This window comes from Heteronotia binoei, chromosome 4, assembly GCF_032191835.1.
Source record: "Heteronotia binoei isolate CCM8104 ecotype False Entrance Well chromosome 4, APGP_CSIRO_Hbin_v1, whole genome shotgun sequence".
In the NCBI taxonomy this organism is placed as follows: Eukaryota; Metazoa; Chordata; class Lepidosauria; order Squamata; family Gekkonidae; genus Heteronotia; species Heteronotia binoei.
In genome coordinates, this window is record NC_083226.1 from 65,773,977 (window position 1) to 65,918,155 (window position 144,179).

Consider the following 144,179-nt stretch of genomic DNA (forward strand, 5'->3'; position numbering starts at 1 on the left):
TGTCACCTGCCTCATTTCAGAGGGCCAGCCAACCTGAAACAGGACATCAAAAGATGAACATAGCGGCCATGTAGATTTGTAAGGGATAAGGTTCTTGGTCCCAAGCCATACAGGGATTTAAAGGTTAAAACTAGCACTTTGAATTGTGCCTCCAAACAGATCAGGGGCCAGAGTGGGTGGACCAAGTAGGGCTGCCAAGCCCCCAGTCTGAGCGGGGAATCCCCCGCCTGGGAGCTTCCCAACCCACCTAACCAGGAAATTCCACAGCTGGTTAACCAGGCAAAGCTGATAAAAGGTACTCCTGGCTGCAGCTGCCACCTTCTTACCCAGCAGTAGGCATTGGTCCCAGAACAGCTCTAAACTGTGGACCTATTTCTTAAAGGGAAGTGCAACCCCATCCAGAATGGATGGCACCTAAAATTCCAGGTCCAACCTTCCTTAGTACTTCCATTTTGTCAGGATTAAGATTTTATTAACCTACACCCACTCAGAAACTTCCTCCAGGCATTGGTTCAGGATTTCTACATCGTCCCTGGGATCAGCTGGAAGCACAAGACAAAGCTGTGTGTCATTTACACATTGGTGACAACTCAGCCCAAATCTCCAGAGGACCTCACTCAGCAATTTCATGCAGACATTCAAGAGAATACAGAACAAATAGGAGCCTTGTGGGACCCCAAAAGCTGAGGAGCATTCTTCCAGCATCACCTTCCAAAACCTAACCTCCAGATAGAGCTGGAACCTCCACAAAATGGTACCTCCCAGTTCCAACCTGGAAAGGTGTTCCAGAAGGATACTATGATCAATGATATCAAAAGCTGTGACTAGAAACTACAGAGTCACACTCCCTCTGTCCATCTCCTAGGGGAGGTCATCTTCCATGGTGGCAAAGGCTGTTTCAATTCTACTACTAGGCCTGCAACCAGACTGGAAAGTCTAAATCTCCCTTTGCTTTATTATTTTTAATGGAATAAGCTGCTCTGAAGTGAACCTTCTTGAACATGATGGTTTACTATTTTTAGTGGAGTAGTCTAAGTGCTACAGGAAGAAAACATCTGGTGCATACCATTTACATACATGAAATAATTGCTTAATCCAGGGTATTTTTGAAGTGGCTATTTTATCAAGGAAAGTACATTATGAGCCTTGAAGATGTATTGAGGCAAATGCAATTACTTGGCTCATATCAACATTACAAAGACCTATAAAATGTGTGTGGTAGGGAAAAAGGAATAACAAACACAGATCCTTGTGCTGAACCTTGGAGATTGGCCAAATGAAGGAGATATAATTTCATCTTGCCTTTTTTCTTAGAGGACTCTCAGGATGGCTTACAAAATCAAATATGTCAAGTTACTACCCCATGAATTAAGTGGAAAATACATGAAGCTGAGTGTCTGAAAAGGCACTAAACAATTTGGGAATGACAAGTGTAGTTTTCCTTCCCCCATATAAAGTACCTTGTCTTACTCATATCATATCCTTATGTCTCTTCTCAAGTCATTTCAGAGAGCTCTGAGAGAGAGCAGAGAAAAAGTGATATAAGGGTGAGGTTTGGCTAAGCAGCTGGGGAAGTTGCTGAGAATTTCTGAGTTTGTGGGACTGTGTGATTGCTGAAAATTCTGAGTTTGTGGTTGCTGAGGAACTGCTGTCTGTTTGGTTTGAGTGGGCTGAAGGTGATGCTGATTGATTAGGAGTGGCTGTGTTCCCCACCCTCTTTGCATTAGTAAGCTGCGCTTTGCCAGAGGGCTCTTGGCATATGGCTGTTAGCCTGGGGGCTCTGTAAGGACCAGGAACCCAGATTCCTTGTGCTCCCAATAAGGTAAGTTGACTCTCCAGAAGGAGAGCCACATAAACAAACAGGATTTAAAAGGAGACTATCTTTTAAAAAAGCTATCATGAAGGTAGAATGCCAGCAGGGGGGAGGGGCTTTTCAGTGCTTTGCACTGAGTGTCACATGTATGACTATCTGCCCACAGGACAGAAGTCTTGGGTGTGTGCTCGATGCAGTTTGTACCCTTGAGGCCGAGGTGACTGACCTGGAGAAGCAGAGACAGTCAGGCACTTGAAGAAGACTCTCGGGGACGTATTAGATGAGCCACACTCTGAACAAGGCAGCCCCACTGCTGCCAGAGAGCATGAGGTCGAGAGGGAACAGAGCACCATGCTGAGGATAAGGGGAATGCGCCCTCAGAAGGGACCTCTTCTTCAGTTGGTGAGCGGATATCCTTTCATGCCAAGGAACCATCCCTGGGCAGGGAGAGAGGGGGAGTCTTGGTAGTTGGTGATTTGATCCTTAGGCAAGTAGACAGCTGGGTGGCAAAACCGCATACTGACCTTATCTTGACTTGCCTGCCTGGTGCAAAGGTAGCGGACATTATGCGTGTAGTAGATAGGCTGATAGACAGTGCTGGGGAGGAGCCAGTGGTCGTGGTGCATGTTGGCACCAATGATGTGGGGAAATGCAGTCGTGAGGTCCTGGAGGAAAAATTTAGGCTGCTAGGCAGGAGACTTAAGACCAGGACCTCCAAAGTAGCCTTCTCAGAAGTGCTACCTGTTCCACGTGCAGGGCTGGAGAGAGAGGCACAAATTAGAAGTCTCAATGTGTGGATGAGACGATGGTGTAAGGAGGAAGGGTTTAAGTTTGTTAGGCACTGGGATGCTTTCTGGAACAAGCAGGAGCTGTACAAAAGAGATGGTCCCCACTTGTCCCCAAATGGAACCAGGCTGCTGGTGCTTAAAATCAAAAAGGTGGCAGAGCAGTTTTTAAACTACATCATGGGGGAAAGCCGGCAGGAGATGAAATGTCTCTGGTTTAGGAGGACTCATCTCAAAGAGATGAAGGGTTAGCTGTTACTTTTCTACTGGGTAATAGATCAGAGTTGTCCACTGTGATGGTGACAAACAGTATGGAGTGTCTGCCAAAGTCTCAAGGCAGCAGGAGGAAGGTTGCGGGCCTAGCTTGCCTGGAAAATTATAGATGTTTGTATACAAATGCTAGAAGTGTTCGAAGTAAAATTGGTAAGTTGGAATGTTTAGTGTTGGGAGAAAACATAGACATTGTGGGAATTTCAGAAACTTGGTGGAATGAGGAGAATCAGTGGGACACGGTGATTCCTGGATATGTTATATCAAAAGGATAGGGAGGGAAGGGTTGGAGGTGGGGTGGCTCTGTATGTCAGAGAGGGTATACAGTCCAGTAAGACTGAGGTCAGAGAAATAGATTCCCTTCTAGAAATGCTTTGGGTTGAAATAGAGGCCCAAAAGGAAATTTAATATGAGAGTTTGTTATTGCCCACCAAATCAAAAGATAGAGGATGATTATAATATGATGGAAGGATTAAAGGTAGTGGCTAGACGTAAAAACTGTGTCGTAATAGGTGATTTTAACTACCCGCAGATTGATTGGGCCAATATGTGTTCTGGTCAAAAGAAAGAGATTGAGTTTCTAGATGCTCTCAATGACTGTGCTATGGAGCAGATGGTCTCTGAACCTACCAGGGGTGGGGCGATCCTGGAATTGGTCCTAAGTAATGCCCAAGACTTGGTGAGAGATGTAAAAGTGATCACACCGCTTGGCAGCAGTGACCATAACGTTATTGATTTCATCATTTGTATAAATAGAGAGTTGCCCAAAAAGACCAGCACAACCACGTTTAACTTTAAAAGGGGTAAATTCTCTGAGATGAGGAGGAATGTGAAGAGGAAACTGAAAGGAAAGGTAAATACAGCGCGGATTTCCCACCAACTGCTCCGAGGAACCAAGAAGTTCCCGACTTTCTGCGTTGCAAGTGGAAACCGCTAAAACCCAGTTTACGTTAGCGACGCAAAAGCCACAACTCTACTTGGTTACTTGGAGCAGCCTCGGAGCAGTTGGTGGGAAATCCGCGCAGACGCTGCGCGGTGAAGAGGGACGTCGCTCCGAGGTAACTCAGTGGGAAAACGGCCACAATCAAAACCCTTGGGGAAGCTTGGAGGCTATTTAAAACTACAATCTTAGAAGCTCAGATAAAATATATACCACAAGTTAGGAAAGGCACAAACAGGCATAAGAAAAGGCCTGCATGGCTAACAAACAAAGTAATGGAAGCTGTAAAAAACATGAAGGACTCCTTTAAGCAGTGGGGTGCCGCAGGGCTCAGTACTGGGTCCCATGCTCTTTAACTTATTCATTAATGATTTGGAGTTGGGAGTAAGCAGTGAAGTGGCCAAGTTTGCGGATGACACTAAATTGTTCAGGGTGGTGAGAACCAGAGAGGATTGTGAGGCACTCCAAAGGGATCTGTTGAGGCTGGGTGAGTGGGCGTCAATGTGGCAGATGAGGTTCAATGTGGCCAAGTGCAAATTAATGCACATTGGGGCCAAAAATCCCAGCTACAAATACAAGTTGATGGGGTGTGAACTGGCAGAGACTGACCAAGAGAGAGATCTTAAGGTAGTGGTAGATAACTCACTGAAAATGTCAAGACAGTGTGCGATTGCAATAAAAAAAGCCAACGCCATGCTGGGAATTATTAGGAAGGGAACTGAAAACAAATCAGCCAGTATCATAATTGCCCTGTATAAATGGATGGTGTGGTCCCATTTGGAATAATGTGTACAATTCTGGTCACTGCACCTCAAAAAGGATATTATAGCACTGGGAAAAGTCCAGAAAAGGGCAACTAGAATGATTAAAGGGTTGGAACACTTTCCCTATGAAGTAAGGTTGAAACGCTTGGGGCTCTTTAGCTTGGAGAAACGTCGCCTGCGGGGTGACATGATAGAGGTTTACAAGATTATGCATGGCATAGAGAAAGTAGAGAAAGAAGTACTTTTCTCCCTTTCTCACAATACAGGAACTCGTGGGCATTCAATGAAATTCCTGAGCAGTTGCGTTAAAAAGGATAAAAGGAAGTACTTCTTCACCAAAAGGGTGATTAACATGTGGAATTCACTGCCACAGGAGGTGGTGGTGGCTACAAGCATAGCCAGCTTCAAGAGGGGGTTAGATAAAAATATGGAGCAGAGGTCCATCAGTGGCTATTAGCCACAGTGTGTGTTTGTGTGTGTGTATATATATATGTATGTGTGTGTGTGTGTGTGTGCGTATATATATATTGTACACACATATATTGGCCACTGTGTGACACAGAGTGTTGGACTGGATGGGCAATTGGCCTGATCCAACATGGCTTCTCTTATGTTCTTAAATATTCAGAAACTAGTGTTTCAATATTTATTGTGAGGGTCACTAGGTAAAATTGATGCCATAAGCATACAATGAAAAAGTCAGAATTGGATCTGGTTCTAGTGCCATTTGAAAGAAAAGTTCTTATCAGAGCCTGACTACTATAAAATATGCTTCAAATAGAAAATGCAGAAAAATACGGTGAAGGAAAAGCAGTTCTGATTTTTTAAATAGACCCTGCCTGCTTTACACATGAATGGGAAGACCTGTGTATTTCACATACACACATATGAACAGCACTGCACTATTGTTGTTGTTTTTATTGAATAAAGATTTCTGAGATATCTTGAACAATTGGGTTGTTTTCTTCTTACACTCCTGAACTTGTGCCTGTCAAAAGTGTCATTTTGACAGGCACAGGTTCAGGAGCATATAGAACAGTTTCTGTGCAAGCAAGAGCCATTAGAATCACAGGGAACCTTCCTCAGATGCTCCTCTATATTCCCTCCAAGTTATGCTTTGAAGTTTTCTAACCATTTTGATTCAGCAGAGACAGTCTGACTGGAAAAGTATCCACTCATGAACCAGCACAAACCTCCACGAACAGCTTGAAAGTTTGTGCTGGTTGACCTGCCACGAACTTGACTTCACAAAGCATGTACTGACCAAATTCATCATGAATTTCAGTTTGTGAACCGATTCATGCCCATGCCTAGTCCTCTCTCTGAAACTGAGTTTCAAAGGGTAACCATGCTAGTCTGCAATAGAACAGCTAGATGTGAGTCCAGTAGCACTTTAGAGATGAACAAGATTTTTTGAGGTATAAACTTTTGAGTCAAAGCTCCCTTTGTCAGGTATCTTGTTGGTCTCTAGGGTGTTAATAGACTTGAATCTAGCTATTCCATCAAACTACGCTTCCAAATTCAAATTGTTGGTAAACTATTTGGTAAGCAGGGCTGTTCAAGCCCATACTTGTAACAGTAATGCAGAAGAAAAAAATAGAATTCCTGCAGCAATTTCCCTTATTACAGTTTAATCACTTTACTCAGGATTTTTCTATAGCTTTATGCCTTCTGCTGTTGAGGCATTTGTATGTACATTTTAATTGGATCTCAGCTCTGAATGTCCTCTTTATTATAGGAATGGAACCATTTACATTTACCTTAACAATCATTATCAGTATTTCAAAATGCATAGGCAAAGAATCCTTATTACTTTGGACATGAATTCAGAAATAGGTATGCTTCCATATACCTGTTTTCTTCCAGAGCTGAGCTGCAATTTCACATGAAGCTTCTCAGTTTTGTACTGACCTGTACCATACTTGACATTTTCTGAGCTCAGAACAATTTCTGTTCTTTTAGCAAACTGGGTACTGTGAGCAAGAGACCTCTAATTTCAGTTATATACGAACATTGTAATCACCCGTACGGTTGCCAGGGTGCCTGGAGAGCCAACTCACACACATCTGCTGTGAAACATGGGTTTTATCTGCCATTTTATAAGAAACTTATGTGAATACTAACAGCTTTAGCGTTACAACAGCACTCTATCTCTGGAAGAGTGCTAGCCATAAGTATAGCTGGATTTACAGCCGCTCCGTGTGTGCACCATCACGACCATTGCAGTGGAAGAAGTCGTGTCACCAGGAACTGTCCCGGCAAGCGGTTGCCAGCCTTGACCGTGAAAGCGATGTTGGTAGGCTAACATCATCAGCAACCATCTTCCTGCAGTGCCAGACTCCATGACAGAGAAGCGAGAGGCTCACGTACTCAGCAGCTGTTACATCTACATAAGGCAATCAAGCTTAGTTTAGGCGTGGATCCTGCCAGACTGTCCAAAATACATACCACAAGTTAGGAAAGGCACAAACAGGCATAAGAAAAGGCATGCACGGTTAACAAACAAAGTAATGGAAGCTGTAAAAGGTACGAAGGACTCCTTTAAGCGGTGGAAAACCAGTCCAAGTGAGATTAGTAAAAGGGAACACAGGCTGTGGCAAATCAAATGCAAGACTGTGATCAGGCAGGCAAAAAGGGACTATGAGGAACATATTGCAAAAAACCAATAAAAATTTCTTCAAATATATTAGAAGTAGGAAACCAGCCAGGGAGGCAGTGGGGCCCTTGGATGACCATGGGGTAAAAGGATTACTGAAGGAGGATAGGGAAATGGCTGAGAAGCTGTATGAATTTTTTGCCTCCGTCTTCACTGTGGAAGATGAGAACTTTTTGCCTGCCCTAGAACCACTAATTTTGGAAGGGGTGTTGAAAGACCTGAGTCAGATTGAGGTGACAAAAGAGGAGGTCCTACAACTGATAGACAAATTAAAAACTAATAAGTCACCAGGTCCGGATGGCATACATCCAAGAGTTCTGAAAGAACTCAAAGTTGAACTTGTGGATCTTCTGACAAAAATCTGTAATCTTTCATTGAAATCTGCCTCCGTTCCTGAGGACTGCAAATGTCCTCCCCCATCTTTAAAAAGGGTTCCAGAGGAGATCCGGGAAATTACAGGCCAGTCAGTCTGACTTCAATACTGGAAAAGTTGGTAGAAACCATTATCAAGGACAGAATGAGTAGGCACATTGATGAACACGGGTTATTGAGGAAGACTCAGCATGGGTTCTGTAAGGGAAGATCTTGCCTCACTAACCTGTTACATTTCTTTGAGGGGGTGAACAAACATGTGGACAAAGGAGACCCGATAGATGTTGTTTACCTTGACTTCCAGAAAGCTTTTGATAAAGTTCCTCATCAAAGGCTCCTTAGAAAGCTTGAGAGTCATGGAGTAAAAGGACAGATCCTCTTGTGGATCAAAAACTGGCTGAGTAATAGGAAGCAGAGAGTGAGTATAAATGGGTAGTCTTCGCAGTGGAGGACGGTAAGCAGTGGGGTGCTGCAGGGCTCGGTTCTGGGTCCCATGCTCTTTAACTTGTTCATAAATGATTTAGAGTTGGGAGTGAGCAGTGAAGTGGCCAAGTTTGCGGATGACACTAAATTGTTCAGGGTGGTGAGAACCAGAGAGGATTGTGAGGAACTGCAAAGGGATCTGTTGAGGCTGGGTGAGTGGGCATCAATGTGGCAGATGCGGTTCAATGTGGCCAAGTGCAAAGTAATGCACATCGGGGCCAAGAATCCCAGCTACAAATACAAGTTGATGGGGTGTGAACTGGCAGAAACTGACCAAGAGAGAGATCTTGGGGTCATGGTAGATAACTCACTGAAAATGTCAAGACAGTGTGCGTTTGCAATAAAAAAGGCCAATGCCATGCTGGGAATTATTAGGAAGGGAATTGAAAACAAATCAGCCAGTATCATAATGCCCCTGTATAAATCGATGGTGCGGTCTCATTTGGAGTACTGTGTGCAGTTCTGGTCGCCGCACCTCAAAAAGAATATTATAGCATTGGAGAAAGTCCAGAAAAGGGCAACTAGAATGATTAAAGGGCTGGAACACTTTCCCTATGAAGAAGGTTGAAACGCTTGGGACTCTTTAGCTTGGAGAAATGTCGACTGCGGGGTGACATGATAGAGATTTACAAGATAATGCATGGTATGGAGAACGTAGAGAAAGAAGTACTTTTCTCCCTTTCTCACAATACAAGAACTCGTGGGCATTCGATGAAATTGCTGAGCAGACAGGTTAAAACGGATAAAAGGAAGTACTTCTTCACCAAAAGGGTGATTAACATGTGGAATTCACTGCCACAGGAGGTGGTGGCGGCCACAAGGATAGCCAGCTTCAAGAGGGGTTTAGATAAAAATATGGAGCAGAGGTCCATCAGTGGCTATTAGCCACATTGTGTGTGTATATATAATTTTTTTTGCCACTGTGTGACACAGAGTGTTGGACTGAATGGGCCATTGGCCTGATCTAACATGGCTTCTCTTATGTTCTTATGTTCTTACGCATCTTTATTAAAACTCTTAATACTTTTTTGCACAGAAAGATACATATGTATGCTCTTTACAACACCCATGCTAGGAGACTTTTTTAAAAACAAAAACTGAAAATAATGGTCTCCTTAAGACCAGCATAGGGAAAAGTTAGGGAATTATTTTTTGGCACCAGTGGGAGAAGGAAACAGACAATGTACCATATAAATGACTGACCACCATTTGCATTATTATGCATCTGTCTTTGCCTTGACACCAAGGTTAGTAAATGCAGCTCCTACAGGTTAGTAAATGCAGCTATAAAACTAGCTCCAAGGTTAGTAAATGCAGCTATAAAACTAGGGGGGAACCCTGCACCACCTTCATTAATTCCATCCCTCCTTCCATTGGCTCTCTTGGTTCTTGTGCTTTCTTTCCGTAGTTTAGGTCTCCAGTTGACCTCTGTGGTGGAGAAGAAGAGCTTGCAAATAGGTGCCTACCTATGGGTCAGCACTCAGATGCTGACTAAGGCCTTGATGCTAAGCATGCTTACTTGAGACTAAGCCTGCACTATATTCCTCCCTGACCTCCACTGCACACGGGTGAAAGAGCCACATGTAGCTCCTGAACTGCAGTTTGGCCACCCCTGTTCTAGTACTTTGTACTTTTGCTGCATGCCTGATGTTATCATGATTAGGGTTTGTAGAATCTTTCGGGCTCAAGTGCCATGTTCTACTGGAGAAAGTTTTCCTTCCAGACGTTTTGTTCTCAGCTGCGGAGAACATCCTCAGTGGCGTTGCAGCCAAAGCAGGCGCTCTGACCTTCTTGGCTGCTGTGCATTGAGTGGGGCCAGGGCTGCTGGAGAGCTGCTATTTCTAGGCTGGAGGGGGTGTGGTGAAAGGACAATTGGTGTTTGTGGATGTGCCCATTGTTTGGTGGGGCTTCCTGGACACTGTCGCTTGTTTCAGCCAGAAAAATCAGCTGTAGCTGAACATGCACTTCAAGAAGGAAACCACATCATCCACTTAGAAAGAACTGAAGTCCTTTCTACCATCTCACATTATCATATCCGCCTGAACAGAAAAGCTATTGAGATTTACAAACACCAGCACAATTTTAACAGAAAGGAAGAAGGCATTTTCATCCACCAATCTTGGTACCCAGCTCTGCAAAACACCCTACAGACTATAAATTGCAGAAAGTCACAGAACAACCAGCTCATTCCACAGAACAATCAGCACAGTCAACAACCATCTTCCTTATCTTCACACCCCTTCCAACCCTCCCAGCAATTAACACAGAACAATGGTCACATTCAACAGCCAGTTTCCTTATCACTACCCTTCCAGGAAGCCCCACCAAACAAAATGATTATAAAATTTTTGCAACAAAATGATTTCGAAATTTATATGGCAGGGCAAGAAGCCCAGAATTAAGCTCAAAGTGTTACAAGATTGTAAATCCAGAGGAGGCTTCTCGTTGCCAGACTGGAATTTATACTACAAAGCATGTTGTATTGTATGGCTTAAAGATTGGCTTACTTTAGAGGAGAAAAGATTGTTGGCTATCGAAGGGGCAGGACTAGAGAGAGGCTGGCACAATTACGTTTGGTACCAAAATCCACCTAGGGGCAGTCTCTTTTTAAGGCACGAGATAAGAAAGTCTCTATTTAGAGTGTGGCTTGAGATTAGGAGTAAGTACGGATACACTCCCTTATGGTTATCACCTATAGAGGCTTCCACGCACCCGAATTTGTTTAGATGGGAAAGTCTCAACACTTATGAGAATTTATTAGATAATCAAAATAATCTGAAATTGGAAGAAATTGGTAAATTAGATTGGTGGTTGCAATGTCAAATAAAATCGAAATATCGAATAGATAAAGAGAAAGGTTTCCCCAAAAAAATCAAAATTAAATGAGCTGGATCGATTACTGCAAACGAACCAAAAACTCATTTCTAACTTGTATAAATGGCTGCTTCAAGATAAAATGCAGGATGAAGTAGTGAAAGAAGCTTGGATTAATTGGCTAAAAGACTTTGGTTATACCATAGAATTAGAAGAGTGGGATAAAATATGGAGACAAAACCTTAAATTGACAAGATCTGCAGTTTATAAAGAGAACTTATATAAAATTGTTTACCGTTGGTATCTTATCCCAGCCAGACTAGCAAAGATATATCCTGACTATAGTAACAAATGTTGGAAGTGTAAAAAAATTAAAGGATCCATGTATCACATATGGTGGCAATGCAATCATGCAAAAAAATACTGGGCTTTGATTAACACCTGGATCAAAAGAATTCTCAAAAGTAACATACCTCATACACCAGAATTGTATCTTTTAGGTATCTGTAGGAACAATCTTCCTAAGACCACCATTAAAGCTTTATTGTATACAATCACCATAGCAAGAATCCTTTATGCTAAGTATTGGAAGACAGCCACAATACCAAATAGGGAAGAATTTATCGCAAAATTACTAGAAGCCGCAGAGATGGATACATTGACCACAAGATTACAAGAGGATAATATGCAAAAATGTAATGAGACGTGGAATCCAATTTATTGTTGGGTGAAAGATAAAGGTGTAAAATAGGAGCAATAGAGATAGTAAATAGATAGACCCCGAATGCTCCTTGTATGATTGGAGATTTTGGAATGTGATATGTTATGTTGGTTATTGTCATGTTGCTATGTTGTTATTTTGTTATTTTGTATGTTATGTTGTTGTTGTTTTGCTTGGCTGTTATTCCCCCCCCCCTTTTATCCCTTTGTAAATAAAACTTAAAAAAAAAAAAAGAACATTTTGTGTCTACCGTTTTACACTATATTAATACGTACTGTTATTTTTGTGCCAGTAAAGGCTGCCTTGATTGCCCTCCCTTGGACTCCTTCCTATCTGTCCTGCCCAGGCTCCACTCCTTCTTCTGCAGTCCCATGGTACTTCCCTGTGCTTCACGCTGTTCCCAACCCACTGCCTGAAGCCACTCCCTTGTGCCTCTGTTCTCAATGCTACCTCTACAGCATCTCTCTCCACCTACATATTTATTTATTTATTTATTTATTTATTTATTTATTTATATTTCGACTTATATCCCGCCCTTCCCACCGAAGTGGCTCAGGGCGGCTCACAACATATAAACTTACATAAGTTTAGCTTAAAAACAATTACATAGTAACAGTTAAAACAATAAATTAATAAAACATAAAAACCAGCGGTCTGTCAAATGCATTCTAGCTCCATCCAGAAATTCTCAGTGTCAGTTAGTTGTTGTAGGCCAGCCGGAAGAGGACTGTCTTACAGGCCCTGCGGAACTGCCCTAGGTCCCGCAGGGCCCTCACCTCCTCCGGTGAGGCCTACTAGCCTGAGAGGTCATCTTTCATTGGTCTTTGGGAGCCTTCACCCATTGTGGCCACTCTCTTCCGTCCCCCAATGCTGCTATGCCACTTGCTTTTGAAGCTGCCAGAAGCTGGGATGGTCCTCATTCCCCTGGAGGTGTGCCAATTCTGGCTGGGCTGTTGGGAATGTTTGTCTGCTGCTCAGATGCCATGAGGCCATCTGAACAGCCATAATAACAAAGACGACACATTTCATCCCAATATTTTGGATTTAATTAGATTAATGTTAAATTTGGGAATTTAGTATACCTATCCATAAGGTATAATACTTGAATGGAGTTGAGATAATGTGAGCAAAACATCACCTGCAGACAAGACCTTAAAATTTACCAAATGTATATTTTGAATTCCAGTAACTTCTTGAATTTCTATAGCCAACCATCCAGCTGGTACATTGCACATTGCAGAGACCTCTGGAAGAGAGCAGAGAGTGCTTCAAGGGTGAGGCTTGGCAGCAGGGGGAATTGCTGAAAACTTTTGAGTTTGTGTGAAGGGCTGAAGGTGATTGTGGCTGATTGATTAGAGTGGCTGTGTTGCCCACCGTCTTTGTATTATTAAGCTGCGCCTTGCCAGAGAGCTAAAGGGTTCTTGGCCTGTGGCTCTTAGCCTGGGGGCTGTGTAAGGACCAGGAACCCAGATCCCTATTTCCGTGTGTTCCCAATAAGGTAAGTAGACTCTCCAGGCGGGGAGCCACATAAACAGGGTTTAAAAAGAGACTGCATATTTTAACAAAGCTATCATGAAGGTAGAATGCCAGCAGGGGGGTGGGGGCTTTCCAGTGTTTTGCATTGAGTGTCACATGTATGACTATCTGCCCACAGGACAGAAGCCTTGGGTGTGTGCTTGATGCAAGGAGCTCCTGGTCCTCAGGGAACGAGTTCATACCCTTGAGGCTGAGGTGACTGTCCTGGAGAAGCAGAGACAGTCAGTTAGGCACTCATGGAAGACTCTCGGGGACGTGTTAGTTGAGCCCCGATCTGAATGTGGCAGCCCCGTTGCTGCCAAGGAGCATGAGGGTCGAAAGGGAACAGGGCACCGGGCTGAGGATAAGGGGAATGTGCCCTCAGAAAGGACCTCTTCTTTGGTTGGTGAACGGGAATCCTTTCGCGCCAAGGAACCATTCCAGCATTACAGTTACTGTTCTAAAAACAAGAATTATTTTTTAAAAGCTGGTCACATTCTAAAAGAACAGCCTTTAAATCAAACAAGATTTTGCTCTTGTTTAACAAAAATCACCAGGAGGAGCAAGCTTGTTTCAAAACTAAATGTGAGGAAAAAGTTTTGTCCAGTTTTTGCAGTTGTTGAATCTTGGAATAATTCAATATTCCAAACTCTAGTCTACCACAGTGATTTGTCTTTATGCTCCTTCCTTTGCTGTCCTGCCCAACTTTGTCAGCTCACTCTTGGAATCGCATAAGTGGCTTAAAAGGACCCTTGGGCAAATAACTGCTTATGTGTTCATTGCTAAAAGGTTAAAAAATGGTGGCATAACAGGAAGTGGAGGTCCCAAAAGGCTTCATCCCACAAGAAAGTGATCAGACACTCACAAAAGTGCTTGTAAACTGGTTGGTGCAGTAAATCCCGAACTTTCTGTGGTGTCAGAGAAGTCGGGGGTGAGCATGGGAAGCTGACAGCTGCAGGACAGGAGCCAGATGTTGCTGTCTGATCAAGCACTTTAAATCCAAGTGGGAGGAGCAACGACCTTAGAGAAAAACACAACCTTAGATAGCTAATCTATATTTAGGAAAAAGGGACAATATCATCTGGAAATATCATTAGGATATTTTACTTCCTACTGGTTTTATACTCATTATGGTTACAAAACACATATGAAATACAGGCTTTATAACCTTGATACCTATTTTAAGGGCCTTTAGATAATACAATGTGCAATAGAGTGAGAAGGTCCATTAGTAAGACGCTTCTTGGAATAAGTTTAGAATCCTGTTGGTGATACTGAGCCATTTTCAAAGAGTCACCAATTTAATTTTTCACTCCAGATTTGTTTCACAGAGCTCTCCTCTCTACATGATTACTGCACAACCTTTCTGCTTTCACAACAGGGGCCTTCTTTCAGAGTTGGTGAGCTTCTTTCTGCTCCTTGGTCTCTTTAGAAGTCTAAAAAGAAATCATGCTGTAAGCACATACACACATACTTTTAATAATATTAATCTGTCCACTACTCTACTACTAGAAAATGAATAATTACTCAGATTCAAGATATTAAGTTATATGAATGTCTGTCACTTTCTTTCATAAACCTTATAAACTGAGACCGAAAAAAGAATTGAGTGCAGGGCAGAGGAGCTTAGTTTGTAACCCTTGTCCCTCACACTATTTTTCAGAAACCCTCAAGGTGTTTACATTTTTTCACCAGGGGAGCCAAAGCAGTTCTGGAGGGTAATTTTCAGTGGGAAAAGATGTTGATTATAAAAAGTTAAATAGCTCCTATTGCCCTGTGCTCATTTTCCCCTAACAATCTTAGCTCCAGTAGTTGCCCTACATAATAAAAAAAACTAGTAAGAAGGATGACAGAACTACATACAATGTGCACTTCCCTGCATAGCATCTTTGCATGTTATAAGCATGCTTCATGTACTTGTCCCCAAGGATCCTCAAGAAACTAAGCAAATATTGGGAGTGAATACTTACTTGCTGTGTCTACTGATCTTGTCAACAATGCTGCATTTGTGATTTGAGAGGCAGACCAATATTCACTTTGTAGAAGCTCACTGATATCTTTATATTGCTTCTGTAAAGACTCTTCAACCATTTCCAAAGTTGTTCTCACTTCCAACAAAAGTTTCTTTTGTGGTGAACAGTCATTTCCCCCACCAATTTCCACCTGAGAAATTTCAAACCAGACTTGGTCAGATCATGCCATTCCAGCACCTAGCACAATATGTGACCATGTATTCATGTTTAAATTAAGAAGATGGAACAACACTTTGTAAGGTTTGGATTCCCAGATTATTTCAGATGATCAGCATAGAATAATAGAATTGAAAGAGACCTCCAGGGTCATCTAGTCCAACTAGCACAATGCAGGGAATTCAGAAATACCACCCCCTAAATTCACAGGATCCACATTGCTGTCAGATGGCCATCTAGCCTCTGTTTAAAAACCTCTGAGGAAGGAGACCCCACCACCTTCCAAGGAAGCCTGTTCCACTGAGGAACTGCTCTGTCAGGAAGTTCTTCTTAATGTAGAGATGGAAACTCTTCTGATTTAATTTCAACCTATTGGTTCTCATTTGAACCACTCTTCCACAAACATTGGTTCTCAGGCCGTTTTCGCACTTAGCGTTTGCTCCCCTTTTTCCGCGGCGCAATTATGTCCGGATCATTTTTCTCGTTTTCCCACTAGTGACTCTTTGCGGAGTCGCCTTCCCTGAAGCCCCGGCTCAAATCGTTTTCCCACTGGCATCGGCTTGAGTTCGATGCCCTGTCAATCATTTTTTTTTTAAGCGCAAGTCTGGTTGCGTAATGACGTACTAACGTACTAACGTAACATCGAGCTGTTCCCTCCCCTTCTTTTCTTGGACAAACCGCATCACGTGTGCTGCTGCTGCTTATGGATTGGCTGCAGCTGTAGAATCCTCCACAGCCCTTTATGTATTAATGGAAGCATTCACAGTGGAGAATCCTAGCACTAGATCCCCCCCCCCCCAAATTCTGAAGCACTAGATCCCCCCCCCCAAATTTCCTCCGCTCTCTTTCCCCTCCCCGGCTGGTGCTTGCAACGGGGACCTGACTGATTCCTGCTGCCATAGCTCCCCCCCCCGCTCCATTCTCTCCTTCCCCTTCTATGGCGCGTGTGAAGAGCGAGGTCGCGTCTATTTTCTAACCGAGCGGAATGTAGCCAGGGAGAAGAATGCAGGACTCCAACTTCCCATTTTATACATGGCGATTTTGTGCAGGTCCAGAAATCCTGGTGGCACAGCTGAGGGAGGCATTCCCTTTTTAAAACACACACACATGAACGCTTTGGCCCGCACCGGCACTAGATTCCCCCCCCCCCAACAATGGTCGTTTTCGCATTATCGAGATAACGCAACAGCGAAATAACGCAACTAAAGTCAATAATAATAAAAAAAATTCTAACGAAACCAATTGAAGTGGCAATTGAGGCTATTCCAGGAGGTTTTTTTTTTTCCTATTTGTTAATTTCGAAATATCGCTATTACGCAAAACTGTGAAGTTTTTTTAAAAAAATGGCTGTGCCGGCACTTTGGGGAAGCGCTGCGAAAGGCTGATGATTGGCCAAGCGGGTGGATGGGGTGGGAGGACGGAAAGGGAGAGGGTGACGCCCACAAAGCAGTCGATCCGGCGTGGATGGATTTCACACAGCAAACTCCGCTGAGTGGATCCGGAGTGGATCTGGAGGTTTTCGGAAACTCCGGCAACATGCTGAAAAACATACTCCGGCGTAAAATCCCTGAAGCGCCGGAGCAAAGCGCAGCGCCAGAGCAACATGTGCGAAATCCAAGAGAAGATCCGGAGGTAAATGGGGCGCTACGCCGGAGCAAACGCTAGTGCGAAAACGGCCTCAGTGTTTTGCTTCTTAGCCCAATTCAAGACACTGAACCTTTATAGCCCTATATGGCTGTAATTTAAAGACCATCTGAATGTAACCAACCACTACAATCATGTTCAGAGACCCTGCTTCAGGTGCCTCTTCCATCTGAGGTTAGACCCAAGAATGAGCTTTCTCAGTCATGTGAGCAGGATTGCCAGCTTCCAGTAGGTGGCTTGAGATCTCCTAGAATTATAGGTGACAGAGATCAGTTAACCTGTAGAAAATGGACACTGTGCAAGGACTCGATGGCATTACACTCCAATGATGTTCCTCCCCTCCTCAAGCCTCACCCTCCTCAGACTCTACTCCCAAAATCTCCAAGTATATCCATGGCAATCTTACAAAGTGACAGAACCCACCCCCCATCTGTCCCCTTCTGTCATTGTTAAACACTGGTTTTAATATTTTGACTGTTTGCTGCCTTGGGGAACCTCAGCTGTCTGGAAAGGTAGTATAAATATATCCCCATTTATGCTATTTTCTACACATTGAAAAAACAACAACCACCAAGCAACGATTGTGTTTATGAGGTAATCACACACATAGGCCTCTACACTGAGTGCCCAGGCTAAATTTTACTTTAATGTTCCATTCTACAACTACAGTTTACTGCTGCCTGGACAACATCTGGGGCAGGCCAGTATCTTTAGGTTTTGCTTTGATGCCTAAGGTAGATTTGCTGCACCAGGTTATGTCTTGAGACAAACGGTTTGAACTCCTGTGCATATTTCCTTGATGCAGGTTATGTACTCTCCCTCCCACTGCACACCATCCAACTGTTTCTTAAAGAAGAGTGAGTACAGTTGCAACCCAGCAATATGTGTCATTGGAGGCAGTGCTATCACAAATGAAAGATGAAGAGAAGACTCACCACAAAAGATTTTGCACTCTGATCAGATTCTGTAGTCTCTGACTTCTGTGCTGTGAGATCAGATTTCATGTTGCCTGTATCCACACTTGTGGCTCTATTTTGTGTTACCTGAAAGAAAGCTGAAAGGTATTACTCAGTTGAAGTAGACAACTTTTACCACCAAAACTGCATTCAATTACAGCTTTATTAAGCCAGGATGGAATCTGGAATCCAGGCTGCTGCCATGCAGCTCTGCGTTCCCCCCTCCCCCAGCTGTTTTTAGCTTCCACGTATTGTCATGTGATTGTCCATCTTTAGGGTTTGTCCATCCAGCATGTTTTTCTAAACCCTCATTAGTTTCTAGAAAGATCATACTCAAATGGGTATGAGGATGGCTTTTTTTTTTTTAGCAGGAACTCACAGGAACGTGGTGTCAGCAGGTGTAGCCTAATAAGCCTGCTGGGCTTTTTCTACAAAAAGCCCTTTGTGAAACAATGGTGATGTCAGTTGGTGTGTTCCTGCTGGGCTTTTTCTTAAAAAAAAAAAAAAAAACCTGTGGGAACCTCCTTACCCACATCCTGTACCACTTTATTCCTATATTCCCCCTCATGCCTGCCATTCCCTCTCCTTGCCACTGGTGGGTTTTCTGGCAGCTTTTCCAGTAGGAGGCACATCACCCTTACCTTGATAGTCCATGCTAGCCTGATCGCATCAGAACACAGAAGCTTAAGCAGGGCTGGCCCTGACTGGCTGAGAGACCACCCAAAAAGTCTAGAGTCACTACCGAGAGGAAGGCAATGGCAAACCATCTCTTGAATGCAGCCATAAATTGGCTGCAACTTGACAGCAATAGATCATTTTGAAAGCTAAGCAGGGTTGGTATGTGGATGGGAAACCACCAAGGAAGGCTCCACTGAGGAAGGCAATGGCAAACCTCCTCTGCTTCTCATTTCCCTTGAAAGCTCCTTCTGGGGTAGCCATAAGTAGGCTGCGACTTGATGGCAGTTGACACTCACACAATATATCTACTATTTTCTTTTTTAAAAAAAAAGCCTCAAAAAGCATTCTGGTGGCAAGGGCAGGGTATATCTGGCTGGCATGACAGCATGAATCATCCCTGTGTGGACCCTCTGTTTCCATTGCAAATGCCTCTGTATTGGTAGCAGTGATGACAGCAGAATGGGAATTGTCCCCAAGAGGTTTTCCTCCCCTTTATATCAGTCCAGCTAAGCACTAGCCCTTGGAACTTTTTATTAGTCAAGGGCAGTAAGGTGTATATAACAAGGGAATAAAAAATTCATTAGATAGAGTTTAAAAAATTAAAGGCCTGCCCTTCTTGGAAACCAACAATAAGATGCTTAAATCAATTAACATTAACAAAAAAAAATCATACACATTAGGATGTTCCCAGATTCCAAGACGAGAAGATACAAGATCTCATAGCTACCAGTTAAATAGCTCATGGACTATTTTAAAGCATTTTTTATTCTCAAAACTGACAAATAGCATCTGAAAGAAAAATGTTTACCTCATCTGACAAAATTACTGCTTTTTGTTGATCACAGGGTAAGTCCATCTGAAAATTTACAATTTTCTGTACTTTTTTTAGATGCAGCCTAGTCTTCTGAAGCTCTTCTATAGCTGAATTGAAAGAAGAAAAAAATGACCAAAATTGGTAGCATTTTAATAATTCTTTAACAACTCCCCCCCCCCCCATTTATAAGTTTAATTCAAAGCCATCCTAAGAGTGGATCTTTTATGTGTATGTAACTTCCATTGACATATATGGATACAGGCCTTCCATTTCATTCCAAACACCAATAGTTTTCCAAATGAGATACATTAACAGAATAATCCTGAGTGAGTGTGTTGAGAAAGCGCTGAAGGAGCCAACTAGCCAACCTGCTACTATGCTAGTGTAGATCAGAGATATGATGGCATATCCCAGAGATATGCCATCATAGCACCCCACTGTGGCTGTGCTGCAGCTGTGCCCCAGTACAACAATGTCAGTGCAGCTCAAGTCCAGGGGCACAGTAGGAGGTAATCAGCTCACTAAGCCACACCAGCCTGGGAATGCCCTCCCCCCACCCCCAAAGTGGTGCAAAGTTACACCAGCAAAAGAGCCACAGTGTGGCCTATAGGTGCCCATGCAACAGAAAAAGGCACCCCCCCCCCGGAGCAGTCCCATCACAATCCCTGGCATATCACAGGATGCCAACTATAACTGCAGGTAACCACACACCTCCCAAAACCCAGCCCCCCCGCCCCCGACTACATAAAACTGTGACTGGATGCTGCACAGCTGAAATGATAGGGTGCAGAGCACAGAACTTTGTCCCTGGGATGTCTGTGTGCATACTTGGAGCACACCATGTTTCACTCTGGTGGCAGGAAATTCACAGAGAAATTCACTTACTACCACAGAGGGAACACTTGGCTTCCACTCCATGGCGGAGAGCAAATCTCTTTGCCGTGTAGCTAACATGTTCCGTCTCAAAACCCATATAGGCATCCCATCTTCAGAGATGGACTCTGAAGTAGCAACCACACAGTGACACCAGCCCAGGTGGGGATCAGTCCAGGAGTCCACACCTCCTCCAACACCCTTGCACATTTCCTGCGGGCTGCCTTAAAAATAGAGGCTCCTATAGCCAAGGCTGATGGTGTGTGTGCAGTATGCCCCATGTCAGAAGATGGGGCATATTCCCAGGAAAGTATGCCTAGAAGTACTGGCTATGCTGCTGGGGTGGGATGTCAGAATGCTTGCATTCTGTTCTGGGTTGTTAGAATGGTTCTTTATTTATTTAAAATATTTATTAGCTGCCTTTCTACTTGCAGAACTCAAGGCAGCTTAAAATGTAAATAAAACTATTTTTCAAAATAATCTAGAAGAACGTGATTTAAATCTCAGGACTATCAATAAATTAAAAACTAAATCAGTCAATTGCAGTACTAAATAAAACTTTCTTCAACTGCCTCCTGAAGACTGAAAGTGAGAGGCCCAGGTACACTTTCCTGGAGAGGTTGTTCCATAATTGTGGAGTTGCCACCAAAAATGGCCACTCTAATGTGTCCACCAGATGAGCTTCTTTGATTGGTTGGACAGGCAGGAGGGCTTCTCCCTGTGATCTTAATTCACCAGCAGTGATGTATGGGAGAAGATGGTTCTTTCAGAAACCTTGATCCCAAGCCATGCAGGGCTTTAAAGGACAAAGCCAACGTCTTGAATGTGGTTTGGGAGCAAATTAGCATCCCTTGTAATTGCTGTAGTATTGGGGTCACATTGCTCCCAGCAGCTGGCCCTGATCAGCAGTCAAGCTGCATCATTCTGCCCTAGCTGCAGCTTCTGAGAATTCTTCAAGGATAGCCCCAAGAAGAGTACATTGCAACAGCCAAGTCTAGATGTAATTACAGCATGGATCATTGTGCCTAGATCTGACTGAACCAGAAATGGGTGCAACTGATACACCAGCTAAAGCTGGGCAAAACCACTCCAAGCCTCTGCAGTCTCTATGTCAAACAGCACTCCCAAACTGCAAACTGAGAAGCTGTTAGGGTTGCCAACCTCCTGGTCTGGATGGTTTTCCCCCCATTCTGGGGGCTCCTTCCCACTCCAGGCCAGCTGCCTGGTGAGGAGAGCCATGCCTCCAACAGTGGCCACCCCTCTCTCTTCCCTCCTGCCAGAGTTAAAGAACCCTACAGCCAAGGTGATTGTTTTAGTGGGGAGATAATTAGAGCAGTCACCTTGTCACAGGAGGAGAGGGACAGAGACTGACCATACACCTGAACTCCAAGTGGCCATTTGCTTGGATCTTCAGCAGATAGACATGGCCACTCCTCTGCAGTCCCCACTCCCTTCCCACATGTTCACTCTTTTCATTGCTGCATGCACAGGGCTGGCCCTTGGGTGCATGGTGCCCCAGGCAAACTTAACTCCCCCCCCTCGTGGCACCCTGCCTCACTCTGTGGAGCCACGCCCCGCTTGAGGGCTGCAGCCCGCAGCCTGTGGGGTTCCTTGCCCAGCTCCTCCCCCCTCCCTAACCCATGCCATTTCAATGCCCAGAAGGGGCAGTGGACCACCATGGCTTCCTGGGCAATTTAAATAATGGAGACACTGCTAATTAATTAAAGCAACAACATCACACTTACTTAAGGTATGCTGGGTATAAATACAATCTAACTTCTCAGTGGTACTTTTGAGGAGACAAGCCTGCAAAAGATTAAAAACAGGTAATGAGTATCTTCAGTTTCTTCACAGAAAAATAACAAAAGGGATAGAATTCGCAATCCACTTTAAACCTGTAAAAGAGAGCAGGTCATGGATTAAATAAATAAAACACTCACACACAATAATATATTAAGACTATCTTCAATTTTGGGAGGGGGGAAATGAGGGAAAATATGATTTCCCACTGCTTACAAATTATCTTGCAAAGTGACTGCTAGACTGAAGACGTATCACTGGTGGCCTTTGGAATTGTGTGCTTGTATGGGTTACTGTATATTTCTATGATGTAAAAGTTGGAAATGACTTCGGACATCCCTCTTTGATAAAGAGATTGGAAACGGCACAGCAAGCTACTAGCTGACTCCAGGCTCTGTCAGAGGTAGATTTTATGGAGTCTTCAAGAAGTGGACTAATGATGGCACTTTATTATATAAGCACTTTTTCTGCACTAAGCAGTTTGTTTATAGAATCAGATTCTGTATAAATATTTCATGTGTGCTTAGGTGCAAATTTGTTATGGAATGTCACTGAATTTACTCACCCAAGGTGAAAGATTTAATGAATAACGTATGTGATAATCACATTATTTGAAAAGGTTTTTGTAATTTAATTTGAATCTGGGTTGAATTATTTTCGTTATTATATCACTTTTCCCCCTGCCTTTAACATGGAAATAGAGCAAGATGGGTAGCCATGTTAGTCTGTCTGTAGCAATAGAAAAGAGTAGGAGTCCAATAGCATATTGGACTAACAAAATTTGTGGTAGGGTATGAACTATCATGTGAGTCTAGCTTACTTTTTCAGAAGAAGTGAGCAGTGACTCACAAAATATTGATAGACACAAATGTTGATAGTCTTTCAGGTGCTACTGGACTCCTACTCTTTTCTACTTATCCTTGTCTAAGCAGCATTTTTGTGCTCTTTATTAAAATATGGTGAGTATAATGTTGAGTAGGCAAGACAAGAGCTTGTTGATGGATAAATCTCTACAAATATAAGTATTGCAACAGTATAACCATCTAAACAGTTCTTTGAGGGGAAATCCAACATCTGAGGGTCTACCTGACGTTCATTCCCATTTACTCAGAAAATCCATGAACTGGGGGACTGTGATTAGAAAACAGGAAATGTGTATTTAATAGTTATGCAATTTGGCAAATGTGCAGGGTTTCACCCCTTTAACAGGGGTAGTTGTTGCAGCCACCGCCTAAATTGTCCTTTCAATGATGAAGCCATTCAAGGCACAGGATTCCTGTTTAGTAGTGAATGTTGATGTAGTTGTGAGTTGTTTCTGAGGTATTTCTAGGAACTGATGGTTAGAACTTTAAAGGCAATCACAAGGACACCTCTACAGGAAAAAGCTAAAGATTAAAAAATGATTTTTTTCAGAACTCTGTCTATGTGAACAGAGCCAAACTGAAATCTAGGATCATGTCCAATTTCCAATGGAGGGCCCCTGTCTCCTCCAGAATTTTGCTATTTGTAACCTCCAGTTTTGAAGAAACAGCAAGCCCTTTTATCAGCAAGCCCCTTTCCTTCTCAAAACTGAGGGTTATGAATTTTTTTATTAATTAACTTTATTTCTATATTTGTATTCTAGCTTTATGCAAATACATTTAGTTACTTTGGCTGGAATACAAAGCTTTCCTGGTATTTGTCATTATGCTCCACAATGTGTCAATGGAGATAGTACAAGCAAAGTGTTTTCTACATATGTGTAGATTTTCAAGACTGGCTGGCTCTACCTGTCTATCCTAGAGAGTGCAATCAAGCTGGAAACTTTGTGCCTGTAAACTCTCCCCCACCCCACCATCCAGCAGCCTGGGTCTGCATTGTTGTTGGCTTATCTCAGCACAAACCCACTGCTTCCACTACTCCTGCTGGGTGGAGGTGGAACAGTTAGCTTGTGGAACAGTTCCTGGAAGAGAAGCTCCTTCTGCAGGCTCCTCAGAGGCAAGATCCAAAGGATCTCCCACTGGAAGTTCCTCAGGGGCAACTTCTAAAGCAGATGGGCCAGGAGCATCTGCCCTGAAGGTTCTTCCAGAGTTTCCTGCTTTCCCCCAGGCCATGCCTCTGGCTCCTCAGGCTCATTTCTGCCAGTAATTGCAGCATCTCACTGTACTGGTCTCAAGACTAAGGAATTCCATTATCTGAGCTGCCTGTGTGTGAAACAGGCAAGGGAAATACTTCATTTGCATTTACATACTTTGCTTGAGTGCATGACAATATAGATGATGTGGTGGGGGACAAAGTTTGCAGCTTGACTCCACTCTCCAGGATGTAGGACGTAGATCCAAATTTGCCTTAGAGCATGAACAGAGTGCCAAATAGAACTGCACTAATCCTGAACATAGAACTCATTTGCACTCACCTGCCTTAACAGTTGTAACAAAACCATTATATTCAAAATATTATATTTACAGAACTTGCCTTAAAGTGTATAGTGCCTTTTCTATGGGTCTAGACTCAAAATCTGGGAAACAGATAGGGTGGCCATAATTTCTGCAGGCCAGCCAGGGACACCTTGAGGGGGGAAGGAATGTGTGCGCGCGTGGAGCGCGTGCGTCGCCGAAAACAGGAAGTGACGTCACTTCCGGAAACAGGAAATGACGTCACTTCCGGAAATAGGAAGTGACATCACTTCCTGTGACATCATTTCCCCCGCGCCACCTGCCGGAAACCGGAAGTGACGTCACTTCCTGTGACATCATTTCCCCGTGCCACCTGCCGGAAGCAGGAAGTGACATCACTTCCTGTGACATCATTTCCCCCAAATGACATCATTTCCCCCAAATGCCACTGCCGGAAACAGGAAGTGACTTCACAGCACTTCCTGTGACGTCCCCAAAAATCTCCCAAATATCACTGCCGGAAACACCAAGAAACACCAAGGGGGAAATAAAGTTAAATAAAACTCTTTTTTTACTTTTTTCAAAGTGAGAAGACTAGAGAGAACGGGTTCCACGCTGAGAAGCCAGTCAGATTCCAGTGAGATTCCAGTGAGACTGTGCTGCATAATGCAGCCTATTTATTTTGTCCTGTTTGCTCTGTTGGCTCTATCTGCGCCACCTTCATCACTTTCGGGGTGTGGATCCCCCAGTGGGGTGGTCTCCCGACTCCCTCCGCCGGCTGTTTCTGATAGTCCTGTGCCCCCTCTTTCATTTGATATGTGTCCCGTGCGGGTGCCACCCTCCCACCGGGAGATGCCGCAAAATGAGCCCCCTTGAGGCTTATGGCGGCAGGGCTCGGGGGAAGCGAGCTAGACTGCTGTTCTTTTGAGGGGTTATAGAGTGTTTCAAGCCCGTCCCTGTGGCATCGGTCCCATCGTTGTGGGGCCCAGGGGGCCGGCGCAGCGGCACGCCGAACCAGCCTGTCACTAATAACACAGGTCGAGATGCAGGACAGGAACCCGGAAGTGACCGACAGGCTGCTTCAGCGTGCCGCCCCACTGGGGCGATCCACACCCCGAAAGTGATGAAGGTGGCGCAGATAGAGCCAACAGAGCAAACAGGACAAAATAAATAGGCTGCATTATGCAGCACAGTTGAGAAAGTGCCTTATCCCATATACTGATGAAGTAAATACAGGATCTGAGAACAAAATTGCACCAGAAGACACAAACACAAAGCTCCCTTACACTGAATCAGTGCTTGGGTCCACCAAAGTCAGTATTGTCTACTCCAGTCACAAGAGCAACACAGAATAAAGGTCAGATGTTTGAGAGCCGCAAGACATGAACATCGGATATTTGAGAGCCACGGAAGGAAGGAAGGAAGGAAAGAAGGAAGGAAGGAAGGAAGGAAGGAAGGAAGGAAGGAAGGAAGGAAGGAAGGAAGGAAGGAGGAAGGGAGGGAGGGAGGGAGGGAGGGAAGGAAGAAAGGAAGGAAGAAGGAAGGAAGGAAGGAAGGAGGGAGGAAGGAAGGAGGGGGGAAGGAAAGGAGGAGAGAGGGAGGGAGGGAGGGAAGGAAGGAAGGAGGGAGGGAGGGAGGGAGGAAGGAAGGAGGGAGGGAGGGAGGGGAGGAAGGGAGGAGGGAGGGAAGGAAGAAAGGAAGGAAGGAAGGAAGGAAGGAGGGAGGAAGGAGGGAGGGAGGGAGGGAGGGAAGGAAGGGAGGAGGGAGGGAGGGAAGGAAGGAAGGAGGGAGGGAAGGAAGGAGGGAGGGAGGGAAGGAAGGAGGGAGGGGGGAGGGAGGGAGGGAGGGGGGAGGGAGGGAGGAAGAAAGGAAGGAAGGAAGGAGGGAGGAAGGAAGGAAGGAGGGAGGGAGGGAGGGAGGGAAGGAAGGGAGGAGGGAGGGAAGGAAGGAGGGAGGAAGGAGGGAGGGAAGGAAGGAAGGCCGGCCGCCCCCTCCCGCCAGCCGCCCCCCCGCTTTCGGCCCCCTCCCTCCCTGCTTACCTTCTTCCAGGGCGGGTGGCGGCCTCTCCTCCGGGCGGCTGGTGCTGCTGGCGGGGCTGGCGGCGGCTGCGGAGGCCGGGGAAGCGGTGGAGAGGCTGGCGCTGGTCTCTGGAGGGCCTCCAGGGACCAGCGGAGGTCTCTGGAGGCCCTCCAGGGACCAGCGGAGGTCTCTGGAGGCCCTCCAGGGACCAGCGCTGGCCTCTCCGCGGCCTCCCCGGCCTCCGCCACCGCCGCCGGGCCCCGCGCGCGGGCGGGGAAGGCGGCGAGTGAGGGAGCCAGCGTCCCTGCGCGTGCGCACACTGCTGTGCGCACGCGCAGGGACGCTGGCTCCCTCACTCGCCTCCTTCCCCGCGTGCACGGCCCTCCGGCTCCCCGCTGGCTATACTGGGACTTCTAATGGTCCCAGTATAGCCAGCCCGGGAGCCGGGAATTGGGGGCCAGAACCGGGACTTTCCCGGGAGACCGGGACGGTCTGGCCACCCTAGAAACAGAGAACAATGGGCTTCTATTAGAATCTTTGTTAAGCATATTAGATATGAGCGGAAGTCTCTTCTTTAGCAGAAACTTGTTATCTTCATTTTGTTCTGTAAACATCTTTCAGTGGAAAGTAAGCTATCTTTTCTACCTCCAGGAGTCTCCAGGAGCCTATCTCTCAGAGAAGGTCAAACCCCACCCCTTGCTTCAGAAAATTTCTGTTCTTGCACATTCTGGAGCTGGGCCAGAGGCCTACACTGGAGTTGAGCAGGGAAGGGGGAGAAACCGCAGATATGAGGTATGGGGAAGAAGGGGACTTCGTCCATTTGCAACAAGGATAGGCAGGTAGTGCCTGCCAGTCTGGCTGCACTGCAAAACACTTTGCTTGTACTATCTGACAGTTAGGAACACAGGAGGAAAATGCTGAAGGAAACTGAATGCAGGAGAGGAGCAGAATTATTCACACACTCCAAATCCACCCAGCCACCCCCCCCCCCCCAATTTCCCAGACATACTATCACCTCACACTTGAGGGATCTGGGAAAGAAGGAACAGGTACAATTTTCTGATGTACATTCACCAGAGCCTGGTTTGGGCAGGGATAGGGAAATTAAGCAGATGATACCATCATCATCATCATCACAAGCTAATCTGTGTTGTGCTATGCACCAAAATTGCATAGAGAGCTTTCTACCTGCCCACAAGAATTGGTAGATTTTCTACTATATGCTTGAAATTTGCAGGAGCTGCAATCCCTGAAAATTTAATCCCCATTGGAGAGGTAATACCCACCCAGAAATGCCTTTTCCATTGAAATCAACTATCAGATTGATTTCCTAACAGGTCCAGTTTTATTTTTGATATTAATGAATCTGATTCAGCTAGAAATTAACCCATTCCAAAGCCAAACACTTGTTGTATACATCTACTTTAGACCACTAATTAAACTGACAGGAGGGTCCATTAAAATAATTTACATATGTGTAGACATCTGAGTAACTTCATGGGTCACAAAATGAAGGCAAATATCCATATAATTTTAGCTTTAAAAAACAAAATTGTTTCTAATTAGGAAAAAAAATCCATTCTAATTTTGGGTTACCTTTTCATTATCCCATTCCTCCTTTTGCATTCTTATTTGCTTTACAAGCACTTCATTTTCCTGTCTCAGTTTATTATTTTCTTCCTCCAGTCTCTGGATATATAACAAAATGGGGAAAATGTTATTGCTGTAACAGCTTGCAGTAAGAGAATACAAATTTTCTCTAATCTAAACTCCCTTGTTCTTAGTATTGCCACCCTCCAGGTGGCGCCTTGAGATCTCCTGCTACTACAGCTGATCTCTAGGCAATGAAGATCAGTTCCCCTGGAGAAAATGGCTGCTTTGGAAGTTTGACTCTATGGCATTATACCCCTCCCCAAACCCTGCCCTCCCCAAGCTCCACCCCCCAAATCTCCACGTATTTTCTGATCCAGAGTTGCTAATCCTTTTTGCTGGATTGTCAAGTGCCTATCAGAACAGCAGCAAAACAGGTCTTCCCAAAGACTAGGCAGGGGGCTCGTCCAGCTGGAAGAACCTTAGGGTATGCAGAAAAATGTAGACAAAAAGGACACACTGAGCCATGAAGGCTGAGAATGCTGATTGCTGCTGTGAGACATGAGGTGCTGATAACAGTTAATCATCAGTTAAAAAAGAATTGAAGATTAATTAACAGTTAATCATCAGTTAAAAAAGAAAACGGAGCGAAACAGAGCTGGGTAGCGCTCCTAATGGCATATAGAATGCTTGACTTGGCAAAGCATGCATCTCCCCCACCCACCAGTGCTCCCACACTGCCTGGGAAAGAGGAGGTAAAAATAACCTCTTCCATACTGGAATAGAACAATGTCTTGTGTACAAAGAAGAAGAGGGGAAATCCTGTAGGGGTAGAAAGGACTGTAGAGGTAGTATTTTCTTTCTAAAATGGGCTTCTCCAAGTCTGTTGGTGAAATGCTATTCTTTTTTCTAGAACAGTCCAGAACACGCTCTCTTAGCTAGCAAGGAAATTAGGTTTATCTTCTTTTTGTCATTATGATCCAATTTATTAGTTCCTAAATAAAGCTTCCTTTATTTTAAATCAGTTCAGTCTCCTGACTACTGCAAAGGCACTCTGCCAACATTTCACACATGATACAACCCTGGTTCCAAGCTAGATGAAAATCTCTTTACAGTGTTAGGGCTGCCAATCCCCAGGTGGGTGCAGGGGATCCCCTGGTTTGGAAGCCCTCCTCCTACTTCAGGGTTATGTGTGTGTGCAGGAAATGTCTGCTGGGCACTCCATTATACCCTATGGAAATCAGTTCCCATAGGATATAATGGAAAATTGATCTGTGAGTATCTGGGGATCTGGATGTTTTTGAGATAGAGGTACCAAATTTTCAGCACAGCATCTGGTGCCTCTCCTCAAAACAACCCCCAAGTTTCAAAAAGATTGGACTACATGGTCCAACTCTATGAGCCCCTAAAGAAGGTGCCCCTATCTTCCAGTATTTCCAAATGGAGTGAAGGCACTTAAAAGGTATGTGGTCCCTTTAAATGTGATGGGCAGTACTCCCTTCGGAGTTCAATCATGCTTGTCACAACCTTGCTCCTGGCTCCACCCCCAAAGTCCTCAGATATTTCTTGAGTCAGACCTGACAGCCCTACTTTACATATATACCCCAAACCTTCTAGTCAGTGCCAGAGGACAATTACAGTACAGTGCTAGACTACTGAGCTTCAGGACAAGAAGAACAATTGACCTCAGTTAACCACAGTGTCCTGTGATACTGCAAAATGTGGATGGTGTTGGGGGGAATCCCAACTGCTTATTTGCCATAATTTCTCATAGATAGAACAAGCATAGGATTTGAGATATATCTCCATTATATCTGCTCAATAAGGAATGACACCGGTGTACTGCAATACATAAAACTGACAATATATTACTCTAAGGCATCACCTCCTACTAATAAACTGCTAAGCACTTCTCTAAGATGTGAAAGAAGCACATTTACTGTGTGTTGATGCATGTAGCAATTTATACCTTGTGAATTCAGAATAGACATGCACCATCTAGAAATTTTCCCTTTCCACACAGAACATGAGTAACAGTGGCATATAACTCTATGAAATGTCCAGTGGTTGATACTTTTAAGTCCCTGCCTGCATACAGTTTGCCTGTGATTTTGCAAGGGTATTGGGCTTCATGTGATGATTACTGTAGCCCATCAAAATGTTTTATGCAAATTAGCTCACAGCTTAATTTTATAATAAGGAGAGTTCAAAGAAATTCAAAGAACAAATTAGCAGTTAGTGCTGCAAAAAATGTAGCACAATTTTGTTTCAGTGGATTTCTGCCAAATAAATGACCATAACTTGAATAGCCTTCTTAAACCCCTTGAAAATGTAAGAAACAGTTTATGAAATGTGCATATTTAACACTGACATTTGTTGATTCAAGGTGTCTATATTTCTCCTTTTACCTTCACTGTGATTTGCCAGTCTTGGTTTTTCTGGTCTATCAGCTTCTGATAAGCTTCTAGGTGGACTCTCAGGATCTTCATTTTGTTGCTGTATTGATTTTTCAGGGCCATTATGCCTTGCTCCTGTCCAATATATTGTTTAGAAGAAAATAAGCTAACTTCAAAGGCAACTGAACATGGAAATGATCCATTTCAATCCAAACCTCTGGATCGTTTCTCTCATTATATCATAAAACCAATGGTAATCTGGCTTCTGGTGTAAGTAGTGTTGCCCTTTTTAAGTCTGAAAAATGTCACTGATTGTGTTGTAGAAATAAATTGAGTTGGATCCTATGTAGCATGAACAGAAGGAACAGAAGTCATGCATATTTCCTCCCATATTCTGAGTTTTCTGAAAATCTGATTGGGAGTGTATGTATCAAAGCAATTTAGTAGACAAAATGTCAGGGTTCATGGATGCTGCATCAAGGAACAAAATAATCCATCTTTGCTTTTCAACTGGTGCAAAAGGCTCCATTAGTACTACTAATCAGTTACACTTGTCTGTAAAAGTACCATACAAAAAACCCTCAATAGAAATAATACAAAGAAATCGAAGCAATATTTCAAATCTAGAGTCTCACTCTAATGTTACTTACGCAGCTTTAAGGCAGGCATTACAATGTATAGGGCAGATGATAAAAACATTATGCTTCAGGATGAAATCATCACTTAGCAATTGTATGAAAGCTGAACTGTGTCTGACTCAGCCTGAATTTTGATGACAGTATTCCCTCAGTGTTAACAGTTTCAAATGGCAGTGGTACTAATCTACCTATACTTGGCTAACAATAATAATTCAATTGCACATTCCACTTCACAAACACACACAGAGCTGCCTTATACCATTGCAAAATAGGTCAGTATTGTCTTCTGTGACTGGTAGTGGATCCCTAGGTTCTTAGGTAGTATAGTGATTAAAGGTAAAGGTAGTCCCCTATGCAGGCACCAGTTGTTTCTGACTCTGGGGTGATGCCGCATCACGACGTTTTCACGGCAGAGTGATATGCCATTGCCTTCCACAGTCATCTACATGTTCCCCCCAGCAAGCTGGGTACTCATTTTACCAACCTTGAAAGGATGGAAGGCTGAGTCAACCTTGAGCTGGCTACCTGAATTCAATGTCCAACAGGATCGAACTCAGGTAGTGAGCAGAGAGCTTGGACTTACATTACTGCAGCCTTACCACTCTTCACCACAGGGCTCCTAGTATAGTGATTAGAATAGTGTAAACAAGACCTTGGTTTAAATTCTTGTTCAACTTCCAATTCACCTCGAGCCAGTTCATCACTTACCTAACCTACCTCACAGGGTTGTTCTGAGAATAATTAGAATGGGAGAACCACGTGTACTTTGCTTGGAGGAAGGGTGAGGGAAAATGTCATAGATCTGCCATTCTTTAGCAAGGAAGAGAAACTAACCCTCTAATTTAAAAGGGGGAGGGATATCATGTAAGTGTGTGTACAGTTTCTAGTAAAGACTCAAAAGTAGAAATATGCCCTGATGTCAGGAGGCAGAACTCTAGTTATCCCTCAGAGTTCCATCTTCCCTCTGCCTGTTTTTTGTTCTTCTTTAGCACATCTACTTCTGAAAGTCAAAGTGAATTCTAATTCTGAGGACTATTGCCAGAAAGGACTGTTGCCTTCCTTTTAATGCATATGCTTTTGCTCCCCAAAACTAGCACCAGAGGGAGCTACTATCTAACAAGAAAAATGGAACCTGGGTTTAAAGTTTTAAGAGTAAGAGGGTGCATTTGTAATTTAAATAAGGGCAGCCTGAATAGTGAGCATAATACATCAAAAAATGCAAATACAGTTTAATTAGGATTTAGTGGAAGACCCGCTATAGCCAGTTTTTAAAATAATTACTAAGTTAAAGTCAATAGGTCTAGAATATCAGCCTAATGCTGTGTAGGAACACTGAAGGCCACTCATTTCTGTTAACTTAAGTTTGCATAGGATCAGATCCAATTTATGTAAGATTCCCACCCACCCCCGCCCCCCAGTACAATTAACTAAATTTCAAGAAAATAGTGTGTGTGCAGGGGGTAGGGTTGCCAATCCCCAGGTGGAGGCAGGGGATCCCCCGGTTTGGAGACCCTCCCCCCGCTTCAGGGTCATCAGAAAGCGGGGGGAGGGGAGGGAAATGTCTGCTGGGAACTCTATTATTCCCTATGGAGATTTATTCCCATAGAAAATCATGGAGAATTGATCCGCAGGTATCTGGGGCTCTGGGGGGCTGTTGTTTGGGGTAGAGGTACCAAATTTTCAGTATAGCATCTAGTGCCTCTCCCCAAAATGCCCTCCAAGTTTCAAAAAGATTGGACCAGGGGGCCCAATTCCATGAGCCCCAAAAGAAGGTGCCCCTATCCTTCATTATTTCCTATGGAAGGAAGGAATTGAAAAGGTGTGCCGTCCCTTTAAATGTGATGGCCAGAACTCCCTTTGGATTTCAATTATGCTTGTCACGGCTTTGATCTTGGCTCCACCCCAATGTCTCCTGGCTCCACCCCAAAAGTCCCCAGCTATTTCTTGAATTGAACTTGGCAACCCTAGCAGGGGGTGTCATAACATTTTGGAACTTCTTTTGCAGGTTCTCTATATTTTTATTTTCTTAACTTTCCCCTACCTTTCTCCCCAATGAGGGACCCAAAGCAGCTTACATCAGTCTCTTTTCCTCCCTTTTATCTTCACAACAACCCTGTGAAGTAGATTAGGCTGGGAATATGCGACTAGTATAGTATATTGAGACACATTTGTTTTCACAGTACAAGACAGAACACTTGGGTTTTATCTTCATTATAAGTCACCTGGTTTTCTTTTCCTGCACACTCCAGCTCTTTGATTACCTTCATATACCCAATTTTCATCTGATGCATGTCTTTTATAATCTGTCACAGAAGGTAAAAGGAAATAGTTTAGCATTCTCAATTACTAACAATCACATTTTCTCCCCATATTGTAAAATGGATGGAGAAAAGCTCTGGTCCAAGTAGATGACTGTCTAGCCTCCCCGTAAAACAGCACCTGAAGCAGGGCATTGTAGTTGATCTGAACTCTTGGGGGGTATTATAAAGGAGGATGGTATTTCTAAAGATGATTTGGGCAAAAACTGTTGATGACTTTCAAGTTTAAAATGATTTGTTTATATTTTATGTATTGATTTAAACTATGCATATGCTCTCCTGTCACCTGAAAACTCAGTTGTATAAAATACAACAAAACTGTATAAATAACACAATAAAAATAATAAGTAAAATGCATTTAAATTACATCCTGCACATAGGCTTCCCAATCCCCAAGTCCCAGCGGGGGATCCCCCAGTTTTACAGGTTTCCCCCCGCCCCCAGTCAGCTGGCCGGTGGGGGAAGCCCCTCCCCCACAGTCACCATGCAGCTCTCCGGCAGGTTTAGAGACCTGCAAACAGGTCTGTTTCAAAATGTGTGTGTGTCTGTGTACCTTTAAAGTTGAACTGGAAGTACTTCATGGGAAGGGTCAGCAATACAGTCCTTCGGTTTGTTTTGCTTTGGTTTCAGAGGTACTAAGTGTGTGTGTGTGTGTGTTAGAGAGAGAGAGAGAGAGAGAGAGAGAGCGCAGTGTAGCCCCTGTTCTTTTCAGATGTCGTTGTGGAGGAACCAACCGGCAAGTGTGTGTATGTGAGAGAGAGAGGGTTACCAATCCCCAGGTTTGGAGGGCCCCCCCTGCCTTAGTGTCATCACAAAGCGGCAGGAGGGTGGGGGGGGAGGGAAATATCTACTGGGCAATTATTCCCTATGAAAGGCATCTAGTGCCTTTCACCAAAATATCCCCCAAGTTTCAAAATGATTGGACCAGGGGGTCCAATTCTATGAGGCCCAAAAAAAGGTGCCCCATCCTTAATTATTTCCTATGGAAGGAAGGCATTTTAAAAAGTGTGCTGTCCCTTTAAATGTGATGGCCAGAACTCCCTTTGAGTTCAATTATGCTTGTCACACCTTGCTCCTGGCTCCACCCCCAAAGTCCCCAGATATTTCTTGAATTGGACTTGGCAACCCTACCTGCACATAACTGGAAAAATATTCCCTTTGGCCCAGACTACCCCAAGGGCTCTGCAGAATGCTTCTGAAGAATGTTTTATAGCCTCACCAGAAATCTAGGGTGGCAGAAGCCCCTCCACCACCACCAGGAGGCTGTTCACTATGAACTGGGCTCAGAAACAAATCAGCAGCTAATTAAGTTGTTTCAACGTGGATATGATGTGCTAACACTGAATAACTGCCAACCAAAGCTAGGTTGCTGCACTCTAGAACTTCAGGGGCAGACCCACAGAAAGCACTAACAACAATTTACTCTGGAATTTACTAAGATGTATATGGCAGAGAAACAAGTCCCTGTCTTCTATCAGGAGGACCATTGGGTAGGGCAATGAAAGATGATGAAAGGCAGTATGGACCACAGCTGCCACCTGGTCAAGCAGGAACACAGCGGGATCTGGCTGTATTCCCAAACTGAAAACAAAACCAGCCATTTCACCACCTAGCTGGACCATTGTGGTCCCCACCATTATATAATCTCTGCCTTATCTTGATTGACCTTCAGTTTATTCACTGTGTGACTAAAGCTGTACACATCCAAGAAACCTCTTTGGAACCTGAATGATTCAGGCATAATAACATATTGTGGAAGCCCAGCCTATTTCTGGCATCTCCCATTTAGATACCCCAATGCAAAAATATTATGGATGAAAACAGAGAGAAAATGGGAAGATTCTTCTCATGTGCCCTAAAATTATTTGATCAAATATATTTGGAATTTCTGGTATGTATAAACACTTTAAACATTTTTGAGTATTGGATGTGAGCCAGGATTCCATCCATGCAAATACTAATGTAATTTTTTCTGATAGAACATTTGCAGGATCAGGATCTATAAAAATTACTATGCTGTAAAAATCTTACCAGTTATGTTATAAAAATCTCACTAGTTATTCAAAAGCATATATCTCAGAAAAAAATACTTATATAGGCCAGAAATTAATACATCTTTCCAGAAGCCACTAATGTTAAAAAAGAGATTTCTTATGTTTATAATTATTAACATTACTACACCTGCTCTGAGAGAAAGTGCACAACAGAGAAAAATAAAAAGAAATATCACCTTGTGTTCAGCAGTGGTTTAAATTAATCAGTTGATGCATTAATATTGAACTATCCATTAAAGTAAATTTGTATCAGAAATTATTTTCACATTATTTTTACCTTGGTAATATATAATTTAGCTAATCTGTATGGAATGTAGGTCTGCTCTTCTTTGGATAGACATCCACCCAGCTGCTTGTCATGAGACATTATTCTAGGAGAATTTGGATTACCTACAATATATGATATATATGCAAATAAATACAATCATATCTAATTCTCAATATGACCAAATCTGTGGATACTTAAATCAAGAAAACTGGCGCCATCAACATACAAGACAGATTTTTGTATAATTCTGAAAAACACTGCAGCTTTGCAGAAAAAATTAAAACAAAAACTATACTGGTGGTTAATCTCCCCACCCCAATAATGGAAGCAGTGCCTGTAGTTTTAAGAAACAAATGCCCTCAGTGGCCATTGCTAGGCAATCATACAGTATTGTTAACCTTTAAATTTTAGTTTTTGTCAGCAAAAGGCAAGGAGAGCTTTTTCCTTTTTTTATTTATTAGCATCTTTGACCAATGGTCTTAAAAGTATGCGCAGCCGGCTTTGCAGCTCGCATCTGCGCATTTTGTCTCTTAACAAAACAAGCAGAGGCGTCAAACCAGATTCCCCCCCTTCCTCTTCAGTACGTAAGAGTAGAGCACTTCAGTAGCTAGGGAGAGCCAGATGTTTGACGTACCAGAATTTCCAAGGGCTATAAAGCCCCTGGAAATTCTGGCACGTCAAACCAGACCCCCCCCCCCTTCCTTTCCAGTATCTGAGAGTAGAGCACTTCAGAAGATTGGAAGAGCCAGACATTTGATGCGCCATAATTTCCAGGAGGGGGGGCAGGCAGGACCGCGCAGGGGTGGGTGGGGAGGGGGCATGGAGCCACAGGGGGGAGCCGTGGGGGGCACTTGGGGGGGCACCAGGCAGCAGGTCTGCCTAGGGTACCCCAGGGCATCAGGCCGGCCCTGATCCTGCACACTAAAATGCTAAAGGAAACTAGCAATGCAACCCTCCACAGTTACTCTATCATAATGAGTTTAATGAAGTAACTCTACATAGCATTGCATGGTAAGCTACATGTCCTTCCCTCCAAGCTGGGGAAGAGTGGGATCTCTCAGACCTTGTGCGGAGCACAGAGAGAGGCTTGAGGAAGGCCAAGCATGTATGTTGAACTGGGATTTGGGAGACCCAGGTTTGACTCTCCATTCTGTCAGGGAAGCTTGCTGGGTAAACTTGGGCCAGTCACACACTCTCAGTCTAGCCTACCTTATAGGGTTGTTCAGAGGATAAAATGAATGAAAGAATGATTTGAGCCACCCTGCATCTCTATTGGGGAGAAAGGTGAAGTGTGAATGAAGTAAATAAATTTTTAAAATCTATCATTTGCAAATTTCTCTGAACTAGTTTGCAAAACATGAAAAATAATAGTTCAGTGCCTGTACTCTAATCATTTATATGAGGGTGTTTTTATATGCAGATATATGTCTTTAATATGAACATATGTTTAAATGTAGGGCCATAGTGTAAAAGATGTGCAAACAAAAGAAAACCCCACTGTGTAATAAATCTATATTAATGGTGTGTTCAATTTACAAATTGTACAAAAATATGTGACATACCTCTCATACAGCCATGAATATAAGTCAAAAAATTTCAAATACACAGTTCCAGTTACTGAATAATATCATCATATTCACATTAAAGCATCAATCCATTGAGAAGGAAACATTCCCAAGGTTGCTAAATCCCCTTTGGATATCTAGATTTTGGTGCCCATTTCAACATAGGTCTTCCTTAGGGAAAGCTACCAAAAGAGAATAATAAAAAGAAAATAATCTTAATTGATTATTCACACCTCTTAATAAATAATATCACATGGTAGCTTTTCCTGAGGAAGACCTATGTTGAAACCACACAGAAGGACCTTCTTAGCAGCTTTCAGGAGCTTCTTAGCAGCTTTGGGTAAACTCAATGGGGGATAGTCACGTGAAGATCTAGGAAGACTTGTTCCCTATGGAGTTTACAGGATGCTGCTAAGAAGGTTCCTTCCATTGTGCATTCATCTCAGGCCAGTAATAATATAACATTCCTTCTTTGGGAAAATGAACATCTATCATGTGATCATGAAGCCAGTGTACATGCAGTGATCATATTGTGGCACTGTAGAGAATGCACTTGATATTTTTCATCTGAAAGCAGGCAGAAGTGCTGTAGGAAATGTAAATCAAAATCATACAGAATATAGCCAAGAAATCTTGCAGATGGGCAGCCACACCCATAGGGGACATACAAGAGAACTACCCAGATTCATTTAATATGTGTAAATTATGAAGGGATTACCTTGCTCAAGGTAACGCCTCTGTTTTGCTGTGGGAATTGAACTACAGAATGACAAGCATAATACTTGCTTCTGTTTACCTTTGGGGACAAGTGTTTTGTTTCCCTTCCATTCATTGAAGCATTTTAGAAAAGACACCTTGTTCTTGTTAAATCCAAGTTTGTTCAGCCAACTTTGTCCTTGCTTGATTTCACCTATAAAATAAAGCAGGTTCTAAATCATTTGGGAAAGCATTACAAGACTCTATAATTAGTCATCCATTATCCCTGACATACCTTCTTTAAAGGTTTTTAAAATATCCTTCAGATTATTGTGTTGCAAATTTTGGTTGTTTTAAGGATTTCAAAGAAGCAATGCCCAGACTTAGTGGTGGAAGGAAAAACAGTTTTATGTTATACAATTACAAGCGTAAAGCAGAGAATAACAAAAGGATTATACCCATACCTCTCCACCCTAAAAATATCAGTGGTGGGTCAATTTGGGCTGCTCAGCACTGGCCTGGTCTGAACTGAGATTTTCTTCTCTTTCTATCTACTCCTGTCTCTTCTTTAGGGAAACAAATTGTACCTGGTTGAGGTTCCTGTGGTATCTCTGAAAGGATTTGTTTCTGAATGTGCAGCGATAATTCCTTTATAATTTTGTTTAGTTCTTTTCTGCATTCCTGTGTGGGGTCTGAATTTAGCCATTATGGTTGCAGAATCTCTGTATACCAACATCCCACACCAAGATGGATTACAAACCATAAGGAATATAATTTCTGACAGCAACACAGCTAACTTTGCCACCAGACCGTGTCAATTTATTCTCACTCATAACCAACTCAGATTTGGTGATGAGCTATTCCCCCAGATCAATGGTACAACTATGGGCAACCGCATGGCCCCACAATATCCTAAAATCTTTATGGTGGACTTCAAGCAATGCTTCCTGGACTCCTACTCACTTATACCTTTCTTATACCTTTGCTACATTGATGACATTTTTATTCTCTGGACATGTGGTAAGGAAGCTCTGGACATACTCCACCAGCCATTCCATGACTTTCTCCCCACCATCAACCTTGACAATGAACCAATCTATACAAGAAATACATTTTCTGAACACTACTGTAAAAATACACAATGGATACATAGACACTACCTTATAGCGGAAACCTATTGACCAACAAACATAGCTGCATGCCTCCAGCCAATCCCTATGCTATAACCATAGCAATTCTACTGACAGAGGTTCTCACCCATGGAATCTACAGCAAACCTTTTTGGAACTAAAGTATCCACCTGATGAAGACAGGAAACAGATTAACAAAGCCAGAATAGTACCCAGAGAAAACCTGTTACAAGATAGACCCAAAAAAGACACTATTGGTGGTAACACAATGCTCAACTCAAAACAGTTCAGCATATTATCAATGGCTTACATCTTCTATTGGACAATGACACTTTCTCTTTCACAGGTACTGGGGGGCAAACCTTTTCTTCTACACAGTCAACCCCCCAGGCTCAAACAATTCCTCACCCACAATAATGAAACATCTATTTTGAACACAGACTCTGGTACCAGAGCTTTCAGTAAACCCAGAAGCTGATTTTGCTGCCACATATACCCAGACAGCACAATCACTGGACCTAACAACATCAGCTACACCATCTCAGGCTCATTCAGTTGCTCATCTTCTAACATTGTATATACCAATAAGTGCCAACAATGCCCTTTAGTTTTATACATAGGACAAACAGGTTAAATCCTATGCAAAAGGATAAATGGACACAAGTTTGGCATTAGAAATCACAAAACTGAGAAACCTGTACGAAAACACTTCAGCCTTCCAGGACATTCAATGGGTGACCTCAAAGTAGCTGTTTTAGTGAAAGTAACGTCAAGAACAGAATGGAAAGGGAAATTGCTGATCTACAGGTTATTGCAACACTTGGAACAAACTCCTCTCCAGGACTCAACAGGGATATTAGCTTTAAAAAAAATCTTATTACATATGCTAAATCCATTTTCACAAAATAGAGTTATACATCTGCTGTATTCTAATGCATTTTTAAATTATTTGTGTAGTGTAATAATGTTTATAATGCTAGTTACATGTTAGAATGAAATTAGGTGGACAGAAATACCTTTAAGAGAAAGATGTTGTTAATTTAACTCATGCTTGAGATATGGGGCATGATAAAGACAAATTTATTACTCTTTACAATTAAGTAACCTTATGAGCATCTCTCACCATCATTCTCCAATTCTGACATATTTATTGCCTTTGCTATCTCCCCCAGTTGGACCCATGCAGATAATAACCAAACCAAACTTGTCATTCTTTTAATATGTTAAAAATGTTTTCACTATCACTACTTATATGTAGCACTGTTCAGTGTATTCCATATCATTGTCCAAAGAAGTGTGCACGCACACACCCTGAATAAAATGTATCTTTGGACTCTAACTTTGTTCTGATGCTTCACACCAACCCACCTGGATCTACCTCCTAACTTACAGTGAAACAAGCTCAGCTGGGACTCATTCCAAGGGCAAAAACATCTCCCCCATTCCAACACCAGGTGCAAATACTGAAGAAGGAAAAAAAAACAATACTATTAACCCCTTCCAACCTGGTTCTGTTATCTAAACAGAAAGAGAAACTTATGGTCACCACAATCTCCTTGTGTTAACAATGGTCTTCCACTATACACCTCTACAATTATACAGTGTTTATCACAAAATGCCAAGCAGAAAAGTAAATGCAATGAAGAAGAAAAAGAAGAGATTGGATTTATACTCTGCCTTTCACTTGGTGTCTTAGGGCGGCTTACAGTCTCCTTTCCCTTCCCCACCCCACAACAGGTACCTGGCTGTGAAGTAGGTGGGGCTGAGAGAGTTCTTGAGAGGAACAGCACAGAGAGAGTTATGAACAAATTAAGCTCATACTAGCAGGTGTGGGTGGTGGAGTGGGGAATCAAACCCAGTTCTCCCAGATTAGAGTCTGCACACTTTGCCACTACACCAAACTGGCAAAATTCACTTAAATATTTTGTTTTGTTTATGCTACATTTGAGATAAGATATTATCTAGACTCTAGAGATTCCCAGTGTTTGTGCTGGGTGTGTGTGTTGTATTTAAGACCTCGGTAGCCAGATCACCTGATTGCTTGAAAAGTTAGATGGCTGACAGAAGCCATTCCAAATGGAGTCCAGATTGGTCGACAGACTTTCACCACATGCATACTGGGAGTAAGGCTGCTTACACATGGCAATGATCGCCTATGGAGATCTTTTTGTGTTGTGAGCTGCCCTGAGCCCACCTCGGTGGGGTAGGGCGGGATATAAATTGAATTAAATAAATAAATAAATAAATCTTTATGTTGCTCATGTCCATACGGCAGTTTCCCCCACACTTTCTTGCCCTCAGTCCCTGCAGCTGACATTCCACCCACTGAGATAGAGTGCTGTAGTGGTTAAGAGCCACAGTCTTTAATCTGAAGAACTGGGCTTGATTCCCAACTCTTCCACAATAAGCCTGCTGGGTGACCTTGGGTCAGTCACAGTTCTCTCCAAACTCTCTCAGCTGCACCTACCCCACAAGCAATGCTCCCTCTAAACTGCAGAGTCTTGCGAGCAAAGATTCTATTTTGTGAGCTACTGGCATTAGTTGTGAGCTACTGCATAAATTATTGTGCTTTGGGGCCATTTTTCCTGAGCCAAGACATGAGCTGGAGACTAAAAATCTGTGAGCTAGCTCACACAAACTCAGCTTAGAGGGAACTCTTCCCACAAGGTGCCTGTTATGGGAAGAAGAAGGGAAAGGTGATTGTAAGCCACAAAAACTAGAGAAAAGCAGGTTATAAAAATCTATCTTCACCCCCCACCCCAATGCCACTGGAGGGCTTTCTTTTAAAAACTGCTATTGCTAGATTGGTTTTGTGTAATAACATTATCTCAATCCCTCTCATGGCAATAACACTGTGCTGTAGTAAACTGATGATTTCTTTTTAAAAAGCTCAAAATGCCCTCCAATGGTGTATGTGTTTGTGGGGATGGCAACTGTGGGAGCAGAGGCAAGGGAAATAGTACTGATGTGGGCAGGACCTTCAAAAAGGTACCCCTTCCAGTCCACAGGGGATGTAAGCATGCTTTGATTGTGATCATTCAAAAAAAGATTGTATCTGTGACGGAGCAGGCTTGCTTCTCCTACAGATCCTGTTCTGCCCACTCCCTCTGATGGGTTGCCAACTTCTGGAAGGAGCTATTCTGCTTCCTGCCACTAGGGTATCTCTGCTGCCACTGTTCATTTAGGGGTTTGACTGCTAGAAGGGACAGACTCCTAGTTCCCTTTCTTAACCTTAGGCCCCACATCTGGTCTCCTGCTACCCAGCACTTGGTTACCACAGAGACCAAATGTAGCTTTGGGTTCCCCCTGGAGGATTGGCAACCAGTGCCTTAACTGCTTCCCTCCCAATCTGGGGAACCCTCTTTCAAATTAATAAAATGGCCAAGCAGTTAGGCATGAATTGTGTGGCACAAACTGAACCATGAACTGATAGGCTGGTCTGCAAACCAAACCATTTTATATCCATTTGTCAGCCATTTAAATTTTAAACCCCTGCATTCTGCTCCCTGTGAAAAGTGGCAGGGAGCAGAAAGCAGGGCTTTAAATGGCTCCAGGACATTTACACAACTGCTTTCTATTCCCTGCCTCTCACCACAGCTTTTGGTGGTGAACTAAAAGCAAGGGGTGAAATGGCTGGGAAGCATTTCATACCCTGCTTTCTGAAATGGCTCCAAGCCATTTAAACTAAACAGCTGAACCATTTAAACCAAACAGCAGCTGTTTTTTTGTGAAGAGCTTAACGCAGGGGTTTAAACCTCCTGTTTTCTGTTCTTTACAAACCACATCAAAATTTGTGGAACTTCATGATAGCTCTTCAGTTCATGTACATCATTTCATGAACCACGAACCAGCCAAAATTAATGACGAATTTTAGTTTGTCAGCTGGTTTGTGCCCATCCCTACCTTCAAAAACCTGTCCAGTTTGGATGCCAAGCCAGAGCAAAACCTTTATGTTGAAGCAACCTAAAAGCAACTGCTGCTGCCTATGAGAGATGATGCAATGGGCTACTTCTGCTTCCCCTTTGGACTGTCATTGTTCTCCATCACAATCCAAAATGTCATGCAGTCTTGCATATGTACTGGATGGGGTTTGTTTTTGCTGTTCACTGAAAATTACAAGCCACTGTGCATGTATACTGAATGGTACCTTGCCTGCAAGTCAATAAAGAATAGATGAAGTCAAGTGTTACAGCAAAATATGCCCATATTTGTTAATTTCTCCTTTTATATATGAAAGCAGAGAATTTCACTCTTCCATAGATCACCATTCCAATGTTCCAGTGTTTGAAAAGCAGTCAAGGATGGGGGAATGACACCATATAACCTGAGATTTCATCAATATTGCTCTCTAGCTACTTTCTCTTTACCATTAATTTAGCAGGGATCTTTTTTTTCCTAATTATTGCTTGAACACCCACCAACTTGGCTCACAGTCTACTTGATGGATTCAAACAGGGAGCTGATCATTTAACAAGCTGTCAAATTTCCAGTTTGTTTTCTTGCACAGGTAGGTGGCTTTCTTGCAGTTGCCATTACTGCTCCCTCCAGTTTTAAGAGACATATAGCTAAAAGATAGAGGAGAAAAACTGATATTTTCCCATTGAGACTTAGTATTTAGGTGTTATGCACCTTCAGTGTTTATGTGTGAACTCAGCTAATCTTGCAATCACTTCTCAAATAGATGTTACTAACTGCACAGGCAGAAAGATCAAGCAATGTGTTCTATCAGTTGTTAAGTCATTTAAAGGATGCATTTAACTGCATGGGCCCAAAGAAAGGACAAAATGCAAGTGATTTGGTGCTATATTTGAAAACTCTACCTAATTTTGTTTTCAGAAGTAACCTGATCTATTAAAGCAAAGACTGCCATTCAGTGGTGAGGGAAAGGCACATGTACATGCTCAGAGGTGCCTTTTCTTCCAGGACTCAGCCTTAGTGCTGCAAGCAAAACCCTGTGAGGTCTTACAAAACAAAATAATTAATGCTAGAGACAAATTCTTGAAGGATAGCCGTTCTGGTCTGTTGTAGCAACCTCCCAAAAAAGAATCTTTGCCACCTTAAAGAGTAACAGGTTTATTTTTCAAGCACAAACATTCATTCATGGTTAGAGCCTATTTCATCAGATGTATGATGAATGTATGAAATCATCAGATGTATGAAGTCAACAGGTATAGACACACAGATAGATATAGAGGGGAAACAAACATGAGTAGTGGAAATAAAGTGCCATGACCTACGGGGAGGGTTGTTTACGACATTTCTGTTATATCCAGTGGTATTGGGAGCATTATTGGGAGTTGTCTTCTCAACTACCAGCAGCATGGAAGTAGGAGGCAAGCATGAACTATGCCCATGGTTTGTCTGATCTATACCAACTGGGAGGATGGCAAGCTCCAGGCAATTAATTATCACCTCCCTGTTCTGCATTCTCCAGGACCTGCATGGGGCAGCAGAATATCTTCAGCCAGCCCTGCCTGTAGGAAGCAGAAATCTGTCACTTGTGTCAATGGGAGAAAGTTAAAGGGCAGGAATAGTAAAGGAACATGGCAAGATTAGTAAAGGAACCAGTCTGAAGCATAGCAGCTGGACAATCTCTCATACATTGCCATTGTTAGCTAGTGTCAGGTTATCTGGGTTACAAATTAGTAACCCTAAACACAGCTGCAAGATCTCTAGGGGCAGCTTTCTTTCCAGCGGCACAAAAACTGAGTTCCTTGACAGTGTACAAACATACCAAGTAGCTGGGATCCAGGTAGCCTATTAATTTCATGACGCATGTTAACAGCATAATAGACCAAACTTTTGCTGGCACTTCACTGGTTGGGCAGAAGTATTGGTTTATAGCACCATGGAACTTTTCCTGTGTCTGATCACTCAGATAAGCTAACGCTGTAGGGAACTCTTTGAAATCCATATATACATCTGCATATAATTTAAACAGTTAATGTATGCTGCACACTCTTATAAGATGTTTAATTTGCTACATATGTGGAAAATGGAGATGACAGGAGTAAATTTTATGTGCCAGTGAGTGACGAAATACTTACCATGACGAGTTTCCTCATCAACAGCTATGCTTTTCACTGCATGTGAATGATGGACTTGTATCTCATCCAGATAGTCAGTAACACTGCCTGGTAGAGGGACAGATGAGATTATCATTTCTTGCGATCTGGGTTCAGCATTACTTCTTAATGAATCTTCAATTACTTGAGAGTGTGAAGGGATAACGGTTTGAACCCAGGCTTCTGCAACAGTAAAACATTAATCAGAAATAAGAGTGGGAAGATGCATTGCACATATATTTACTTAAACCTGAGGCTTTTTAAAATTATTCCTAACCTTATATATCCCTTTTTGCTTTGTGCCCCCTATCTGACAATGCCAGCCACCAAGAAGACCCCCCTCCCTTGCTTTCCCTCAAATGACTCCCTTCCCCTGTACTTGGAACTCCTGCCTAAAACATTTACTGTTTCCCTTTAATGACCTCCTCAAACTCACCTTTCTGAATTTGTTTAAATGTGTAGTGTATCAGTAGCAACACGCGCCCATGCGCAGAGGTGACTGGGCTGTCCCAGTCGCCTCCAGTGCCGGGCGCGGAGACCCCGCCAATCACCAGCTGTGGCGGGAAGTGTAACAGGTCAGGATTGGCCTGATCTGTCCAGTAGGCTGTACCGGGGTTTGTACATAAGCGGGACCCGGCCCGCGTGCTCTCTCTCTTGCAACGTGCTTCCAATAAAGAATGTTGCCCTACTCGCGTCTCCCGACCGAGTACGTTACACTGGCGACGAGGATGGGATTCTAGCCTCACGGGCTATGAAGGAGACCAAGGGCACCACCCGGCCACGACCGCCGCCGCAGCCACCATGGCCAACCAGGGCGGGAACACCGGTCACGTTGAGCCGTTCGACCCCGCGAATCCAGAGGCCTGGAAGTCCTACATGGAACGGGTCGAATGCTACTTGAGGGCCAACAAAGTCGCGGAAGACAGCATAAAGAGGGACGTTCTCCTGAGCGTCTGCGGGGCGGCCACATTCGAGATCGCCAAGGGTCTCTCGGCCCCCGCCCGCCTAACAGAGAAGTCCTTCGCGGAGATTAGCAGACTCCTCACCGGCCATTTCCTGCCGCAGCCCTCTCGGGTGGCCTGCCGGTTCCTGTTTCACAAAAGGGACCAGGTGGCAGGAGAGTCGGCCGCCGACTACTTGGCGGCCCTGCGCAGGATCGCCGGGAGCTGCAACTTCCCCCAGATGGAAGAGACCCTGGTCGATCGCTTCACGTGGGGCCTCCGCGACGAGAGGCTCCAGCAGAAGCTCTTCGCCAAAGAAGAGCTCACCCTCCAGAGCGCCTTCAACAAAGCAGTGGCGTTCGGGAGGACCGCGAGGACCTTCCCCAAGGCCCGGACCGACGCCGTCCACCATGAGGAGCTGGACCCCGACCGCACCGAAGAGGAAGAAGCCTACCAGCTGCGCCGCCCCGCCGGGCCACCTAGCAGAGCAGCCCAACGCCCCCGAGCGGCTGAACGACCCCCAGTGACGGAGAGGGTCCCCGCCACCAAGTGCGCCAGCTGCGGCGACCCCCACGAAAGGAGGGACTGCCAGTACCGGACCTGGGACTGCCGGAGCTGCGGGAAGACCGGCCACATCGCACGGGCTTGCTGTGCCAAGCCCAATCGTCGGAAGCCGGCCACGCATCACAAGTCGGCAGAGTTCCACTCCACAGCCTCCACGACCATGCAGGTACTGAACTTGCCCCTCGCCACCCCCGATAAAATCAAAGTGGCGGTCCTCATCAAAGGGAACCCCTGCCAAATGGAGGTGGACTCCGGCTCCTCCATCTCCATTATAGCGGAGGAAACCCTGAGGAAACTGTGCCGGCGGACTTCATACTCCGGGACTTCCAGAAGAATCCGGTGCAAATAGTGGGGTGGGCCCGGGTGCAAGTCGAGCGGGAGTCCTTCTACGGCCCGCTGGACATCCTGGTGGTAAAGCGCCAGCTTACCACACTACTAGGCCTTGCCTGGTTCAAACCCCTGGGGATCCGCTTGGAGGAGGTGGGGCAAACCCTAACGCCCAGGGGGTTTGGGGAAATATGCAAAGAGTTCCCTGACGTGTTCGATGGCTCCCTAGGGAACTACAAAGGGCCAGCCATCTCCCTACCACTAGACCCCGCGGTCAGGCTGATCCGGCTCAAGGCAAGGAGGGTCCCGTTCGCCTTAACACCAAAAATAGAGGCCGAACTGGACCGCCTCACTGCCCAAGGAGTCCTAGAGCCGGTGGATTACGCCACCTGGGAGATCCCTATAGTAACCCCAATCAAGCCGAACGGGGAGGTGCGGATCTGTGCAGACTATAAGTGCACAATAAATAAGGTGCTGCAGGATAACCGCTACCCAGTGCCGGTGGTGAGCCACGTTCTGGCTGCCCTAGCGGGGTCTAAGATCTTCGGGAAGCTGGACCTGGCACAGGCCTACCAGCAGCTCCTGGTAGACGCTAAGACAGCGGAGGCCCAAACCATTGTGACCCACAGGGGGGCCTTCCGGGTGAGGAGGCTACAGTTCGGGGTTAGCGTCGCTCCGGGGATCTTCCAGAGTATAATGGACGCTCTTCTTAAAGGGATCCCCGGAGTCCAGCCGTTCTTCGATGACGTTTTAGTCGCCGCCCCGGACCCCGAAGAATTCGGCAACCGACTAAGAGAGGTGCTCCGCCGGTTCCAGGCAGCGGGGCTCAAAGTCAAGCGGGAGAAATGCCTGCTGGGGGTTCCACGGGTGGAGTTCCTGGGGTTCGCCGTAGATGCAGTGGGAATCCACCCAACGGAAGAAAAAACATGAGCCATCGTGCAAGCCCCGGCCCCCACCTGCAAAGCGGAGCTACAAAGCTTCTTGGGGGTACTTAACTTTTATCATTCATTCCTCCCCCACAAGGCAGCCCTAGCAGAGCCCCTTCACCGCCTGCTGGGCAAAAAAGCCCTTTGGGTTTGGGGCAAACGACAAGCCGCCGTGTTTCAGGCGGTCAAAGACGTCCTGGTGTCCAATGCGGTGCTCCACCATTTTGACGAGGGCCTCCCCGTCATCTTGGCTTGCGATGCGTCACCGTACGGGGTGGGAGCAGTCCTGGGGCACCAACTCCCGGACGGGAGGGAGGCACCGGTAGCGTACTACTCCCGCACACTGACACCAGCTGACACCAGCAGAGCGCAATTATGCGCAGATAGACAAGGAGGCTCTGGCAATCGTGGCGGGGGTCCGCAAGTTCCATGAGTATCTGTACGGGCGGAGGTTCACCATAGCCATGGACCACAAGCACCTCCTAGGTCTGCTGGCCCCAGACCGACAAACCCCCCAAATACTGTCACAGCGCGTGTTGAGGTGGAACCAATTCCTCAACTCCTACACGTACACACTGGTACACCGGGCCTAATAAATACATCCTACACATGCAGTAACCATTGTAAACTATATCTCTCTTTAGATGGAAGAGTCAGTTTCACAGGCTTGAAAGACAACCGTGAGATTTCAGACTGGGCTTTGGTGTACCCTATAACTTGATAGATCGATGCACTGATATGATAAACCAGTAATCTATATAGATCGATGCACTGATATGATAAACCAGTAATCTATATCTACTGCAGCAGAGTGCACTCAAAACAAAGCTTCTCTTTGTTCTGAGTGTGCTAGCCAGTTACAGAGTTACACAGAGCCACTTGTCAGTTTCAAATTAATAAGAGTTTTTTATTTGGGGAAATGCATTCCAGATATTAAATAAGAGCAGGACTTTTTTTGTAGAAAAAGCCTAGCAGGAACTCATTTGCATATTAGGCCACACCCTCTGACATCATCATTGTTTTGGATAGAGCTTTTTGTGTAGATAAAGCTCAGTGGAGACTCATTTGCATATTAGGCCACACCCACTGACACCGAGCCAGCCGGAACTACATTCCTGTGCGTTCCTGCTCAGAAAAAGCCCTGAATAAGGGAGACAGAATCTAGCTATTCTACTACCTGGATGGATGCTGATGGTGCAAATCCATCCATGGTGCAAAAATGGAGAGCGACATGCCTTCTTCTCTGTGTGTGTGCAAGAGGAGAAGACAACAGAAGGAAGGCAATTTCCCTGAGAGGTATCAGTCTACACATCAAAGGGACAGAGACAGAAGGTTAAACAAACAGGAAGGAAACCAGTAGTTTGCCTATCTGTCATTCTGAGTCTCTTGTAAACCCCTTTGGATGCTGAGGCTAAGAGACAATGTCTGGACCTTCTTTTCCGACATAAATGAACTGGATAATCTCCATGGTTCATGGTGTCTCAAGCATGACTGCTCTCTAAAGCATGTCTGCCCTTCTCTCAGAACGGCTGCCCGTCCCCCCCAGAATGGCCTCATCTCCTCAAGGGCCACTTCTATTCACAATCCCTCAAAACCCTTGTAAAATCACCAGGGAGGGAAATCACCAGGCTCATATTATTTGGTCATTTTTAGACTGGAAGGCCCACATTACTTAGTCACACACTGACCATTTTGTGTAGCAAGACAAAATCTCCAAGTGGTTTATAATGACATTTTCTACTTTGCAGCTGCCTCCTTCTCCTCTTCTCCTCTCACATATGCTGAAGCATTGCAGTTGTGCAGTCCCTGTTAAAGTACATTCCCAGCCCATCACACTACATCTGAGGGTCATTCTTCGATTATGTATCTCACCCCTTACTTGTTGCCTCTTTTTCTGCTTCTGAATGGTCTCTGATTGGCTTCCTTCAACAAACTCTGAATTCCTTTCCTGACTTGCATAAGGTACATAGCTCCAGTGGCATATTTGGCACATGAAGTGGATCTTTTTAAACACCCCACTCTACAACAAATTGTCCTGGTCGAGGCTCAAGTGGGCTTACTCCCAATGAACTCAGTGGGGCTTATGCTTGAGTATGTATGTGTGGAGAGTAGGCTTGCCAATCCCAGGTCCCAGGAGGGGTTCTTCCACTTTCCCAGGCTACTTCCCACCCCCAGTCAGCTGGCCGGTGGGGGGAAGCCCTGCCCCCAGAGGAACATGTGCCTTTCCACCTCCAGAGGCTTCAGTCTCCGATTGAAAGGCTTCCTCTTGGGATGGTGTGTCTGTGTTACTTTGAAGAAGTTGGCAGCAACTCATGAGTATAGAGGCCAATCCCTCACTTCAGAGTCGCCTGAAATGGGGGGGGGGGACGGGGAATGTCTGCTGAGCACTTCATTATTCCCTATGTGGAGATCGATTCTCATAGGGTATAATGGGGAATTGATCTGGAGGTTTCGGGGACTCTGAGGGAGCTGTTTTTTGAGGTAGAGGCACCAATTTTTCTGTATAGTATCTAGTGCCTCTCCCCAAAATACCCCCCCAAGTTTCAAAACGATTGGACCAAGGGGTCCAATTCTATGAGCCCCAAAAGAAGGTGCCCCTATCCTTCATTATTTCCTATGGAAGGAAGGCATTTAAAAAGGTGTGCTGTCCTTTTAAATGTGATGGCCAGAACTTTCTTGGAGTTCAATTATGCTTGTCACACCATTGTTCCTGGCTCCGCCCTAATGTCTCCTGACTCCACCCCCAAAGTCTCCTGGCTCCACCCCAAAAGTCCCCAGATATTTCTTGAATTGGACTTGGCAACCCTAGTGGAGAGGGGCATTTGCAAGATGAGCCTGCCCTGCTCTCCTGTGCCTATGCCCTTTCTTGAGCGAGAGGCTCCATGAAAGCACCCTCCTTGTTTCACTCTGTCAAGTCAACAACTTTGCACAGAGTGGTGGCTGATCTCCCAAAATGTTGTGTGTTTTATGCACACAATCACCCACTCCTCTGGACAGGTCTTTGGCTAAACGATATTCCTTCAAGGTCCCATGAAGGCCAAGGACTATGGGCTTTTGACACAAGATAGTCCCACTGAACACCATGAAATTTGCTGCCACAAATGTATGAATAAGATAGAGCAGGCTGCAAAGAAAATAAATGGGCCATGATTGGCGGTTTGTGTCAGGCCTCCCAATAGGACCAATTGTTTGTTTTAGTGCAGAAACTGATAGTTGGCTTGCACTGTTATTTTAAAGCTACATTCATAGTGAAGAGGGAGTGATCACACAGGATTGCACCACTGCCTCCAAATAGATTCAGGCATGCAGCTAAACTCTCGTATTATCTTTTCCATTAAGCTCTCAGAACACTTTTGAAATTCACATGGAAAGACTTCAGACAGTGACAGAAATTGCTGTCATGATTTGCTGTTGTTAGAGGTCATAATTATTCCTAATACTGTTAAAGCGACAAAATAGATATTATATAACATTTCAGTCACCAAAAGAGACTGCAAAAATTATGCCTTGCGTTGTTACCATCCTTTACATGAATGCCAGGGATTGCATAGCATCACCTTCTGATCAACCCCAAACAATAACAGAACACAATTTTCATGTTCATCTCAGCATTTAGGAACCTCTGGTTTCTAATTGCAATGTTTATTCACAAATGCTGTGGAACTAGAACGGAAACTCACTAACATTGTTATAAATGACTGGTAATTGCTTTCCTGGATCTTTGTTGCCATTCATCCCCAGCAGTAGCACTATTTGCTTGCCCTGCTGGGGGAGGCTGGGAAGGGAGTCTGAGCTCAAAGCCTGCCGGCTCCTGATCTTTCCAGGCTCCTATTGTGAACTTGGCTTATCTCTGTTCAGGCCCTACTAACTACCAAGACTTCTTTCCTTCTCAGAAGAAGACAAGTTGAGGAAGAGCTTGGAAGAGAGTTTGCAAGGTCCCACTTAGCTTGCTTTCCTGGGCATAAAGGATGCCTCATGGATGCAGCACTGGTGATGGGTGAAGTAAAGCATCCTCAGAGATTGTGGAGCAGTTTCTGAGGGCATGTGTTCTCCCTTTTTTATTTTTTTTTGGGGGGACACACCTTCTTTTGAGCCTTCAGTGCTCTGTGGCCCCAATTCCTTGGGTGTCCTTTTTAATGCCCCCCTGTGTGCTTTCTTTATGGGTCTCCTCTCATGCTGTTTTTTCTGCATATGAGGCTTGCTCTCTTTGTGCTTTGTAGGTATCATTGTATGACCCATACCTCTTTATTCATATGTATATATTGTAGTATTGTGATAGCAAGCTCCAACCAGATGTATTTATTGTATGGCAGGATTACACACAGGAAACGTATCTATAACATAAAACCATGTTGGGAAATCCCAGTTCCCTCATAGGTTGGGACTGGATGGGACTGCACAGCATCAACCTTTGGCCCATCAAACTATCAATCAAGAGTACTTGTGTGCCAATGGTTCAGCCTGCTCCTTTCTCTTGCCCAAGTGGCTGTTGCTAGCCAGCAAAGCTAATTCTCTCAGTGAGATGCAACCATTTCAGTTCTGTCAGTTATTGGCTCTCCCTACTTTCCCATTGGCTGAGTCGCCTATCACACATATATTTGAAGTCTACTGAGCAATGTCTTCAGTGAGAGACTGTGTTTTCCATGGCTGTTTACTCATGTGTTCAGGTGAAAAAATTATTTTTTTTATTTTTATTTCGCTTCATTTAATATCCTGTGTTTCTTATCAATGGGGATCCAAAGCAGCTTATATAATTCTTGTCTTCTCCATTTTATCTTCACAGCAACCCTGTGAGGTAGGTTAGGCTGTCAGTGTATGTCTGGCCCAAGATCACTCTGCAAACTTCCATGGCAGAATGGGGATTTGTACCTGGGTTTCCCAGGTCCCAGTCTGACACTGTAACTACACTGGCTCTGCATTATATCATGTTCATCTAAAGCTCCCAAAGAGTCTATGTGTGCGCAAGCCATATGGGTATAAGCTCTTTTTACAAAACCAGGAATCTTACAAAAGGAAGGTTCCCTACTTCTGTGTATATAGGCTCTGGTCAGATTACTTACTGAATTTATGGATGGTAGGTTATGGCCAGCAGGTTTGATCTTATTCCCCCCTTCTCTGAGCTCTCTCTTTGCATGAATGTGCGTTTCTGTGCTTTTTTTATGAATAATGAAATGTAAGAGTATATATATAATTGTGGTATGAGGAAAAACAATGTTATGCCAAAAATAATTTGGCTTGGCATGATCATTGTGGCTTTTTGCAACAAGTAAAAGCTTTCATGGGTAGGATGCAGCTTTATATGAAACTCTCCTAAAACTTTTGGACCATCCTTTACTATAGTTAAGGGTACTCCCTCCTAAAACTTTTGGACCATCCTTTACTATAGTTAAGGGTCATAGTGCCAAGGTCTGTATCACTTAATCCCCGTCCCTAGTAGCTACTTCTCTAATGTGGTCTTCCTGTTGCACTATGTACGAACAGGCAGATATGTAGAAAACTGGACATTTACTTGAATTATGCTCATGAGCTGCAATTCATGCAAGTTTTGTGGTGTACAGATTTCACAATTTCCTTGTAACATTTTGGAACTCAGAAGTATAAAATGGTGCTTGGAAGGAAGCAGAATTAATTTTTACCTGTTTTGCTCTGGGTTTCAGTAGTAGGGAAGACAGCATTTCTTCTTTTCTTCCAGATCCAAGATCGGGAAGACATGGGGATATTTTCTTCAGGTGTAAAATACATGGCTAGATAGAAATAAAATAATAACATTATTTAAAAAGTATTAATTGATGCAGGCAAACTGCCCACAATCTGATTTGTAATTAATTCAGAACAACCAAATGAATTTAAAAAAAATCTGCTAGATTTCCGGAAAGCGAACACAGAATTGTTCGGATTGGGTCTGTAGGCTGTTACAGGCTGGTAGGCTCTGGGGCATGTAGGTTCTCGCATAAGATATTTAGGAATAAGCATAAATAGGCTCACAAAGTAAAAGTCATAAATTTTGACTTGTTTGTGGTTTCTGAAGCAATGTTTGTGGAAAGGCACCCGGCATGAACATTCCATGAATTTTGCTGCTGTTCGTGGCAATTTGTGGTGGTTCATGAATGGATACATTTCCAGACAAACTGTCTCAGCTCAATTAAACTGTTTACAAAACTCCAAGACAACAAAAAGGTGGGATTCTCCAGCCCTCCAAAGCTTAACAAGCACTGCTGGCTGCCAGTAACAGAGTTCCCATGATCTCTATGGGATCAGAATGCTATATATACACTCAGCTCCACAGCCTCTCCTCTGTTGGCTGTTGGCACAGTTACATAGAGCAGGGGTGGCCAAGGGTAGCTCTCCAGATGTTTTTTGCCTACAACTCCCATCAGTCCCAGCCAGCATGGCTAATGGCTAAGGCTGATGGGAGTTGTAGGCAAAAAACATCTGGAGAGCTACTGTTGGCCTCCTCTGACATACAGAGTCAGGAAACTTGTTAAAAGCAGACTAGCAGAACACATTCATTGATTCCCTCTTGATTGTAAACTCGTCTCTCCTGCTGGGGTTTGGGTGTTAGGTGGACTCAGGGCTCTGAGCAATCTCTGTCTCTCTGCTCATGCTGAAAGCCTTGGCTGAGAAGAGGACCTATGCTTTATACCCTCCTGATTTTGAACTTGTCTCCCTGATGAGGTTTGGGTATTAGGTGGGCTCAGGGCTCATGGCCATGCAAGAGAGGTTGGGCCAGATGACAGCATTGCACAACCAGTACTGGGGTGGGGAGAGGAGATCAGCATCAGTATTTGCAGGGGACTTGGTGAGGTACTCCCTAACCATCACCTCTGCCAAATCCATCACTTCTGCCAAATCCATGCCTGACATTCCCACCACTGCTGACTTCCTGGTTCCCTACTGACAACCAGTAATGGAGCTTCTACCTGATTGGGATCCTTGAGGCAGAGATGTTGGGCTGTTCCTCCTCCCCAGCCTCTTCCTTCCACTGTTCGATCTGGCCATGTCTGTTGGCCTTTGCACTTCTTAGCAGAGTTCATGCTTCTATTGCAAGAGCTCTGCATTCAGGAAAGCAATGCTTCCTTTAACCCAGGGGTCACAGATACAGGTTAGCTTGTACTCCCCTTATTGCAGAGAGGATAAAAACTGGTGGTGATGCCCACCTGCAACCTCTCTGCCAAGTCCTCAACCCATGGGAGAATAGCTTTGGGTTCATCAGCTGGTTCGTGCCTATCCCTATTCAAGACTAAGTGGGAAACAATGCCCTGTGCTGTTTTTTTGCAAGGCAAGGTGGGATAGATACTAGGACAGAAAAAAGAACAAACAAGTGTACATTTACAGAAGGCATTTCACCGACAGCTCACAGGGGAAACTAGTGTGGGTGAAGGAATCCCACCATGCAGAAAACTGAAAATAAACAAAAACAAATCAATCAGCAGCAAAACAGAAGGAGAAGGCAAGATTGAAACCTACATCCCAAACACTGCACACCATTCCTGTAAGAGCAGACCTAACTGGAAACGCAGGAAACAGACGCAGTGAGGCATTCTAAATCTTCCACTGGCCCTGGGGCCAGTAGTGTAGGCCAGCACACACAAAAAACGCAAAAGTATACTGCTGTAGAAAAGCATAGCATAGTTTGCACAAAGCCCCCACAATCAAGCCCTGATACAAAGTAGCCCTGTAAGGAATTCCAGGCACAGTGGAGACCAAATCACTAGGGATGATCTACCATGCTGATTGGCTTCCTCAGATTCCCATCATTCCCATGTAACCATCTCTTAGCTGCATCCATGAACTTCATTACTGCTGCCTCATGCTTTTCAATCCTGCAACTCTTGTTTCCACATCCCTTCTCCATCGTGTAGCTTCCATGGTTTATCACCAGCTTTGATTAGGTGGTTGTGAATTTGAGTAGCTTGCCCTGCCTCCATGCTAAATTACAATTGTGCAGAAATTGGACCATCTCAGCTCCCTCATAATTTGAGTGTCATACTGAAGATATCTGAAGTAACGTATGCTGATGGGCATAGATCCATATGCACTGGATTCTATTAAAATACAGAAATGGCTATGAAACTATCCAAATATTTACTGAACAGCATCAGGAGTTCTGAATGCTGATAAGATGAATGGGGTTGCCACTTTGGCTGCTGATAGCAAGGCTCCTGTGCCTTTATAAGCTCCATTGACAGAGATCAGAATTGTAGGTACAGCTGTCCTGGTCAGTGCTTGCTAAGGATAGCTAACCTTGTGCAGATCAAACAACTTCTGTTAAGCAGGCTATAATCCAAATACTTATTGAATAATGTCAGAAATGGTGTTCTGAACGCTCATTTTTTATCCCCATACAGGTGCAACTGCACCAGGTTTATACTGTGAAACTATATCACTTTATTTCAGGAATGCTGATATCTTTCTCAGTTATACCTATATCTCTCTGAGCAGACCTGGTGTGGGGCTTAGCAGGTACCCTAGGATTCTTCCATTAGTTTCTCTAAGGATGTTGACTGCTTTCCTTTTGATCCACAAACTTTGCCTTCATTAACTAATTTACACAAACACACAGGTTTCTACTTCTTCCCCAGGAACAATATTCTAATGTTGAAACATTCTTTGACACATAATTTATTTTCAACTCTTCCTCATACCATTCTAACCACAGAACGTTCTTGACCATTAGCTTTAGGCAATAAGGTTACTTAAGAATTACCCAACAATGTTCTTGACTCTTTTCTTGGAGCTTCTAAATTCTTAGCTGTGAGTTGTTTCTGTTAAAAAAAAAAAAACCCAAAACCCAGAAACACCCAATTTGCCTTTAGGGCTGACAGCCTTATTACCCCTGTGATAGTAAAAATAATTGAAGGCAAATTTATAAACAAGGAATGATATATGGTTACAATTAACAGATAAAGCAGAAGAACAGGAGCCTAGCAATTAATACCTCCCATTATTATTCTCTATAATTCATTATGCTCCTGCCCTTTGGCAGTGTTGCATTTTGTTCCAGCTGATCAAATTAAAATTATACATGTTGAGGGAATCAAATGCAGAATTGCTTTAGCTGTACAATTTACTCCAACAATTATCTATGGTATATTGCTGACAGCAAAAAGTACTTATTTCACTAATTATAATATTGCTCATATTGTGTTAGGAACTCTTAGCATGTATATAATTTAAAATACTCTTCAGATAAACTACTGCTCACAATGCTGGACAAGTGGTGCTAATTTCATTTGCACAGTTAGGAGAAGTGGACTGGTGGCCTATCTTGTGCTCCTGCATTTCCCCCCAAATGACACAAAGTAGCTGATAGGAGAGAAATTTGAGGTATAGAAAATGGTGCAGGAAGGAAAAATTAATCCTTCCTCTCCAAAGCACTGCAGCCCCAACCTTATTAAGGCTCCTTTATTAATGCTTTTTAGCAATGCAAGGAAAACCTCCTACAGACAGGGCTGGCTTACCCACTAGGCAAGATTGGTGGTTGCTTAGGGCACCAGAAGGAGGGGTCGCTAAATTGGGCTTCCTCCTCCTGGTGCCCACAACTGCTAGTTTGCCTGCCCGCCTCCCCCCGCTGCCATCACCTGCCCCCTCCCTTCCCTTCCCTTGTGCTTTGCTCACCACCTGCTCCCACCCTACCTGGAGTGATCAGAGGAGCACGCCAAGGCTGGGCCCTACTGACTTTGATGTGGGCAGTGTGCCATCTAATTCTCTGAAGTGCATGTGGGAGAAAGCTTCATTTCCCTTCACTTCTGGTTCCAGGAAGGACAGGGAGAAGCCTTCTCCCACATGCACTTCAAAGGATTAGATGGCACGCTGCTCACATCAAAGCTGGTAGGGTCCAGCCTCAGCATGGCATGCTCTGATGGGAGGGATGACAGCACAGCACTGTGTTGCAGTGCTGCAGAGGGAGGGAGGGCAGACCAGTGGGGACGCGGTAACAGGGAACCTGCCCGGGGCACCATGTGCTCTAGAACTGACTTTGCCAACAGACCTTTCAGAATCTCATCTGAACTGGCTGTTGGATGCAATTTAAACATATTAAATGGTTTCTTCTCCTAGAAACTTCTGTTGAGGCTGCAGTGCAATGACCACAGACCACTACAGTGTCAAGATCTGTGCCACTGTGCTAGTAACACGGGAATATTTTGAGATATATTGCTGACATTACAAGATGAGCCATTGCCAGTGTGCTAGGAATAGGCAACATCATGAGCTTTGCTCAATGTAGCACAGTGCAAAGCTTGTACATGGAGAAACAATGTAGCAGCCACATGGCTTACTAAGCATGCTAAACACTTTCCCAGCTACATCATTCCCGTGTTTTAACAATTTATTGATAGCATATGGTCACAAAACTTAATTATTTCTTAATTATTTCAGTACTAACCCATATGACATTTCAATCCCCCCTCCCTCCAATGTTGACTTCCCCGAAGTTATAAATTCAAGTTCAATACTAAAGGTACTACTAACTGATCACAATTCAATGTATATCTTTTCTTTTCTTTTCTTTTCTTTTCTTTTCTTTTCTTTTCTTTTCTTTTCTTTTCTTTTCTTTTCTTGTCTTGTCTTTCCCCCCCCCCTCAATAATGCTAAAAAATTGTCCAATGTCTTTTTACATTCCACTTTCTCCATATATCCTTTAAATTTCCTCCACTCCTTTTTGAATATCTCCAAATCATAGTCTCTTAGTGTTCTAGTTAGTTTGTCCATTTCACTCCATGATAAAACTTTCATAGTCCAGTCCCATTTCTCCGGTATTTTTTCTTGCTTCCAAAGCTGCGCATACAATGTCCTAGCAGCTGATAGCAAGTACCAAATTAGAGTCCTGTCTTCCTTTGGAAATTTTTCTAATTGTAATCCAAGCAAAAACGTCTCTGCAGTTTTCTTGAAGTCATAGCCCAGAATTTTGGAGATTTCTTGTTGTATCATCTTCCAGTATTCTTTCGCTTTTTCACAAGTGTACCACATATGGAAGAAAGAACCTTCATGTTTTTTACATTTCCAACATCTATCCGACATTTTCTTGCTCATCTTAGCCAGTTTTTTCAGAGTCATATACCACCTATACATCATCTTAAAACAGTTCTCTTTTATACTCTGACAAGTTGATATTTTAATTGAGTTCTTCCAAAGGTGTTCCCATGCATCCATTTGTATTTCTCTATTCACATTGATTGCCCATTTGACCATTTGAGACTTTACTACTTCTTCTTCTGTAGACCATTTCAATAATAACTTATATACTTTTGATATCAGTTTTTCATTATCACCAAGCAGGACCCTTTCCAGTTCTGTTTGTTCTCGTCTAATTCCCTCCGATTTAATATCATTTTCCATCAAGCTTTTAATTTGTTGCATTTAAACCAGTCGTACTTATTACTTAGCTCTTCCGAGGATTTTAATTCAATTTTGTCTCCTTGAATCTTGAGCAGTTGATTATATGACATTTCTCTTTCTTCATCGGATTCAGCTGTTATTTTTATTACTTCTGCTGGCACTATCCACAGCGGTTTTCTCTCGACCCCGTATTTCTTATATTTTATCCAAGTATTTAGTAAAGTATTTCTAACATAATGGTGAGAGAAAAAACCGTCCATTTTATTCTTCCCATAATACATGTACGCGTGCCAGCCGAATTTATTCCCGTGGGCTTCTAACCATAAAGGTTTTTTATCCAACAGCATTATCCAATCTTTGATCCATGTCAAACAAACTGCATCATGATACAATCTTAAATCAGGAAGTTGAAAACCCCCTCTCTCTTTGGCATCCGTTAAGATCTTCATCTTAATCCTTGGTTTCTTTCCGGCCCAAATAAAGTCAGAAATTTTCCTTTGCCATTTGTTAAATTGTTTGGCATCTTTTACAATCGGGATGGTTTGAAACAAATACATTATTCTTAGCAAAATATTCATCTTGATTGCAGCTATCCTGCCCAGTAAGGACAAGTTAAGCCTATTCCATTTCATCAAATCTTTGTCCATCTTACACTACAATTTTTCATAATTATTTTTGAATAGATCAATGTTCTTCATTGTTATCTCTATTCCAAGGTAATTAACTTTGGTTGTGACTTCACAACCCGTCACCTTTTGTAATTCTTTTATTTTATTTGGTTGCATGTTTTTACATAAGAATTTCGATTTCTCTTTGTTTATACATAATCCTGCTAATTCTCCATACTCTTTTATCTTAGCTAGCAACAATGGTGACACTTGAATCGGATTCTCCAATATAAACACTATATCATCTGCAAAAGCTTTGTATTTATAACAGAATCTTCTAATTTTTAAACCTTCTATTTCTTCGTCTTTTTGAATTTGTTGTAACAGAGTTTCAAGAGTCATTATAAACAACAATGGTGATAACGGACATCCTTGCCTTGTTCCTTTACTCACTTTCAATTCTTTGGTAAGATCTGCATTTATAAACAGTTTTGCTTGCTGATCCATATTTTTTGCTCTTGTCATTTTTATAAATTGTTCCCCTAAATTAATTTTTTCCATTACCGCAAACATAAAGTCCCAGTTCAAGTTGTCAAAGGCTTTTTCTGCGTTGACAAAAAATAAGGCCGCTTCCTTTTCTGGATGCTTCTCATAGTATTCCATGACACTGATAACAGCTCTTACATTGTCTCTTATTTGTCTTTTAGGAAGAAATCCGGCTTGGTCTTTGTTTATAAAGTTGATCAAATATTGCTTCAATCGCTCTGCTAAAATTCTTGAATAGATCTTATAGTCATTATTCAACAATGAAATTGGTCTATAATTCTTTACATTTGTGATATCTTTATCTTCCTTAGGAATCAAAGAAATTACAGCTTCCCTCCAAGTCTTTGGAATTTTCCTTTCTTCTCTTATTGTATTTAACAACTTCAACAGTTTGGGTGTTACTTCATCCTTAAGAGATTTGTAAAATTTTGATGTAAATCCATCTGGCCCTGGGGCTTTACCCTCTTTCATTGCTTTTATTGCTGCTTCTACTTCAATTTTCTCTATTGGGTCATTTAATGTCTTTTTCATGTACTCCGTCAAAGGTGCCACCTGGATATTCCGTAGATACTCTTCCACTTTTTCTTTACTTATGTTCACACCTTTAAATAAATTTGCATAATATTTAAAGAATTCTCTTTTAATTCCTTCTTGATCCACTATTGCCTTCCCATTTGCCATAATTGTATTTATAGTTTTATTTTCTTTCTTTTTTTTCAATTGCCAGGCCAAATATTTACCGTGTTTATTCGCACTTTCAAACGATTTCTGTTTCAGATTTTTTAAATTCCATTCCAGTTCTTTGTTCAGCAAGTGCTTAACTTGGGATTGTAATATCGTAATTTCTTTTATTAATTTCTTTTTCCCTGGTCTTTTTTTCAAGTCCCTTTCTTTTTTATTTCATTTTGCAATGCTAACAACCTTTCTTCCTTTGCTCTTTTGTCTTTATTATTCAATGTAATTAATAGTCCCCTCATTACTGCTTTGTAGGTGTCCCATACTGTTTGAAATTCCATATCCTCCGTTTCGTTTATTTGGAAGAATGCTGCAGTCTCCTTTTCTAAGAATAACACAATGTCTTTATCTTGTAGTAAATCCTCATTAATTCTCCATCTTCTTGTTTTCCTTTGCAATTTTGTAGACCAACATATTGGATTATGGTCCGCCCAAACATTTGGTAGAATCTCAATTTTTTTTGTTATGAGGCCCAAGCTTTGGGAACCCCGTAACATGTCTATTCTAGAGAAAGAGTTATGTCTTGCTGAGAAAAATGTATAGTCTCTTACTTCAGGGTTAAACTTTCTCCAAATGTCTTCTAAATTTTCCTGTTTAATCAGCTCAAAGAAAGAATTGGGTAGCTTCCCTTCTTTGTCATTTTTCTTTTGGCTTGATCTGTCAAGATTATTTTGTATTGTCCCATTAAAATCGCCCATCATTAATACCTGATCGTATGTCTTTTCATCCAATTGTCGATTTATGTCTTTAAAAAATTTATCTTTCGCTCTGTTGGGCGCGTATAATCCTAATAATAATGTTTTTTTCACCTCTATCATCACCTCAACAGCGATATATCTTCCTTCTTTATCTTTAAAAATTAATTTTGGCTCGAGTTGTTCTTTGATGTAGAAGACTACCCCTCTTTTCTTTTGCTCTGCTAATGAAAAAAATTCCAACCCCAAATTTCTATTCCACAAAAATTTACTGTCTTTGCGTTGTATATGAACTTCCTGTAAACAGATTATATTGCATTTTTGTTTTTTAATCCAATGAAATGTTCTCCTTCTTTTCTGTGGTGAATTTAGTCCATTTATATTCCAAGATAGTAATTTGTACTCCATTATGATGTTGATTCTTTGTTTTCTTCAAAAAAGCTATGCATCTCTCGTTCACTCCTTATTGTAATCCTTTTCCCGTGTTGTTCAAATCCAAGACCTTCCGGTATTATCCATCTATATCTTGTGCCCTCTGCACGCAGCTGGTCAGTTAACTTCTTGTATTTCTTCCTATCACTGATCACTTGTCTTGGTAGCTCTTTCATTGTTTTAACGTTGCTCCCTTCTATAGTCCAGGCTTTTTGGTAACCTTTACTCAAAATCATCTCTGTCACCTCTTTTGATCTTAGTCTTATAACAATGTCTCTTGGCAGGCCTTTATTCTTCGCATATACTGAGTTGACTCTATAGGCACCATCCAGCATACTCTTAAATTTGTCAGGGTCTTCTTCTAAGTATTCAGTGATGATGTTCACCATATATCCCATTAAGTCTGCCTCTTCCTTTTCAGGTACCCCTCTCAGACGAACTTGTGTTTCCATCAACTTGCAGTCATGTATTGTGACCTTCTTTTGAAGTTTTAACAAGGCAGAGGCCTGTGTATCCACTTTCACCTCTACCTCCTTAACTCTATTTTGTGTCTCTTCCTTGAAACCCTCTATCTCTTTTCTAAGATCTCCAACTTCTTTTTTAAAGTTTTTTTTCATTGCCATTTGCAATTTGTCCATAGCTTTTAACATTTTCGCCTCCAGAGCATCAAATTGGGATTGCATCTTGTCAAATGAGTGGGCTCTTGCACGAGTTGTTCTTCCTTCTGACATATAAAAAGTTTCAGAGTTCAAACTTGACAAGGTAATATTTTTTATTCAATTACGCTTTAACTTCGTCTGTTTATAATCCACTCAATGTTTAAACAGTATTCAAGGTCTCTCAGAGTGAAGATAAGAATAGATTAAAGTACCTTGCAGATGTTCTCAGCACCCCGGCTCTCGTTACCTTGCAATTAAAGTCAGTCCCTCTTTAAGTGTTTGGATTCCGACAGGCTTGAGTCAAATTAATGACTTTAAATTCACTGCAGAGAATGGCTGACGGGTCCTCTGTACGCTGGACATCAAGACCTGAAGGAGGCAGCTCCCTGTCCCCCCAGATCGATATCAACAGCTAAAGGAAAGAAACGTCGTCTTGGATTAACCCTTGACTAGGGTTAATGGGCATAGACCCCCCAAGAGGTCTTTAATACCCTGAACAGTGAAAATAAAATCCCCCTTTGCTAGGGAGCTGCAGCCTGTCTTCCAGCCAAACAGGAAGTCAGTCCCAGCTACATCATTCCCTAGCCATGTGAACCTCTGTAATGTACTGAGTCCCGAGACGGTTTGAAGGCAACATGCTTTATTCGGTGGTACATTACAAGAGAGGGAACACGCGGGCCGGGTCCCGCTTATATACATTCACCGGAACTGCCCCCCAGTCTGACCAGTCCAATCCTGGCCAGTCAAACTTCCCGCCACAGATCTTAATGGGCGGGGCGTCTAGCAAGCCACATCCGGGGAACCGTGGGTTTCCCTGGGTCGCCTCTGTAGCGATCGCCATGTGGTACATTAGCTTATGTTTCAAGACATAACAACCTCCATAAGTAATATTTGGTCACAGGACGCTGTATGTATTTTTGAGTACAACTTGAACTGACTTGCAGGCCCACTTGCTTTTTTCTTTCTGTGTGATGGATAGTTCACACAGAAAGCAATAAGCATTTCAGTAACAAGAGCCCTCAAACTTAGGATCAAACCATAAATCCATAGGTCTGTTAATTTTGTAGGGTGCTGCACTGACTGCCCATCTTATCACCTCAGTCCAAGTAAGCAGCTGTGAAGTGCTGGGCTCTGACTAGGGTTGCCAGCTCTGGGTTGGGATTGGGAATTATCTGGAGATATTTGGGTGGGGGGAGCAGAGCCTGAGGAAGGCAGGGTTTGGGGAGGGGAGGGACTTCAATGGGGACTTCAGTGCCATAGAGTCCATCTTCCAAAGCAGCCATTTTCTCCAAGTGAACTGATCTGTCATCTAGGGATCAGTTGTAATCCAAGAGATCTCCAGCTACTGCCTGGTGGTTGGCAACCCTAACTCTGGGCTTATGACTTGTGGGATCAAGGGCAACAGTCTTTGGAAAGGAGGCATTGTCAAATGCAGTGGATTCTTTGCCTGTCAGTTCAAGTTGTACTCATTCACAGAAGAAGTGGGTGTAATCTCCTAACCTTGACCATACCTAGAATTTCATGGTGCAGGAAAGGGAAGGATAGCGCCTACTCAGGTTAAGCTGTTTTCTGGAATTTCCCCTAAATTTATTACAATTGCTAAATTTCTTTCCTTTCTTATGGGGCACTGAAAAACAACAAGTTAAGTTGTGAATGACAATTAGGAATGGGCATGAACTAGAGAAATGTGGTTCAATTTGTGGTTCATGGCTTGCCTGGTTCATGAATCATGTAAGATCACAAACTTTTAAGAGCCAAACAAATTGGTTCAGTTTGTGAGGTTCATGACATGGTAGAGTAGCCCCCTGGCATGCTAGAGGCACCAAATTCACAGGGATCTCTAATTGACTCTTCTGTATCTGCCCTCCAAGTTTGGTGACTATTAAATTCACACGGTCTGAGTTATTCCCCCCCGAAAGAAGGTACCCCCATCATCCATTGTTTCCAATGGAGAGGAGAAAAATAGTTTTAAAAGCAAGGGCATCAGAAGCCCAACAGAACAGAATCAAAGTCTCTGAATTTCTGCAAGAAATGGAAGGTGAGGAGCCCATTTTTGCAAGCCCAGAAGATCCAGTGCCACTGTGGCAGTTCAAACCCAACAGGACAAAGCTAATGCCAGAGAATCTCTGCAGTAGAAACTGAAGGGGAGGCATTTTTGAAAAGCTAAGAAAAACTACTGTCATTATGGCAATGCAAACTCAACAGGACTAAGGTCAACCCAGATAATATTTACAATATAGAAGGGGGGGGGGGCATTTTTGCAAGCCTAGGAAAACCAGTGAAATGTACAGAATGCCCAGCAGAACCAGTGCAATCAAAAGTGTGCAGCAGAATCTAATGCCATTGTGGCAATGCCAGCTCAACAGATGTCTAGCACAGAAGCACACCCCAAGCAAGGAGGGGTCCTTGCCCAGAAAACCAAGTGCAATGTACTACTGCCCAGCAAACCAAGCCCCGAAAAACAAGTGCAATGTACTACTGCCCAACAAAACCCATTTTGCCAATGCAAGCTAAACAGGACTGATGCAAAGCACTGAATCACTCTCCAAACAAGGGGGGGGGAGTGCAAGCCCAGCAGAACCCAGTGCCATTAGTTCAGTGTACAGAGTGCCCAGCAGAACCCAGTGCCACTGTGGCAAGCACAGTAAAAGAGGACTAATATCAAACCAGAGAATCCCTACAGTATAAACTGAAGGGGAGAGATTTTTTTTCAAGCCCACCACAATCAGTTCCATGTACAGAATGCCTAGCAGAACCCAGTGCCACTGTGGCACTGCAAGCTTTAAAGGACTGATCTCAAAGCACAGTGTCACAAGAAATCCAAAGGGTGGTGGGATTTTGTAAACCCAGCACAACCAGTTACAATGTGCAGAATGCCCAGAAGAACTCAGTGCCACTGGCACTGCAAGCTTAACGGGGCTGCTCTTAAAGAGCAGAGTCATAACAAATCCAAGTTGGGGGGATTTTGTAAGCTCTATGCAAGAAAACAGGAAGGGAACACAAAGGAATACTGTCAAAAGGGAGAGGGGCTTTTTGAAACTGACAAGATAGTTTCCAAGGTTGGAGAATTCCACCCCCCTTTGGTAAATATTTTGTTTGAGCTGAGACAACGTATCAATTCGTGAACCACCATGAACCTCTACGAACTGCTTGAAAGTTTGTGGAAAGTGCATGCCAGTTGACCTTCCATGAACTTCACTTCACGAATCACAAATTGGCCAAAATTAATCATGACTTTTAGTTTGTAAGCTGGTTCATGTCTATACTTAATAACAATGCACCTTCATAAGAAATGTAAGCAAGTGAAGAATGGGTTGAATGTGCAATAGCTAACTAACTGCCCCTTAAAAAAACTATATCTATATGATACATAATAAAAACCCTGCTGAATCAGGCTGATGTCCAATTCACAGACATTCTGAAATTCCAGCAGGATAGTTAGCAGAATATAACTGAGCAAATTTACCAAAGACATGATCTGTAAAGGATAACTGTTACACTATACTAATTAATTATTAATTTATTTATAACAAATAATAATATTAGTATTAATAATAGTACTATGAATAAATACTATTATTTGTTTTGTGTTACTCCTTGACAAATTAGGAACAGTTATACTCTGAAAAATTCTGGATCAAGGCAGGTCATCTGGATCAAGGCGGGTCAGCACTGGTATCGTTGTTAATTCTTTCAGCAGCGTTTGACATAGTCGATTGTGATCTAATGACCCACTGCCTTGCTGATATAAGAGTTCAAGGGGTAGCCTTACAGTGGCTCTCTTGCTTTCTCTGTGGTCAGGGACAAAGGGTAGCATTTGGTGAGCAGGCTTCTTTGCGACACCCACTTGAATGTGGTGTGCCACAGGGAGCTATTCTCTCACCAATGATGTTTAACATCTGGTCCCCTTGCCCAGATTGCCCAAGGTTTGGGGCTGGGTTGTCACCAATATGCAGATGACACCCAGCTCTATCTGTTGAAGGACAGCCATCCAGACGCCACCCCAGACCATCTGACCAAGGCATTAGAAGCCGTGGCAAGATGGTTGCGGTTAAGCCGGCTGAAGTTTAATCCAATTAAGACAGAGGTCCTGTACCTGGGTCAGGGAGGATTAGGATCGGGCATCCTACTTCCCACCCTCGATGGTGCCCCCTTGGTGCCAGCTCAAAAGGTGAGGAGCTTGGGGGTGATACTGGATGCCTGTCCATGGAGGCCCAGGTCACAGCAGTTGCGTGACCTGCCTTCTTCCATCTTCAGCAGGCCAAATAGCTGGCGCCCTATCTGACATCCCAGGACCTAGCTACAGTGATCCATACAACGGTCACTTCCAGGTTGGACTACTGTAACTTGTTCTACGCAGGCTTGCCCTTGAGACTGATCCAGAAACTTAAACTGGTGCAAAATGCAGCAGCATGGCTCCTGACTGGATTGCCTGTATGGGCAAGCTGTCGGCCAATGCTGCGAGCACTGCATTGGTTACCAGTTGAATACAGGGTCCACTTCAGGGTTTTAGTATTGACATTTAAAGCCTTACATGGCCTGAGACTAACATACCTGCGGGACTGCCTCTCCCCATATGAGCCCCGAAATTTGCTACGATCTGCCAACCAACATCTTCTTGTTATCCCTGGCCCAAAGGACGTCCATCTTGCCTCCACCAGGGCCAGGGCCTTTTCGGCCCTGGCCCCATACTGGTGGAATCAGCTCCCTGTGGAGATATGGGTCCTACCAGATTTGTGACCTTTCCATAGGACCTATAAGATGGAGCTGTTCCACCAGGCATTTGGTTGAGGCAAGCAGGCATCATTTTCCTTATGGCCTATACCATCGGCTATCCTCCTCCACAGTGGACTTCATCTGAACTATTTATTCAGGCCACTGATTATACTCCAATCTGCACTATGAACCTGCCCACCTTTGTTATACAGAACTGTGTTGTATTGTTGTTTTAATTGTAATTTATTGGTTTTATTGTATGTGACTGGTTTTATCTGGATGTAATCCTCCCTGAGCCCATCCAGGAAAGGGCAGAATATAAATTAACCAAAATAAATAAATAAAATAAAAAGGATTTAAGAAGGCATTCATTTCTCTCCCTGAGATAACTTTGACAACTCTCTTCATGAGGTATGTTGTCATAATACCTTGCATAAATATTTGCCACTCTATGATGTATGAAGCAGCCTTGATTTCCCAAGAATTCCATTAAGTGAATTCTCTGTGAGAGAATGCTCTTCTTTCATTCCTTTTCCCTTGGCTGCCATTTCTATTTCTTATTAAATGTCCTCCATATTTAGTACATCAATAGAAACCAACTCAAATTACAAAGAATCCTTAAATGGAGTTTTACATGGGTAGTTAGACTGTATAGTTATTTAAGTATATTATTACTCATCCACCATCAAATTAAATTGATGACTACTTATGTTCATTGACTAACAGAAGGCTGTTTAATAAAGCTTAACGTATTAATAGATGTAGTTGGAGGATGCAATCATCCATTAGCTCAAATTATGAATGTAAAGTTCAAACTGGAGTGTCATTAGATTTTTGTACCATGTGAATTTGCATCCAGTACTGATAGCATTATTCTGAACAAAAGGATATTCACCTTGCAGTTGTACACTGAATACCCTAGACCTGTGAGCATCTTGTGATAACTAAAAATGCATTTAAGATAATTTTTGAAACAAATAGTGTTGTGATATTTGCTAGAAGCATCTGCTACCTATATTAAATGCCATCCAGGTATCACCAATGATAAATTAATTGAAACCACTGAAATTATTAATCCCAATCAAGACTGTTAATTAAGAAACTCTAGTTGCTACAACCCTTTTTAATTTGATAGCAGCCTTATAATTGGATTACAGCAGAATACTGGCATTTGTCACAGCTCAGAGAGTTAAGAACACAACAGTTGCTCCTCTGGGTAAGGCTGGATCACTTGATTTATCTCACCCTTCCTCTAAGGAGCTTAGAGTAGTGCTTTAGCTTCACAAACATCCTATGAGGTGGTTTTGAAGGAGGGGAGGGAAGAAAGAGGCAGACAGACTTATGAACAAGACCACCCATTGCTTTACAACTGAGTAAAGATCTAAGCCAAAATTTATTTTATTTACAAAATTTATACTCTGCCTTTCTGCCCTCATCAAGGTCATCAAGGCAGCTAATAGATTAAAAATATAGATAAAAAACACATTTTGAAAACCATGAAAACCAAACCAAAGCACACCATTAAAAAATTAACATAAACTATATTACACATACAAAAACTTAAAAACAACAATTAAAATATAGGAACAAAAGGATGGATCAATGAAGGAATGCCAGATGAAACACAAAAGTTACGTTCTGGTGGAAGACAGCAACAGAAGGTGACAGTCAGATTTGCCTATGGAGAGAGTAACTGAGTTTTTGTGCTACAAATGAGAAGGCTTTCTTCTGAGTTGCCACTCATCTAATCTCAGAAGATGGGAGGACCTAAAGCAAGGCTTCAGAATATGTCCAGGGTGGTTGGGTAGGTTTATACAGAAGTAGGAGGTCCTTCAGATATGCTAGTCCCAAGATATATAGGGTAGGGATGGGCAAAAAACACATTTTTGTAGTGTAAATTGTAGTTTATGGACGGACCACAAACCTACCCAAACTGATATCTCACACTCAACCAGTTTGTATAGGTTCATGAGCCATTTAAAGCTCAAACCTCTGCATTCTGATCCCTGCAAAACCCTCCAGTTCCACTCCTCCCTCAAAGCAGTTCTGCTCCTCACTTAAACTCTCCAGTTTTGCTCCCCGCCACTTCAAAGTTGTGTGTGTGGGGAAACCAGAGGATTAAATATGGGGGTAGTGACTCCCAAGGGGCATACACCCCCGCATTTCTGATGGCTGAGGTTTTCCCCAGCCAACAGAAGGAAAGGATTTAATTGCCTCCCAGGGGGCACTTCACCCCCCTCTTGTCTGCTGGCTGTGGCTTTCTGTGATCAGCAGACAGGAGGGGGTGAAGTGCCCCCAGGAAAAAAGGCATCCTATCTATCTATATCTGCTTATCCAGGAGTAGATCTGGTTCCAAGAGCATATCCAAACTATGGATCTATTCCTTCAGAGGGAGTGCAACCCCATCCAAAATGGGTGGCACTGGAATATATCTTCTCTTCAATATTAGCACCTTTAGCACTTTTGCCTTGTCCCATTCTTGCCATTGTAGCACTATGATGGATGGCTTCAAGTTGCATCCTCCAGGCTTCACCACCAGGGAGGCCATTATATCTAATTGAGCCAGATACGGTTTATACAGGGATAGGAACAGGGATAGGAATAGGAATAGACATCCTGTGCTAGGCTGGTTTCAGTAAGATAATAGTTTAGGAATTTGTGAGAGGATCAAAGCAGGATCAGCTGACATTATCTGCTGAGCCCAAAGGTGACTGGATTGGGGAAGTGTGAAGCCCACTCTTCAAGGGTTTCTGTCAATGCAGTAAAGGCAGCAGTGAAGGGATCTCTCTCTCTTTGATAGTTACTATTTTATTCTATCAGGGGAATGCTGTAGACATAGTTTATCTCAATTTCAGTAAGGTTTTTGATAAAGTTCCACATAATATTTTTTTGTTGACAAATTGGTAAAATGTGGTTTGCATCCTATTACTGGTAGGTGGATCTGTAACTGCTTGACAGATTGCACCCAAAGAGTGCTTGTGAATGGTTCCTCATCCTCTTGGAAAGGAGTGACAAGTGGAGTGCCTCAAGGATCTGTCCTGGGCTCTTTGTTGTTCAACATCTTTATTAATGAGTTGCACGAAGAAATAGAGGTAATGCTTATTAAATTTACAGATGATACTAAATTGAGAGGGGTTATGAAGACAGAAAGAGGATACAGGATGATCTTGTCAGGCTGGAAAACTGGGCTAAAACAAATAAGATGAATTTTAATGGGGATACATTTAAAGTTCTGCATTTAGGTAGGAAAAATCAAATGCATAATTATAGGAGGGGGAAGACTTGTCTTGGCAGGAGTATGTACAAAAAGGATCTAGGTGTTTTAGTGGACTGTACACTGAACATGAGTCAGCAGTGTGATGCAGTGGCTAAAAAGGCCAATGTGATTTTGGGCTGTATCAACAGAATCACTTTACTCTACTCTGATTAGACCTCACCAGGAGTATTGTGTTCAGTTTTTGTTCAGTTTTGGGCACCATAATTTAAGAAGGATGTTGACAAGCTGGAATGTGTCAAGAGGAGGGCAACAAAGATGGTGAGGATCTGAAGACCACTTTCTATGAGGAAGAGCTGAAGAAGCTGGATATGTTTAGCTTGGAGAGGAGATAAATGAGAGGTGATATGATCACCATCTTGAATGGCAGTCATATAGAGGATGTGCAGAGTTGTTTTCTGTTGCTCCAGAAGGTTAGACCAGAACCAGTGGGTTGAAATTAAATCAAAAGAGTTTTTGGCTCAACATTAGGAAGATCTTCCTGACAGTTAGAGTGGTTCCTCAGTGGAGCAGGCTTCCTTGCAAGGTGGTGGGCTCTCCTTTTTTGGAGGTTTTTAAATGGAGGCTAGATGGCCATCTGAAAACAAAGCTGATTCTGTGAACTAAGGCAGATCATGAGAGGGAGGGCAGGAAGGACTGCATCAGTACTTAGTTCTCGTGGTCCTTTCTTACTATCCCAGGAAAATGCTGCTCACTACTTGGGGGTCAGGCAATGACTTTTCTCCAGGCCAGTTTGCCAGAGATCTGGAAGATTTTTTTTTTGCCATCTTCTGGGTGTGGAGCAGATGTGTGTGTGTGTACGTGGGGAGGAGGTAGTTGTGAATTTTCCTGCGTTGTGCTGGGGGTTGGACTAGATGACCATGAGGGCAGCTTCTTACTCTGTGATGCTATGATTCAATGAACAGAGCCCAGGGTTTAGAGAGCCTTTCCCAGATAAAATGAACCCTCTTTTCTCAGCTGGAGGAACATACTGTCAGTTCTGTAATCATGGATATGGATGACGCTGCAACTATTCATAAAATAACTCCAACCAACTATTCATAAAGTAACTCCAACCCAGCTCAGCTGTGAAAAGAGGTACACTTTTACACCATCATACTTGCTCACCATAACAAACTTTTTAACCCTTCTATGGAAGAGACAATGAACTCATTGTTGCTTTGTTAAAGGAAGGTGCCTGTGTAAGTCCTAAGGAGAAGGGAAGAAGTACAAATTGCCACAAAAACTGGTGCTGCCATCCTACATCCACGAGTAACTTCAGTGAGTTACCTAGCCATCTCAATAGTTATACTGGACCTTATTGACCACGTAACCAAACACTTAATAAATGCTATCCTTTGTTTGTCAGTCAGTGGGGATTTGGGATTCTGTTGCTGGACTGAGAAGAAAGTTTTGGAGGATCTGTGTGGAATCAACTGTCAGTTAACCCTACATCAGACCTATGAATTTGTCTAGCCTCCTGCCCTACAGTCCCTTTGCAGCCCTCATGACAGGAAAATGCAAAATGGCCACGGCCATTGAGGGTGGTGATGAGAGAAGTGGGTTAAAAAGGAACCTGACATCACAACCACATAACTTCTTTCCATAGCTGTCTACCAACAACAGTGGTACCTCAGATGCCTTTATGGCATCTTACTCATTAAAAGCTGGATATCAGCATAAACTCTGCAACTAACTTCCCCGGGCCGAAGGAGGCCAAACTGAAAGTTACTAGAGAAAGGGCCTTCTCGATTTCAGCCCCCCAGTGGTGGAACCAATTGCCAGAAGAGGTGCGGGCCTTGCGGAGCCTTGCTCAGTTCTGCAGGGCCTGAAAGACTGCTCTTTTTCAACTGGCCTTTACTTGAATAATACCATTGCCACAGAAACACTATACGATGTATAACATCAAGATTTTAATATTAATCTAATCTTAGAATGCTTTTTAATTACAATGATGATTAATTTTATAAATGTTTGATTTTAATATGTATATACGTATAATATGTATTGTTTTAATTGTCGAAGTACCTGTGTTGTGAGCTGCCCTGAGCCTGCTTCGGTGGGGAGGCAGGATACAAATGAAATATTATTATTATTATTATTATTAATTATTTATTTATTATTATTATCTATAGTTCAACACAGACCATGCCAGTGTTCTGGAACACAGTTATGTGTCATTTGGTTGGTTCCAATGAAAGGCATTGAACCACATGGAAAGGTGAGATATGAATGTTTTAATAAATCAATAAATAGATAAAGAACTATGTGGATTGTGTTCTGGATCTTTGGAATATTATTTTTTTTTGCCAGCATAGCTGACAACAACTTCTTCACACAGATGCCTCTAAGGGAAACTCCATCACAAACTGACTGATTCCTGACCTCCTCACTGGAGTCAATGATTTGATACTCTTCATCAAATCAGAACACATTTGATCTTGAAAAAAGGATGACTGTGTATGCTCCATCACTTATTGCTTTGCTATAGGTGCCCCCTCCTGTCACCATATTCACCTGTCTGTTCTTCATGTTTTTAAAAGCAAGTTTAACATTTTAAGACTATTAATGAGGCATCTCTATGGCCATGCCAATTGTTTTTTGTTCATGGCTGCCAAACTGTCTTGATCTGCCTAAATCTATGTATGTGCAGATATGAATGGAATTATAGGAATTGTGTCATAGGATTGTTTTTAAAGCTTGTTTGACTCACAAAATATATGTATTTCACGGCAGTATTTCTGGCGCACCAAATATGGCCCAGCAAACATTGCAGTATTTCTAGGACACTTGTGAAAAAAAAGAAAGCAATCAATGTATCCACTGTAGGTCATGGTAAGTGATGCTTCTGACTACAAAGGCACAAAGAGGAGGTGAACTGTCACTTGTTCAGTACTTGACAAAGGATTACTGCAGTGACCTGATTGAGTCCATGGGGGTTATGCACCATCTTCTCCAGTAATCATGATTTTTTAGATCACTGATGCTCAGGTACAAAAATGATCATGTTAGCTTTCATTTTTATCTGTCTGAAGAAGTGTGCATTTACACAAAAGCTCATACCTTCAATAAACTTTTGTTGGTATTAAAGGTGCCATTGGACTCAAAATATGTTCTGCAGAAGATAAAGTACACTATGCTACACAAGATACAAAAGCAAGGATTGACCTGGTGATGAGCCTGTGTTACTAGCAGCTGCAGTGCAAGTGTAAAGCTGCTTAGCACAGTATTTGAATCAAACCTGAAGCAAAAACCTCAAGATGAGGGGTCCCAGCTTACAAATACAAATAAAGTCTTGTCAGCTGATTTTTTAATAAATGGGGTAATTAATCATGTGAGTAACTGTCTATATGAGTTCATTAAAAGCTAGGCTGGTTTGGTTGTGCTTGCTTATTATTTATTTTTATTCAGATATATATGGCTAAATTCTAAAATTGTGAGTGGAACTCTGCTTCCAGCATTTTTGCATCCTTCTCTCCTGCAGCTCCCTTCAACACTCCTAAAAACCAACTGAAGACTCTAGAACCTGTGGAACATCACATGTGGGACTGCAGCTGGATGAGGGAATCTGCATAATGAGAATCATCCCCCCTTGGGGGAAGGAGAGGATTTTGCACTAGGGATTCTCTAGCTGCTGCCCCATAAAAACAAGTTATCATTTTGCTAAAATAGTTTTTGCTTTTTTCTAAGGGCACTTTTTCTAAAGTCAACCTTAAATTACAGATTTCTGTTGGAATGTTTACTGAATGCTAAATTTCTTGCCAAACAGGCAAACCACTTCTTTTCTTTTGTTAAGGTTTCATCATGGTTAAGCCATACTTTAAATGCAACAGCCTGGTTTCAGGGTCAGGCAACAGAGAGAGATGGATTGCAATATTCTTTGTGTTCTGCAGCAGTGACCTTTTAAAACAGTTTTAAATATTTCAGATTAAGGGTAAGCTTTATCATGAAAGTATTGGAGTTGATGATAAGGGCTAGGTATGTTTTTGACATCATCCTGTATACACTTATTGCTTACTTATGCATAAATAAACATATTCCTTACTTATGCATAAATAAACATATTCCTCTGAAAGTCACAACACTCAACCTTCCATTTAACATCATGAAACAATAAAATTCTTGCTAAGCTTAAATAAAACAGCTATAGTCTGTCTAGCAAAGCATATTACACTGTTCCCCCCCCCCCCTGCATTCTCATATCTGTATGGGAGTTGGGGGGAAGAGGTAAGTGCACATTTTACTCTGCCCTGCCAAAATAGTTTACATTTAAAATATGAAAAATTGGTATTGTATTCTTGTTTTACTTAAAATCTTAAAGTTTTCAAGGATGGCATGAAAGCAATAGCTGCATTTTCAAGCAGTGGCATTCAGGCTTTATAAACAAGCAGTCTCTTTTAACAAACAATACACTACCCAAATTTGCCACTCCCATTAAGCCTGATATAACTTTACTAAGCAAACAGTTTACTTAAGAAAAAAAGAGAGCAAATTTACCTTCTTCCATGGTAGGCAAACAGAAGATTGTGGATAATGGACTCAGTTCTGTAAAAAAACAAAAAACAAAACTTAAGCTGCTTCATCTGCAAGAATTGGACACAGAACATGTTTAAAAATGCAAGAGTCTTCATAGGGAATAGGGTATCACTTCCCATGGAAATGAAGCAATGCTTCTGATGGGGAATCAGGTTTCTTCTTTGGCTAGTAGTCAGGCCATTAGCTGAAAGTACATTGCTGCAGTCCAGTGGTTCTTCTACACATCCTGGGGGCTTTCAAACTCCATCTACCTCAGTGATCAGGAAAGCACCATGTGTGCATTGGGAATGTCTACAAAGAGGTCCCCCCCCAATACTGAAATGGACGCTGTTGTCTCTACTTGAACAAAGCTCTATAAGTGCATCAGGGCTACATGGAACTTTGAATTAAGGCCTCTGTCAAGATCAGTGCCTGAATGTTGATTCCTGAACTATTGCTATGCTGCTTTTGTTAGCAAGTTTATTTATTTAACTATTTATATACCACAAGTTAGGAAAGGCACAAACAGATATAAGAAAAGGCCTGCATGGTTAACAAACAAAGTAATGTAAGCTGTAAATGGTAACAACTTTTTTAAGTGGTGGAAAACCAGTCCAAGTGAGATTAATAAAAGGGAACACAGGCTGTGGCAAATCAAATGCAAGACTGTGATCAGACAGGCAAAAAGGGACTATGAGGAGCATATTGCAAAAAACATAAAGACCAACAATAAATATTTCTTCAAATATATTAGAAGCAGGAAACCAGCCAGGGAGGCAGTGGGGCCCTTGGATGACCAAGGGATCAAAGGGTTACTGAAGGAGGATAGGGAAATGGCTGAGAAGCTGGATGCATTTTTTGCTTCCGTCTTCACTGTGGAAGATGAGAAGTGTTTGCCCACTCCAGAACCACTAATTTTGGAAGGGGTGTTGAAAGACCTGAGTCAGATTGAGGTGACAAGAGAGGAGGTACTACAACTGACAGATGAGTTAAAAACTAATAAGTCACCAGGTCCGGATGGCATACATCCAAGAGTTCTGAAAAAACTCATAGTTGAACTTGTGGATCTTCTGACAAAAATCTGTAATCTTTCATTGAAATCTGCCTCCGTTCCTGAGGACTGGAAGGTAGCAAATGTCACCCCCATCTTTAAAAAGGGTTCCAGAAGAGATCTGGGAAATTACAGGCCAGTCAGTCTGACTTCAATACCGGGAAAGTTGGTAGAAACCATTATCAAGGACAGAATGAGTAGGCACATTGATGAACACGGGTTATTGAGGAAAACTCAGCATGGATTCTGTAAGGGAAGATCTTGCCTCACTAACCTGTTACATTTCTTTGAGGGGGTGAACAAACATGTAGACAAAGGAGACCCAATAGATGTTGTTTACCTTGACTTCCAGAAAGCTTTTGATAAAGTTCCTCATCAAAGGTTCCTTAGAAAGCTTGAGAGTCATGGAGTAAAAGGACAAGTCCTCTTGTGGATCAAAAACTGGCTGACTAATAGGAAGCAAAGAGTGAGTATAAATGGGCAGTCTTTGCAGTGGAGGACAGTGGGTGCTGCAGGGCTCAATACTGGGTCCCATTCTCTTTAACTTGTTCATAAATGATTTGGAGTTGGGAGTGAGCAGTGAAGTGGCCACGTTTGCAGATGACACTAAATTGTTCAGGGTGGTGAGAACCAGAGAGGATTGCGAGGAACTCCAAAGGGATCTGCTGAGGCTGGGTGAGTGGGCGTCAACGTGGCAGATGAGGTTCAATGTGGCCAAGTGCAAAGTAATGCACACTGGGGCCAAGAATCCCAGCTACAAATACAAGTTGATGGGGTGTGAACTGGCAGAGACTGACCAAGAGAGAGATCTTGGGGTCGTGGTAGATAACTCACTGAAAATGTCAAGACAGTGTGCGATTGCAATAAAAAAGGCCAACGCCATGCTGGGAATTATTAAGAAGGAAATTGATAACACATCAGCCAGTATCATAATGCCCCTGTATAAATTGATGGTGCGGTCTCATTTGGAGTACTGTGTGCAGTTCTGGTCGCCACACCTCAAAAAGGATATTATAGCATTGGAGAAAGTCCAGAAAAGGGCAACTAGAATGATTAAAGGGTTGGAACACTTTCCCTATGAAGTAAGATTGAAACGCTTGGGACTCTTTAGCTTGGAGAAACGTTGCCTGACATGATAGAGGTTTACAAGATAATGCATGGGATGGAGAAAGTAGAGAAAGAAGTACTTTTCTCCCTTTCTCACAATACAAGAACTCATGGGTATTCGATGAAATTGCTGAGCAGTCAGGTTAAAACGGATAAAAGGAAGTACTTCTTCACCCAAAGGGTGATTAACATGTGGAATTCACTGTCACAGGAGGTGGTGGCAACTACAAGCATAGCCAGCTTCAAGAGGGGATTGGATAAAAATATGGAGCAGAGGTCCATCAGTGGCTATTAGCCACAGTGTGTGTGTGTGTGTGTGTATATATATATATATATATATATATATATATATATATATATATATATATATATTTGGCCACTGTGTGACACAGAGTGTTGGACTAGATGGGCCATTGGCCTGATCCAACATGGCTTCTCTTATGTTCTTATTTATATTCCTTTGTACCTTGTTGTTCAAGGTGGCTTACCATAATATTGCTGATGTGGGGATACATGGGACAGCCTTGGAATGGTTTTTCTCATTTCTCAACTCTTTGGCTCCATCATCAATGAAAAGGGAGACTGCAACCAAGCAATCAGAAGATTTAGATGGGGAATGTCAGCCATGAAGGAACTAGGAAAGATTCGTTAGTGTAAGTTCTGGCCAGCAGAAGCAGTGCCACTGTGGCAATGCAAGCTCAACAGAACTGATGTCAAAGCATAGAATCACAACTAATACAAGCAAAGTATGTGTTTGAGGGAGTGAATTTTACAAGCACTGTGCAAAAAACCCCAAACACAGAGGAAGGTGGCAAAGAAGAAAACTGACAAGACTCAACTGAAATTGATGAAAATAGCCAGGAAGCAAAAATAAAGGGGAGGGGAGAGAAAAGGAAAGGATAAACAGTTACTGGGAGCCTGCAGTTGCTGGAACTCAAACTTCCTGGTAATTCCTGAATATTTCTGGGATTTTTTTGAGACCATTCTCCCCCCAATTTTCTGGGGAAAAAAACCATATATATTTTTGGATTCCAATATACTCTCCCCCAAACCCTTCTCCCCAATAAAGTGTTTTTCAGATATATGTTCTGCTTGGGTGTATTCAAATGCACACCCCTAATCAAGTCATTGCATACTATAGTGTTTTCCATTGTTATGTATGGGTGTGGAACTTGGACAAGGAAGAAAGATCAGGAATAAAGTTGATTTGTTTGAAATGTAGTGTTGCAGCAAAGGTATATGGATAGTATAGACCACCAAAAACACAGATAAGCAGGTTGATAAAATCAAGCCTGAACTCTCCCTAGAAGCTAAAATGACCTAAGACTATTGTACTTTTGTCACAATACAAGAAAACAAGAGTCACTGGAAAAGACAATAATGCAAGGAAAAGCTGAAGGCAGCAGGAAGAAAGGAAGATCCAACCTAAAATGGATTGACTCAGTCAAGGAAGCCATGGGCCCTCAGTTTGTTTACCTGAGGAAGGTAGGACATTTTGGAGGCCATTAATTCATAGGGTCCATAAAGTGGGAGCAATTTGATGGCACTTAACACATACACACAAACTACTGCTTAGCTCAGTGTGGCCAACAAGCATCTGATGTGCCTTGGTACATCAATAATACATATGTTTACAGATGCAAATACTGTCATAAATCAATTTCAGAAAAAGCAGTTTGTAGTGTTAAGTGCTAAGAGGCAAGAAAAACTGGCCCTGTTCAACATGACAGTTACATCTTACAAAAGGCTGCCCATCCCCTTTTTGATGTATTTTATCTTTGGGAATATGTTTTCTTCTGTTAATACTATAATGGATGATCTGACAACCATTCCCCCAGCTCCCTTTGAGTCTATGAGTTCAAATCAGCCATACATTTACAATGCATTCTTTCACAATCACAACTAGGGTACAGCACATCCCACTTACAGGGGTATTTTGCAACAATGTTATGTTAGCCAGGATAAAAGTGTAAAATGCATGCATGGTTTCCAGTCTTATTTCTTGTAGTAACTGTGAGACATCATCATGACATGACAATACCAGCTGTCCTGATTACAACCTATTATTATTTCTGTTGTTCTTTGCTACAGTGCATTAATATTTGACTGGCAGCCTTTATTACACCTGAAAGGCAAAAGCAGCTCTATATTAATTAAAGCTGTGGTTAATATAAATTGCCCCTTCAATGACAATGAACTGCTTTCATTATGTCTGGAAGCACTTTTCCTGTGATAGTAAGGGAGAGTTCACTTGATTGACAGTAGACAGCCTCCTCCATTTTCTGGTCAGTCTGCCTGAGGTGGGGGTGGGGATAATAAGACATGCTGAATGAAAGAGTACATGATTTGGGCTGATTTCTGATGTCTGAAAGTAACATTAAGTTAACAATTTAAAAAAAATACACACAAGTTGTTAAGCATCCATCTGAAATAGAAAATTTCTAAGAGCTCTCATTTATGTAATAAATGCCAAATGATTTACCGTATTTTTTGGACCATAAGGCTCACTTTCCCCCCCAAAAAAAGTGTGAGGGAAAGTGTGTGCGTCTTATGGAGCGAAGGGACGATAGGACGTACCTTTCTCCGGGGGGGGGGGGCAATCCGCTGCCTCCGCCTCCGATTCCGGCGCTTCCCCTGCACCTGCCTGCCTGGCTCCAGCTCTGCTTCCAGCAAGTGCTGGGATCGCTCCACGCTGCCCCCACCGCAAACCCAGCACTTCGCGAGCTCCGGCTGCGGAGGGGGCAGCGTGCTTCCTCCGTGCCTGTCTGCCTGGCTCCAGCTCTGATGCTTAAACCAAGCGCCGGGATCGGAGGGCGGAGGGAGCAATCCTGGTGCTTGCTGTAAGCGTCAGAGCTGGAGCCAGGCAGACAGGCACGGAGGAAGCACGCTGCCCCCTCCGCAGCCATCGCTCACGAAGCGCTGGGTTTGCGGTGGCGGCAGCGTGGAGCGATCCCAGCGCTTGCTGGAAGCAGAGCTGGAGCCAGGCAGGCAGGCGTGGGGGAAGCGCCGAGATCGGAGGCGGAGGCAGCGGATTGCCCCCCAGGAGGAAGGTGCGTCCTATGGTCCGGAGCGCCTTATGGACCGAAAAATACGGTAATTAAACCCATTTAATACCTTTTCCCTTATAGTATGCAATAAGTACACTGCCAAGAAGAGCTCAAAATACAACTCTGTCAAAGACTTCCATGTTTAGGAAGCAAGTAACTCTTACCTAAAACCACACACTCCTATCTCCCTCTGGCAGCTGAAGCACAACTAGAAGCTACCTGGAAATAACTCTTTTACAGGGAAATAACCAGTTATGGTGACCAGCAATGGTGAAGCACATTCCAGTCATCACAATCAGCTCATTCTTTAATCCAGTAGGTGAGAAGCCTACATGGAGTACTACTATATAACAAGTCTCCCAGAAGAAAGATTTGGGCCCCAATGATTCCTTTTACAATTTGCACATAACCGCACATACTATGTTGCATTGTAGTCTCAGTGAGAGAAACAGACAAAGAGGAATTCACACTACAACACCAAGCAGCCAATACTATGAGTTAATTAGCAGGTTACTGAGAAACAGCAATGCACTAGGTAAACAGAGAAGTGGCTCAATCCTGACCTGGCCTCCATAAGGCAAGGCATACCTTTAGGCTTCCCAACCCTCCCGCCCTGGCTGGGGACCCCAGGATTTCCACCCTCTTCCCCCGCCCCCCCAAAAAATGGAAGCAGGGGGGAAGGGGGGAAACGGCGGGAAACTGCGCCAAGGAGCTCGCTTGGCTTCTGGAGGCGGCGAAGGGGCCATGGCGGCCACCGAGATTGCGCGCCAGGTGGTGAGTGCCAGGCAGGCGGGAGGGCACGCACGGGACCAGGGTGGACCTCCCTTGGGTGGCTGAGCTCGGCCATCTCACCTCCTCCATCGTCTACCTCGCCAAGGCTGCCGGAGCCGGGGCAGCCTGGCGTGCGTCCGCCTGGTGAGCAAGGGGAGGCGATGGCAGATGATGCCGGCTCTCCAGCGGGCGAGCGAGGAGGAGGTGGCTGGAATGTGTGAGGATGAGGCTGGTTGGGTGCCCGCACGGCTGCTCCGAGGGTGCGGGGATTCGCCTTTCGGAGCCGGGAGGAGGAGGAGAGAGGGATGGGGCAGCCTCTGGGTACCCTGCAAGGACCCCGCGAGGACCTAGCTGTCCAGGATGAACACCCATGTCCTCAACCCACACTTCCTAGGTCACACTGTGACAGTTCCCCCCTCCCCGTTCTTAGAACATGGCTGAGAAATGTTTCAATAACACTTCCTTTGAAAAATAATCCATCCCACTCTGTTTTTTTGAAAAACTGGGCTGTGGACAGAACAGGAAGAAGTTAATTACTGTCCAGGGGTGTGTGCTTGTGAGTTCCCAAAAGTTTGAAAAAAACGTTTAATTTTTCATGAAAGAGAAAAGGGCTCTGATCTCCGTTGGAATCCCTCCCTGTTTACACAGAGAGTTTCTATTAGCAGAGTCAACAGCGAGACTCCTGATAGCTCCCTGTCTCTGAGGGAGCTGTTTTTTGAGGTAGAGGCACCAAATTTTTAATATAGTATCTAGTGCCTCTCCTCAAAGTACCCCCCAAGTTTCAAAACGATTGGAGCAGGGGGTCCAATTCTACGAGCCCCAAAAGAAGGTGCCCCTATCCTTCATTATTTTCTATGGAAGGAAGACATTTAAAAAGGTGTGCTGTCCCTTTAAATGTGATGGCCAAAACTGTTTGGAGTTCAATTATGCTTGTCACACCCTTGTTCCTGGCTCCGCCCCCAATGTCTCCTGGCTCCACCCCCAAAGTCTCCTGGCTCCACCCCCAAAGTCCCCAGATATTTCTTGAATTGGACTTGGCAACCCTACATACCTTTGAGGTGACCTGCTGGAAATAATATATTTACAGAGAAAATGTAAAGACGCAGATCCAAGTATCAGATCCAAGATAGTAGTTATAGCACCTGTTTTATCTATTTTAACTAATTTATGTAATTGAACTGTATTTTAAATCATTGTTTATCTTGTATTTTATCTAATTCATGGCATGCCATGTCTGTGAGCCGCCCTGAGCCCGCCTTTGGCGGGGGAGGGCGGGATATAAGAATAAAACTTACTTACTTTACTTACTTACTTACTTTACTTACTATCATCCTAACCTTGGGTCAAGTAGCACCTGGCTCATGATGAGGTCTTTGTATTCTACAAGAAGCCTTACCAATGACATAACTTGTTTTCATGCGCCTCACCCAGGATCACAACCATATAGCCAAAGGGACAACTAGTATGTGAATCTGCTTCTCAATAGAAAAGTATGGGCATACTACATATGGTTTGATCTCCAACTACAGGTTCCCAGAAGAAAGAGTTGAGAGAAGACATTCACCTGAGAACAATAAGCTAGTTAGTCAATCACTAGCATAGAGACCAGAAGCTTCATGTAGGAAAAATTATACAGTTCATAGCCCAGCATTTGTCATTTGCCCAAGACTCTTCCTTCTGTCCAGCCAGACTACTCCCTTGCTGATGTTCTTTTGGTTGGCTGCCAGGGTTTGCTGGTGTTCCCCCAACACCTTGTCAGAACATCAGTCACTCCCATTAAGTATATCTGATTTTGATAGGATGCTTTTCCTGGTCTTTTGACTTTCTCTTGGACTATTTTGCAAAGTGGATTGTAAATAACTCAAATAACTAAAAATAATGGTTGCCACACTGGTTCATTATGTCACAATCAGTAATTAGGGGACAATGAAAAGGACATATAAACATATTAAGCTGCCTTATACTGAATCAGACTCTTGGTCCATCAAAGTCAGTATTGTCTACTCAGACTGGCAGCGGCTCTCCAGGGTCTCAAGCTGAGGTTTTTCACTCCTACTTGCCTGGACCCTTTTTAGTTGGAGATGCCGGGGATTGAACCTGGGACCTTCTGCTTACCAAGCGGATGCTCTACCACTGAGCTACCATTCCTCCCCTAAAATTGTGAGGATTTCCTTTCTCCTCAAGGGTGGTAGCCCCTGTGGTAACCACAGAGCTGAGATTCTTGGTATGGTTAGAAGGGCCAGTGTGGTATAGAAGTGAGATTGCCAGACTAGGAGTTGTGAGATTAGGGTTTAAATCATGGTATTTGCTGGCCCATGTCTCTCTCAGCCAAATCTAAACCTGTTATGGAACAAAGGAACAAAGAAGGAGGTGGTGAATAGATGAAGGAATCGGGCTTAAATCTCTACTCAGCCCAGCCCTGGGGGCCCATTCAGTCCTTAATGAAGTTGTTCTGCCAGCATCAGAGCTCTGCTGTCACTGCATACCATTAGTCCAAAAGGTTTACAGCTGCCAGCATTCACTTTTATGCTGGTGGAAGTACCGTACTATACTGCTTTGTAAGCATGATACTACATGTCCTGCAAGTGCAGTGTTGTGTTTCAGTGAGCCTTTCCCAGCAGGAAGAACTGAAGGACAGGAGTAAGACTTCTTTGTCTCTCCCCCCAGTTGCTAGATAATGGGTAGGTTTTCACCTGGGTAAACTTTATTGAACTGGCAGTCCCAAGCCCTTCCCAGTGCCAGTGGTCTTGCCTTCTTCTAGTTTCACAGGGTACTTAAGGCATTCCCAGTAAGTGCATTAATACATTGCCACATCAAAGTGCAATTCCTAGACAAACAGCTGTGCAGGCAGCAACAAAAGCCAAATGGGTTGCAAAACTGAGCTAGCAAAGGGAGTGCTGGGATTTGCAGTTCACAAAGAACAACGGAAAATTTCTCTCACCAAGAGGAGGAGGAAGCAGAGGGCTGTGCCTCTGAGTCATGGTGCTGCTACTTGTCACCGTCATGCCTAAAGGAACACAGTCTTTTCCTATGCCTAGTAGAAACATCCCTGAGTGACTCTTTTCAGTGGATTAGCAAAGTTGTTGAAAACAGCTTGGTGGTGTGGGAAAGGATTAAGCAAACTGGCAGCCTCCTTTGGATGTTTTTCATTTTAAAAGACCAGTAGGCAAAGTTACACTTAAACAAACTGCCCTGGGTTTCCCCCCTCTCCCAAGCCCAGGGAAAGCAGGGAAGACCCTTTTAAACAGAAGTAGGGACAACGTTTTACTCAAACAGTGCAGAGAGTGTAGTAAATCTGCAAAGAACTTTAGGCTGAGCTCTTTTAACTATTTCTAAGGACTCCAGAAGAAGAGCCAACCTCTGAGCCTTCCAGGGAAATTATTCCAGAAAGTCAGCCCTGCAAGGTAGGTTTGCAGCACTGAGTTTTCAAATGAAGACTTAACCATAGATGAGCAGGCTAAAGCTCCTGGACTAAGCTTTGGAGCTGTAGAGACAAGACTAACACAGGATTAATTTTTTTATTTTATTTAAATGTGTAAATATATCTATAAGGACAAGACTGTGAAGAATTCAAATAAAAAGACTATTCTTCTCCAGACTTTCCAAATGGACATGAAGACATTCAGTATCCACAAGACAAGGCCTTCAGCCAGGCATCTAAAGTAAACCACACTTAGCAACTGATACAATGAATTGTCAGTGGTCAAGCAGCAGCTAACTTCCCACACAAAAGCATGTTTCACTTGTAGGCAGGGCTTTTTTTTAAAAAAAGCAGGAATGCAGTTCCGGCTGGCTTGGTGTCAGAGAGTGTGGCCTAATATGTAAATGAATTCCTGCTGGGCTTTTTCTACCAAAAAAGTCCTGCTTATAGGAATAGGGTCTGGTTGACTCTGGGCCCAAGGAGCCAATCAAAGCCTAGCAAATGATGTAACCTTCCACCTTGTTGCCAGGGCAACCCTGAAGTCATGTGCCAGTCATGACCTTGGATTCCCAAGGTAGATGCTTATGCTCAGCTGTAAGGAATCTCTTAATTGGAAGCCGTTAGGGATGGTCCAGTACAAGCTTCCACAGGTGTTGATAATTTGCACTTGAAGGCCACTAGCAATTATCTCTTGTGAGAGAATACTTTCAAGAATATTTTCTCAGGCAGAGGCCTAGCTGGGATTCTAGAATCAGGCTAGGTTGACCAAAGTCTGCAAGGAACCAAAAAGCACTACACAAACTTAGTTTGGTTCCAAGATGTCCCAGGAAGTTCACCATACCCCCTTGCTTCAGGCTATGGTGGGATAGGGTTGCCAGATAGTAGTAGTAGTTTATTATGGTCTTTAGACCAGCATACAGTTCAAACAAGCATAAAATACAATAGTAAGGGTTGCAGATATTGGTTGCGAATCTCCTGGAGATATGGGGATGGAGCCTGGGGAGGACAGGGATTTCAGCGGGGTACAAAGTCATATAGTCCAAACTCTAAAGCATCTTTTTTCTTTGGGAGAATTGATCTCTGTAGTCTGGAGATGAGTTGTAATTCCAGGGGATCTCCAGGTCCCACCTGGAGGTGGGCATCCTGACTTTAGGCCTTCTGGTAACAGCTGTGTTGTTCCAGATGTCTTTTAATGGCTTTATTCCTTATAGAACAGATTCAGAAATGTATAAACCATCCTTCCTTTACTAATATTACCTTTAACCTTATTGATTTTATCATCAGTTTGTTGCCCTTATTTTTTGGTTTGTTTTGATGGCTGGGATCTATTGCTAGTGAAGTGCCCCATTCAGAAAGGGAGAGCAGGAACAGATGTGCTGCCCCTGCTCCTGCCTCCACACAATCACCAGGTCATCTGCAGGGGCAGTCACATGAAGGAAGTTGCTGAGCAAACTGTCCATCCCTGTGATCAGCAACACTGCTTTGGGAACACATGGGGCTGTTATTTGTACCAGACATAGTGGGTTGGGGAGAACTTATCTATCTCTTCAGTCCTGGTGTCCGTACACATGTTACAGAAACATATACAACCTACATATACATGTGTACATCTGTTTGTAAGAAAGAGCCAGTTCATGTTCACTCCCTCCCCATCATCAGAGATATTCCAAAACTGCTGCTGCTAATCACAGGGAGAAAAAGTTCATGCAGCTGCTTCTTCTACATGGTTGTCCCTAGCTTTAAAAGAAACCAGGTGCAGTTATAATAGAGGTTGCTGTCCCTAATGTTTTAAATATTTAAATGGTTTAAATGGTTTAAATGTTTTAAAATTTTAAATGTATTAATTATTTTAACTGTTTTATGCTTAAATTGTATTTATGTAGAATTTTGTGTTGTGAGCCGCCCTGAGCCACTTGTTGGGAAGGGCGGGATAGAAATCATAAAATAAATAAATAAATAAAATAACAAACAGCAACAAACTGATAATATCTGGTGAGCAAAATCTTTTTTCCCTTCCACTTTTCCTAGCAATCTTTTCCATTTGACAGTTTACCTTGGAATCATCTCTTAAAGTTTGCAGAAAATATTAAAACTGGAAAAGGAGGGATATTTTGCTGCTGTTCTCTAAATTTTTAAAACCACTTAAATTTTTCTGATTCAGTGATTTCCTGAAACTGGAGTTCTGACTAATTACCTTCATTCTACAACATAAGTAGTTGCAATCAATTTGATCATTCCTATCCACATCACTTAATTGTTCCCTGGAAATTAATAAGCCTTGTCATGTTTTCCTGTAGATGTAATACTATGCAAATAATCTAAACTGAAGATTACAGGTTAGTCACAGGGCACTGCATTTTTGAACTGGAGCAATTTCTTTTCCCCATCTGCCTTTCTGATCAAAGACATTCTTCTTCAGGCATCATTTTGAAGCTTGGCTCATTTTTGTTTCTCTAGGGTTGCTAAACTTTAAAAAACAATACAAGGAGTGCTCTCCTTCCTCAGACTAATATTCAAGTTAATGTATGGAAATGGTCACCACGGGAATGGGTACTTAAAAATGAGCTGAGGAATATGGGTATCCACTTCCTTTTCTATAAATGTAATTTAAACATGGGGAATGAATGCTAACAAGATTTCTATAAGGTATGTTGTGAAAGATGTTACAGATTACTGCTCCAAATAAAATCTAGTATAGAATATTTTGTGGATGAGGTTAGCACAAGAGAGTTTTTGGTTCACACTTCTATTGTAAGACATGGCAGGATAGGTGAGCTGGAGGATGGGAAATCCTCATGCGACCCACTTTTGTAGTCATGCCACATCTTTTAGAGGGGCCATGGCTCGGTGGTAGAGCATCTGCTTGGCATACAGAATGTATGAGTTTTAATCCTCAGCATCTCCAATTAAAAAAGGACCAGGCAGTAGGCAGTGTGAGAGACCTTTGCCTGGTTACCCTAGAGAGCAACTACTAGTGGCTCTCTACTTAGTCACTACTTAGTATTGACCTAAGTGGATTGATGGTCTGATGATTCAATATAGGCAGTTGCATGTGTTCAATCTTCAATTGGCTTAACTTTGCAGGAAATATAATAAAAATAAACTTTCAGTAGTACCACCTGACTCCAATTAAACAGGATATTTCATACAAATATTTACAAATGTTAGAAAGAATCATTGGTTGAAGTAGACATCTTTCACATTTGCAATATCAATATAATCATAAAACTTACTGACCTCAAATACTAGTTATTCTGAAATTGTTAAAATCCTATCAGGCTAGATCAGGGGTTCCCAACCACCGGGCCATGGAGCAAGGCAGAGGCACTGCACCTCCCCTGCCCGCCCTGGACCCAGGTGAACAAAAGAGGCAGTGTGGCCTTGCTCCAAGGCAGGAAGGCAGCCTCAGAGCAAAGCAGAGCACCACACTGCCCCTTCCACCTGCTGAGCACCTGTTCAGCTGACTGGTGGGAGTCTTTAAATGGGAAGGGGAGGTAGATTGGCTTTCTGCCACTTGGCCACCTAGTGGGGAGACAGCAGAAACAGCCCCAGTCTCCCCCTAATTTAAAGACCCCCATAGGGGCATGGGTGTGTGGGCAGCCTGGAGCGGCAAAAAACCCAGTGCTGCCCCCCCCCCCCACCTGTCCATGGAAAAATCATCTTCCATGAAATTGATCCCTGGTGCCAAAAAGGTTGGGAGCCACTGAGCTAGATTAAATGGCTTGAATTCTATAACTGTTAGCAGAAGCTAGTGGATCTGTAGCTTGATTACTTTTTATCCCCACCCCCAGCAGCCTTCTAAAATATCCCCCTTCCCCCCCAAAAAAAACCCCTAGTGGACAAAATGCTTCCATGTGACATGGACACACAGAATATGTCCAGGTTTAGGCAAGCACCTGAAGCAACAGACAACAAGCAGTCAAAATAAAGTCCAGGTATTCAGAAGTGCCAAAAACTGTAGGGCAAATCAAAAGAGCACAAGCCAAGTCACAGTCCAGAAGGTCAAACACACTAAAGTCTAGCACAGGACAAATAACGACAGCAGCCACACAACAATTGTATACAAGTTGCTTCCACACTAGTTCACCCTTTCCTGGCCACTTTTATTAAGATAACCTTGCTGAGTTATTCAGAAACAGGTGTAACCCATCAATCTGCCGCGTCATCCAGAGACAGGTGCAACTCATTAATGGCTGAACAACCTAGGTGGCTGTCAGCCCTGATCCTGAGGTGACTCAGGTTCACAGGCAGAGGTTGACCAGTGCTGAGCTGCCAGCCACATACTATGGCGTCAGTCCTGTGCCTTTCTTATACCCTAGTTACCTGGCTGTTGTGGCAAATATTATTGACTGTGTGAGGCTCCACAGGATGGTCAGCTGACGATTGGTTTGGTAGTTTGGATCTGTTGTGCAACTGGGAGATTTTGAATCTATTTTGTCAATCTGGATCCATCCTGCTATTAGAGGAATGATTAAGATCTGTGTTGCTATTGGGCAGTTACAGTTTTCTTTGTGGGATGCTTTGTGGGGTTTGTATGGATGGCATAACTGAGTTACTAGTGTGACTGCCTTGACTAATGCTTAGCATCAGTGGGTCAGGAGATGGAATCTCTTGCTCTGACTATGCATTTGATTACTGTTCGAGATAATTTTGTACTGTGAGATTTTTGAGTGGTCTGGTTGTGGTCCTGCAAACTTCATTTTTTAATCAAGGCCAGGGCATTGATGGGCATCAGAGTGCACAAAACAGTGTATTGATTAAGGTGTATCAGTTCCTATGAGAATCAGGCTACTCCCTCATGCACTAGCACCTCTTTGCATATAGCCTGGTTTTAATTCTCTCTCTTAGCATTAAACACGGAGTTTACCCTGCATCCTAGAAAGTACCCAGCCTGAGAATTCAGGGGGATCCCAGCATGGAGTCCTGGGGGAAGGGCTAGCATCAGCTGCTACCACAGCCCAAGACTTCTGGTGGAGCCCACTGCTGCCAACCCTCTGCCCATGTGCCATCTCTTGGCCCTTCCCTTGTCTGTTTGTGAGTGCTCTGCCACCTGAACTTGTAGCTGTACATCATGCAGAGCATGGATGCTTCTGGCACCCATGGTAGTGGCACTCCCAGAAGTATGCACCACCCAGAAAACTTGCGAAAATAGAGGGTAGGCAACTGCGGGTATGGTCAGTGGGAGGATACAAGTGAGTGGGAGAAGATGCACAGGCAGGTGGGGAACACATGTTAAGAGACGTGAGTGGGGAGTCTGGTTGTGAGGAGTGGATGGACCTGGAACCTGCCCTGCCTAGAGTTAAAAAAAGGTAAAGGTAGTCCCCTCTGCAAGCACCAGTCATTTCTGACTCTGGGGTGATGTCGCATCATGACATTTTCATGGGGTGGTTTTAAATGGGGTGGTTTGCCATTGCCTTCCCCAGTCATCTACACTTTCCCCCCAGCAAGCTGGGTACTCATTTTACTGACCTCGGAAGGATGGAAGGCTGAGTCAACCTTGAGCTGGCTACCTGAACCCAGCTTCCGCCAGGATTGAACTCAGGTCATGAGCAGAGAGTTTGGACTGCAGTACTGCACCTTTACCACTCTGTGACATGGGGCGATAGCTTGGCTAAACTTGTGATTGCACAAAGAAGTGGAGAAGTACTTAGATTGACATGCCTCCCCACCACAACATGTAAGTGTCATTCATCTGTTTGATGGCATTTACATAGCATATGAGACTGAAAGCGCACTCACAGTCAGGGGTTTGTTTCTCTTTTGTTAATGCAACAATTCTAAAACCCATCACAATCACAGGTTAAAAACTCAAATTAGATTACCAAGCAGTCCTTGATAAAACTGCCTTCAACTGTCGCTTGAAGGCTTACACTGAGGAGGCCAGGCACACCTGTCTGAGGAGGTTGTTCCATACAAGAGATTCTGTGGAAATATGGATTGATCTTGCTAAAGTACTTGAGATTATTATTGTTAGAGAATGCATTTAGGTATAATTTCCTCCCGTGCCCGTACATATTCAGATGTTCCTTTTCAACTCATTGATATTAATGTGCAGAAAAACCCACACATTTCAAAACCACAATAGCTGGATCTTCTCTGAGAAAGGGCATGCATAAGGCACTTGGCAGTTGCCTACCCATCACCAGTTTCCTTTACTATGTAAATGATGACTGTCATGATGAGCTGATGTCTTGCATGTTGACAGGTGATGAATGCAGCAGCTGGTAATTGTAGTAATACTAAGAAAGAGCCAGAAGAGGTAACAGATTATCAGCAGCAGGGAGAGGGAGTCTAGACAACTTTGTAGTAGGGTGTGTGTTCCTGGAATGAACAATAGAAGTCCATTCTAGGTTAGAATCCATGTGAAACACAGCAGCAGTTGCAATTTACAAAGTCATTTTCACTGTTAACACCACTGACTATGGAGTGTAGGAGAGGTCTGTCAAAGGTTACTAAAGGGAACCTCCACATGCAGATGCAGTAATCCTCTGAACACCAGTGCCAAGAGGTGACATCATGGGAGGCCTCCAGGGTAATTGGTTAGCCACTGTGTGAAACAGGGTGCTAGACTAGATGGACCAATGGTCTGATCCAGTGGGGCTCTTCTTAATTTCTTAGGCTTTTATCATGAGTATTTACTGGATCTATCTCCTTCTCATTCATTCATCTGCCCAGCAGCTGTTACTCATAAATCCCTTTCATTTCAGTGGGCAGTTGATTACTAAATCAAGTGGGCGTGTCATTTGGCTAGATCTCATGTTTAGCCATCACACAGCAACCAATCAGAAAAGTTGCAGGAGTACACATTGGTTGCTAGGTGTGGCTTCCTGATGACTTTATAAGAATCACAAGCCTGAAGCTTAGCCTTGCAGTCAGTTGTTTTCTGGTCTAAACTGCAGAGTTTGGCAAAGCAAAAGGTATGTGTTTGTTTTTAAAGCTTTCTTTGTGCTTGCTATTTGTAGAAATATGTTGTTGGCATTCTATTTACTGAATGCTACATTTATATTATTTCCAAGTGTGTGTAGGACATGTATTAAGTTGTCTACAAACTGCTTTTTTGGCTCACTGGGTTGGCTGCTAATACTGCATAACTTCTAAACTATGAAAGCTACTTCTTCTCCTTCCCCACCCCCTATATGTTTTTTTGAGGTTTTCAGAACTAAAGGACTTTGTGCTTGTGGAGGAGGAAGGGGGTTACCATGGAAAAAGCCAAATGTTTTAGCCACTACTAAATGACTTGGAAGGAAAAAAATGTGCTTGCCTTCCTTATATGGAATTTAAAAAAAAAAACCCTTGGTAATGACTTTGCTTAACGCTAGAGTGCTTGCTCCTTCTGGTCAGCTTTTGCTGCAGATTAATATGTTTGGGGAACGTAAAGGAACTAATTGCTTACCCATAAATTAGTTTTTAGGTAGTTAGCTACTCTAAGTATGCATAGGATTTGCAGAATCTTACTTCCGATATGCTCAGACTTTCCACAATTGCTTTCATAGGAGGCTGTTTGTGGTTCTTTTGTGCTAAGGGACAGGTTTTTCAAGCTTCTGGGGGATTTCCACATACCACCTGGAGACTGGCATCCCTAGATGGAGTGAGTTGGATTTGCTTGCCCTGTAGCAGCAGAACACTGCTCTTTTACCTACTTCCATCCTAGGTCACTGCAAGTATTAATAGGACACCATATGGATGAAACAAGAATTCTTTGGGTTTACTCTGCCAGTAAATTGGGAGAGGTTTTTATTTTTTATTTGTACTGTGCACTTTAGGTGTGGGGTGGGTTCTTAATGTGGCCCCCAACTTAGGGTTGCCAAGTCAAAGTTAAAGAAAAATCTGGTGACTTTGGGGGTGGAGCCAGGTGACTTTGGGGGTGGAGCCAGGAACAAGGGTGTGACAAGCATAATTGAACTCCAAGGGAGTTCTGGCCATCACATTTAAAGGGACAGCACACCTTTTTAAATGCCTTTCTTCCTTAGGAAATAATTAAGGATAGGGGCACCATCTTTTGGGGCTCATAGAATTGGACCCTCTGGTCCAATCGTTTTGAAACTTGGAGGGTATTTTGGGGAGAGGCACTAGATGCTATACTAAAAATTTGGTGCATCTACCTAAAAAAAAGCCCCCCAGAGCCCCCAATACCCATGGATCAATTCCCCATTATTCCCTATGGGAATCGTTCTCCATAGGGAATAATAGAGTGCCCAGTAGACATTTCCCTCCCCCCATGCTTTCTAAAGGGGGGGAGGGCCTCCAAACCAGGGAATCCCCTGCCCCCCCTCTCTCTCTCACACACACAAATACTTACTAGATCTTCTTCCTGCAGAACTCTACTTGCTGTGAAAACAAAAGCAAAAGAAAGGGAAGGGCCGTTCTCCATGGAAACTATTACTGACCCTTTCCAATGAAGCCCTTCCTGTTACCTGTGCAGCCTTAAAGGCACACATTTTACAAATGGATCAGGAGCTCTACAACTACATGATGCCTACACACATGTTCTCCCCCCCCCCCGCTTCCGGATTTTTGGAGAGCGGGGGAGGAGACCGCAAATTCGAGGGTCCCCCGCCAGGGCAGGGGGGGGAGGGTTGGGAAGCCTACCCCAACTACATCATTTATCTACAGGAACATTATGGGTTTGTAGTGCAAAAGGGTATAATGCTGAACACCCCAAGTAATCAGAATGCTGAAGGGGGGCTTTATCCAAACTAGCTCTACAAACTAACCTCAGAACAGTGTTCAGCCCCAAAGCTTACTGGGCTGGGGGATGGTAATACTGTTCGGCCCTTCTTCCTTGGCTTAGTGCTGCTGTGCTATGCTAGGGAGGAGTTGATCATACTGGAAACTGTAGGAGATTGTCTCCAGATCTTACAAAAGCATATTAATTTGTGCTGAGGAACTCTGAGAATTTTTTTCTCAGACCAGCTGTTTAATAAAATTGTTTCCTAGCTTCACACAATACCAGTATCTTAGCTAGAACATCCATTGATAAAACTTATGTACTTTTGTTTTTTCTAGAAATGAGTAGTGAAGATTGATCAACCCAATAGCTCAAAATACCTGGTAGCAATGTTCCCTCTAAACTGAGTTAGTGTGAGCTAGCTCACAATTTTTAAACCTCTGGCTCACATATTTTTGTCTTAGCGCAGGAGAAATGACCCCAGAGCAACCTAATTTATGCAGTAGCTCGCAGCTTTAATGCCAGTAGCTCACAAATCAGACTTTTTGCTCACAAGACTTCACAGCTTAAAGGGAGTCTTGCCTGGCAGTTAGAGTAGATCTAGGGAATTTTTTTTTTGAATGATGAAGGATGTGTTACATAATAGTTTAGTGGGATCACTAATATAGTTGAGAAAGGGGGCTTTGTGGGTGGAGCCAGGAGCAAGGTTGTGACAAGCATGATTGAACTCTGAAGGAACTTCTGGCCATCCCGTTTAAAGGGACCACATTCATTTTAAATGCTTTCATTCCATTGGAAATAATGGAGGATGGGGGCACCTTCTTTTGGGGCTCATAGAATTGGAACTTAGTTTTTTTTTTTTGAGGAGAGGCACTGGATGATATGCAGAAAACTTGGTGACTCTATCTCAAAAAGAGCCCAACCAGAGCCCCAGATGCCCATGGATCAATTCTCCATTATATCCTTTGAGGACTACTCTCCATAGGACATAACGGAGAGCACAACAGACATTCCCCACCCCCACTCCGGCTTTCTGATAACCCTGAAGCAGGGGGAGGATCCCCAACTGGGGACTGGCAACCCTGGGTAATCTTTTCTATGAGGGAAGTCTGAAGAGTCTGGGACTTCAGTCTAGGGAAAAGATGTCTAAGGAGTGACATGATATATGTTTATAAAATTATATGTTGGGTGGCGAAAGTAGAGGCAGCTTTCCCCCATAATATTAGAACTCAGGAACATCAAATGAAGTTGTCAGCAAGTAGTTCATAACAGACTAAGGGAAGTACTTCTTTAGTCCATGAGTATCTTAAACTATGGAATTCACTGCCAGTGGAAGTGGGGATGGCCACAAGCATAGATGGCTTTAACAGAAGGCTAGACATGTTCAGGGAGGAGAGGTCTATCAATGGTTAATAGTTGCACTGAATGAGAAGAACCTCCAACTATATTGGGGTTGCCAATCTCCTGGGATTACAATTGATCTCCAAGGGCCAGTTACCAGTTCCCTTGGAGACTGCACTTTGGATGGTATAGTCTATGGAATTATGGTCCCTCCGCATTCCAGACTTCACCTCCCCAAATCTCCAGGAATTTCCCAATTTGGAGCTGAAAACCCTAATCTACAGAGGTAGTGAAACCTTGGAATATCAGTGCTGGGAGATAGCGTGGGGATGGTTCAACCTTTATGCTCTATTTGTTTGTTCCTGCAAGGCAACTGATTGGCTGCTATTTGAAACAAGATACAGGATTTGATGGACCACTGGGCTGATCTAGCAGATGCTGCTTATGTTTTTAAGACCTCAGTGCAGGTCTCACTTTAGACTGGCCTGGTGATTTTGACTTAATTCTTCTTCATGAAATGGATGAACCATGTTATTTCTCTACTATTCCCTGCCTCCATTAGTTATATGGGTGAGTGGATCCACTGGATAAGAAATACATATACAGCAAGTCAGCAAGATGTTAGTGTTTCTCCTTTCTCAGGTAAGTGAGGTTCAATTGGCAGTCTACAAGTCACATGTAGCTCTCCAGTACTAGCTAACCTACAGATGTTGCACTACCCAGACTACAAGCAGCATGTAAGAAAGTTATCTGCTACTTCTGACCTAGCAGAGTACCTCCCAGTATAAAATGAGGATGTACTTAAGAGTGTGTGTTCTCTTGCTTCATGGCTCTTAGAATGACCTGAAGATGGTCTGTAGACTGTAAGAAGTAAATTTTATAACATGATTTTTTTTTTGCTGTCTCTTTGCAGGAACTTATATCAACATGTCTTTTGTATCAGAATTTCTGAAGCAATCCTATTATATTGAAAACGATGAACAACAATATGTTGTAAGAGATTTCAAGCAGAATTCAATGCAAATGATACAAATAAGTTTATAAATTATAATTAATAGCAAAAGTAAAACATTTACATTACATGCCAATTAATGTTGATTGGAACAGGATTCTGTAAGAATCCCAATATTGATAAATTCATATTATTGACATCTCTAAGAGTAAATGTTGGCCTATGAACCTTGATAGACAAACTGAAAAACTGGCTTGTCCACCAAACAGTAGCTTCAGAGACCACTCACTGATTCCTCTAGACAATGGCATAATTCTCATCATTGGACTGCAGAAGGCAGGGCTCTTTGAATTCCCCTTCCATTCATTTCAGCTGAGTATATGGAAGAAAATGGATTCTGCTGAATTTAGTAACTCCCTTTTTAAAATAATAATGGGGTCATTCTCATAACTGGATTAGCACAGTTACCCCCACTTAATGTTTCCAAGTAGCTCTTTATATTGTATTATATTCTAATAGAGCCTATTGTTTCTTTTACAACTTTAGAAATGACAGTCACCATATGGATTTAAATGTAAATGATGGTGAAACTTTGGGATGAAACTGTAGAACAGACATTTATTCAGTGTTGTTCTTTTTTTAGAAAAATACTAAAGGTGGTTCAGCAGTCAGTGCCTACCCAAACTTCAATCCATCAGCTGATGCTGCAGCACTGGACAAAGCCATAACTGCTAAAGGCAAGAAGGACATTTCTTTTAAAAAGGGTTTAGATGGCACAAAAACCTCAAAATATCTTGTTTGGGATGTGGTTCAGCCTGTGTGTACTGTGTGCATTACTTGCTTAAACTATCACTCTCATCAAAATTTCCCCGTGTATGGAAACACATCAGAGAGGCAGTTAGCTTTCTATGTGCAGAGATATTTTGAAGTTTCAAATTATTATGAGATGGCTACAGAACTACAGAGCTAATCAGACCAGATATGTGATGACATACTTGGAGGACTTGGTGGTGATGACATACTTGGAGGACTTGGTGGTGGGGGAAGTGGCCAACTTAAGCATATAAATGAAAAGTGCAACATGGAATATTTTAAAAATTGTTGGAAGTGGCATTTTGTCACATCTAAAATGATAGGTAATTTTGGACTCTGTTTTTATCAAAGCAGTATATTGATATCAATGAAAGACAATCTTTTGCATACTGGGTCCTGAAAAATGGAGTGATTCTATAACTTCTTACAAGGAATTGTTGTTTTCAGGAGTTGATGAGAAAACCATCATTGATATTTGCACCCAAAGAACTAATGCCCAGCGCCAGCAGATCAAAGAGGCCTACCAGCAATTAAAGGGAAAGGTACATTGTATAAAAAAGAGGATACTTAGCAAGGAATTTGTATTTGGTGATGCTTGTATCTGTGATAGCAGGGTTTGGAGAAAAGAGTAGGTAGAAGAAATGAGGAGTAGGTCACCAGGATTTAGGGGGCTCAGATATTTTTGATTATCTTCATGATAGTATGAGCAAGCTTGGTGCAGTTTAGTAGAACACAGCTTACAAGATCCCTGTTAGTCTGTCTATAGCATTAGAAAAGAGTAAGAGTCCAGTAACAATTTGGTAGGGTATGAGCTGTCGTGAGTCACTGCTCACTGCTTTCTTACAAGAGTGTTATTCCTGTTGGAGCGAAATCAGAACACATAATTAGAGGAGAGATTGAAAATAAGAGGTAAATTCAAGTACTATTTGAGAATCTGAATTTTTCTTTCAATGGCTATTCTACACTTTGTTTCCTTCTCCTGTAGCCACTGGAGGAGAGTCTGAAAAAAGCACTCACAGGTAATTTAGAAGATGTTGTTCTGGCATTGCTGAAGACTCCTGCTCAGTTTGATGCAGATGTGCTCAGGGCTTCCATGAAGGTATGTGTGAGGACAGGGCTTAGGTTGCCATTGAACCAGTAGGAGAGCAGGTCCTCTGGACTAATGATGCAAAAGCACATTCCTTGAATATTTTCCAATGGTCATGCTAGCTGGAAAGACACAGCATTAAGTGGGTTCCATGGCATCAAGAAACCAGCAGTGAGTGTATCAGGTAGCTACAATCAGGATCCTACAAGCATAATATGCACTTGATCAACTGGATCTCATTCGACATTCCCAGGCAATGGAGAAGTGGGGCAGTTGTCCCATACCTGAGCTGTGGGGACTCTGATGGCTCAGCTGACCTAGATGGTGCCCAGGCATCAGCAGCAGACCCATAGTGCCACCAGTGGCCCTGATGGCTCTTCCAGCATGGCCTGAGGGGCAAACCGGACATGACTGAACCCTTCAGTACAGTGCTATTGCCCCCTACCCATCTTTTCAAGTGATGCAGATGGAGAGGGTGGCCATTTTGGCACTAGATAAGGCATGATGAATGGAAGAGAAGAGTACTTCACTGTGGGCCTAGTCTGAATTGGGCCCTCAACGGTATTTTTAAATGAATTTAAAATGATAGTAGCATCCTTATGACAACTGCAAGGTCACCATCTCATCTAGTTTGGCCCTGAGTCTCAAGCAGATCTTAGGGGACCATCAGAAGACTTGGAGACTGTCAGCAACTCTGTCTCACTTATCACTTAAGAACATAAGAGAAGCCATGTTGGATCAGGCCAATGGCCCATCCAGTCCAACACTCTGTGTCACACAGTGGCAAAAATTTTTATATATACACACAAACTGTGGCTAATAGCCACTGATGGACCTCTGCTCCATATTTTTATCTAAACCCCTCTTGAAGGTGGCTATGCTTGTGGCCGCCACCACCTCCTGTGGCAGTGAATTCCACATGTTAATCACCCTTTGGGTGAAGAAGTACTTCCTTTTATCCATTTTAACCTGTCTGCTCAGCAATTTCATCGAATGTCCACGAGTTCTTGTATTGTGAGAAAGGGAGAAAAGTACTTCTTTCTCTACTTTCTCCATCCCATGCATTATCTTGTAAACTTCTATCATGTCATCCTGCAGTCGACGTTTCTCCAAGCTAAAGAGTCCCAAGTGTTTCAACCTTTCTTCATAGGGAAAGTGTTCCAGCCTTTTAATCATTCTAGTTGCCCTTTTCTGGACTTTCTCCAATGCTATAATATCCTTTTTGAGGTGCGGCGACCAGAACTGCACACAGTAGATGACAACTCTCAACAGCTTTACCTGGTTGCTGATGTCCCTGGGCTTCACCTGGCCCCAGGGTGAGTGCTGCAGGCCTGTGTCTACCACCCTGTGTGGAACAGCAGCTAAAGGATGGCAGCAGTTTGCGCCCACCCTTTTCCAAACCATACCTAGGCCTGCTCCTTGAAATAAGTGTGATAGGGGGTCTGGCTTTGTCCAGGACCCCTGAATGACTCAAATTGCTCCTGTTCTGATATTACCAGTTTTCTGAGTCACACCAGCATGGAGTGGTGTATTTACGGTAAGCTGCATTTCCATGTACTTGCAAGCCAAAGGTTTATGGGATTGTGATCTGGACTGGCTAAACATAAGCAGTGTGGAAGGACCGTTCATGCAAGTTCTGTCAGTAGTTCATACTGCCTGTATGGTCTTAATCACCAGAAGTTAGGGGTACATCACATAATCACAGCAAAAGACTGATCCTAATGTTTCCACCTGGCTGCATCTTTCCCCAAGAACTCTAGGAAGGTATTTGCGTGACTAAAAACATGTATTAAGCAGTTGTCCCAATCAGCTTGTTATGGAGCCTCAATATATTTTCAGACAACTAAATGCTGTCAGAATTTGTCAAGACTTCTCAGTATCTGTTTACTGTGTGTTTTAGACATGCAGATATTCTTTGAAGGTACTGGGGAAAATAAGCTTAATCACATGTTTCTAATTGTAATGTATGTAGCTGCCTCTAGTAACTTTGCATTTTTAATACTTTTTAGTAATGTGTACTTGTAATGGAACTTTCACTGAGTGTTTTCATATGTGAATTTCAAATAGCTTTTGAGTCCCCTTCATTATTTTTATGACCTGTTAATAGTTAATGCAGAAGGGGAGGCATTTGTCATGCAAAAGAGTATTCTACCCCATTCCCTTGAACTGGAGTGTATAATCAGCAGCTGAGGCCAAAACAATTTTGAAGTGTAAGTGAATATGTCATTGCTGCTAATGGTGACCGCTTCATTTTTCGTTTCCTAACTGTAATAACTGATTTATTATCAAACAGGGACTTGGAACGGATGAAGACACTTTAATTGAAATTGTGACAACAAGGGACAACAAAGAAATCAGAGAATTTACCAAAGCATATAATGAAGGTAATTTCCTAGTAATTTTGGAACAATAACATTCTAGTGAAGTTCCCATGCCGAAGAGAAAGCCCTCCAGGCCTTCCCTATGGGGGCACCGCTTATGTGACACCCCTCCAATGACCAGACTCAGAGTTGCCGCAGGGAGAAAATCTGCAGGCAACTCTGAAGCCAAGATGACGGATTCTGTAAGTTGGAACAGTCAGTTTTGTATGAATGATGGACACATTATTTCAAAAGGAGCATTTTTTTCAAGTTAGCATATGAAATGAGAACGTCAAAATGATTTATTTTCTTTTAAGCAGTATGATTCAAGTGTGTTCATTTGTTTGCAGGTTATAAGAGAGATCTTGTCAAAGATGTTATATCAGATACATCTGGAGACTTCCAGAAAGCTTTGCTTGCCCTACTAAAGGTATGCAGTTTTCAGCCACATGTGGTAAACTAAAACTGAAAAAAAATTAAATTCTTTTATCTCTTCCAGGATTGTAGTGTATAATGTGGCTGACAGGTGATGTTTAACTTTTCCAGGGAGACCGTGATGAAAATCCTCATGTGAATGATGAGTTGGCAGATAATGATGCAAGGGTAAGAGAAGACTTTGCATTTTGAGCAATTGGTGTGGGCAACCACCCACAGTTCAGCGCTCTCAATGGATTCCAGATAATTTTGCTTATCCACATACTGCCGTATTATGTGATTTTATGTGTGTCAGTTGCTGCAACAGCATTGGCTGATAAGAGGATTACAGGAACAGGAGCAGTAACACCCAACTTATGGTAACCATGGGTCCACAAATTATGACCTGGCTTATTAGCTGTAATGTATGAACTTCCACAGACTTTTAAAGCAGTCCATGATGGTTTGTGGATAAAGCAGAAAGCAGGGGTTTAAAGGATTCCTGTTCCCTGTGAATGATGCAAATAAAGTGTGTGTTGGGGGTGGTGGTGTAGAGGTGCATCCTGCTGCTCAGCAGTTTCAGGCTGTTTAAAGGAACTGAACATGACAGCTTGAAACCACTGTTTTGCGACCTTTTAAAAAAATAAACTGCAGTCCCTTTCAACAGGGTTTGCAGGGCCATTAACCAGTTTGGTTTGTGACCACATCTTCTAGTTCTGTTCGTCGTTCAGCCATGAACCACAAACCAAACTGCATTTTTCCAGTTCATGCCCATCCCTACTCTGAGGTGGGATGATTTCTAGAATGTTGTGCTGGACATTGGTTCACAAAGAAATATGGGACAAACTCACTATTTTTGCCTGCTTCAGTGCACAGCATGAAGAGACCCCTCCATGCTTTCCCATGATATGAGAGATCCTTCCATGATATGAGAAATCCTTCATTCAAAGACAGTTCTCAACACTAGTTAGTAGGGTCCCTCTCCCTGGTGAGTTGATGAGCAGATTTGGCGGCATGCTGACAAACTTACACAGGAAGTTTTCAGCTGCCATTTCTGCCTGTCATTGGACTGAACATTGAACATACTCTCATATTGATTTATACATTGTCCTTCCCAGGTTATGAATGATGCTTAATTGGTGATTTAAGTTTAGCGCTAATATAAGTGGGAACTGGAAAGGGATATCATAGAAATGTTTTTAATGTATCATAAGCCTTGTTTAACCTAGGTGATAGGGTCATATTTATGGAATCCCTGTTGTTCAGTTGTTGAAAGATGTTTGTGAAATTTCTTTTTTTTTTTTAATAGTGGCGTGGTCAGGACAAATAAGTGCAAAAAATCAGTCATTAATTGAATGCCAATTAGAGAGCCAGTCTGGTTGTAAAGCAGGCTATTAAAACATCAAATTCACATAGACCGTGACTGAAATTTTGAATGTCCACGTTTCAGTTGCACTCTACAGATGCTCCATGCACAGAAATGAAAGACAGTACTTGATCACCATTTTAGCAATGTTCTTCAAACATTGGGTGTGCAAATGGGAGATGTGAAAGCGTTGTGTTGTGGAATGTGATCATCCCACTTTCAAGAAGAGTTAACATGATCCAGAAGATCCTTGGTCTGAGTGTTAGTCTGGACATGAATTGAACAGAGGATCTTACGCAAGTCACAATCTTTGTCTTCCCAGTTCCTTCCTGCAGTTGGGATAAGACTAGGAATCATATGGAATGGTCAAGTGTTCACTAGATTGTAGAATGTAGTGGTGGAGAGAAGGGGCTTGGTTTCTAATTGAATACTACTGTGCAATTTACCTACATCTGATTGAAATCTTATGGTGGTAATACCCAATACTAAGGAACTTTCATGTACATTTTTATGGTTTATTATAACAGGCCTTGTATGAAGCTGGAGAGAGAAGAAAAGGCACAGATGCTAACGTTTTCATTGACATCCTCACTACAAGAAGTTCCCCACATCTCCGAAGCGGTAGGTGAAAAGCAAGCAAGCCTTGTTGATGAAAATGATTTTATTTACTTGCCACATCACAAATTCAGCTGCAGAATCTGACCAAACATTCATCTAGGTAGTAGATGACAATCTACATTTAACTACACTAACTTAAATGTTCAGCTCTCTTAAGGGAACCTTTCCTCCTGTGGCTTTTACTGGATTGCCAACCTCTAGTTGGGGCCTGGAGATCTCCTGCAGTTACAACTGGTCATCAGACTAAAGAGATCAGTTCCTTTGAAGAAAATGGCTGTTTTGAAGGATGGACTCTTATGGCATTATACTTCACTGAGGTCCTTCCTGTTCCCAAACTCCTAGCTTCTGCTGCTCTGGCCATTCCTCAGCTGACCTTTCTTGTAACTACCATTTAAACTGAGCTGCAAGAGGAGTCAACCCCAACCAAGGCAGTGTGGTGCTCTCAGCTCCAGCTTTCCCTGCTGATCTTCTCTTGTACCTTGGTTTAAACCAGTCTAGTGCTCTATAGGTTTGGGCATGTTATCTTTTATTCTACCATGTTTGGTTGTGGGAGATGGAAATGCTACTCTAAACTTCTTGGAGCTTGCTGGGTACAAATTTAATAAATATATACTGTAGAATGTAATAAACAAATAACGTGGATTTAATTGGAGCATAAGTGCGCCTGGCCTCTCCATGGTTTGGCTTCAGAATAGCATGAGACTTGTGAAACAGAAACTTGTAAATGTAGAACATCCAGCAATGATTAGAAGCACAATAAACTGTAGTGACCTTAGTAGAAAGCAAGAATACAAGGGTCCATTGGTATCTCATTTCCTGACTGGTTTGATGTTTCTAACCATATAAAAACGGCTATAAACCACACAACTGGCTATAAATAGCTGTAGTGTGTTTGCTCTCAGAATTCTGTAGAAGTTGCATGAAATTTATAGTCCTCATCTAACTGCAGAGGAAGTAAATGTGTGGCTCAGATTTTCTGTTCTTTGTTTTGTGCTCAGTTTTTCAGAAATACTGTAAATACAGCCAACATGACATGACCAAAGTTCTGGACCTGGAACTGAAAGGAGATCTTGAGAACTGCTTGACAGCAATTGGTAGGTTCCATATATGGTTGCCAGGCACAATAATTACACTGGCAGGGGGGTTTGAGGAGTGGTCTGGGAGTGGGTGGGGACATCCTTGGTGTGATGTCATGTGGAAGAGATATCATCATGTTGGTGACATCAGGAGCGACACTCTGCTTTTGGGGCAGGAAAGGAAAGGTCCTCTGTGCAAGCACCAGTCGTTTCCGACTCTGGGGTGATGTTTTCACAATGTTTTCATGGCAGTCTTTTGCCATTGCCTTCCCCAGTCATCTACACTTCCCCCCCCCCCCCCCAGCAAGCTGGGTATTCAGTTTACTGACTTTGGAAGGGTGGAAGGCTGAGTCAACCTTGAGCCGGTTACCTGGAAACCCAGCTTCTGCCGGGGATCGAACTCAGGTTGTGAGCAGACCTTAGGATTGCAGTACTGCAGCTTTAACACTCTGTGCCACAGGGTTCTTTTTGGGCAAACCTATGGTTAAAATTGGGCTCAAACCATAAGAGTTTTGCTCTAAAAGCAGAGCATTGCTACAGTGTTGCTGATGCAATGACATCATCACTTCAGGGAAATCACATGCTAACATCGCTGTTAGGGGGTGAGGCTTCTCTGAGAAAATCAGGGGATTCCCCCACCTGCACTGGGCATCTAGGAACCCTAGTTTCATCATTACTTCATTTGCCCCTTGTTTTTCCTCCTTTTACAAACTGCTAGATAAATAAGCAGTGGCTTTAAGTAAACACAGGATATAGCCAGACTCTTCTCAGACTACTTCCCTAAGTGAATATATGATAGCTGCAGTGATGAGATTGCAGGAAAAGATGCCTCCAGACACATCACCATGTTTTTGAACTCTGGTAACTGTCTAAACTGATTCAGCACTGAGGCTTCAGGCAAGACAAGATGCATGATTGTATGTATCCCTTTCCTGGATTTTTAAAAACTAAAAGTATCCTGCATTTTGGCTGAGGAAGTCTGACGAGAGATGGATCTTCACCCTTTTCCCTCTAGCTATTTTCCCATTGAAAATACATCTCAGGAGCTAACAGAAGCAAAAATTGCAACATCCATTTGTACCCAGAAGTATTACCTTGATGCTCTAGGAATTTCCTGATTTCTAAAGCATTGCAGTGCCACTCCCTGTCCTCCTTCCTCCCAAAGAGCAAACAGCCCTAGCAGGGCTTCGAGCTGCTCCAGGCAAATGGCACCCCTAGTCCAGGTACAAATGAGGAAGCTGGTTACCACAGTAGTTCAAGGAATGGCAGGATCCATGTAAGCCTCCTATATATCCAAACATATCCCTTCCTGCTCTGTGCACAAACAAATTTGATAGGGCACTGGAGTACTATGGGAAAGGAGATGAAGACATAATGACCAGTATTCACAGACCTCTCTACATTACCCAGTATGCTGTTTTCTGAAGTGTCCCCCAAAGGGGTGGGAGGAAGAGACTGTACTAGGGGTGAGTTGCTCTAAATCAACTCTGAGCTGTTTTTCTACTCTCGTAAAGTGCTTCAAAATGACTATTTGAAGGTCATTAAAAACAAAACCCCCAGTGTTAGTGTTAATCTCACTCACTTTTACTTTTCTGTACAAAATTGTCCATACTTTTAAGTTGATTTACTTACACACTGTAGCTGTTTAGGCTTAATTACATGCATTTCTGTGTAACTTGTAGTTTGCCTTTAATTTCTTCTTGCAGTGACTAGAGTATGGCTGTGTCCATACAGGTTATTCACTCCAGGTTTGATGCTGTGGAGAAAAAGGGGGGCACTTAATATGATTTTGTCACTTTCAGGAATTTCCTGGATTTTCTGCGGTCTTTCTCAGACCTACTTTGCTGTGAAGTTTTGGAAAGGTCTCTGCAAAGGCTGGATGGATGCCATGTGGTGGGAAAGTATGGAGTTTCCCACAAGGCAGCCTTTTCCCCTGATCCTGTGGTGGCTATTTCCTCTACTTGCCAAAGATGGAATTTTATTTTTTAACCAGAAATTAAATATTATGCCATTATAAATGTATAATATTTTATATCAGGTTCTCTGCCTAGCTTTTCATTTGTTTCGTATCTATCTCCTCCACTGCTGTTGTGCTGCATCAGCACCAGGGAAACTATACAAGCCTGTCTGTGTGGAAAATGTCTACATGAAGCAACATGCAGTGTTCATGTCCTGTATTTGTTTCTGTCCATATATGTTGCTTCTGTTATGCTGTTATAAATAAAAATTCTGTTGCATTCCAGTGAAAGCTTCCACAAGCAAACCAGCTTTCTTTGCTGAAAAACTCTACGACGCAATGAAGGTGAAGTATTATTGCCAATAAAGGGATTAGAAGAGGGAACTCTGTTCTATAGATACATGCTGATATTGAGATTTATTTACCAGCATAGTGTAGTGGTTAAGTTAGTGGATTTGAGCACTGGTATTGATTTGCCACTCCTTCACCTAGACTAGACATAACTCTCTCAGAACCGTCTCAGCCCCACTTACCACACAAGGTGCTTGTTGTGGGGAGAGGAAGGGAAAGGTGATTGTAAGCTGCTTTTAGAATCCCAAAGGTAGAAGAAAGCAAGGTATTAAAACTTTCTCATCTTCATTATATCTTTTCCTCATGGCTCAAGGTTGCTTACAAACTCAAATTTAAAATACACAGTAACCTCCCTAGCAACTCCCTTCCTGAAAAGCCTGCAATCTATACCCTACTAAAATCCATGGCAAATAAAATAACCTTGCCAGGAAAGTGAGTTAGGATTCAGTAAATGCATCGGAAGCAATTCCCATTCTATTCAACCAGGAAAATATTACTAGGATAGCAGTCTGTACCTTGGTCTGTATTGTCATTTATTTACTGAATATGTGGGTCACCCATCAACTTGCACAATTAGGATCTTTTGTTCCTCACATACATAGTCTTTCTCTAACAGTGAACTTTTATTTGGTTGTATCTCTTACTGAGAATGAGTGTGCTGTTCCTAGTATTTAAAAACCCGGCAATTCAGTCCTTGATGTTTCCTATCCAACCAAACCTCATAGGGTCATCTCCAACAGTGCAATCCTAACAGTCACACCCTTTGCGACTTTGTTTAGGATTGCTTTGTAAGCTACAGTGTAAGCTTTAATGACTGAGGGAGACAGAATTCCAGAGTTATTTAAAGTAAATACAGATTACTTTAAAGGCAGAAGAGCAAATGTAAAAGCTGGAATGTGTGCAGAGGAGAGTTAGGAAGACAGTGAGAAGTCTGGAGACCAAATCCTATGAGGGAAGGTTGTTGAAGGGGCTGGGCATGTTTAGCATGGAGAGGAGATGGCTGAAAAGTGATATGATCACCATCTTCAAGTACTTGAAGGGCTGTCATATAGAGGGTGGTGTGGTGTTTTCTGTTGCCCCAGAAGGGTGGGCCAGAACTAACAAGTTACAATTAAATTAAAAGTGTTTTTGGCTAAACATTAGAAAGAACTTTCTGACAATTAGAATGTTTCCTCAGTGGAACAGGCTCCCTTGAGAGGTGGTGGGCTCTTGATCTTTGGCAGTTTTTAAACTGAGTAGATGGCCGTCTGACAGCAATGCTGATTCTTTGAACTTAGGCAGATCATGAGAAGGAAGGCAGGAAGGTTGCGTCAGTAGTTACCAAGGGTTGCATAGGTATCAAAGGCAGTGTTCCCTCTAAACTGAGTTATTCGTGAGCTAGCTGATTTTTAGCCTCCAGCTCACACATTTTTATCTTAGTTCAGGAAGCACACTAATTTATGACCCCGAAGCACACTAATTTATGCAGTAGCTCACAACTAGTAGCTTAGTTCTGGTGGCCTTTTCTTACAAGGAAATACTGATGACCACTTTGGGGTCAGGCAGCAATTTATTTCCAGGCCAGTTTGGCAGGGATTCTAGTGGGGTTTTTTGCCATCTTCTGGGCATGAAACAGATCACTGGAGGCATGGGGGAAGGTATTCATGCATTTTTCCTGAATTGTGCAGAGAGTTGGACTAAATAATCCTGGATCCATGATTCTATGATAAGGGCCTGTTTCCTTCCTACTTGTGATCAATGTTCCCACTAAGCTGCAGAGACTTGTGAGCAAAAATTTTACCTTGTGAGCTACAGGCATTAAAGTTGTGAGCTACTGCATAAATTAGTGTGCTCTGGGGTCATAAATTAGTGTGCTTCCTGAACTAAGATAAAAATGTGTGAGCTGGAGGCTAAAAATCTGAGCTAGCTCATGAATAACTCAGTTTAGAGGGAACACTGCCTTTGATACCTATGATATGTCTTTTGTGCTCTTGGTAACTGCCATAACCTAACTTCTGGAGGACAGTCATAACAACTGTAAATTTAGAACATTAGATTTAGCAAGAATGCTGTTGACATGAAGTTAAGGCTTAGATGACATGCTACTTTTTCAAACAGGGTTCTGGAACTTGCATCAAAACTCTGAACAGGATCATGGTGTCACGTTCTGAGATTGACATGAATGAGATCAAAGCATATTACAGGATAAAGTATCAGAAATCCCTGGCCCAGGCCATTTTGGTATGTAATTTGGTTTAAATTTGGTTTAAATTGCAATAATTGTATGTGGTCCATAAACTTGGCTGGATATTTCAGCATTTTCTTTTTCTTTCTATAGCTATATTTATTTCACAAGTGCTCAATAATAGGAAGGTGAACTTTAAAGAACTTGTAGCAGAGGTATCCCTTTGCTGGCTGATACCTTATAAAATAAAGGGTATACTGAAAAAAAAAATAAACCCCTCACTATCTATACAAAAGGCTCTAGGTGACTAAAATGTTCTGGTCAATGACTGCAATAATAAAATAAACTGATACAAAAGGCAAACTTAATGTTCCTGTAACAGAGGCTTAATATGTGGAAATGGGGACCTGTCATTTTTTATGGGATGGAGACAAACACCTGGAAATTCCACCCCATTAAGCATCTGTTGAAGGAACAGGACATTTTTCCTCCAGGGAGTTGACAAGCCCTCATTATACACAACAGATTGCTAAAAGATATCTGGACAGGTCCCTTATTGAGCAAGTTTATAGGTTTTTTTGGCATTTGATAGCCATCTGTTGACAGTGTTAAGCTGTAGGCTTCCACAAGGCTTGAAGAATGCTCAGTTATGCTCACTGGAGTCACAGAATTAACATATACAGTTCTACTAACCTAGGGAACCTAGCTTGGTAGCTACAGTCAAAGCCAAAGAAATAAGAACCAAATAAGTTGGATCTGACAAGGTTTCTGCTTGTGTCCTCTTTCACCACCCAAAAAGGCTAGGCTGAGAATCATGGGATCTGCGAGTGCCAGGGGCATGGAGGCTGTAGTATGGAGAGGAATTGGGTAAGACTGAGTGAAAAAGCTTGTTGGGTCCAATCCAATTGGTATTTGGAGACAAATCTTATCTTATATGGCAGGGGTGGCCAACGGTAGCGCTCCAGATGTTTGTTTTGCCTACAACTCCCATCAGCCCCAGCCATTGGCCATGCTGGCTGGGGCTGATGGGAGTTGTAGGCAAAAAACATCTGGAGCGCTACTATTGGCCACCCCTGTTATATGGTGCCTGCCAATGAGGATCTTTCAGTTTGGATGGCTACTTAAACATGACATTATTCTTTTGCTATTCTTTATATAGGATGAAACAAAAGGTGACCATGAAACCATTCTTGTGGCTCTGTGTGGTGGGGATTGCTGAGCACCATAACCTTTCTGATACTCTTCTGACTCTCCATACTTATTTTTAGTTCTGGCTGTTATGTACTTTGTATACTAAATTTCAATGTATACTAAAGCTTTAAGCAGAGTGATCTCTGGGTTCAGTTGTTATCAAATCTTAAAGTCTAGAAGAACTGTAGCCTGGAAAACCCACATGGATCTTCATCTGTGTAGCATGACCTGCTTTTTTGTTCATGTTTATCCAAAGCCAAAAGGTATGTTGAGAACAGATGTGTGTGCTTTTGTAGGGTTAGCCAGTGTAAAAGCCTGAGCAGCTAGAAATGAAATTCCAAATAAAATAAACTGATCTACATTGCTGACTTGCTTGTATTTCTAAACTTCAGTTGTGCCTGTGTTCTTTTTTTTAGAGTTGAAACGCTAAAATCTTTCTCCTGGGTTTGCCTATTCTCATAAACACACCAAGGTGACCTTTGCCTAAGCTGAGCTGTTTTACTTCAGCTGTATCCCATCCTTATTTTCTTCCGTGCTGAATATCCCTGCATCGGCAACAAATTCTTCCCCAAATTACTATGGGTTGAAATTTAGCCTGAGCTGCAGACTGTTGGCTGTGTTCATTCATGTTTTCTTCCAAAGTTTAATTCAAACAGGATATGGGGACTGCAAGCATAGTTGGTTTCTCATTCTATATGAAATGAAAATTATTGCTGTCATAGCAAATAAGACAAGCCCTGCAACTTGAGTCTGTATGTGATTTTCACATCTGAGTAACAGCTGGAGCCATCCACAAGCATCAGATAATTTAGATTTGGACCGATTTCTCACTCAGTTTACCCCGCTGTCACGTTCCTCTTCTCTGCACAGCGTTCATCGGATTTCCCACTATCTGTGCCGGAGTTACAGGAAGTGTCGCGGCAGAAGCTAGTTTTTAGTGGTTTCCGTTCGCTGCTCAAAAGTCGTGACACTTTCTGTAACTCCGGCGCAGATAGTGAAAAATCCGACAGATGCTGTGCAGAGAAGAGGAACATGACAGCGGAGGTAAGCTGAGTGCAAAATCGGTCTTGTTTTTAGATTTGTTTCAGCTAAATTTGAGCTTAGCTAAAGCCAAGGAAGAGGAATCACTAGTTCCTCTGCCTGGGCTTTAGCTAAGCTCAGTTTTAGGGGGTTTTTTAATTTAATTAAACTACTTGATGTTTGTGGATGGTTCCAGTTGTAACCAGAGCAAAATAGAAATGGCAGGTTTTTTCTTAATCTTTTTGGAGTGAATAAGTCAGTGGTTTTTTTTGTTCTTATTTTGATTCACTGTTCACATTTGTGCAATATAATAAAACTGTCAGGAGCCCAAATGCTCAGAAGACTTCTAAACTGTTGGGATAGCAACTATGTAAACAAGCCTTACCACTTTTGTCTATATATGCCAATGCTAAGCTATTGGCAAGTAAGATTACTTCATTGTCCAAGCTGAGGTTGGGAGCCTAGCCCTTTTCTTAAGTCAATAGGAAATCATAGTGTCCTGCACCAGGAAACATTGGAAAAGTCCTCCTGTACCTAGAGGACTTAATGGAAATATACCAGCATCACTCTTGAGTTTTGCAGCAGATCCTGGATCTGAGGGCTAAGAAGCAACAGATTCATCTTGCATGCTGCCATTCTGCTTTAGAAGGTTCAGCCAGGCCATCAAGGAGGCCTCTTCTGAATACCGACACACCAAACCAGGTTTGCTCATAATTCTGAGCAATTCTGCTCTTGCCAATGAAAGTGGTCCACTGTTGCTTTATTTTCTAGCCTGTTTCCCTGTGCCTTGTTTCACCTGTGCCTCTGGTCTGATGGGGCCAGGATGGATGATAATTCCTTATTTTATTCCACTTTCTGCCGGGCAGTCTCAAGGTGTCTAACAACAGTTTTGAGAGGATTTTAGCAGATACAGGACAGATAATATACCAGAATAGGGGGCTCTGCTTCTGTGCTTAATAGTTTTCAAAGGCACCACACTGACATGTGCATTCACTGCCTGTTTTAGATAGCCTTTGCATCTGATTGGAACTAGGCTTGTGATTATCTCTGTAGAGAAAAGCTTGGTCCAAGCACATGAAAATTGGCCAATTGTTTGCTATTCTAACTTAGCATGGAAAATTACTGCTGTTAGAACAACCTTTTTGTGTGTTTATCCCGTCATAGATCTGTTTCTATAGAATTAAGTTTGAGGGGGCAGAATCAAAAGGAAGATCCATACCTTTTCTTGACCTATGAGACCTGAATGATGGCTCAAAGAGAATAATTGAGGGTGCATTATAGTGTGCTATCATCACCCCAGAAAGATTCAGGAACTGGGGCCTAAAAAACCTGTTATAACTAGATTAAATGATTTAGATCAGGGGTGTCACATCTATGGCCTGCGGGCTGCATCCAGCCCCCACAGGGCTCCAACCAACTGGCCCTCTGCTGCTTCCTCTTTCTTGCATCACAGCTCTTTTGCCCAGTTGCTCCAATTTTTTGCTTTGCAGAGGAGAGAAAGAAACTCTTCCCTCAATTGGCTGAGGGCTCTTTCCCCTCTGTGGAGTGAGGAGGAAGAAAAGAGCTGGAGGGCGGGAATGGCATTCAGTGGCAGCAGACCAACAATTTATTCCAGGTACAAGCTTGTGTGTGTCTGCACACTTCTTCAGGGAGGGAGAGAAAGAGCCAGAGATGCCTTTCCATACCTTACAGTGTGGGGGTGGGGGGAGGAGAAACCTAACACCCCAGATTGCATTCTTTATTAGGGGAAGGGAACAAGAGTCCAGCAGCACCTTAATCATTAAAATCTGTGGCAGGCCATGAACTTTCATGAGCCACTGCTCACTTCTTCAGATACAGCTAGAATGTGAGTCCGTCTGCCATATCTTGGAGAGTGAAGTGATTTCAGATGCCAAATGACAATATCAGGCATTGGTAATGAGAGAAGAAACTTAGGTTTCAGTTCAATACTGATATCTCCATTCCTTTTACCCCTCTGCATATCATACCTAATTCAACCAAGCCTGCTATTGCCATTCAGCATCTGAAATTATCTTTATAAAGTTTATATCTCTGTACCCCATGTTATGTCAGAGAGCCCCATGGTGCAGAGTGGTAAAACTGCAGTACTGTAGTCTTAAGCTCTGCTCACGACCTGAGTTCAATCCCAGCAGAAGCTGGATTCAGGTAGCCGATTCCAGGTTGACTCAGCCTTCCATCCTTCCGAGGTCGATAAAATGAGTACCCAGCTCACTGGGGGGAAAGTGTAGATGACTGGGGAAGGCAATGGCAAACTACCCTGTAAAAAGTCTGCTGTGAAAATGTTGTGAAAGCAACATCACCCCAGAGTTGGAAATGACTGGTGCTTGCATAGGGGACTACCTTTACCTTTTTACTCCATGTTACATTTTATGGCACACATGGCCCAACCCAACAGACATGTCATATCCGTCCCTTGTGACAAATGGGTTTAACACCTCTGATCTACCTGTAAACAAATTATATTACATTTTTGCTTTTTAATCCAATGAAATGTTCTCCTTCTTTTCTGTGGTGAATTTAGTCCATTTATATTCCAAGATAGTAATTTGTACTCCATTATGATGTTGGTTCTTTATTTTCTTCAAAAAAGCTATGCATCTCTTGTTCGCTTCTTATTGTAATCCTTTTGCCATTTTGTTCAAATCCAAGACCCTCTGGTATTATCCATCTATATCTTGTGCCCTCTGCACGCAACTGATCGGTTAGCTTCTTGTACTTTTTCCTATCGCTGATCACTTCTCTTGGTAGCTCTTTCATTATTTTAACTCTGCTCCCTTCTATTGCCCAGGCTTTTTGGTACCCTTTCCTCAAAATTTTCTCTGCCACTTCTTTTGATCTTAATCTTATGACGATGTCTCTTGGCAGACCTTTATTTTTCGCATAAACTGAGTTGACTCTGTAGGCACCCTCCAACATACTCTTAAATCTGTCAGGGTCTTCTTCTATGTACTCAGTGATGATATCCACCATATAGCCTTTTAAGTCTGTATCTTCTTTTTCAGGTACCCCTCTTAGACGCACTTGTGACTCCAGCAACTTACAGTCGTGTATTATGACCTTTTCTTGAATTTTTAGCAAGGCAGAGGCCTGTGTATCCACTTTCATCTCTACCTCTTTCACTTTATTTTGAGTCTCTTCCTTAAAATTCTCTATCTCCTTCTTAAGGTCTCCAACTTCTTTTTTAATATCTTTTTTTATTGCCAAATGCAATTTGTCCATAGCTTTTAACATTTTTGCCTCCAGAGCGTCAAATTGAGACTGCATCTTGTCAAATGATTGGGCTCTTGCACGTGTTGTTCTTTCTACTGACATATAAAAAATCACCAAACCTTAAAAAAATCCCCACATAAAATTTAGCATCCAATCCAATAGCTTAGAGCCAGTTCTTTCAGATGAGACTAGTTTCGTTTTTCTCCCTTCTTCCTGAGCAAAGATATTGAATTTTAACAATTTTGACAGTTTTTCTCCCTTTTAAAATGGCAATCGTTATTTCTCTATGGTACAGTTCCAGCCTAGAGAGGTCTCTCTTCGTCTTTCTTGATCTGAGTCTTGGACTCAATTCCTTCCTAGTTCAAAGGTCGGATGTCACAGCTCTTGTTGTCCTTATAGGCTCTGATTTATTGTCCAGCCCCTTTTAGTTTCACTTCCTGTCACAGCTTAGACTGATCTCGTGTCTAGTCTCGCAGTTTTTTTGAGCTGCATGAAGAAACCGCAACCACAAAAATTCACAACAATATGTCTTTTCTCCAAAATATCTTTGAAGGCAATTGTTTTTACGGCGTTCAGTTTTCACAAGCTGAATTCTTTTCCTGCTATGCCCCCACTCAGCTCAGTTCATTCTAGGTTCTGCAGTTTATGGGCATATATACACGGCAACTCTCTTTTCTTTCTTCTGCGTCACCAGCCTCCCATTGCCAACTTTCACTCTTATCTTGAAGGGTTTTTTTTTTTTTGCTGTTGTTCACATCCAAAGCCACAGAGCTCAGCTTAACAAGGTAAAAGTTTTTTTTTTCCCATTCAATTATGCTTTGCCTTCGTCTGTTATTAATCCACTCAGTGTTTAAACTATATTCAAAGTCTCTCAGAGTGAAGATAAGAATGATGAGTCTACCTTTTAGATGTTCTCAACTCCCCCGGCTGCTATTTTCTTGCAATTAAAATCAGTCCTTCTAGAGTGCTTGGATTCCGACAGCCTTAAGTGACCGAAGTCACTTTAGAGTCACTGCAGACGATGGTTGACATTCCATTGCCGGACATCAAGAAATGAAGGAGTCAGCTCCCTGACTGCTCCAGTTCGATATCAACAGCATTAAAGGAAGATAAGTCGTCTTGGGTTAACCCTTGCCTAGGGTTAATGAGCATAGACCTTATCAGGGGTCTTTAATACCCTGAACAGTGACAATAAAATCCCCCTCTGTTAGGGAGCTGCAGACTGTCTTCCAGCCAAACAGGAAGTTCATATACAACGCAAGGACAGTAAATTTTTGTGGAATAGAAATTTGGGGTTGGAATTTTTTTCACTAGCAGAGCAAAAGAAAAGAGGGGTGGTTTTTTACATTAAAGAACAACTTGACCCAAAATTAATCTTTAAAGACAAAGAAGGAAGATACATTGCTGTTGAGGTGACGATAGAGGCGAAAAAAACGTTACTACTAGGACTATATGCACCCAATGGAGCGAAAGACAAATTCTTTAAAGACATAAATAGACAAATGGACGAAGAGACTTATGACCAGGTATTGATGATGGGCGATTTTAATGGGACAATACAAAACAACCTTGACAGATCAAGTCCAAAGAAGAATGATAAAGAAGGGAAGCTGCCCAATTCTTTCTTTGAGTTGATTAAACAGGAAAATCTAGAAGACATTTGGAGAAAGTTCAACCCTGAGGTAAGAGACTATACATTTTTCTCAGCAAGGCATAATTCTTTTTCCAGAATTGACATGTTGTGGGGTTCCCAAGGCTTGGGCCTCATAACAAAAAAAATTGAGATTCTTCCAAAGGTTTGGGCGGACCATAATCCAATATGCTGGTCAACAAAATTGCAAAGAAAATCAAGAAGATGGAGAATTAATGAGGATTTACTACAAAATAAAGACACTGTATCATTCTTAGAAAAGGAGACTGCAGCATTCTTCCAAATAAATGAAACGGATGATATGGAATATCCAACAGTATGGGACACTTATAAAGCAGTAATGAGGGGTATATTAATTACATTGAATAATAAAGACAAAAGAGCAAGAGAAGAAAGGCTGTCAGCACTGCAAAATGAAATAGATAAAAAAGAAAAGGACTTAAAAAAAAGACTAGGGAAGAAAAAATTAATAAAAGAAATTACGATATTACAATCCCAAGTTAAACATTTGCTGAATAAAGAACTAGAATGGAAGTTAAAAAATTTGAAACAGAAATCGTTTGAAAGTGCAAACAAACCTGGTAAATACCTGGCCTGGCAATTAAAAAAAAGGAAAGAAAATAAGACTATAAATAAAATCATGGCAAATGGGAAAACAGTAGTGGATCAAGAAGGAATTAAAAGAGAATTCTTTAAATACTATGCAAATTTATTCAAGGGTGTGAATGTAAGTAAAGAAAAAGTGGAAGAGTATCTACGAAACATTCAGGTGGCACCTTTGACGGAACATATGAAAAAGATATTAAATGACCCAATAGAGAAAATTGAAATAGAAGCAGCAATAAAAGCAATGCAAGAGGGTAAAGCTCCAGGGCCAGATGGATTCACGTCAAAATTTTACAAATCTCTCAAGGATGAATTAACACCCAAACTGTTGAAGTTGTTAAACACGATAAGAGAAGAAGGGAAAATCCCAAAGACCTGGAGGGAAGCTGTAATCTCTCTGATTCCTAAGGAAGATAAAGATAGCACAAACGTAAAAAATTATAGACCAATCTCATTGTTGAATAATGACTATAAGATCTATACAAGAATTTTAGCAGAGCGACTGAAACAATACCTGACCAACTTTATAAACAAAGACCAAGCGGGATTTCTTCCTAAAAGACAAATAAGGGACAATGTAAGAGCTGTTATTAATGTTGTGGAATACTATGAAAAGCACCCGGAAAAAGAAGTGGCCTTATTTTTTGTTGACGCAGAGAAAGCCTTCGACAACTTAAATTGGGACTTTATGTTTGCGGTAATGGAAAAAATTAATTTAGGGGAACAATTTATAAAAATGACAAGAGCAATATATACAGATCAGCATGCAAAATTGTGTATAAATGCAGACCTTACCAAAGAATTGAAAGTGAGTAAAGGAACAAGGCAAGGATGCCCGCTATCACCATTGTTGTTTATAATGACTCTTGAAATTTTGTTACAACAAATTCAAAAAGATGAAAAAATAGAAGGTCTAAAAATTAGAAGATTCTCTTATAAATATAAAGCTTTTGCAGATGATATAGTGTTCATAATGGAGAATCCGGTTCAAGTGTCACCACTGCTGTTAGCTAAGATAAAAGAGTACGGAGAACTAGCAGGACTATACATAAATAAGGAGAAATCGAAATTCCTCTGTAAAAACATGCAACCAAATAAAACAAACGAACTACAAAAGGTGACAGGTTGTGAAGTCACAACCAAAGTTAGGTACCTTGGAATAGAGATAACAATGAAGAACATTGATTTATACAAAAACAATTATGAAAAACTGTGGTGTAAGATGGACAAAGATTTGATGAAATGGAATAAACTCAACTTGTCCTTACTGGGCAGGATAGCTGCAATCAAAATGAATATTTTGCCAAGGATAATGTATTTGTTTCAAACCATCCCGATTGTAAAAGAAGCAAAACAATTCAACAAATGGCAAAGGAAAATCTCTGATTTCATTTGGGCCGGAAAGAAACCAAGGATAAAGATGAAGATCTTAACGGATGCCAAAGAGAGAGGAGGTTTTCAACTTCCCGATCTAAGACTATACCACGATGCAGTTTGTTTGACATGGATAAAAGATTGGATAATGCTGTTAGATAAAAAACCTTTGTGGTTAGAAGCTCACGGAAATAGATTCGGCTGGCATGCATACATGTACTATGGGAAGAATAAAATGGATGGTTTTTTCTCTCACCACTATGTCAGAAATACATTACTAAATACTTGGATAAAATACAAGAAATACGGGGACGAGAGAAAACCATTATGGATAGTGCCAGCAGAAGTAATAAAAATAACAGCTGATTCTGAAGAAAAAAGAGAAATGTCATATAACCAACTGCTTAAGATTCAAGGAGACAAAATTGAATTAAAAACCTCAGAAGAGCTAAATAACAATTATGATTGGTTTCAAATGCAACAAATTAAAAGTTTGATGGAAAATGACATAAAATCAGAGGGGATTAGACGAGAACAAACAGAACTGGAAAGAGTTCTGTTAGGTGACAATGAAAAATTGATATCAAAAGTATATAAGTTATTATTGAAATGGTCTACAGAAGAAGAAGTAGTAAAGTCTCAAATGGTCAAATGGGCAATTAATGTGAATAGAGAAATACAAATGGAAACATGGGAGCACCTCTGGAAGAACTCAATGAAGATATCAACTTGTCAAAGCATTAAGGAGAACTGTTTTAAAATGATGTATAGGTGGTATATGACTCCGAAAAAATTGGCTAAGATAAGTAAGAAAATGTCGGATAGATGTTGGAAATGTAAAAAACATGAAGGTTCTTTCTTCCATATGTGGTGGACATGTGAAAGAGCGAAAGAATTTTGGAAGATGATACAACAAGAAATCACCAAAATTTTGGGCTATGATTTTAAGAAAATTGCAGAGACGTTTTTACTTGGATTACAATTAGAAAAATACCCAAAAGAAGACAGGACTTTAATTTGGTACCTGTTATCAGCTGCTAGGACTTTGTACGCGCAGCTTTGGAAGCAAGAAAAAATACCAGAGAAATGGGAATGGACCATGAAAGTTTTATCGTGGTGTGAAATGGACAAATTAACCAGAACACTAAGAGACTATGATTTAGAGATATTCAAAAGGGAGTGGAGAAAATTTAAAGGATATATGGAGAAAACTTGGAAAGTAAAGAAATATTGGACATTTTTTTAGTTGTAAGAATATATATACGGAACTTTGAGCAATCAGAAGTGCCTTTAGTATGGATTTGAACTTATAACCTCGGGGAAGTCAACATTGGAGGGAGGGGGGATGGAAATGTCATATGGGTTAATGTGAAAAAAGAAAAAATTAAGAAATAGATAAGCTTTGTAACCATATGCTACCAATAAATTGTTTAAAACGAACACCTCTGATCTAGATGCTGTAAGAAGCAGGGCTGCTAGAGGAGGGGGACAACATTCCAGAAGCCTAAGTCAGTTTTCAGTTCCCATTTCTCAATCTTGTGTCAAGAAGTGAAGCATTATTCTGTACTCAATATATCTAGAAGGCTATAAGAATGCCCTGTGCTAGCCTGGCAGTCTTATCAAAACTGAAATAGATAGTGAATCAAAATGTACAAAGATAAAAGGAAATGTATGAAATAAAACTTTACCTAAGCTATACACATGATAACCAAGCAGAAAACTAACATGGACATCATTGAATTCTCTACAGAACAAAGCAGACCTGGTAGAAGACAAAGCAACTTAATAGTGAAGATTAAAACAAATACTTTAGGGGTTCATTTTCAGTTTTGCCCATCTGATCTGGGAAGCTCAGAGTAGGGGTGTGCAAAAAAAATTGGAATTATTTGGATTTGGAAATATAAGGGGCCCAAAATATTCAGAATACTGTATATTTCCGAATACCGGTTTTCGGAAATAGCCGTATATATGGGAGATATACGGCTATTTTTGAATATACGGCCCCATTATACTCTATGGGCCATTGAAATCAATGGCAAAATAGGGTATATTGGAAGCCACCTGGAGGGGAGGGGGTTTGAGGGAGAGCCCCCAAAACTGCAGGGGACTCTCCCCCACAAAATCCCCAAGTCCCAAAAAGATTGGGCCAGGGGTCCCTGGCTGTGGGCTCCCCAAAAGGCCCATTGCTACCTCCACTATAATTGCTGTGGGAAAAGTGGCTCTGGGTTTGAGAGAGAGCCCCCAAAACTGCAGGGCAGCTTCGAGGACTCCCCCAATTCCTGGGGCACCCAAAGCCAAACCTAACTTCAAATCAGAGAATCTCTATAGGAACCCGATGCACTATTTATTATATCGATCTACTACTCTGGCACCAATATAAACCTAGTTGCCAACTTCAGTGTCACACAAGATACAATCTGCTCTGCAGACCTGGCTCTAGGAAACCCAGATGCCAGCTCTCCAGCCCTGCCCCAAACAACGCAGGGAGAGCTGATGAAGCACACCAACCATGATGGTTCTGGGGGTCTCACCCAGATGCCAGCTTCCCTGCCATGGAACACATAATCTACAGATGCCAGCTCTCCAGCCCTGCCCCAAACAACACAACTCTCAAATAAGAAGCAGTGGACCACACCTAGCTCCACATCATTCTGTATCTGACACAAAGCAAGAAGCATTCAGACTTACCTTGAGTGATGGATGGTTGGCTGGTCCATGCTCTTTAGCGTTACCCAGGGTGCATCACGAGGAGGCAACCCAAATGAGGAAGATCACTGGAAGGGTCTCAGATTGTGTAAGAGGAAGGGAACTATTCCTTCTCTCTCAGCTCAGCAGCAACATACCTGCTAACAATGTCCCGTGAGAGGGACCTCAGCCTAGGTATGGCTGCTGGCTGCCTGTCATCATCACTGGCACCTCCCTCTTCCTTCCACCTGCCCCTGGAAAAAAAAGGTTATCCTGGTTGGGCCTGTGAGTGCTGTCAGTTACAGTGGCTGCAATGGCCCTTTCAGTATTATTACATGTGTATGGATGGGGACTGGGGAACTTTGGATCTGGGAAATTCGGATCGCTTTGCAGATTTTAAATCAGCATTCACTTTTGGTTTGGGGATGAATGAGGGGTGGTGGGGTGTACTGCCAATCAATTTGTGAGTGAGTTTTCGGGCTGTCTTTGCTCTACTGTATGTTTAGTGGGAGAGCATTTTACAACCACCTTCCAAGCATGGACCAAGAGAGGATGCAGGCACAAGTAGGTGCTCACTTCATCCACTCTCAAAGTCTATGTTTGGGGAGCCGAACAGAGGAGAGTTGACCTTTAGGAAGACCAACTGCTCAACTGTCCAGGGTTGCAGGCGATTGTGATGTGGGTAGACAATGTCACCCATATGTGAAAAAACATGCTATGCACGCTCGTCGGTGGCCGTGAGAGGAATGCCTGGGCCACAGCAGAGAGGGCTGGCCAGACCATCTCCTTCGCTGGCCAGACCATCTCCTTCGCGGCCCAGTACTTCAAAGGAGACATTTCCTGTGACTCGTTGAGCTCCAAAAGATAGTCCCTCACCATCGCAGCACCCATCTCCTCTCTCAGGGGCCTACCGCTTCCAGAGGGGCCAATGAGCTGCCCGATGAGTGTCATCTCAGCACTCTTCTTGGTGTGAGTCTGGTGGGAAACACTGCCTAGCCGGGGAGGTTGGGGATGAACAGCAGTGGAAGTGGCAGATGATCTGCTTCCACTCCCCTCCTCCTCAGCTACTGGCACTGGGACCACCCTGACTCTGCAGTGCTTGACCTTCTGGGAGAGCTCATCTCGCCAGCGATCGAGCTCGTTGGCCTGCCTGGTGGTCGGGTCCTTAAGGCACCGGTCTAACATGGTCGCCATCATGTAGACCTTATCCTGGGTGAGAGGCTGAAAGCTGGCCTCAGGCCCTTTCTGCAGCCTTACAACCAGGGTGTGCACTGCTGGAAGAATGTCTGCACAGCCTTCAGCTGGCACTAGAAATGAGGCCAGATCCTCATGGCCCATGTGGACCATGGGGACGACCAGTGTGATGCTCGCCGTATCAGACGAGAGCATTTCTGTGTGGGTCTTAAAGGGCCCAAGAACCTCCACAGTCTGAGAAATGACTACCCAATCCTCTTGGGTGAGACGGTTCTCTTTCTGAAAGACCCTTGTCTCAGAGACAAAGGCATCCAGGGCTGCTCTCTGCTCCAGCATGCGCTCCAGCAGGGCACAGGTGGAGTTCCAGCATGTGCTGACATCACCGATCAGGTGGTGCCCTGGCACGCCTGTCAGTGTCTCTTTCTCACGCAGCAGATATGACTCCGTATTGCTGTGTGAGAAGTGGCCCGTGATGTGTCAACACTTCTGCAGAAGTTGGTACTCATGGGTTGTGGCAAGATACTGACAATCCTAGCTTTTCGTCTGGCCCAATGCATCCTTAATCACCAGGTGGAGAAGGTGGGCCACGCAAGGAAGGCGTTTCAGGCCCTGATGCTGGACTGCCACCTTGATGTTGGAGCCACCATCAGTCACCACGATGCCCGTGGAAATGTCCCTGCCTACCTAGCCCTCTAACTGCCTTGAAAGGATGGCTCTGAGAGTGTCCGCAGTGTGCGGCGTGTCAACTGCTTCAGCATGCAGCAAGGCCCAGCAATAGCCGGCCTGGTGGCCCTGACCCTACCTGCTGCTACTGCCACCCCCACCCTGCAGCTCACTGGGTTGCCACCAATGTGCAGTCAGGGAGAGATATCCTTTAAATGCATGTTGGGAGCTCCAGATATCTGAGGTGAAATGAGCAGTCTCCCCAGAACCACGGGACAAATGCTCCTTCACCACAGATCTGGTCTCCCTGAAAACAGATGGTACAATGGTCCTGCTAATGGTGGTTCTAGCAGGAACTTTGTACCAGGGCACCAGATACTCGAGCAACCTAACACCCCAGGATTCTTGATCACTGAAAATGGAAGCCCATGGGCGACTGATCTGGTGAGGTTCCAGGCGATCACCCTCCTGCCGTGATCGTTTTGGACAGAAAACTGTCCCCAAAGCTCATCTCCAAGCAGGACTGCTCTTGCTGCCCCTCCTCCAGCTGCTGAGGCCGAGCAACATCAGCTGGAGGAGAGACTGCCCGAGCAGCAGACCCCTGCTCAGTGCCAGCACCTAATGGCACCTCTACTAGGGGCGCACCAGCAGCAACCTCGATGAAGGACCTAAGGTGGACCTTCTTCTTCATCACACTCTGACCAGAGATCAGAGTGCTGGAAGGCGGCTGCGGAGTGGCCCTATACACAGGTGGTGGTGGGGAAACAGGGTCCTCCCCCTCCCCTCCACCCCTGTAGTCTTCTTCTTGGCCTTGCCCCCAGGGCCCCTCTTCTGCCGCCTGTCACTAATGTCACCCTTGGCCAGTATCACACAACCTGAACTGAGAGTGGGGTTTTTTACGAACCTAACTCACTACACTGTACCCTGAGCCAACCAGTGGCCTGACCTCTTTTTAAAAACCCTTCCACTAAAACTTGTTTGTTTGTTTTTTTGGTCCCTAACCTGTCCTTCTTTGGCGGTAGTAGTAGTCTGATAAAGTTTAGGAGACTAGGTGATCCTGCCTCTACCTGGCTGCAGTTTTTAAAAGGCTACCTTGATATGAATGCAATTCTTGTTATATTCTCCTTGTTAAATCATTGTATAATCTGTTGTATCGACTATGTTGTTAGCTGCCCTGAGCCTGCCTCAGCGGGGAGGGCGGGATATAAATAAAATGTATTATTATTATTATTAAACTTCTCCTAACTAGATCCTGGGACAAACCGGATTTCCTTGCAAACTAGAAATTAGGTGTCCCCTATGACTAGAGAGAAGCTGTGGTTAACCCTATAGAAATCTAAGGATGCACTGGCTTTCAGTGGCTGAAAGCAAGATGCATTGCAACCCTAGTCTCTTTAAAAAGGAGCCTGATGTGGCCTAGTAGTCACGTTGCCTTTTATGAGAAACCTAAAGTCTTTTTAAATCGCCCCTATCTGGCCTAGTTGAATTTTGAAGGCATATAAAGCCCTAAACTGGATTAATTTTTTTTAAATTTCAAAAAACACAATCCCTAAAAACATCCTTATTAGTGGAGCAAGCCTATTCAATGGGCCCTAGCCAAACCAAAAGCACCCTCAGACTCCAAAAATAACTCTTTAAAAACATGAAAGTGACCCACCCCACACAGCCCACACACCAACTCCCTCACACCAACCAGTGGTAATTTAAAAACCCAAAACGTGACAGAAAAAAAACTTAACTTTTAACCCCCCCTCCCAAAACCAGAACAAGGAAATGGGTCAACAGGACAGGATGCAAAACCAACAGCAACAAATCCAAACAAATCCAACTGAGAAAAGTCCAACTAACTCAACTGTTAAAGAACTTAACTTTTAACAATAAAAAAACCTCAGGCCAACCAGTCAACACTCCCCCCCCCAACCAGAACAAGGAAAAGGGACAACAGGACAGGATGCAAAACCAACAGCAACAAATCCAAACAAATCCAACTGAGAAAAGTCCAACAAACTCAACTGTTAAAGAACTTAACTTTTAACAATAAAAATTAGGCCAAAGAACCAGAACCAGAAGAGAAAAGGAGCAACAGCAGTGCAACAGAGCAGCAACAAATCAAACAGAGAACCCTTTTAAAACAGTAAAAAAAATGACTTTTAACAGTACAAGAACTTAATCAACCCCCCCCCCCCAAAAAAAAAAAACAAAAACAAAACTTCACCCTAACCCTAAGAAATCCAAGCCACCCAAATCAGGAAAAGTAAAAGGACACTGCACTTTTAAAAGTCCTCTTACTAAAGTAAGATATAGGCAAATTGGCAACCCCCCCCTAGGCCCCCATTCCCAGCAGAACCCCCTTACCCTAACCCCAAATAAGCAGTACCCACCCAAATCTGGATAAGTAAAGGGACTCTGAGTCTTAAAAAGTCCTTTTACTTTTATCCTAACTAAAATAAAAACAAGAACCCCAAGACTGTCTTCTCCAGGCAGGTCAGGCAAGGCTGAGAGAGAGCAGCAGCAGCAGCTAAAGCCAAGGACCAGCGCAGCACAATCTCTCTCACACACCAACACAGCAGCAATGGAATGGAGTCCAGCCAGGCAGATTCCTTAAAAAGGTTCTCTGGCCCTACACAGAGCAGTTTCAAAAAATACCACTGCTCTGTGATTGGCCAGAGAACAGTGTTTACTTGGATACCCAAGTAAACAAAAGAACAACAATGTTGCTGATGGCTGGGGAATTTGCCCAGCCATCATCTACACGACCGTCCTGAAAAGCATGCATTTGCAATGCATTTTGCAAATGCATACTTTGGATTGGCTGTTGGGGCTCCTTTCCCCCTCCCTCCCTGATCCCAGGGAGGCTATGGGAGAGACAGGAAAAGGCTTCCAAAGGCAGGAAAGGAGGCAAGCAGCTTCCCTGAGGCTTCAAAAGCTCCTTTCCTGCCTTTTCCATGGACTTCCGTATACTTCCGAATATTGATTTGGAAGTATACAGGGAGCTGTATGCGGCTCCCGTATAATGCCTTCCAATTGGATTCGAAAGTATACGACGCCGTATACTTCCGAATCAGGGGGTATTCGGCTGTCTATTCGGTTCGGCTGAACTGAATGCACACCCCTAGCTCAGAGCACAGGGCAGCATTTAAAATGAAATATAAAAGATGGCTAACCATTGCAGTTCTGCTCCATTATGGTTGCCCTGGAGTCCTGATGATTCCACAGAACCATGCCCCAGGTACATTATAGCTGTCCTCAACTTAGCATCATAGGCTAGAAAACATGCTTTTCTTTCCCCTGAGTTCATGACCCAGATGAAGGCCTATTGATTGGGCCAGGATTTTATCACTGAGGCCTAAGGCCAGATCAAAATCCAATTAAACTGGATTAATCTGCATTCTGAGTGCACTTTAACTGCATGCATGCAGTCTCTAATTTAGAAGCATGCAGGGCTTAGTATGTGGTCTTGGTGGGAGTTCTAGAAACATAGCAGCTCATTTCATCCAGGGTAAAAGGCCAAGGCAGGCAAGGGTTACATGTGCGATCTGGAGATCTCACGCTATTATAATTGATCTTCAGACCACAGATCAATTCCCCTACTGAAAATGACTGCTTTGGAAAGTGGATTATATAACATTGTACCTGGCTGAGATCCCTCCCCAGGCTCCATTCCCAAAATCTCCAGATATTTCCCCACTCAGAGCTGGCAACCTAAGTCAAGCCTCTGTCCTTATCCACTGGCTATGGCTAGTCCTGCAAGTTCCTTACCAGTATTTCTAATTTACTGGAACTTCTTTCACACTTCCCTGGAATGCTTGCGGGCACTCTCTTTCTCACTGCACACACCTAATTGAAGGCGTGTGTCTTCAGCTAGTCATAATTCATAAACACAAAGATCTCCTCGGTGTCAAGCCTGTGCTTGCCAATGGGAACACTAATGCACTGCCAATAAAGGGAAAAGAATTCTGGGCTGGTGAAGTGGCCAACAGAAGGAGCTGGGACTTGGGAGATGATTTACATCTCACCAGCCACGACCCTTCCTAAGTGACATTAAGTAAAACATTCTCTCCCAGCTCCATCTGTAATTTGGGGATAATAATATTGGTTTACCTTAAAGGGCAAATGTAAAACATTACTGCGGCAACTGAATGTATCCTGTTGGGTAAGACATGGGAGCAAGACCACTTTGGTTCCACATAATAAAGTTTCTGCCAGAGAGGCTTAAGGGATGCTATATTTGAACATTTGAATGAGTAGAGAAGAAAGACACCACCTGCTCCTATGCATTCCCCCCCCCCTCTTATAACAAGTCCCTTTTTGTTCATTGGGTCTTTACTTGCATGGAAAGCCCTCCCATTCCAGATTTTAAGGCATTACTGATACTATTTATTATCAGGCCTCAGATTCAGTGGGAGCTCACAGGAGCACAGCTCCTGAACTTTTCTGAGAGTTCCACCTCCTCCTTCTGAGAGTTCCACCTCCTTGTCCATTGAATAGTATGTGCAGCTGCATAACAATCCCTAGATGAGCTCCACCACCTATTTTTCTACAAAATGACTGCTGTTTATTATCATTTTGCCATTTCATTATAAATTTTCTGCTAATACAATAAGAACTGTATCAGTGTTTATAGAACAACACCATCCAAGGATATCTTCCCATACAAGCAAGTATATCATTGCAAAGTTAGGAACTGCAAGCACAAATTGGATACACATCTAGCACACATAGTTTTGTGCATTCCAATATACATGTAGCAAGGTTTTAATTAAATGCAGTTACTAATAGGCATTTGAATGTATGCCTCCACTGGCCTTTGATGCAAGTGGTCACACATAAATATCTTTCCAAACTGCAACTGGAGTTGGATCTGAGTACAAACAAAAGAAGGTTATAAGACAGTGATACTCAGTGACTCAAGTGCCACATTTGGCTCTTTGCTTTGCCACTGTGGGTCTTCTGAGCACTATTCCTCAAAGCAGTACATGCTTCATGTTTCTGGAAGTGGGGAAGGTCCTCATTCCCACCTTGTACTAGCTGCTGCTAGGAGAATGGGTAAACTGCAAGCCTCCATGTTGTGCAGGCTTCACGCAACTTTGGAAGCAAATGTGGCTCTTTTTGCTGATTGTAATTGCTTGTGTGGCTCTCTGTGAGCTGCGGAGTGAGTGCCACTGTTTAAAGAGAAAGGATTAATAAAAGTCTGCACAAAATTACCTAATGAGACTTTGGGATTGCCTTATTTTTTTCCTAAGTGTAAAAATCCTATGCACACATCTGGGATTAGTCTCACTGAAGAAAGTGGATTTACTTCTGAATAAACATGCATAGGAGGGCAGCAAACCTCTGTTGATCAAGGAGTGAGCCTGCCTTTTCAGAATGTTACAGACCAGCCAAGCCATCTGGATTTGGTTGCTTGTTTTTGGCCAGTGTGATGGAAACAACTTTTCACCAGCTGTTTATGCAAGTACTGCTAAACCCTGGTCCTCTTCAGCTAATTTGTAACAGACCAACAAACTAACAGCAAATCTACCTTATCCAAAGCAAAATCAAGCTTTAGAGGACAGACATCATGTTAAAATTAAAAATGTAAAAAAGGGCAAAATTGTTGCTTTCTGAGTTCTACAATTAATGTTCAGCCAAACTCATTTTCCTTCCTCCTTGAAGAGAAATTTTGAGAAGTCCATCACATGAGATAGAAGTTTCTTGAACAAAATTGTTATGTCTTGAAACATAAGCGAATGTACCGCATGGCGACCGCTACAGAGGCGACCCAGGGAAACCCATGGGTCCCCGGATGTAGCTCGCTAGACGCCCCACCCATCAAGATCTGCGGCGGGAAGCTCCTAGAAAAATAAATATATTTCTGAGTTATGCCCTCTGCATGGCAGGAGTGCTACTAAATTTCCATGTAGTAGCAGAACACAATATTAGGACTACATTAGAAAATCAACATCTGGATCTTATAATTCCTTTGCTCCAACAGGAGGCTATTTGTATTCATCAGAAGTCTGCCCTCACAAGGAGACCTGATGAAGTTGGATATGGGGTGGAAGAGCTGCTGTCCCTCTTCCCATGCCTGCCAAGAGTGAAGAAAAGTGATGGATACACAGGAAAGTGAATTTTCAGCAGTCATCCTCCCAAGCCATGAAATTCTCTGCCCCAGGTGACTCAGTCAGGCCTATCATTGTTGGCCTTCTATAGGCTGGTGAAGGCTATGCCATTATGGACAGCTTTGGAAAGGAACTGAACTTAAGACTTGGATATTGTGTGCTGTTACTTCAGTGTTCATTTCATTTGGCCTAGTTTTAAATTTTGAAACTTTATCTTGTACATTTTAGCTTGTTGATGGATTTTGCTCTTAATTTTAAGGCCACATCAGCCAAATGTTCAGCCAAACCCTGGATTTTATTATTTTACATGGTTGCTTCAGTTTTTTGTCTCTTTTAAAATTTATAAATATACAAATACATTATGGACAGATAAATACTTATATAATGTTATATACTTATATAATGTTATATACATTAATAATGTTATATACATTATATAACACTTATAATGTATATATAAGTATATAAATACTTATAAAATGTTATCAATTACTTTCTTAATCCACATTATCAATACTTACATTATATTATTCATTTCTTACAAATTTCATTTTCTACATAGCATAATATAGGAACCCAATATATTTTCCAGCTTTTAATTTCAGCTCCGTATTTTGTTACCCCCTGACAGCTTTATTAAATATTTCTGCCTTTGATTTAATTGGAAAAGTTAACACAAAAGGCCAAGATGCAAGAGGTAGAGGTAGGGGGCAGGATCAGGCTATCAATGTTTATGGAGGTTTTCCCTTGATAAATCCTGTATTTGAGACAAGAACTAGACCAGGTATGAAAGAGAATTAGTTTTATTGTAGAAAAATAATAAAATTCAAATATAAACTCAGGTAAAAACACACCCACGCAATATTAGACTAAAAAGGTGGTAGCTGGTGTGATGGGGGGGGGGGAGGAGGATATGGATGATACATTACTGGTCTTGGAGAGCAGGTAAGCCTGGAGTTTGGGGAGAAGAAAGTATGTGATCCCAACCAGCGTTTTCACATACAAAGACCTTATGAGAATTAGGCACCCAAAGTAAGACACACTTGGATCAGACAGGGATGACTTTTTAGGTAGTGTGAGTGTGAATTCCTGAACAAAAGAGGAGGGGTTCCCAGCTTTGATAATTGATTCCCAAAATGTTGGAAGTGTTCTACCAAAGTGTTTTTCCAGGTGCAAGGCAGACAATTGATACGGATCTGATTATTAGATACTATACGTTTTTCCTTGATAACCCTGGAAGAATAATAAAAAAACTGTTTTCCAGAAGAGGACAGCCAGAGTTGTTTATACTATAAAAGATGAAACACTTGGAGAGATGAGAACCAGAGTCAGGAAGAAGTCAAAGAGCAATACATTTAGGGAGTTTTTATACTCTAAAGATGTTGAGACTTAGCTGGCCTATAATACTTACCAAAGCAAGGGTTAGAGCACATGTTATGTAGATCAAGACTGTTTTTCCATCTCCTCATATAGCTCATATTATAGGTTACTATATGTCTATAGAGTGTTTTTAGACACAGATACTCATTGTCCACTATTATTCTACAGGAAAATATGTAGATAAGCATTGCACATTCTGTGGCTGTAGATGTGCTCCATTGTAGGGTATGCAGGGGCTGTCACAATTTTAGCTCAGTCAGTCTTATCAGTTTTACTGATCAGTTTATCCCATATTTTATTTGGAACATGCCTTGATTTCCATTGATGAGCTGACATCATTATTGCAGTTACATTTAATAAATGTAAAATTATTTATTGAGCCAATAGACAGACCCCCTTACATAATGAAGCAAAAAGATCTCAGGCATAAGTGATCAGTTCTCAAAATATTACTTATGATAACTGCCATCCTCTTCCAGTAAACATGTGCATGCTCAAATAACTACTATGTGATTAAAAAATCAGCCTTATCATAGAACCATAGAGTTGGAAGGGACCTCCAGGATCATCTAGTCCCTTTGACATTGTCAACATCAGCTAAATAGATTACTGTAGATCTCTTTGACATTGTCAACATCAGCTAAATAGATTACTGTAGATCTCTGATGGGGTGGTGGTGAAATGCCATTGTTGTACTAATTTGAAACAGTTCTCCCTTAATTGTAAACTTATTGCAAGCAGAGACACATTGAATAAGTATCCTTATTCAATGAACATAGAAGACATTTATGCCATTTTAGCTCAGGGCTTTTAATTTTCTCTTCTAATTCCAGCATCAGGCAATATAATTTAGATAATATTATTTAATATTTCCTATTGAGAGTTTTCTTAAGATTTTAAATGGTATTTTTAAAAAGCCAAGTAAATTTTCATTTGTAGATAATAAAAATAGTCATTGCACACCAGCTTACAGGCTTTACTACTTTGTATTCTTCATGGTGTAACAAACCAACTTATCCCCAGGTTCCTGCATTTCTTGGTTTGTTTTTTCATCCTTTTCTCTTACCGGTGATACTACGGAACTAGCCAGAACTATTTTACTACTGAATTTTCCCCAGCACACCATCAAGTCATTAATTATATGATAACTTCTTTTGTAATGTTTCTTTTCTACATTTTCCAGCAAAATCCACTCATATTAAGTTATTTTAATAAAAGCACCTTCAATTGCCAATAATGATCAATAATATTTTGATTTAATCCATCAACCTACATTAATTTTGGTGCGTGCTTATTATTACAAATACTTGCTAAATTCTCACAAGATAAGGAAATTGTTTCTTTTCATATACATTATCAAGAGCTATTGAATTTTTAGACTTAAGAAACTCTGTAGAAAAGGATACGTCCTGGGCTTTAGTGATATAACAAATAATAGTTCTTTCATTTATTTCAAATACTGTTCTCCATTATTTCCTTTTTGTTTATTAGTGTAAGTGTAGGTATATGTATGCATAATTTGGGGGCATAGGCTTTATTAGCCCCTGATATTGTCAGTTTTGACATCTCTGTACCTAATTTTTGTTTCAGTTTGTAAAAGTAAATTATAACAGTAAATTATCAAACCTCCAGGTCTTTTTCATATCTAATTTAACTGAGGACATCTCACAAGGGTTACAAACAACTCTTCTTGCAAGGTGCAAATTGCAGACTGAGCATGGTGGAGCCCTCAGCAACCTGGGAAGACCCACCAACCAGGCAGTGGGACCCAAAGACTTGTCTCTGTGTAGATCAAACAGGCATGGCCAATCACCACCTGCCAATACAACCACCTCCCTTCAATGCCACCCCCTGATGGAGTGCCAGAGGTCAGGGAGGAAAGACCCCTCAACAGAAGCATATTGCCTGCTGAATATCCCCACCATAGCTCATAGGAGAAAGGCAACTACACAGCTCACCCATCCCCTATGCAACTATCTGACCAGCAGCAAAAGTGCTGCTCACACACAACTATCCCTGCCCCAAGCCATATGCCACCTTCCTCTGAAAAACTACAAAGCAGACAGCCAGGCTTAAACCCCGAGGTCCCACATCCAAGACTGGCAAACTAACCCCTTCAGAATACCTCCATGTTTCACCCTCATGTTTCATCTGCTTTAAGCTCCCTCCCCTGCATGCCTGCATCACCAACCTGCATGGCTCATCAGATGTCAGCAGTGATGTAGGGGAGTTTGAGACTCAGAGACTTCACCCTGTTCCTAAGCAGACATATCTTCCCTTGGACTATCACTCCATGTAAGCTGTGCAGAGCAGCCAGCAGAATGCGTAAGTAGGAAGGGAGCGGGAACAAAAGAGGAGTGTCTGTGTGTGTTACAGCTGTCTGGAACATGTCCAAAGAAGTGAGCTTCAATGTCTGAAGATTCATAGGTAACTAAAATAAAACCATTCTCTAAGGTGCTGCTAGATATGGTTTAGAGATTAGCACAAACCAAACCATTAAACAAAATTCATCACACATTTTTCCCTGTTCATAGTTTGCAAATCGAAGTTCATAATGGGTCTACTGTTACAAACTTCCACAAACTTTTAAAACAGTTTGTGGTAGTTCATGGTGGTTTGTGGAGAAAGCAGAAACCAGGGGGTTCCAAGTCCCTTTAAACCCCTGCTTTCTGTTCCTGTGACACCTGCAAAAACAGCTGAGTGGCGGGGGACCAGCCTGCTCCCTACTACTCAGCTGTTTTGAGTTGTCTTGTGCGTAGGTACTGCACAAGACAGTCTGAAACATCTGAGTGGTGGGGAGCTCAACTGTTTTTGTGACTTTCTGTGAATCCTGTTTAAAGGGACATTAATAATTAATAATTTTAATTTTAATAATTTGTAATTGTTTTAACCATGTTTTATAAGTATAATTGATGTAATGTGTGTTTTCTGTTGTGAGCCGCCCTGAGCCTGCTCCGGCGGGGAGGGCGGGATAGAAATAAAAAAATATTATTATTATTATTATTATTATTATTATTATTATTATTATTATTATTATTATTATTATTATTATTATTATTATTATTATTATTATTATTATTATTATTCTATTTCTCAATTAAACAAAATATAGGTCCAGTATCTTAAAGACTTAAAGAATGGGATCCCCCAAATCAGAGCTTACCCTTTCAGGAATGTATTCCAGGAAGCACCATGGAGAAATCACAGAAAGGAGCATAGAATAGTATGCTGTGAGGGGGTTGGGGGGGGGGAGTATACAAGGAGCAAACTTCATCTACTCAACAAGCAGACAAGGACAGAGCTGTAGATCCCTCCATACTTTATTGGCCAGCAGCAGGGAAATAGGAACAAGGTTTTCAGTATGACCCCTGTGCCTTTCCAAGCTGGTCCAAGAAGCCATGGGGAGATAGGGTGAGTCCTCTCTATAACAACATACCTTGAGAAGGTTGGACTTGCCAGATGGATGGCTGCCTGAATTGGGATGCCACAGGAGCTAGGCTGGAGCCAGTGAGATGGCAGATTGGGAGGATCCACACTGGTCGCCACAACCAGCTCATACTGAGCCAAGAATGATATCCATACAGGTCTTCTCCCTGTTGAATCACTGCTTGCACAGATGCCAAACAGAGACTTATGCAATTATGCTGAATAGCACAGTGGTCCTGACCACTGCATCCATGCCAGTGGGGTCCCTGTCAGTTCTATGGTCCCTTCCATGGATGGGGCACCATTTATCAGGATGGCCCCCTGAGGAATATGCCATGGACATACAAATATCCCTTTAGCAATCCATCTCTAGCTGCTGCATAGGGCTCCAATCCTGCAACACAGTAGGTGCCATGGTTGTTTGCTATGATTGCTTGTCACAGTTCCTCAGCTCACAGTGGTACAGTTACAGTTGCTTTGCAGACTCCAGTTGTGGCTACTCTCTCCAGCAGATTTCAGCTTTGTCACCTGAAAGAGGACAATATATATACTGTGGACTCCTTTGGGTCAACAATCCCCCAAATGTAGATAAACTCCCACCATGTACCTATGAAAGGAATGGGGACTACTTTCAGTGAAACCAAGCATTCCATTCCACCTATTGCCACTGTATTGACACATATTGTTCTCCCTCCACCCCCACTCCCCTTGTAGGATCTTAGCCAGAGCACATAAACAGAACAAAACAGAAAAATATGCAGTGTAGCTCACTCCCACAGTGGGTGAGTGAATATTGTCCTGTTTATTATTCTCTGTCTCCACAGGCAAATATCCAGTGTAGACCCGAGGGATACCAGAGGGAGAGTGGTGGGGGGGATAGGGAATGTAAAATGAAAGAATTCCTAAGTGGCAGTACTCTTTCTCAATTGCCCCCACAGCCCCTTTGAATATTTAGTAATAAAATGTGTCTGTGACAACAGCTTCCCCACTCTATAGGCAACCAAGTACCAATAGGTTTTCAAAACCCTTTGAAGCATGATATTTACCACCTTCCATGCCATGTAGTCTATGAGTGATCTCTAGAAAGCTAGACCGGCCTGCTGGGATTGTAAGGCTTCTGTGCCTTTATAGAGAGCAGAGCACAATTAACATAAACCTAACCAGTCCAGCCATACTCAGAGTAAAAATGCAGTGAGAGGAAAACTTAGGGGTCTTGAAACAACTGAAATTGTGTTTATTGAATCTGTATATGATTCTGCATATGACCTGTAAAAGTCACAGTTGGGCATTTTTCTCTCACTGTTCTACCACACAGTTATTGTCTTTAAGAAAAAGTTACTTAGTCTGCAGGAACCAGTACTTTTGCTGCCAGCATAAGCCGAGAGAGAGAGAGAGAGAAATCCCAGGTGACTGCCAGCATAAATCCCATGACAAAGCACAATGACAGTGCTAATTGTAATTTGTGCTGAGCTGAAGCATCATTTGTATGCTCAGAGGAATGTCATTCTTTAGATGATGAGAATAAGGCAATTCAGTAGAAGGATCCCCCCTGCCTCCTCACCCAAGCATACCCTGAATAAGCTATTTGCATGCTATGACGTGGATTTCATAGATCTGGATTTCAGTGAAGCTGTTTTTTTTTCCCCTGCAAATGCTCTGGCCAAGAAACTTAGAAACTTTAATTCATTCTTAAACATAGCTGAGGTACAGCAAGAAGGTAATGTATGTACATGTGTTCTTAAATGCTTTTATTTATGCTATGCAATATGTGTATCTTTATTTTTCTTTTATCTAATTGTTTCACCAAAGATTTGATTACTTTTAATAAAAAAGGGAAAAGGAAGGGGAAGATTGAATAAATATATAGAGAAAATAACCAGCAGCTACTGGCAGGTAACAAAATGCATTCAGGGTGGGAGCCAAGGAGGTGGAGGCAGCTCCTGACAAGAAGGAAGAAAATATTACCATTGCTACTGACTTAGTGTTAGGTTGGGCAGAGGTGGGTGCTTCTCATTAAAATACATCTTTAAAACTTGTGTACCCATATTTACTCCATGTGAACCAGAATCTTGTGGCACCTCAAGAACAAATATAGTACTTATCCCAGCATAATCTTTTATATACTAGAGCACTTGTCTTCAGAGGCAATTACATACTTCTGCTTAGGGCTGCCAGTTTTTCAACTTGTTCCTCAAAAGCTTCCATTGCCTATTTCCATATATAAAATATCTATTAAAGAGACAGGACTTTCCACTCTGAACAGTTGGCGACCTTTCTTCTGATCAAAGCTACAGAATCAGATTTATTTAACTGCCCCCATCTGATGAGATCCTAGCAGAAAGCAGAAATGCAGTATACCTTTATAATGCTCAATTTCACATTTTCTTATACTATACTGCCACCCTGTGGTACTTCACCATAAGAGTGTTAACAGTATTTTTTAAAAACTTAAAAATTGGCCAAGACGATCAAAGACTGAACTGCTTTGCCTGGAAAACCCCATCCTTTGCAGCAGTCTAATTCCAGCTATCAGAGTTCTCATCCTGGTTTGAAAATCCCTATTTATTTTATTTATTTGTATTTTAGATTTATGAACTGCCCAATCCCCAAGCACACAGGACTCTGGGTGATGTACAAAAGGAGTTAAAAACATCAATATAAACAGTGTTAAAATCAACAAAACAGTCTTCCCTATATTATTAAACAGTCTCTAGATGGCAACTCTAATTCAGTTCTGAACCCACTTCAGACTGTGTTGTCCTCTCGTGAGCAGAGTGAGAAGGGGGCTGAAGTGGAAAAGATGAGAGAAAAGAGGATGTTGTGTAAGCCACGACAGAGAATGTTGCTGTCCTCAACTAAAAGCCAGGCAGAACATCTCTGCCTTATAGGCTCTGCTGAATTGCATTAAGTCCCGCGGAACCCTGGTGGCATTAGGCAGTGAGTTCTACCAGGTCGTAGCCAGGGTCAAGGACAGCAGAATTTGATTTTGATTTCAGTTCTCTCCTGTGTAAATTGAACTTGTTAGTTTTTATTCTTGTGCCATTCTCTGTTTCTTCACACCAAAGTATTCCACTAAATGCACACTCTTTTTCCAGATTATTTTTGCAGCAATAGCATCTGCATGGCACATAAATGCTGCAAAATGTCATAAAATAAATGTTGTTTATTATTATTATTGCTATTTTAGACTTTTACCTTACACTTCCCCTGAGTCACAGGGCTCAGAGCAGCTCACAGCATTAATAAGTCAATTTATAATGAAAGATAAAAACATACTTACAAAAATAATTAAGTTACAGTCTATAAAACAGAACCCTAGCCTAGGTATCATAATAAAAGCATAACCATTTGGCACCCAATAACCAGAGCCCATACTGTTGGAAAAAACCAAAGCCAAAACCTGGGCTGAACTACTAATATATGGTAGGAAAAACTTGTCAGAATAACTCAGTCTAGAAAGATCCTGCAGGCCCCTGATGTCATCTGGCAGAGAGTTTCCGCAGGCAGGGGCCACTGTGAGAAAAAGACCCTAATTTCAGAACATCGTAGTCACCCATTTGGTTGCCAGGGTGCCTGAAGATCCAACTCACACACATCTGCCAGGAGAACGTGGGTTTTGTCTACCAGACTGGAAGGGTCTTATGTGAGTACTAACAGCCACAGCGTTGCAGCAGCACTCCGTGTCTCTGGAGGAGTGCTAACCAGGAGAACAGATGGGTTTCCAGTTGCTCCCTGCGATCACCATATCAGCCGTTGCAGCAGAAGAAGTTGCGCCGCCAGGAACTGCCCAGACAAGCAGTTTCCAGCCTTGACCATAGAATCCATATGGAAGGGCTAACATCACCAGCAACTATCTTCCTGCAGTGCCAGACTCCATGACTGTGAAGTGGGAGGCTCACGTACTCAACAGATGCCACCTATGCATAAGGCAATCAAGCTTATCTTAGGCATGGATCCTGTCAGACTGCCTAAGCCTTTGTCCAAGGGAACCAAAAACAAAGGATGGTGCCAGTAGAGGAATAAAGAAAAGGAAGAACATCTTCACCCAGAGCCAAGTTTCTTTGTATAGATTGGGTGTTACCTTAGGTAGCAATTTGGCCATCTATTGTCACCTTTTTAGATAAGTTTTGATAGCCTTAATCACCTCCACCCCAATAATTTCTCCCATTCTTTCCCTTAATGGTCATCCTGGAGCCTCCCCCTTTTGGCCCATTGTTACCTGGAAGTAACTAAGGCCAAGTCTGCTCATTGCCAGGTACGGGCATCCAATCAGGTGCCCCCAATAAACTGGCTATTGGCTACTGCATAAGTCCAGCCCTTATGGTCATTGCGGAGCGTCCCCTTTTTCTGAGGTCATGTACCAGCTGACCACCTGTCATCCGCCCCTGTACCTCCCATCCCCTAAGGGCTCAAGGTAGTCCTTATAACCTGCGACCCAGCTCCCCACAGGTGTGCATCTAGCAGTACCCCATTCCTGCTGTTTAGATACATCCCTGATTCCTGATCAGTTGGGGGTCCCTTCCCCCTAATCCTCGTTTATCACCATTGGAGCCTTCCTTGAAGACTACGATCAGTAATTATCACCCTGTTTGTCCATCCTTATGTTAACTCTATGCATTTCTCTCTATTTTTATTAGGACTGTATGTGTGTTATATGTATCCATTACCTTGTATGTGTGTTCTATAGTTTTCTGTAATAAAACCATAATTGTTTTACTTAATTAGTGTCCTTGGTAAATTTAAGCAATAATTTCTGGAAGTGGGATCCTGTATACATAGATTCTAGATCCTTTTTAAGCCAAAGGTGCCCACCTGTCAATTCCCCAACCTCTTTTGAGGGCATTTTGGCTTACACCACTATAGTAAAAACTCTTGCCCTCGTTGAAGACAGGCCAGGCACCACCAGTTGACCATGTGAGGAAGAACAAAGCATTCTTGGGGGGACATATAGGGAGAGGCAATTCCATAGCTATAAAGGTCCCACACCATTTAGGACCTTAAAGGTGAGAACCAGCACCTTGAACTTGATTTGGAAGCCAATAGGCAGTTAGTGTAACTGCTTAAGTACAGGTTGAATATGGGAAGATCATGATGAATTGGTTAAAAACCTGAAGTTTCCAGAACAGCCTCAAGGGCAATCCTGCCTAGAGAGAGTTACAATAGTCCAACATGGAGGTGACTGTAGCATGTATCACCTTGAGCAGGAACACACAAGAATGCAGTTCTGATTGGCTTGGCATCAGGGGTGTGAACTAATATGCAAATGAGTTCCTGCTGTTTTTTTTTCTACAAAACAAGCCCTGTGTGAAACAATTGTGATGTCAGGGAGTGGGGCCTAATATGCAAATGAGTCCATGCTGGACTTTTTCTACAAAAAAACCCCTGGGTACAGCTAACAAGCCCAGCAGAGATAGAAAAATACTGCTCTCACCATTGAGGATACATGTTTCCCCAGGATGAGATAGGCATCCAGCCAAGCCCCCAGACACTTAGAGAGCTGTGTGAAGACTTCCCTTTCTTTGTTCTTAGTTTATTGATAATGAGCTTTTATTTATTTAGAATTTATACCCACTTATCTCCTCAATGGGGAACCAAAGCAGCTTAAAACATTATTTTATTTATTTATTTAATTCCATTTATATCCTGCCCTCCCCGCTGAGGTGGACCCTCTTCTACTTTATCCTTACAACAATAACCCTGTGAGGTAAATTAAGCTGAGTGAGATTGACTTCTCCCAAGGGCATGCAGGGAACTTCCATAGCAGAGTAGAGATTCACCAGCTGGTTATGCTAGACTAGGTGTGTGAACTAGTCTAGGCCCAGTGTTCAGATCCTCACATGCCATGAAATTTATTAAATGACCTTAGACCAATCTCTGTCAATGTAGTCTCTCTTGCAGGATTGTTTGTGGGTAAAACAGGAAGAGAGAGCAGCCTGTAAGGGTGACTTGAGCTACTTGGAGTAAGACTGAAATAAAAAATGTGGTGTATAGTACATCGTGCTTATGGAATGGATACTTTCTCTTGTGATTTTAAAAGCATAATATATGAGCAGTATGGTAGTAAAAAACAACTGTATTTGCAAGTAATACCACTCAAAATATCTCAAGACTCTGGTAGACTCGAGAATTTTGACTGTGCTTTAGTGTCAGGTAGAACAATTCTGTGTGACAGTTCTGAAATAACTAAAGGATCTCGGGGGGGGGGGGGGGGGACAGGACACTAAGTTTAGGACATGATGCATCTGTTTTAAACCACAAGATGAGAGGTGGGAATGCTGCTTCTGAGTTGCTTGGAAAGTTATTATTTCTCTCTCCAAATTTAACTGCAACATTTCTGCTGCTTTCTAAAAGGTGTTTGAATCTGATAAAAGCAGAGGGGTAGAGCCCTATTGCTTACCAGACTCTGCCAAGCAGCTGAATTCTGTCTGAATCCCATAGAGCAATGTCTGGAAACACCATTGCACAGATTGAAAATGAAAGCAAAACAAAACCACTAGTCACCAGATTGAAAATGAAAGCAAAACAAAACCACTAGTCACCAGATTGAAAATGAAAGCAAAACAAAACCACTAGTCGCCAGAATTCACCCAAGTTAGAGCTCTTCAGAAAAGAAAGACCGTTTCCGCACACAGCTTACCTCACGGTCACAATCCTGTTCCCTCCGCAACATCTGGTCAGATTTCCCACCATCTGCGCTGAAGTTACAAGAAGTGCCACAGTTTTTGTGTAGCAAACGTGAACTGCTAAAACCCAGTTTACGTTTGCTACGCAAAAGCCGAGGCACTTCCTGTAACTCTGGCGCAGATGGTGGGAAATCCGACAGACGCTGTGGAGGGAACAGGATTGTGACTGCGAGGTAAGCTGTGTGCGAAAACAGTAAAAGAGATGAAGATATTGGGAGGAGAGGAAAAAAGAAGTGTATGTTGAATGTGAGTGAAAGGGTGTTCAGCTAAAAGCACTGACTGACTGCATGTTGAGACCATGAATTTGGATGAAAGTAAATGACTTCACTGGTGATAATGCCACATGTCTGGATTGTTAAAAATTTAAATAGGCAACAAAAAGACAGGTAATGAGGTGGAGCTGAGGTCAGAGGCAAGTTTTTCTACCCAAACATTTTAGGAGCAGTAATATTTTAATTGTATCAAAGGGGTGGGGGGAAAGAAACTTGTGGAATCTTAAAGACTAAGGTAATTTTGTAAAATTATAAATATTGAAGACAAAAGGTAATGAATGTTAATGTTCATTACTTCTGGACACCAATGGGGCAGCCCTAACAGAATGTGTAGGCTTATTTCCAATGCAACTCTCTACAAGAGATGAGAAAGCATTGGCTCAGTGGAACTGTATGGGCCTGAAGAGGTGCACTGTGTCCCCAAGAGGGTGGGGAGAGCTGTAGTACTAACAATGAATATGAGCAAAATGAAAAGTTTAATACTTACAAAAACCTAAAAAGGGACATGTTTGTGCATCTGTATTCCAACAGCAATCAGTTCAGTATGTCTGTATAGACTGATTGTAAAGACAGTTCAGAGAGTAGAACTAGGGTGCCAGGTCCAACTCAGGAAATACCTGGGTACTTTGAAGGTGGATCTTGGAGACCTTCCCATTCCCTTAAAAAAAACCCCTCAGAGGTACAGTTTTCTGAATACAGTCTTCATCTCCTCATACTCTTTTTTTTCCTTCAAAGGGTTCGCCAGCAGCTGCACTTCCACTAAATGAAAGTGTATTTTGTCATACTCCCACAAGTCCCTTGTCAGGCTTTGTAGCATTTTCAAATATGACTTTATTAAGGGACACAATCACACTCACAAAGCAGCCACAATAAACAATGAATCCTTTCCCAAACAAAGTTTGAACGCCCACACTTTTGTGTTCTCACTGGGGCAATGGTATAAATTGTTTTACTCATAGGAGTTGCTGAATGTGTCAATCTGCTTTATTTCAATCACCTTCTTCAGATTAACGCAGAAAAACTGAAGTAAGTAAGAGTGCAGTCTAAGGCGTGGAGTTTTCTTCCATCCCATAATCAGGTTCTAGTTAACTTCTTACTATCCATTTTACTATATACACAACTTCTGAAACAAATGAAAAACAAACAGAGGGACTGTGCTTGCTTCTTCTCTCACACATTTCACCTGCTCATCCCCCCATGCAGCTTTTGGTGAAATTTAAAGACGTGCACTCATTCCCAAACACAACCAGTTAATTTGAAAGCTTCTTCTAAAATGTCCTGCTGATATTTAAAGACTGTTGGGGTGGGGCCTGCAAAACTGGGAGATTCCTGCCCAGACCTGGGGGCTGGAAAGCCTAAGTAGAACAAAGGTGGGGGGTTTTGACCAAAGGAGGTATGTTGCTTATAAAATACTTAGATCTGATTCACAAATGAATTTTCATCACTTGGAAAAGGAAGAGTCCACTAATACCAAAGACTAACAGAATTTGTGACAGGGAATGAGCTCATTCACTGGCAAAAATTATGTAGTCTTTAAGGTGCTACTGGGGGCTTGCTATTTTCTGCTGCTACAGACATAATAATATGATTACCCATTTGGTCTATTTTCATCACTCGATTACTGTAATATCAAGTAATGACCTGTGTTTGTGAGTATGCTGTCAGAAGTACAACACAAGTTTCTACAGTGTGGTTACAGTGTGTCACCTCAATTGCAATGCTTTTTAAATGGAGCTGGGACTCATAAGCAGAGCTGAGCCATGCATCCATCACTGAATTGCTATAACATCAAATGATGATTTGCAGGTATGAATAAACTATCATACTATGTAAAACTACAGGTAAAAACATTGTATCTCCTTATGACATCTCAGAAACTTCACTTTTTAGTACAATCATCTTAGACATTCAACTGCCAGTCTTCGAGTTCCGGGGGTTGGACTAGATGACCCTGGAGATCCCTTCCAACTCTGTGATTCTATTTACCAGTCAGGTTAGCGGGTCAATGGGAATGTTCATCTCACTACAGTCTTTCCAAGCTACTGAGGCGTGTATTCTGATTCAAATGAATATGAACTTCCTGAGCATCTCTACTAAACAAGCACAACTTGGGAACGCACCTCAAAAATCACCCATGTGTGGGACATGGTATTATTATAAGAGAGGGGAGAGAAAGCTGAAGGAAGCAATCAGCCTTTCAAGCAGAGATCTAACTGAGTTTCATAACAATTCTAGTTGGATTCACATGCCCCAGATTCTTCAGTGGTTTCTACATATGAAGAGAGAAATTTCCAGAAGTATGGGCATTTCATTACTCCCAGATTTCAATAGAAATATTGATATCTGTGTTTTAACAATTTATTGATATCATATGGTTACACAACTTAGTTATTTCTTAATTGTCTCAATATTAATTCGTATGACATTTCAATCCCCCCTCCCTCCAATGTTGTATTTTAACAATTTATTAATAACATACGGTTACAATGTTTAGTTATATCTTTTCTATCCCTAACCCATATTATACTTTCAATCCCCCCTCCCTCCGTTATTAGACTTACCCCAAAGTTATATATTTAAATCCAAATATAAAGGTATCCCAAACCCATCAAAACACACTGTCTTTTTCTTCTCATTCATATTAAAAAATTGTCCAATGTCTTTTTACGTTCCATTCTAACTCTATATATTTTTTAAATTTCTTCCACTCCTTTTTAAACACTTCCAGATCATAGTCTCTCAAAGTTCTTGTTAATTTATCGAAATATTGATATCTGTTCAGGTTTTAGTTCAGGTAGCTCTGCTGGATTGCACTGATGGTCTCCTAGCTTTATGAAGTATCCATGAGATCTTAGAGAAAGTCATGCACTTACCTACATGAGGCCACCTGAAGAAAGTGGACAGATCTGAGAGTCTGAAGAAGCAGCAGGAGGTTTAGTTTGAAAGGGACAGAAAAAAGGGGCAGACTGCTGTGAGCTATGCTGCATTTATATGTTTGTAAATAAATCAAATATTACAAATCAGCACCTTAAGATTCCAGTGTGCTTTCCCCTATAGCTCTGGGTTGGGAAATACCTGACGATATTGGGGGTGGGACCTGAGGATGGTGGGGTTTGGGAGGGGAAGGACTTCAGCAGGGTATAATGCCATGGAGTTTACCTTCCAAAGTTGCCATTTTCTCCAGGAGAACTGGTCTCTGTCACCTGGAGATGTTGTAATCCCAAGAGATGTCCAGCCATCACCTGGAAATTGACAACCCTGTTTCCAAATGGAACAAACCCTGGGTCTTATTGCATCTATATCTACCAAAGTAAACCACATCCTTACTGCCTCAAGGACAAAACATGCTATTTAGGTAGAATCTGCTCTGAAATGACACAGAAGTTCGAGCAATAAGAGTAATTAGATAACAGCAATAGTAGAGAAAGGGAAAATAACACATCATTTGTCATTGAAAATAGAATCTAATAAAGCTTATAGTTTCTGTTTTATATTTTGAGCCAGCAAACGTTTCAAAAACAGAGATAAACAGATTTTAAAAAATAATGAAACAGAAGAGCCACAAAATCAAACACCAAAAATGTAGGACAAATGTAGGCTTCTGAAACCTAGAAGGCTTCTGAAATCAAAATGAACTGAAAATGCGCATCTTCATACATCCTGACTTTTACCAACTTCTGTTGCCTCCTTATTACAGAGTATAATATCACCCAATTTAGCCCTATATTATCTCAATAGTAACACTGCCAATCAGATGTATCTTTAATTTGTAGAATTAAGACATTTAAATCTGTATGAACTTTAACATATATAAAATACATGACCGCTAGACATCCCTCCCCTAACTGTTGTAAAAATTTAGCCTCTTTAACACAATACTTTTAAGCTCAAAAATGTTCTACTGAAACATTGACATGGTTACTATATTTCCCAGACAGTGCATAAAAATATGTATAATTTTTAATGAGAAGGAAAGAATGTACCATTATAATTAACTGAAATTGCATTATGGAATTTTACCACTAGATGTAGCTGTAGATACTTGAAGAAGGTTCTTTTTGTAAATTGGCAATATTTGCTGCCTCTGGGTGATATTTCAGGGGCCTTATAATAATGTGTCTGAGTAAGGCACCCAAAGTCCGTTTACCAAGCACATCCAAAAGAGACTGCAGGAAATCCTTGTGTAAAAAAAGTCCGTTTACCAAGCACATCCAAAAGAGACTGCAGGAAATCCTTGTGTAAAAAAGTAAAGTGCCAAGTTGGAACAGATGAATTAATAATCAGTCTCAGTACAAGGGTGTTTCAAAATAAATTAGGTTATTGGTTTCCAGCTATCAGACTGACACTGTAACTACAATGAGGCTTCAGGAGAGAGGTTTCTGTTGCAGCATGAACACATTTTACATGGCGAGGATATAACAGTAATCCGATCAGTAGCAATTGCCACAATACCAGACGGATCCCTAAAAATAGAAGCCCTATGGTAATCTGTCTGGATTACTGAACTCAGTAAGTGCTTGATGACAAATCAGGAAAATGCTTGGATAGCAGGTTTTAATATAGACACCATTTTATTGTATTCAGATGTGCCACCTCCCGCATCCTCAGTACTACTGATTTCACAGGACATATGTAAAAAACTTATTTTAATGAAATTACCTTTTTGATTTTTCTCTAAAC

General features: G+C 42.5%; 2 protein-coding genes across 3 annotated transcripts; one reads left to right on the plus strand and one right to left on the minus strand.

Annotated features, from left to right (window-relative positions):
* Window positions 1-14,221: 14,221 nt before the first annotated feature.
* LOC132570607 (uncharacterized) lies at window positions 14,222-84,483 on the minus strand. Of its 2 annotated transcripts, none has more exons than XM_060237470.1 (14): window positions 84,376-84,483; window positions 75,441-75,488; window positions 53,596-53,703; window positions 45,184-45,384; window positions 38,107-38,220; window positions 35,755-35,867; window positions 33,328-33,408; window positions 30,480-30,602; window positions 28,078-28,170; window positions 22,033-22,093; window positions 19,409-19,521; window positions 17,902-18,009; window positions 15,104-15,296; window positions 14,222-14,569 (listed from the first exon to the last, which is right to left on the minus strand). In XM_060237470.1, the coding sequence occupies exons 1-14, from the start codon at window positions 84,479-84,481 to the stop codon at window positions 14,562-14,564; spliced, it is 1,470 nt and encodes a 489-aa protein (XP_060093453.1). In that variant the 5' UTR covers window positions 84,482-84,483; the 3' UTR covers window positions 14,222-14,561. The 2 variants fall into 2 exon arrangements, with proteins under 2 accessions (XP_060093453.1, XP_060093452.1); XM_060237469.1 differs by having other exon boundaries at window positions 38,029-38,220; window positions 84,376-84,462.
* A 7,026-nt stretch (window positions 84,484-91,509) lies between these two features.
* On the plus strand, window positions 91,510-109,574 carry ANXA1 (annexin A1). Its single transcript, XM_060237471.1, has 13 exons — window positions 91,510-91,772; window positions 95,778-95,857; window positions 96,460-96,553; window positions 97,077-97,171; window positions 97,615-97,728; window positions 100,010-100,100; window positions 100,427-100,506; window positions 100,623-100,679; window positions 102,384-102,477; window positions 103,473-103,568; window positions 105,794-105,852; window positions 107,956-108,078; window positions 109,182-109,574. The coding sequence occupies exons 2-13, from the start codon at window positions 95,792-95,794 to the stop codon at window positions 109,239-109,241; spliced, it is 1,029 nt and encodes a 342-aa protein (XP_060093454.1). The 5' UTR covers window positions 91,510-91,772; window positions 95,778-95,791; the 3' UTR covers window positions 109,242-109,574.
* The last annotated feature ends 34,605 nt before the right edge of the window (window positions 109,575-144,179 follow it).

Coding starts and splice junctions, on each gene's coding strand:
- LOC132570607 (XM_060237469.1), bottom strand. CDS start 84,439: ATGACGGTGACAAGTAGCAGCACCATGACTCAGAGGCACAGCCCTCTG. Junction 18,010..19,408: donor CAGTAATTTTGTCAGATGAG/GTAAACATTTTT, acceptor GCTTTCTTTCAG/GTAACACAAAATAGAGCCAC. Junction 15,297..17,901: donor AGAGTGCAAAATCTTTTGTG/GTGAGTCTTCTC, acceptor GAAATTTCTCAG/GTGGAAATTGGTGGGGGAAA.
- ANXA1 (XM_060237471.1), top strand. CDS start 95,792: ATGTCTTTTGTATCAGAATTTCTGAAGCAATCCTATTATATTGAAAAC. Junction 100,507..100,622: donor CTTTGCTTGCCCTACTAAAG/GTATGCAGTTTT, acceptor TAACTTTTCCAG/GGAGACCGTGATGAAAATCC. Junction 100,680..102,383: donor TGGCAGATAATGATGCAAGG/GTAAGAGAAGAC, acceptor TTATTATAACAG/GCCTTGTATGAAGCTGGAGA.